The sequence below is a fragment of the Oncorhynchus tshawytscha genome, linkage group LG07 (genome assembly GCF_018296145.1).
Source record: "Oncorhynchus tshawytscha isolate Ot180627B linkage group LG07, Otsh_v2.0, whole genome shotgun sequence".
Taxonomy (NCBI): Eukaryota; Metazoa; Chordata; class Actinopteri; order Salmoniformes; family Salmonidae; genus Oncorhynchus; species Oncorhynchus tshawytscha.
Window position 1 is genome coordinate 29838125 of NC_056435.1, and position 144179 is coordinate 29982303.

At 42.0% G+C, this 144179-nt stretch overlaps 1 protein-coding gene across 8 annotated transcripts; it reads right to left on the reverse strand.

Annotated features, from left to right (window-relative positions):
* Window positions 1-5994: 5994 nt before the first annotated feature.
* Window positions 5995-78675, reverse strand: chl1b (cell adhesion molecule L1-like b). Of its 8 annotated transcripts, none has more exons than XM_042324272.1 (31): window positions 78354-78675; window positions 32767-32981; window positions 32191-32208; window positions 31480-31588; window positions 30998-31188; window positions 29921-30043; window positions 29600-29770; window positions 29243-29281; window positions 28944-29055; window positions 28612-28793; window positions 28124-28255; window positions 27890-28030; window positions 26590-26701; window positions 25989-26155; window positions 25621-25786; window positions 25381-25505; window positions 24519-24620; window positions 24009-24206; window positions 23756-23826; window positions 22753-22975; window positions 21857-21972; window positions 21393-21597; window positions 21123-21245; window positions 19662-19841; window positions 16939-16968; window positions 15752-15823; window positions 13505-13618; window positions 13108-13269; window positions 12546-12677; window positions 9250-9322; window positions 5995-8187 (listed from the first exon to the last, which is right to left on the reverse strand). In XM_042324272.1, exons 2-31 carry the CDS (start codon window positions 32906-32908, stop codon window positions 7980-7982), a joined length of 3939 nt encoding a protein of 1312 aa, XP_042180206.1. In that variant the 5' UTR covers window positions 32909-32981; window positions 78354-78675; the 3' UTR covers window positions 5995-7979. The 8 variants fall into 8 exon arrangements, with proteins under 8 accessions (XP_042180206.1, XP_042180205.1, XP_042180208.1 ...); XM_042324271.1 differs by lacking the exon at window positions 78354-78675 and adding an exon at window positions 39079-39339; XM_042324274.1 differs by lacking the exons at window positions 29243-29281; window positions 78354-78675 and adding an exon at window positions 39079-39339.
* Between the last annotated feature and the right edge of the window lie 65504 nt (window positions 78676-144179).

A 144179-nucleotide genomic window follows, 5' to 3' on the forward strand; every position in this document is an offset into this window, starting at 1 on the left:
TCACTTGTAAATGCAGGACTTCCTTACTTTAATATGAATATGGTCTGTAACTAACTCTTGCTGAGACAATAAGAAGGGCAGAAAGAGTTTATTTTCATGCAGAAAATACAGAAAGTATCCAAGCAAGGGACAAATTGGAAACTTACTTTGGAAATCAACCTGTGAGGCAAAGATGTTTCGGTCTTTAATTAAAAACAACACATTATATTTAAGTCAACAAAATATGCGTAATTTCATTTAACAATTAAATTATTTCCTTTCAAGTCCCAAAGACAAATTAAACCTTGACTGTGCAAACTTGACGAAAAAGATTACACCTTCCCAAAGACATTGACAGTTTCTACTGTCCCAAATTGTTCCAGTGCGCTTGAAGATATATAATTAAAATTAAACAAGGTATAAAAAGTTACATAATGTTCTTGATTATTTCACTAATTGGCCTCATGATGAGAATGCCAATACATCAGCAAAAACATGAATCACGTCCAACATTAAGGACACACGCATACCGATGCCACACACACACACACACACACACACACACACACACACACACACACACACACACACACACACACACACACACACACACACACACACACACACACACACACACACACTGCTGATACTCTTTACTCTTATTATTATCTATCCTGATGCCTAGTCACTTTGCTCTGCCTTGATATACATATGTACTTCAAATATCTCATACCCCTGCACATTGATCTGGTACTGGTACTCCCTGTATATAGCTCCACACTGATCTGGTACTGGTACTCCCTGTATATAACTTCACATTGATCTGGTACTGGTACTCCATGTATATAGCTCCACATTGATCTGGTACTGGTACTCCCTGTATATAACTCCACATTGATCTGGTACTGGTACTCCCTGTATATAGCTCCACATTGATCTGGTACTAGTACTCCCTGTATATAACTTCACATTGATCTGGTACTGGTACTCCATGTATATAGCTCCACATTGATCTGGTACTGGTACTCCCTGTATATAACTCCACACTGATCTGGTACTGGTACTCCATGTATATAGCTCCACATTGATCTGGTACTCCCTGTATATAGCTCTGTAACTGACAGTTAGACTTACAGGATATGTTGTTGTCTTGTGTTTGAATTGTTTACGTGTCCGCTGTGCGGGGGAAATGATAATACAAGCGGAACTACGTAGCTAATACTGTTGTAACGGGGATCCTTATTGTAGCAACACACTTTTGGAGGGAAGGCAATCCTGCACTGCGTTAGCTAAGTTTTCATGTCATCGGGTGTAGTTCATAAAGGTTGAAGAGTGTATGTTAGGATGAAGTGTGAATTCATGCCAGGAATAATAAGTGTGAAGTATGATTTCCTCCCTTCTCTAATAAGCAGCCAATGAGGTATTTTTTCCTTTATTCATGTGTTTAATCTGAACCCGTTATAACACCGGTTAAACTGTTATGTATGTAAGCACTTCAGAGTTATCCAAGCTAATAAGTCACTCGTAAGATAAGGTTGTAAGAGTGTGCTTAACTGTATTTTTCATTTACTTTATAGTTCTCACGGAAGATGATAATTCTGACTAAAACTACAGAATAAAGCCGCCAGCTAAAATCAAGGAACGGTTGTGCTCGTGGTTACTGAAGGGAGCTACAAGCTCCACATTGATCTGGTACTGGTACTCCATGTATATAGCTCCACAGTAATATGGTATTCGTACTCCCTGTATATAGCTTCATTCTTGTGGATTTTATTCCTCGTGTTACTATTTTTATTTTTCTTATTATTATTTTTAACTCGGGAAGGGCTATAATAAGCAAGTATTTCACTGTAAAGTCTACACCTGTTGTATTCCAGCCTTGTCTCATAGACTAGAGACACACTCAAATTAGTATGATATGTTTGGTATGGTTACATAAGACAGATGGATACTTAAGGCAAAAACGAAAGTAGGGAAGTTGGAGTCATTAAAACTATTTTTTCAACCACTCCACACATTTATTGTTAACAAACAATAGTTTTGGCAAGTCGGTTAGGACATCTACTTTGGGCATGACACAAGTAATTTTTTTCAACAATTGTTTACAGACATACTATTTCACAAAAATTCACTGTATCACAATTCCAGTGGGTCAGAAGTTTACATGCACTAAGTTGGCTGTGGCATGAAACAGCTTGGAAAATTCCAGAAAATGATGTCATGGCTTTAGAAGATTCTGATAGGCTAATTGACATAATTTCAGTCAATTGGAGGTGTACCTGTGGATGTATTTCAAGGCCTACCTTCAAACTCAGTGCCTCTTTGCTTGACATCATGGGAAAATCAAAAGAAATCAGCCAAGACCACAGATAAAACATTGTAAACCTCCACAAATCTGGTTCATCCTTGGGAGCAATTTCCAAACGCCTGAAGATACCACGTTCATCTGTACAAACAATTGTATGTAAGTATAAACACCATGGGACCACACAGCCATCATACCGCTCAGGAAGGAGACGTGTTCTGTCTCCTAGAGATGAACGTACTTTGGTGCAAAAAGTGCAAATCAATCCCAGAGCAACAGCAAAGGACCTTGTGAAGATGCTGGAGGAAACCGGTAAAAAAGTATCTATATCCACAGTAAAACGAGTCCTATATCAACATAACCTGAAAGGCCGCTCAGTGTCTCAGGAGCCCCTGCTCCAAAAACGGCATAAAAAAGCCAGACTACGGTTTGCAAATGCACATGGGGACAAAGATGGTACTTTTTGGAGAAATGTCCTCTGGTCTGATGAAACAAAAATAGAACTGTTTGGCCATAATGACCATCGTTATGTTAGGAGGAAAAAGGGGGAGGGGCACGGGGGTGGCAGCACAGGGGTGGCAGCATCATGTTGTGAGGGTGCTTTACTGCAGGAGGGACAGGTGCACTTCACAAAATAGATGGCATCATGAGGTTGGAAAATTATGTGGATATATTGAAGCAACGTCTCAAGTCATCCGTCAGGAAGTTAAAGCTTGGTTGAAAATGGGTCTTCCAAATGGCCAATTACCCCAAGCACACTTCCACAGTTGTGGAAAAATGGCTTAAGGACAACAAAGTGAAGGTATACGAGTGGCCATCACAAAGCCATAACCTCAATCCCATAGACATTTGTGGGCAGAACTGAAAAAGCTGAAAAAAACTGAAAAACCTGACTCAGTTACACCAGCTCTGTCAGGAAGAATGGGCCAAAATTCACCCAACTTATTGTGGGAAGCTTGTGGAAGGCTACCTGATACGTTTGACAATTTGTTAAATGTTAAACAATTCGAAGGCAATGCTATCAAATACTAATTGAGTGTATGTACACTTCTGACCCACTGGGAATGTGATGAAATAAATAAAAGCTGAAATAATAATTCTCTCTACTATTATTCTGACATTTCACATTCTTAAAATAAAGTGGTGATCCTAACTGACCTAAGACAGGGAATTGTTACGAGGATTAAATGTCAGGAATTGTGAAAAACTGAGTTTAAATGTATTTGGCTAAGGTGTATGTAAACTTCCAACTTCAACTGTATCATAGACATTTTAATTCGTAACATATCATCTGAAATGGGTGATGGGTATCCACAAATGGGTAGATACCATACAAAACGTAACATATACTAAATGGAGTGTAATGGATTTACGTACAGAATAATACGAAATGCTCAGAGACCAGGTTGGATATTTGGCTCCTCCAGTGGCTGCGACCTGGATATCTGAAACAAACTAGAACTGGTGACACAGGAAATAATATATAGTGTGGGAGAGCCCATTTTTCCTCTACTTAATCCAGCCATTTGTTCCTGCTCTGGGCCGTCTATGCAAATGCTGACGTTGACCCGAGTTGTACATTATTTATAACTTTCCTAGTGATTTAGATGAAACGCTGTGGGAGTGCTTTGTCTGAAAATTCTCTCTGGCGTCACTGGGGCTCTTATAGGTTCATATTGTGCTCTGAGTCATTGACCTCTCCTCTCCTGCATTCATTCCTCAGCAGCCTCAGTAACACGAGCACAGGGGCTCAGTCCTTGTTCCTACAGTCAATTACACTACACTAGAGGTAAGGTAGAACAATGTAGTGGATTATTCACAGCTAAAAACATTTTAACGTACACAGAACATCCAAGGGACCATATATTTGATCAATATTGCTGTTCCTCATATAAAAACGTATTCTAAAATGGATACAAATATTTTTTTCTCAACAATCTACACATAATAGACTATAATGACAAAGTGAAAACAGGTTTATAGATTTCTTTGCAAAATAAATATCTTATTTACATAAGCATTCAGACCCTTTGCTATGATACTCGAAATTGAGCTCAGGTACATCCCATTTCCATTGATCATCCTTGAGATGTATCTACAACTTGATTGGAGTCCACCTGTGGTAAATTCAATTGATTGGACATGATTTGGAAAAGCACACACCTGTCTATATAAGGTCCCAAAGTTGACAACGCATTTCAGAGCATTGACCAAGCCATGAGGTCAAAGGAATTGTCCGTAGAGCTCCGAGACTGTGGGGATGTTTTTTTAGCGACAGGTCCTGGGAGACTAGTCAGGATCGAGGGAAAGATGAACGGAGCAAAGTACAGAGAGCTCCTTGATAAACACCTGCTCCAGAGTGCTCAGGACCTCAGACTGGGGCGAAGGTTCACGTTCCAACAGGACAATCACCCTAAGTACAGAAGTGGCTTCGGAACAAGTCTCTGAATGTCCTTGAGTGGCCCAGCCAGAGCCCAAACTTGAACCAGACTGAACATCTCCAGAGAGAGCTGAAAATAGCTGTGCAGCGACACTCCCTATTCAATCTGACAGAGCTTGAGAGGATCTGCAGAGAAGAATGGGAGAAACTCCCCAAATTCAGGGGTGCCAAGCTTGTAGCTTCATACTCAAGAAGACTCAAGGCTGTATTCGCTGCCGAAGGTGCTGCAAACAGGTACTGAGTAAAGGGTCTGAAAACCTTTTTCATTTTTAATAAATGTGCAAAAATGTCTAAACCTGTTTTTGCTTTGTCATTATGGGGTATTGTCTGTGGATCGATGTGGGGGGAAAAAAACAATTTAATCTATTTTTGAATAAGGCTGTAACCTATCCCAATGTGGAAAAAGTCAAGGGGTCTGAATACTTTCCGAAGGCACTGTATATAGCAGTTTTCTTTAATATATTTATTTTGTCTGCTGAGTCCTAAAGAACAAATGTGGTCCCTCACACAGGAGGAAGTGTGACTTGTAAAGTTCAGTCAAATGGAACTGGGTAAACCATCATGACCTGAGCAGTGTGATACTCTACTCTCTGCTTATCCATGTGATTATAGCCCTGCTCCTTTATCCACTGACTGAACCCACCCCTTTGATTTCCCATGTTAGTCTCCTGAGGCACAAGTTGTTTTAAACAACCCATTAACAACCTTGGAGACAGGCCTGACATTGAAGTGATTTATTTTCAGATAAACGTTTCCCCCCCCCCCACTGTTCTCAGACTTCTGACTTGAAGTCTGTAATGATTGGCGTGTGATCTGTTTCTGCATATGATATTGCTTCATCAGGAAATTCTCTCGCTAATCAACACCTGATGAAGTCAATACATGTTCTAAACTCAAAGCTGAAGAAACATCTGCATTCCAGAATCTATGAATTAGAGACGCTCCTAGACAATTTGGCACAATTTGAGGTAAACATGTAATTGAGTGATCACTGTAGATATGCAGTCAATTTCAGTAACAGAACTAACCCCACACAAAGTATACACATTCATGTCCCAATAGTGTTATGCATTATTTACAACAGACAGAACACTTACCACAGTTGTAAGATAGTCATGCACTGCATCCCTACCAGTAGATGTTATAACGGCATTGCAAAGCTTTCTGCAGGTGGTTCAGTGTATCACAAACCCCAAAGCACAAATAGTTTATATCGAAGTGGAAGTGTTCTTTACATGTACAGTTTAAAGACGGACAGTCAGTCCATGGCCAACGGTTATGAAAAGTGAAACAATTTAATAACATCAAAAACATCCACAAACGTTCTGAAACACATGCAATAGCTGTACATGTTTTTTTTTTTTGTACAAAGATGCAATAGAAGGCGATTGTCGTGTTAACGTTTAGGTTGACTTTAAAAACAGGCTTACGACTGTGATTCATTTTTTGGAGTTGAATGGCATTGTCTAAAATGGCATGCAAGTTGTAATGAGCAAGGTTGTTCTATGGACATTGGGACAACATTAAGCCATGCTTTAATTGGTATTTTGATGAACTAGAATAGATCAAGCGGTAACACGGTTGATAATTGTCTGCATGTTGTAGCAAGCTGTCTCATAAAACCACTGAATCACAGCCTCGCGGTGGAAATTGTATCAGAAATGTCCACAACAACAGTATAAGTACTTTCCTGTTATCAACTGAGAGGAGTTCTCAGAGCACCTGGGTCGTTCCATGAAATGAGTGCCTTTTGTGTCCCTTTGATATATTAAGTAGAAATTGTGCACAAATATTGAATTGCCTGTTATAGTAAATGAAGTAGCCTTCAATATAGACCACATGGGAAATTCAATAAATCAGATTTTTTATATGAATAGACATAAAATTCATGTCGCTCTGTGCATCCTCTGTGACTTTAATCCACTTAACCCCAACATTCTCCAAGTTTTCACCATCATTGTAAAGCCCTAGTTATTTTGTTGCTTTGACACTCATTTCTGATGATGATTATTTATTTCATGTGATTAGTAATTCATCTTAAGCTTAACAAAAAAAAAACAGTCTGTCATTTTAATATCAACCCTGTTATGTGAACTGAACTCTGTTTAAATATAGTGAAACTATTCCTTTTCCAATATTTTTTTCAAAAGAAACAGTGAACATCTAATAGTCAAATTACAGTGTAAATGCAGGTGAGCCGCTTCTACTCTTTTTGGCCATTTTCTGGTCTTTTGTGGAGGAAACTGAGCGAGTCGAGCATAACACATTAACCCTGTAGCACATAGATCAACAGGCGAGCCATTTTTTTATAATTACATTTTCTTTGCGAAGCTTGCATTCAATTGCCCCTCCCTGTTGCACACAACAAGCTTATTTCCCCCCAGTCACAAGGGGATTCATGGCTGATTTAAGATGAAGTTTTAAGATGAACCCTGTTACGGTCAACCCTGTTACTTTATTTGGCATTTAATAGGCACTTACTATACTTTTATTTTTAAAAAACATTGAGATGGGAAAAATTGTTTTTTTATTAAGTTGAACATTTGGTCTTTATGACAGAATATTAAAATGAGGTAAAAAATATATATGTTTACCAAATTACACTACTCAAAAGGCACCTAATAAGTGGAACGACCCACCTGCCTTGGGTTTTTGTGTATTTCATCATGTGATAAAACTGAGGCATCCATTTTGTATTATTTTGTCATGTATAAAACCAGGAAATAAGTTAATAAACAGCTTTTGTACACATATTAAAATCATATTTAATGAATGCATTTCAAATATAAAATGTCAATAATATTTGCTTCAACTGAACAAGACAGACATCATATGCTCACATACACGTGTTGTTTGCTAAAAGACCTGGCAGTATAACACAAGGAGCAATGTGGACAGGAGTTCTTATTTTCTTCCTTTTATATTTGAGTGGATTACAAACAGTTGTTGCATTTGACAAAAAAATGCAAAAGCCTCAAAGGTTTTCACTGATTTGCGGTAATATAAAACACCTCCACACATACAATAATATATACATTTCGAAATGATGCATTCTGTTACAGTTTGATAAAAGGACAAGCTTTATAAAATGAAGATGGCAGTGTAGCTGACAATGACAAATTACATTTCACATGAGATTCTGCTTGGTATGGATGTCATGTACTTCCTTTATTAAGTCCCCCCCCCCCCCCACCTCTCGACCAGTCTGATGAAAGTGTTGTCCTAAGGATGGATGATGGCCCCTTTTCCTTTCTCTTACGCTTTGCTCTGATTGGTGGTTCCTTTGACTTCCATGGACACCCTTTTTTCCTTGCGTCCAGCGTACTCGCCGATAAAGGAGCCATCCTCGTTGAACTGGGCGTCCTCATCCCCATAGTCCACCAGGCTGTCCCCACTGTCCTCTGCTTTGATCTGTCCGCTCAGAGAGTGCTGGCTGCCCTTCAGTGGCTTCTCATCGTTGTCACTGTGTCGATGGCACAAAAACAGGGGATTTAAAATCCACCTAATTTCACTCATGGCTTAACTCAATAGGCTTTACTGGTGAGGACAGGGACACAGGCAGGTTTGAACCCATAAAGCTTCAATGAAGAGCTTCGGTGATTCTGGCAGCAATGTCTACCTCTGACTGATGGACAGAGGAAAAATTATCAAATATGTCAGGAATACTTCAACTCTACATGTACAGTATATCCATGTACTGTATGTGACAATGAATGGGATGATTTAAAGAAGACAGGGTATTGATGTGGATGTCGGGCTGTTGTAGTGTACAATTATAGTGTGCTTCAGATTTTGGAGCAAACATACAATAAATGTGCTTTCCCGTGATCTGACGTTGGGGGCCACATATTTTAAGGACCACACACACCACTCTAGTTCTCAACTTTACTGTGACCATATGGCGAAAGATGTCTAGGCTACTTTTGATTCAATTTAGGTTCTGAGTGTGAGACTACTGATTGGAGTGGTGTGCGGGTCTCTGAGTTGCATTCTTTGAGTGTGTTCTGAATCGGACCAGTGGAGGATTAATGAATTGAGCACAGATATTATTGCCCCGGAGATGAGCTGCATTCAATTACACAGATTGGTTTTTAGCCTCCTGCTAGGTTGTGTTGCGGCCAGGCAGCCATCCTTCATTGAGCTCCATTCAGAAACAATTAGTAACATCTGAACAATGAGGCTGTTACTGCTAATGAGCTGAGCTCTACCACCACACGTCTACCTAATCACAATGCACCATATAGGGTGATACCACATCGACATCACGAATTCGTCAACAACAACAGTTGCTGTTTACCACATACATGTTAAAGCATACATGCTACTCAGCCCATCGCATGTCTCGAACAGGGATGTCTGTGAGGGTCCGTGTATAGCTCATGCATGTGGGGTTTTCTTTTAAATCAGGAGAAATGCACAGATAGAATTATATGATTATATGATGATTAATTATGTGATGTGATACAATTCAAAACATTGGGTACAATGAATTCTCGATGCAATGGTGGTTGGAGGTGTGATTTACCTGTATTCACAGAAGGTGTCATCATGCATACCCTGGGATTCAAGGTCTGGGTGGAGGTCCTCTTTCTCCTTTACTGCTCAGAGAGAAAGATAATTATTTAGGGTACCATGTATAACATTCCATAACATTTTTTTTTACATTCCCTTACAAAAAAACAGGTGAAATGGCTGCTTTCAAATGTTGAGTTTAAATTTCACAATATATTTTGTCTTGCCCATTTACCCTCTGAATGGCACACACACACACACACACACACACACACACACACACACACACACACACACTCCATGTCTTAATTGCCTCAAGGCTTAAAAATCCTTCTTTAACCTGTCTCCTCCCCTTCATCTACAGTGATTGAAGGGGATTTAACAAGTGACATCAATAAGGGATCATAGCTTTCACCAGTCTATGCCATAGAAAAAGCCTGTTCATAATGTTTTGTACACAGGTTGGAATGCTACTTTGAAATTGTGAAAATGGTGACGATGTCATTTTAATGTAAGTGCTGTTTGAAAAGACAGCCTGAAATATCAGTCTGTTATGGTGGGATGGATTTTTTGGCCTGCCGGGTGACATCACCAGGTGGTAAATTAGTTATTAGACCAATGAGAAAGAGATTTCCAAACCTCTCTGCCAATAACTGCTAGCTTCCAGTTTTCCCCTTTCCACTCAGACCACTTCCAGACAGTCCTAGCAAAATTCTTGCTTGAGAAATTGCTCTTTGCTCATTTTTCTTTTTGCCTATTTGTATTGAAAACAATCACAGTAAAGTATTTAATTGTTAACCATAAATTATTGCTATTGAGATAAAAACGGCTTCATTGGACCTTTAACGTGTGAAATTCACATTTGCAGTTTTACATGTAAGAAAACTCCATGTGTAAATCTCACCTTCACATGTGGAATTGCAAGTTCAAATGTTAAAAACAATCCCATGAAAATCGCATTTGCAATTTCACATCTAAGAAAACTCCACATGCCTATCTGAGTATAATAATTCAAGTTAAAAACAATTATTTCTGTTTTCTGAGCCATCCACTCCATTATTAGTCCTCCATGGTGTTGCATTGATATACATGTATACTTAGCGCTACCACTAGGGAGAGGCATTCAGAGTGTTACTGCCGCAAGAGTGTTGGTCCATGACCATTGGAAGAAGTCCAGTGGAAAGAACAGAGAAGACCACTCTCTGTGTCTCATAATTATTTATCCTGGTTATATATATATATATATATATTTTTTAACCTTTATTTAACTTGGCAAGTCAGTTAAGAACAAATTCATATTTGCAATTACATCCTAGGAACAGTGGTTAACTGCCTTGTTCAGGGGCAGAATAACAGATTTTTATGTTGTCAGCTCAGGGATTCGATCTAGCAACCTTTCGGGTACTGGCCCAATGCACTAACCACTAGGCTACCTGCCACCACACTTGTGTAGTTAGCATGTGATCAATGGATTCAAATTTAATAAATAGTAACCTAAAATACAAATCATTAGCGTGATTAATAAGTACACATGTAAATACACTCAATATGAGCCCTTGTTTAAACGAGTAAGATTTTCCCATTCACATGAGTGTAGCCAAGCTAAGTAACTAGCTAGCTAGTTCACTTTTGTGTGCAAGTCAACGAGAACAACATGACATTTCAGAGGATATTGTTGTTATCTTTATAAACAAGGGCTCATATTGAGTGTATTTACATGTCTACATATTAATCACTCTAATGATTTGTATTTTAGAAGGTTTTATGAAATTTGTATCCAATGGTTGTATGCCAACTAAAAAAACGCTAGTTAGCTTAGTGATAGGTGATAGCTAGCCTTCGATGTTGTCCTATTTAGCTATTTTTCGCTTCTGTTATTGTTAACTGTCCATTGGTTTTTGTTACATTAAATAAACAGGCCTAAAGGGGATTTTAATGTATTTTAAAGTGTGTGTTTGTTTGCTTTTGGAATTAATGTAAACGGATACTTTTGATTTAGAATTAGGGCTGTCAGAGTTAATCAGTTATCTCGAGTTAAACTCAAGTTAAAATCGTGATTAATTGCATTAATCAAAATACACTGAATCATCCAAAATACATCCTCGATACAGCTAAAAACAACCATGCTAAGTCAAAACAAGTTGAAATTGAGGTTAAAGAAAGTGTGCTTTATCAATTTAGCTGATTTTGCTAACTGTTACTTTGGACAAAATCAAGACGTCAATGCTTTTTATAAAAACATCTTAAATTACAGCAACTTGACAAAAATGTTAAATGTTTGACTGCCCTATTCTGAATTGAACAGTCAATATTCAGAGCTTGTGAGAAATGTATAATAAATATACATTGGAAGAGAAAGTGTCGACTCGCTTGGTTTAATGGTCATGACGTTGGCTTCTCCCGTTGGAGACACGGGTTCTAATGAAACGTGTCACATGAAAAATAAACATGAAAAATGTACATGTCAAAAATCCATGCAGTGTCCGAAAACCACGTGTCTGACTCATGTGGTAAAAAAATGGCTGTAATTAGTTTTTTCGCACAAGTGTTTATTTTATTTTTTATTGTAATGCTTGATGAAGACACAATAATGTTCTGTTAAAACGCCTTACAAGTTCTCTCACATTCTGAAGTAATAACATACTCAGTGCTTGATGTCAGTAACATTTACAATATGAGTAACAACTAAATCCTCATTTCAAAGTGGGAAGCTTACTATCAGTGAAAGTGCAGGAGGTAGTGCTTAATGAAGGCAACACAGAACAAAGCCCTGTGATTTAGACTGTCTTTCTGACATGATAGGCGATTAGCTGAGACCAATAAGTGTATAAAGATGAAAGGTACTGTAAAATCCCCCACATCCCCCACAGACAGGACTGGCATTAAGATACCCTGGCTGGTCCTTATGGCATCACCCCACCACTGGCATGTGACCATAACATTTGCATATCTTCTGTGTATTTTGTGCATTGTATGCTTTGTTATTCAAATTCAGCCTATTCCAAATATGATATGCTGTATTTAAATGTTATGAATACAAATGCATATGCTCCCATTAATTCAAGTTCCCATTATACTCTAAATATATCAGCGTTGACATTTTGAGCAGTGGTGTGATGTATATTTCTACAAATAATAACACATCAGCTTAAGTATATCTATAACGGTGTCCAGAGTGATGTATCATTTCTCTTTTGTAACGAGGACTCTAAATGGAAATATAATGATGCCTTGTGTAATGATTAGTTAACATTCATAAGGTGCAGTGTGTGTGTGTGTGTGTGTGTGTGTTTGAGAGTGAGCACCTACCAGCATATTTCCCTCCTTTATTTCTGTTGACGAAGCAGGCGATTAACACAATGAGTGTGAGGACAGCCACGGCACACATCAGCCCGATGAACCAGCCCTGGGTGGAGATTCCTCCATGGATGCTTGCCAGACCTGAGGAGAACAACAACACAACTCTTTGACATTGACTTGACCCTGCCTTTCCCGAGGACACTTAATTGAATGTTTACATCGACAAAGTCTATGTGATGCAGAGGCAGAGAGGCAGCAGGTTACGCTGAAATGGAAATGTACCCGTATTAATATTAAACAGCTAATCCCCTTGTCTAATTAATCAACTGAAGAGGCTGTTCAAACAGAAATTCATTCACCAAGTCACACAGAATATATATTTTTTTTTGTGGGGGGGGGAATCCTATTGACACTGAGAAAACCATGCATGACACCTTGAGACACGTTCAAGGACAATGGTGCACCTGCATAGACCTAGTACTCAATAAGACATCAATTGGTTGTGGTGCTGATGTAGGTGGGGGGTTGGATGAAGGGGGGTTGCTTCTTTTCCTGTGGCATCCCTGCTCACCTTTATCCCTGGTCCTGATTACATCTTCAAAAATACTAGAATTATCAACCCAGTTGTTAGTCATAAGGCGCACAGTGTACGCAGTCCCAGGCTCCAGCCCCTCAATGATGTGGAAAGTCTTAGAGGTGTTTACTGCCTCAGAGATCTTCCAGTTACCTTTACCTATAAGGTGCACAATCAGGGAGGGTTAGTACTCATGAGGGGCGAAGGTTCAAGGGTTAAAGGTTACTTACAGAGAGTTCGATGAAATAACACAGAACAACATTTCTAGCATGTAACGTTAAACGGTAATATGGAATACAGATTTCTCAGATGTTACCAATACATTCAAAATCACCTTAAACATGTATCACTATAAAATAGACTACAAATGGACAGAGAAGTAATATGTGCTTACGGTTGTTCACATATGCAACATAAAACTCTGAATCGGTTTGTTCGCTTCCCGGAATCCAGCTGATATTTGCAAAGTTGTCACTAACTGAGGAACTAATATTCAACAGGGCTGGGACTGACAGACAGATGAGGGGGGGAAAGGGGAGAAACAGCAGAACAGGGTTAGTAAAGGATAGTAACGAGAAGACAGATTACATCCACACCAAAAAAAAAAAACAACAACATTGGATCGGAAGCTGGCCAGAGAGTTGTTGATTAAGTCAATCCATTTGCTTATGTGTTTCATTCCTAATATTACTGTAGGACACAGAGTGAAGGCTTATCAACAGCATGTCATGAATCAATTGTAATGGAATTGCCAAAGGAAAACTACAATGATATGGAAATATTTTGACAAGGAAAGTCCGCAGAGCTGAATGGAAATCTATAGATAGCACGCATCCACTGAAACCTGAAAGACGAAAGAACAAGGCAAAACCCTGCTTATTGACTCCGCGTGTTCATTTTCTTAAGCAATACCACTGACTGCTCTCCCTTTTCAAATCAGATAGATTTACCCTGCTGCAATACATATGTACTGTACACTGAGTGTACTAAACATTAAGAACACCTGCTCCTTCCATGACAGACGGACCAGGTGCATCCAGGTGAAAGATATGAGCCCTTATTGATGTCACTTGTTAAATCCACTTCAAGCAGTGTAGATGAAGGGGAGGAGACAGGTTAAAGAAGCATGTTTAAGCCTCGAGGCAATTGAGACATGGGTTGTGTGTGTGCCATTCAGAGCAATATAATGATTGAAGTGCCTTTGAGAGGGGATGGTAGTAGGTTTGAGTGTGTCAAGAACTGCAATGCTGTGGGGTTTCCCGTGTTTGTCAAGAATGGTCCACCTCCCAAAGGACAAATTGAGGCTGTTCTCAGGGCAAAAAAATACACAATATTATAATGTCTTGTACAATCAGTGTACAGACCCCTATGGAAAACATGCTTAAGATGTGGAGGGGTTCATGTAGAAGGGTCCAAGCACAAAATTGAGCTTTTCTTCTACAACAGTAAACACTTCAATGGGAATGTTAAATAGCAGAGGTTAGTAAGTCCCTTTGCCTCACTGCAGGTACACTGTACTCAGGTACTGTGGTGAATACATTAGACAACAACAGACTAATAAAGACTCTGAAGACTCTGATACTCCAAGAATAAATCAAAGAACCACTGCACCTGGAGTGATGGTGAGAATCATGCATCACTCCATATTGCTAAAGTTGGTAAAAGAAAGCTATGGTTTGACCCGGTCAACAGCAACCAATCCCCTTCATTTCCCTCAGGCATACATGCAAATCTGTGACTGTCTCCTGCTCAGGTGTCATTATTTTCTCAGGTGATAATTCAGTACACAAGGACACCTGTGTCTGTGCTGCTCATCCCTGTGAGCACAAATGACACACCGTGGGTAATGCTGATGTATGACTTCGTAACTATGGTAATTCCCATCATTCGCTTAGTATGATGACTAAGTGACACGGGGCCTGACTAAAAATATCCCAGGGCTTGGCGTGTTTGTCACCGCGCTGCTCAGCCTGGTATTAAAGGCTGCAGAAAGCATCTGCTGTCACAGCAGGGAGCGCAGCCCTGGCCCTGCCACAATGCCTGAAAGATGGCTCTTCAAAGTCAGGGAGTTCTATAAAAGGAGTGCCCCAGTACACAGAAATATTCTGATCTACAGCTTTCAACAGCTTTCAATTTATCCACTTATCTCAGTCCCCTAAATATTACCGTCTCTTTAAGAGCTCACACCTCCTCCTCACTCTGCCTGGCTAAGCCAACACTTTCCTCAGCTCAAATGGTGCTATGGACATTTGCTTGCCCCACAGCACTATTGTTGGTTACCCAGTTGAAGGTTACATGGAAATGTTCAGGTGACTGTTTGGTCAATATTCTGCCGTGTAAGAGGACTGGGCCCCCCAAACAAATCAATCCTTGACAATTAGACATATTTGCCCTGTTTGAACTACAACACACTACACTCACACCTCCGGGTATGGAATAGATTCAATAACGTGACTGTCTGTTGATGAGCTTGTTGAGCCGTTTGCTGGACTTTAACTCAACATCGATGCTGAGGCTAGTTTTTCATTGATTGAAGTTAAGCTCAAAATAGAGGATTTGTGTCATAGCGATCACTAGAGTTGACAGTTTTTCCACCTATGACTATCATGACCATACGGAGCACAATTGGTGACATGAATACCTATGTTGGAATGGGTGGCATTGGACACGTGGGAGACTGCAGTGCTTGGAGGTGAGGGGGAGGCAGACTGGCCTGAAAAGAAAGACAGATCTTGAGATTATTGGCTATTTTTTGGAGTGAAGGAGGGGGAGCTACTGTCTACTGACTACTAGTAGAATTGTTAGTACACTACAACTATGGGTAAAGTGAACTGACATTAGTTTCTAGTCTACAGATATGTCTACTATAATGACTAGTCAGGGTGGTTACTACTACAGAGCAATGCATACCATCAAAGAACTAGGACACAAGGTGTCATTTCTGGCTAGATATGATCATTGGTAATAATTTGTACTGCAGGAAGTGACTATTCCACTGTTCAGTTCCACTGACGCCATCATTTGAACGCTGAATGACACTACAATAGAGATGCCCGTCTGATATCCTTCCTGTATGTTGCACTTAAAGCTTAATTTGATCCCGTTGCTTTTGTAATACAGGTGGCATTGATCCTGCCGTTGTTAGAACACAAGTCAATATTCATTTAGAGATTCACTAATGAGATCGGATTCATATGAATTTATAATCAGGATACTCATTACCATTTGTTATTGCAGAGAAAACCACAAACTTTGTCTGAAAACAGGGGAGTCTGTATTGGTCTACTAATGAAAGGAGGCATCAGAGTGCTCAGCGCTGATGGCAAGGGCAGGCAACAGACAAGGGCAATTATTCACAGATGAGAGGAGTATCTGCATCATTTTAGTTTCGTATTTGTGTGAAATATTAAAAAGGTCTTAATTGTTGCCGACATCAGATTCAGTAACTTTTGCTAAATGCCTGCTTGACCCATTCAACCATGGAGCCAGGCAGGGCCAGGAGCTGTCTGGAGCTGTCACCTCCCACCCGTTTATCAGCCCTGTATCCATATTCATGCTCTCACAGCTAGTCTATGTTAAAGAAACTATAGCTGACAGAAATCATGCTAACAGCTATATGAAAAGAATAGCACAAGTCTTTCTCAGAAATGGAAAGAGAGAGAGAGCTACAGTTCTACTCAACTATCCACCAAGGATGTGATACAACTAATGAACTGCCGACTCATACAGTATTACATCAACATAGTTAATATACCCGAGGGCATGACTTGCGACAGCGTTAGACTACAGTGGTTGTTTTTTACTGCACATGAACAGAAATCTACATACTTAAGTTGACAGTGGATACCGCTGTTGAAGCTGGTGAAGAGAGGAAAAAGAAAAAAGGAAAGCATTGCCAAGCAGGTACATGTATTGAAAGTTGTTGACATTATTTTCAATAGCATAAGTTAAACGCCTTAAATATACTGAACAAAAACACAACTGTAACATGCAACAATTTCTAAGATCTTTCTGAGTAACAGTTCAAATAAAGAAATCAGTCAATTGAAATAAATTCATTAGGCCCTAATCTATGGATTTCACATGATTGGGAATACAGATATGCATCTGTTGGTCACAGATACCTTTTTTTTTAAAAAGGTTGGTGCGTGGATCAGTCAGTAGCTTGTGTGACTACCATTTGTCTCATGCAGTGCGACACATCTCCATCGCAGAGTTGATCAGGCTGTTTACTGTGGCCTGTGGAATGTTGTCCCACTCCTCTTCAATGGCTGTGCGAAGTTGCTGGATATTGGCGGGAAATGGAACACACTGTCGCACACATCGATCCAGAGCATCACAAACATGCTCAATGTGTGACATGCCTGGTGAGTATGCAGGCCATGGAAGAACTGGGACATATTCATCTTCCAGGAATTGTGTACAGATCCTTGCAACATGGGGCCGTGCATTGTCATGCTGAAACATAAGGTGATGGCGGCGGATGAATGGCACAACAATGGGCCTCAGGATCTCGTCACGGTATCTCTGTGCATTCAAATTGCCATCAATAAAATGCATTTGTTTCCCTTTGTTCACAACGTTGACATTAGCAAACCGCTTGCCCACACGACGGCATACACTTGGTCTGCGGTTGTGAGGCCAGTTGGACGTGGAGTCTTATGGTAGAGAAATTAAGATTCAATTATCAGGCAATAGCTCTGGTGGACATTCCTGCAGTCAGCATGCCAATTGCATGCTCCCTCAAAACTGGAGACATCTGTTGCATTGTGTTTTGTGACAAAACTGCACATTTTAGAGTGGTCTTTTATTGTCACCAGCACAAGGTGCACCTGTGTAATGGTCATGCTGTTTAATCAGCTTCTTGATATTCCACACCTGTCAGGTGGATGGTTTATCTTGGCAAACGACAAATGCTCACTAACAGGGATGTAAGCGAATTTGTTCTGAAAATTTGAGCGAAATAAGCTTTTTGTGATTATGGAACATTTTTGCAATCTTTTATTTCAGCTCATGAAACATGGGATCAACACTTTGCGTTTATATTTTTGTTCAGTGTACATTTGCATGGCATAGGGAAAGCATATGCAGACACCAACCGCGCAACATAAGCATGAAAAAGATGCAAAATGTTACCCTACATAAATGTGTGTAAATGAAGTAGGGTTCTCTTATGGGGACAGACGAAGAAACATTTACAGGATATACATCCAAAGCAATATAACATTACTCCCACACAAAAGTATGTTTATTTTGTTTTCACACCATAACAACATTTTGTTAAGTTTTGTTTGGGCTCCTGAGTGGCGTAGCGGTGTAAGGCACTGCATCTCAGTGCTAGAGGTGTCACTACAGACCCTGGTTTGATTTCAGGCTGTATCACAACCGGCCCGTGATTGGGAGTCCCATAGGGCGGTGTACAATTGGCCCGGGTTTGGCTGGGGTAGGCCGTCATTGTAAATAATAATTTGTTCTTAACTGCCTTGCCTAGTTAAATAAAGGTTAAATAAAAAAATAAGTAAACAAATCTAAACATGCATTCTCGCAGCACACCAAATGTGATGTTTTTAATTCATCCCAGAAGCCTGCTTACTGAGATTGAATAGGATGCTATGTTTTGTTATACTGTACATTTATTTCAATGTGAAAGCCCTTACTTGCAGGTAGCCTATCAGTTATGAGCGTTGGGCCAGTAACACAAAGGTCGCTGGTTTGCATCCCTGAGCGGACTTGGTGAAAAATCTGTCGATGTAACCTCAGAGAAAGGCACTTAACCCTAATTGCTCCTGTAAGATGCTCTGGATAAGAGCGTCCGCTAAATTACTAAAATGTGCTATTTAGAGAGGACCCAAATGAATTATTACTATTGTTGGACAGAGGCTGTGTGTGTTGTGGCACCTCAGAGTACAGTACAGACTCTCCATTACAAATTCAAGTGCACTTGCTTATTTTCATTAGATTCTAATTATATTTGACTGGTGCCACCCCCTTATCTACACTCCCACAGACTCAGAAGGGTACATATTACTTGTGTGAAGTAGAAATGACATATACTGGGTTTTATAAAATGAAAATGATGTATCATGTGCATGAACCAAACATACTGCAATGGCGGGCAATTGACTTACCTTACCAATTCCTATATAATAATACAATATTATATAGAAAATATACAGTTTCACTTGCCGAAGGCAAATCTCTTCTCCAGCTGGTTGTTTCATAGCTTGCTTTCCCCTTTAAATCAATAAACACTTGCTCTTTTATGACAATGATGAATGAAACCCCTTCTCACACCCTTATGATATTGTTTAACCACAAAAATTACTTAGATAGAGATATGAAAAGCCTGGCAGATGGAGCCAATATCATATTCCCTGAGCTAATACATTACTGAAACGGCTTGGTCATCTACAGAGTACCTCATCCCAAAGTCTGGCTATCACATCTCGCCATTACCCCCAACCCTAAATCCATGCCCCCTTTCTCTCCCTATAAAACTTCCTCCAGCATCCCCCATCTGCACAGGCAACACCCTGGCCTTTGTGACTTACGCGCTACAGGTGTGGTGGTGCTCTCCTCGCTGACCTGGGGCCCACAGCCCACCCTGGTGCAGGAGCGCAGGTAGAACTTGTACCTGCTGACGGCCTCGAGGTTCCGCAGGACACACGAGGTGGTGTCCGGGCTGCTGATGTCCATCGACTGCAGGACACCCACCTCTTCTGTGTCGTTGACTAAACACACACATAGACTGGATTAAACATTGTATTGCTATATAAATGGACACAGAGGTGTCTCTCTGAAACACCAAGGAGAAAAGAAGCCCATGATAGATCATTTGAAAAGGACACATGATATCTTGGGGGTTTGATGAATACATGACCACGCTATGTAAGAATGTACAACATGTGATCTGCATTGTGAGTTGGTTCTGCCCTCCCTAGCGGTGGAACTGGCCCTCAGTGTAACAGTGTAGGTTTCTGTGAAACCTGTGAAAAATGTAGTTAGCAAGGCCCTCTAAGAAGCTGGGCTCAGCCCTGGAACAGCTGTGCAGCAGCCTTTAAATTCCTCTGGTGCTTCCTCCCGGTGCCATGCTGACAGCTGTGTGCATTATCCTCAACATTTCACACATGAGTTCCTTCAAGGGGACTTCAAAGACCCCTCACTTCAAAAGAGTCCATCAGCTTCATCACACTTGCACAATGTAAACGTCCCTTCTTCTGAAATACAGCATGACACGTTTGGCCCTCTCGTGCAGCGGCAAAATCCCAAACCTTTAGTGAAAGTTGCAGTGCAATGCCGTCTTTAAAACGTTGTAATTAGCCTCATCATCATTATTGTTTCAGGCCAGGGGTTGAAGAGTGGGGCACATACACACGCACGTCATGTCCAGTGACTGTTTCCTTTGGGATTAATCTGGGTCGTTGGTTGTGGCGAAGGCCCCAGTGGACGGTATCGGGTCACTAACAAAGACCTTAAAAGGCTGTGACACGCTGGCCTTGGTCAGCGCTGCTGGGGCCGGATCATGACACACCACACAGGCCAGTGTGTCACACCCCAACCCGACAACTGACCCCTCTTTCCACCAAAGGGGGTCAATCCCGGGTTATACTATCAATAAATCCTACTGGATATCCACTTCCATGCTTTCTGATGCCATCCAATAAAATACTTTTAACATTTAGTTGTATTCAAGCCTCATTCCTTTAATCTGAGTTTCCCCACATTGGATCATATTCTCATGCAACCACTGTGAGACTTAAACCTGTGGATCACAGCTCTGCATGCATTTTCTCACATTTCTATAATAGGGCTAAAGTTGAACACCAGCTGTAGGAGCTAAACTCTAAAACCTCATTAACAACACGCTCAGCAATGAGCTGTAGCACCATTCACAAGCACAACATTATCTCCTAGTGGCAAGATCAAGGAATCGCTAGTCACTTTGAATGAAGGTAGGCTGGTGCATGTAAGAGACTGCAGTTCAACGGGGAAGAGGAAAGAGTTGTACACACTTAGCTGATACTCTAGCCGGTATCCTGTGACGACTCCATTGGCAACCAGAGGAGGTGCCCAGGTGAGAGCGACGGTGTGCTTCTGAACATCTGTGACCCTAAAAACAGGGTTTTCCTCTGGAACTGGGAAACAAAAGAATATACAGGTAGTAAGCAGTTTGACAGTGTAGCACAATAATCATGTCTCTAGACAGTTATTTTCTTCGTCCATTGGACAGTACTGAATCAATATGTTCCACGGCACCCCAGACCTCTCCCCTCATGTCTTACCTCCCTCGGGTGTTTTGAAGTTGACGGCGTGGCTGCCTGGCCCGTTGCCTCGCCCGTTGAAGGTCATGACGATGAGGCTGTACTCAGAGAAGGGCGTGAGCCCTGGTACCATGGCATGGTTCCTGTCCCCCGGGAATGTCAGCGTGTGTTTGTTCCCGTGAGTCTTCTTTGAGTCCAGCAGACTACGCAGCCGCCACCAGTTTATCTGACACCGCCATGACAGAGGGGAGACAGTGTTATAGGTCTAACAGATCATAATTACGTGACAAAAAGACAACAGCTCATACATAGAAAAATGCTGCGGTCTTGGTTATAGTGTTTTTTCCCGCGAGTGTAAGGGAACAGTGAGGCTGCCAGCAGTAGGGAGACAGAGTTGGGTGAGGGGGCCAGAAGACCCAGCGAGGTCAGGGTCTCTCCTTTTAAACAGTGTCTTTTAAAGCTACAGGGCTGTTTTGAGGAATTACCCTGTAGCCTCCCAGATGTCCATGCAGCTTTTCCTTGTGAACGCGCGTCCAGTTGACCTTGACCAGCGAGTTGTTCATCACCTCCACCGCCACATCATCAGGGGCCGCGGAGGGGACTGCAGGGCCAAACACACTCACGTCACAGTCCATTCAGCCCGTATGTCACACTGAGTACTGTAAAGATCAGCCCAACGTGTGAAGGATGAGCTCAGCTTTACAGTGTATGATCCACCAGATCATGTGTGTATTATTGGCAGGGTTGGGTATTTAGGTGCTTCAAAGCTTTACCTCTATCAAATAATAATCTATAGATCAGTGACTGCAATCTAAATAACGTGATATACCAAGGAGGGAACTAATGTTGGACTCACTGCTATTGCCTAAGCGATGCTACCAGGCAGTATGACGACAAAGGAGTACAAAGCTTCTAAAGGAGGACAACACGTTGTTAACAAGGTTGAGATGGTACATTTGACCTGAGGTTACATCCTGAGGGCAAATCCAAAAGAGCGCTAAAGATAAAGATAGAAATAAGAAAGTGTATGGAATGAAATGGTTCTAAAAGAGAGTTTTTATTTTGGCATGAGTGAAAGGGTACATAGGCCCTATAAAAGTGACGCTCAACCAAGCTACGAGCCTATATCACAAAGCAAACATTGGATTTCATCAACTACTCTGGCTGGTGGGTTAGAATTCTGCTCACAAATTTATAGCACTTTTAAAGAAGAAAGAGTCCAGATTTTAAGGACTGGAGCCAACCACACACAAAGCTGAATGGTACATACGGTACTGGCCTTATACATCTGAATTGTATTATTATTGTGAAATTCACATACATTCTTTGTATTTACAAGGCTGTAAGATTGTTTTATTTAAAAACAACAGTAGTCACTCACAGTCCTCTCCAGAGTAGCCAGTCATCACTTTGGGTTCAGGTCCCCATCCCTGGTAGTTCCTCGCCTGGATCCTGACCTCATATGGCACAAACGTGGGAGTGCCCTTCACCACAAACGAGTGTCTTTTCACCACATGCTCGTGCCAGTCCTCCTCCACATCCTGCCGTTTATAGCTCACCTTATATTCAAGGCCTGGCCCATTGTGTTCAATGGGGGACAGTGGCTGCAAGGGCGAGGAATGTAAGAATTGCAGTAACACACAGATTTATTACAATTTAATAGGAACTTGAACAATCGAGCTCTTTATATTTCCTTCTACATCCCTGGCTATTTTGAGGTTATCATGGCCAAGCCCATACACATGGATCCTAATATTTGATCATATAAAATCAGTAAAACAATAAGACAATTGCCTGGGTGCTGGCTCCAGGGAGCCGCGAGGCACCCCTCTGATATAAGGAGCAGTCTAGGACTTCACAGACTGTAGAGATTATAGAGCGATCTAGCGCTTCCCTCACAATGGCCTGACCATGATGGGAAATAGAATAAGACACTATTATCCACAAAAGCAAATCATTAACAATGAGGGAGCTCATACATTCAGAAGTTCAGGTTGCATTACTCTGCTAGGACAGGAAGATCATTTGTGGGGGTGAGATTAATCTTTTTACAATAAAGCAGAATTTATTACTGTATTACTGTACTCCTCCATTCCTTTTCACTTTCTAATAAAAGGTTCACAATGTACTGCTTTGATAGCTATCCCATTCACTATGACCTATCAAAAATAGGTTTTCTAAAGTTATACATCACAATACAACACATCAAAAGCAGGGATATTTGATTTATTTCTGAGGGATAACACTAAAGCTTATTTTCTCTATGAATAAAGAGAGATTCTTTGATTTCCCCAAAATGTAAGTGCTGTGAAATAGTCAATACTCGGAGGGGTGCGTACGTACGCAGGGAAGGAACATTAAAGGAACCCCATTCTGTTTCTTACCTCCCAGTTGATATCCATTTCATGTGCCAAATGACCTTCGATTTTAATATTTTCAGGGTTCTTGTCAGGGGCTGGTGGCAGAGAAGAAATATGGATTTCGCCAAAATTGAAATTGTTAGTTAAATAAACCTCCTGTGAAACGTGCACATGAGAGACCTAAGAGTGAAATCAATTATCTCAGATGTTTGAGTGTTTCAAAGTTCAACGGGCGGTAGAGACCGGTCAGAGGATAAAACATAACTGGACTTCCTACCTGCAGGAGGGGTCTTGTATCTTTCTGTGGGCTCACTGGGACGCCCCCTACCCACCGCGTTGACTCCAGACACTCGAAAGCGATAGTCAACATGTCCATAAAGTTTGAGGACTGCCGAACCGTGATTTCCTGGAACTCTCTGAAGCTCGTTCCAGTTCCCTGGCTCCCACTGGCTCTCCTCATACTCAATAATGAAGTCTGTTCACAGGGTGAGACACACAGACCAGACCCCAATCTGCCCAAGCCCTTTGCCAAAGGGGCTGCTTATCTAACAGCCACCTGCGTAGGAAACTCTTCAGACCCTGCACTAAGCAGGAAACTTGTTCCCCCCAAACAAATACGACACATTTGTGTTGGAATGTTGACAGGAGACTTACACAATAATAAAGTACTAATTCCATTTTCTTAGTAAATATGTGCCATGTTATTATCATTGTATATACTACAGGCCTGCTGTTCCCTAAATCACGCAAAGCAGCTGAACTTTGTTTGCCAGAGCCAGACTATTACCAGTGGTTGAGCTGTTGTGGTCATCCCCAGGGATCCATTTGAGCTTCACACTTCTGCCCTTGTGTTCAGACAGCACCAAGTTCTCAGGTGCATCGGGGACATCTGTAAAACACCACCACCACAAAGACATTACTTTGATAACACACAAAGACATTGTATCCATCAGACTGTTAAACAGCCATCACTAACACAGAGAGGCTGCTGCCTACATACAGAATTGAAATCATTGGACACTAACAAATGGATCACTAGTCACTTTATCAATGCCACTTTAATGGTGACATATACATATCTTGCATTTACTCATCCCATATGTATATACTGTTATACCACCTATTTCATCTTGCCTATGCCGCTCGGCCATTGCTCATCCATATATTTATATGTACATATTCTTATTCCATCCCTTTACTTAGATTTGAGTGTATTAGGTAGTTGTTGTGGAATTGTTAGATTACTTGTTAGATATTGCTGCAGTGTCGGAACAAGAAGCACAAGCATTTCACTATACTCGCAATAACATCGGCTAACCATGTGTATGTGACCAATACAATACAATTTGATTTGATTTATCCTCTGGAAAAGCACCATGAAACAGTCAGAGACTGACCAATGGGAAAGAAAGCCAAATGTAAAACTGCGATGCAAATGAAGTAAAGGCATTGTTCTGTAAATGCAGAGCTGAGGTCTGAAGACACACGGTGTAATCATGTTCTACTCTGTGTACCACGCCATGGAATGCTTGGCTTCGGCATATGGATCCATATTGTGACATGCTATGCATTTCTGTTGTGCTGGGGGTCATTGAACCGTTGGGGGTCAGACCAGGTTTTGATGTACAGTATTTGACATATTTTCTCACCCAGCACGATGAGTAGTGCAGAGGCAGTGTCCTGGTCTACTGGAGTTCTGGCCAGACACTTGTATATGCCATGGTCTCTGTGGCTGACGTTGACGATCTGCAGTATGCCATCCTCTAAGAAATATCTATCGGCAGAAAAAAAAGAGAGACAACCTATTGATCTGTGCAATCTAAAAAAACAAGTGAACTTTCCTGGGCTAGGCTTGGATCTGTGACACCATAAGAAAGGTGTCGTCTTACCCAGAATTCTCAGTGTGGTTTAGTGCTATCTCCATATCGTCTTTCTCCCACACGATCTCAAAGTCGCCACTGAAGGAGTTGTCGTACACCGCCAGGCAGGAGAGGTGGGCTGTGGTTCCTATTAGGACCTGCAAGTCCTCTGGGGCCTGGAATATCTTTGTGGGATCTTGGATAGATGAAACACACAACTGTATAAGTTACATGTAAAGAGTTGTGTTTAGGACCCCTCTTTTTTCTAACCATGTGACTTTAGCAGGAAACACTATATGAGGCAGTTGTTCCTCGTCAGGTCACATACTGTATTTAGAAAAACACATGACCCTAGTTGTGTGTTAAACACATGCCGTCTTGTATTTCGTTTAACATACCTTTAACATCCAGTAAGGCAGTTATAGCAGACTTCCCTTCAGTATTCTTGGTGTAACATGTGTATTGGCCCATGTCCTCTTTCTCCACATTATGGATCTCCAAAGATCCATTCTGGTGAACTGTAAACCTTGGTCCCTCCACAGACCCTGTTGAGTCATCCTTGTTCCTGTAAAACATGTAAAGCAATCAATTAACGTCTCCACTTTCTGCAATTTAATTCAATTACAGAGGAACCTTGCTGAGCACTTAAGAAGATACACAAATACTTTAAGGGGCATTATTGCAGTAGGTGTAAGATGTTTTTTCTTTCTGCACATTTCCACTGCATACAGTGGTGCACCAACAGAGAAACGGATCCTGTACATAGCTATTTTTATAACTACCTAATGACACTTTGACACATTGTTATCTAGTATTGACACATTGATATCTACTGCTCTCTACTGGCCTCTGAGAGGACTGGTTTGAGCTGGAGAATCCTAGTCCAGCATTTGTATGTGCTAGAGGCAATGATTGATGACATGACAAGAAGAGTAGGATGAGTTGGCTGAAACACATTCTGGTCTGGGACCAGGCTATGGTTAGGGAGAGCCTACTCACCAGGTTACAATAGAGGGCGGGGAGCTGAACACCTTGCAGTGCATGACTACACTCTTTCCCTCCACAGCTGAATACTCCAGACCTTCCTCTGTCAGGACCATAGGAGGCAGATCTGTGGGGAGAGACATCCCAGTTAATGAATAAGGGTAAGGGACATATATATGAGAGAGAGAGAGAGAGAGAGAGAGAGAGAGAGAGAGAGAGAGAGAGAGAGAGAGACAGAGAGAGAGAGAGACAGAGAGAGAGAGAGAGAGAGAGAGACAGAGAGAGAGAGAGAGAGAGAGAGAGAGAGAGACAGAGAGAGAGAGAGAGAGAGAGAGAGACAGACAGAGAGAGACAGAGAGAGAGAGAGAGAGAGAGAGAGAGAGAGAGAGAGAGAGAGAGAGAGAGAATTATTTTCTAACTTCAATACAGATATGGAGGGATTGAGGATTGGCCCTCCGACTGTACTGCAGTATTGGTTACAAAGATACACTAAGAAGGTCCATTAAAATGTATGGCTAAGATTCAAACTAAGGAGACTGATCAAGCAGACCAAGTGATGTGAAAATTTTACTGTCTTCCATTTCTTTTGAAAGAAAGGCTGGACTGTCACGATGATTGTCATACAATTTGAAAATAAAATAAAAAATAATAAAAAATGAAAACAAGTGGAACAATGTCATTTCTAACCAAAACATCCTGTCTGTCTCATTCCATTGTTAACCAAAATAAAAAGCTGTGACTTTGAATCCAGAAACAGTCCGCTTAATAACCTCCTAGTTTGTCACCAGCGACAAACTCCAGACATTTCTGAGAAGCCAAAGAGAGCACTTATTTTTAATCTGCTCTTATAAAAGGAGCACATTTTATTGTTGTGGCATTGCTTTCTGAATGGAGTAGAGAAACGTGCTAGCATAGAAATAAATGCCTGGGAGCATGCGGGCTGATCAACAGGGAATGTGGGTGGGTAGTCTGGCTGGAGGACTGTGGCGCTCAGACAACCCTTCCTTCACCATGGCCCGAGGGGCTCTGGCGCCAGAGCCGGATTTCAGACCAGAAACACCACCACACACAGACAGTCTTCCACTGCCTCATGACAATGTCAAGCAACTGCTTAGATTCTTTAGTGCCCTTTCATCATCATACAATTCCATACTTAGTGGGTAACAGAATGGATGAGCACGACCGGTAAAAACAATGATGAAGGCTGAGGTGTAGGAACTATTTATTTGTGACCATTAGGACGTCAAGCCTCAGAGGAAAGTAGAGGCTATTTTCAGAGGTAGAGAGTAAAGCCAACGAAGCACCATAAACTTACTCATGATCATGATATTGGCATTGGCCAGTAGGGTTCCATGTCTGTTGGAAGCCTCACATTGATAGACGGCACTGTCAATCGATTTGGCGTTGTGCAAGACAATGGTGTCATCCAACACTTTTCTGTTAGATGCTGGGACCTCTGCAATCAACAATGAAATCCATTAGCTGTACACCAATTTGCAGTGCTAGAAATAGGACACTCATGCCTTGTTGAGGTAGACTGAGAACATACCCTTAAGAGGTTTTCCATTCACCCTCCATTGGATGGTGGGCTGAGGAGTGCCAGTGGCAGAGCACTTGATATGCACATCTGAGCCAATCGTACTAAGCTGGCTCTCAGGCTCAGATACCCACTTAGGAGGCTCTGGAAAGTGCAACATCAAAGACAGACATAACATCAGGAAGCAGTGAGCGAACCAGAGCACAGTTTACAACTCTCTCCCAGAATTATGTTTGTGTTTTCTATCAACCTGGAGCCAATTCTCAAATGGTGACTTTTTTGAATCCCTCTTGGACAGCAGTTCACTCAATGTACAGTAGGTGGCACTCTTTCTCATGAAAATGTGTTACTATTATGAAGTACTTGTCATATCAGACTTTATCGAGTTTTCCTACAGTAGAACCTGTAAATGTGGTTTAACCTAAACAGCTGTTTTCCCAGACACACATAATCAAACTAAGAACCTATTATTTCAACCTTTGTACATTTTTCCCACTTACCTTCCACTGATACATCAAAGGAGTGGTTGGCCTCTCCGTGGATGTTCTTAGCCCTACACATGTATTTCCCACTGTCGTCCTCATTGACCCGGTCAATGCTCAGGAGTTTCCCATGGTTCTCTATCGTCGCTCTGTCGGGCAGCCTGTGGCCCATCCTTACCCATTCAATCTTGGGTGTTGGACTGAAAGGGGCAGTAAAAATGACTGATGTTTTGATGTAGTTGCTTCAAATAGAATGAAGTGTCTAGAAGATATCATGCAGTCCTTTGTAAAAAAAAAAAAGAAAGAAAAGAAAAAAAAAGAAAAAAAAGAAGAGAGGGCGGTTTACTTACAAGCCCTCAGGAATGCACTCCAGTAGTAGCTCGTCACCTTTCACCAGCTGTGTCTCCGACTTGACACCAGAGGGCATCAGAAGGCTTGGTTTTCTCTCCAGGATTGAATTGGCTTTTGAGAATGGAGTAGAAACATTGTTTTTAAGATTCGTCTTTCAAACAAGGCAATGCATGGGTCTAACTCTTGGACTGCTAACCTACAATGCAATGTTTGGATCCACATATCACACTCTGATATGAAAATAATAAATCGCACATGGTGAGTTCTAGACAATGATATGGTACGGCATGTAACTTACCACGACCAGGACTGCTACTTGAGTCACTGTTTGAATTTTCTGAAATGAAGGTGGGTAAACATATGAAAATGTGCAAAGCATTCATAAAAACTAAAAAACAATCATGACAGACAATGGGGGTGGGGTAGATTCATGAAAACACCAGTGCCATCAAGAGCAGGGAAAATACAACTTTTGGAGATGCTGTTGGACATTGGGAATGTTCTTGATCGCGTACACGATCATAGCGACGAATGCATTGGATCAGAGGTTGAAGTCATTATGGTGATCAAATCAAAGCCATTTGGTCAAGCTCTATGCTGTAATAATAAAAACACACCTAAATTTTCAGACATGCCTTCTTAGATTGACACCTACTGCTCTTGACTATGACAGACATGGCATTCTTCTGTACGATGGTGCGTATCCTGGGGAAGGCAGCGAAGCAACAGTAGTCTCTGCGGCTGTCCTTCTCCAGAGCATTAGAGAAGAACAGGTCACCGTTCAGACCCATGGACACCCTCTCATCCTGCTCTATGTGCTGAAGGTCTGAAGAGGGGAAAAGAGGTGGATATTCCATACAAATGTTGGTTGCTTTCGTTTGATCTATCGTGCTTCAATAAAACGGCAGGTGTCAACACAAAGCATGGGACATGACTCAGACACTGTGTTAGGTCTGGCAGGCCGTTAGTGACTCACCGATGGTCATCCAGTAGATCTGTAAAGGAGGGATTCCTTTAGGAGGGTTACACTCCAAAATGACAGGCTGACCCTCCTCCACCTTGATGGGATCAATCTTCTCCTTGGGAAACTTAGGAACGTCTGATAAAAACAACACATAATATACACTGAGTGTACAAAACATTAGGAACACTTGCTCTTTCCATGACAGGTGAAAGCTATGATCCCTTATTGACGTCACTTGTTGAATCCACTTCAATCAGTGTAGATGAAGGGGAGGAGACGGGTTAAAGAAGGATTTTGAAGCCTTGAGACAACTGAGACAAGAATTGTGTATGTGTATGTGCCAGGTGCCAGGTGCACAGGCTTGTGTCAAAAACGGCAACGCTTTTGCGTTTTCACACTCAACCGTTTCCTGTGTGTATCAACAATGGTCCACAGCCCAAATGACATGCAGCCAACTTGACACTGTGGGAAGCATTGGAGTCAACATGGGCCAGCATCCCTGTGGAACACTTTCGACACCTTATCAAGTCTATGCCCCAACGAATTGAGACTGTTCTGAGGGCAAAAGGGTTGCCTTTCTCTCCAGCAGGTGGCAGTCCTATGATACTAGTGTTTTGTGCGGGTTGTGTATGGAGGTGTTTGTGTTCCAGTGAATTGGATTTTACAGCACATTCTTCAGATTTTGACTTGCGGGAAGAAATACACGTCATTAGTACTGTTGTGCTGCGTTTCAGTCGCACTGAATGGTTGGAGCACGGCCAAATTTTGTCATAGTTCCCCTCGGTCTGGATTTCTTTGAAGATTTATGTACTATGCTTTGGAACAAAATGAAAAATGTACCAAGGGAAATGATGAAGGATAGATCAGTCTCCCTTCTGCCACACAGTCTATATGGGTATAGACGAGAGGCAACTGGGGGTGGAATGCTCTGGAGCTTCAATGACTTTCTGCCACGGCCAATACAACAAACAGCTCACAATAGAGCGACACAGTCGTTGAATTGAATTCCAGGCCCTGAATCACTTTCAAAGAGCTGTAATGGAGCGCCACAGAGATCAGAGATGTATGGATGTACAGTATACTACTCACGGGGCACAACAAACTCAATCTCCTCCGTTATGGCCGTCCCTAATTCGTTCTCGGCGTAACAGCGGTACGTTCCCTGGTACTCTGTGAGATTCCCAGTGTTGGGGATCACAAACGTCCCAGAGTTGTCCTCCTTGATCAGCCTCGGGTCCTGGTAGGGGTCAAACTCTTCCCCATTTTTTGTCCACCGGTATCTACAAAATCAACAGTTCAATCAGTCACTGATATAATTCATCGTAAATCTTGAAAATATCTTGTGTGTTTCAGCCAAATGTACAGTGTGTTTAGTGTCCAAGGTTGGTCCTCACAGTCTGTCCAATACTTGAAAATCAAACCCTCAAACTCGCCAAGTCGACTAGCCAAATGTGACACGCCAAATCGATGGCCGGTGATAGACTGTCTGTCGGCTGCTAACGAGCTCTCCTGGGCTGTCCCTCTCCCATCTGCTGGTTATGGAATGGTAGAGTAGGATACTCAGAACTCACTCTGGCTTGGGGTTCCCTTTGGCTTCACACGTCATGGGGAAGCTCTCATCAAAGGGGAAGGCGATCAGAGAGCTGGGGGAGGCCTCTGTGATGGTGGGCAGCTGCTCAACTGGAAAACAGACAACAAGGACAACACTTTATGAGAGGTCCCATAGACCCCCTGCAGGATTCTGATAATATAATCTCTCACACTCTATAAGGTGTTAAGGTATGGTTCTTTTCAATGATGATGGTATTTCCCACTGGGCACACACTGGTTGAATCAATGTTGCTTTCACGTCATTTCAAATGACGTCAGTGCCCAGTGGGTTCCTTCTCTTACGGTTCTATTTCACAGTGACATACAGCACTGTTTGAACTTGCCCTGCTTTGTCAATGTTTTCTCGTTTAAGTGATTTGACTTAAGAGACTCACTACAAAACTACAGGGGTCAACAACAGTAAAACTAGCGGCATGAGGTCAGGCCAGTATGGCCAACGGTGCAGGTTAAAACTACATGCCACTACATGGATGACAGTCGTCCAAGACAATCCAATACGAAGATGATGATTGTGTAAATAAACGGAGGATGGCACATGAGATGCAGATCGTACACAAGATGACCACATGGTACAGCCGCTGTGGTGCTGAACACTGAGCCAAGAGATTAAGTGAGGACAGACAGGCGGTCACTAATGCTGGATGGGACAGGTCACACCAGAGCAAACTTACTGTTTACATGACCTAAAACTAAAATATCCATGGCGGCAGAAAGACAACAAAAACACAGGCAGAGGTTTAAGCATAATACTGTTTTTTTTTTTGATTGGTTATAGGCCTTTATAAACATTAGTACTCTAGGTACAACAAAACAGAGGATTGTGAATTGCATGGCGTGAAATGAATTACTCTGCATCAACAGCAAGTGTGTGTTGCATTTTCAAAACCTGTTTGAACTGCTCTTTGTAAGCGGGCCCTTAAGAGATGTTTCTGAATAATTTAGAAGAGAAAACTTGATACTCGTTTCCAAGGAAACTGCAAGATACACAGCCCCCAATACAAGAGAATGAAGAAACCTGATTTAAACAAGCTGAAACCAAACCCCAGTTAAGGATGCGTTTGACCCATGAATATAATTGAACTGATTTTGGCATGATATAGATTTACAGAAAGTGCTATATTTCAAAGAATACCTGTGGATTACTTTGACCATTACAGACATTGGAAAACAAAATCAATATACTGTACTTTACAAAAGGTTTATGATATTCTGCACCAAAGCACATTATGGGAAGAGTGAGCACTTACCCTCCAGTGGGATGTCAATGGCAGTGGTGAGGTGAAAGGCACAGACACTGACGACCACACCCGTCAGGAGAGCCAATCCTGGGCTCCACATCGATGACCTCATCCTCATCACGCCACAGCAGACAACCATCTCGGAGTTCATCGCAGAGGAAGTGACAGAAGTTGCACTCTTCCCACTCTCAGTTCACAACTATGTCCTGCCGAAGACGAAGGGCCTTCAAGAACAACACAGACAACAGAGAGAGAAGGAATAAGAGAGGCCTTCCATGAATCCAGATCCACCCACGCATCAGGCACAGCAGACAGTCAGGCAATCCCACACAACGCAGGGAGAGAACCCCCGGTGACAGAGAGAGATGCTTAGCCAGGCACAACACACGTTTCCGGCACAGCAGTCACTCGCATCAGCAGGGACCACATTCTGGGCTTAAACAAAAATCTACATATGAAAGCTCTATATCACCCTGTTCCCTTGAGACATAAATTGTTTTCTTGTTTATTGTCTGTTGGAGTGTGTTGGCTTGGCAGTACAACAGGCAGGACAATTTCATGCGCAATAGAACAAGAGTTTAATATATATATATATATATATGTGTGTGGCTGCCTGTGGTTATATTAATACACGGCAGATGTTTCCACATTTCAAAGTGAAAATGATGAATTCATTCCACAATGGAGCAAAAGATTTCCATCGTTAAGAAATAACCCTGCTGCAGCGTTCCTGTTCAGTGTCTCTGGGCTCCTCCCTGAATATTCAGAAAGATACAACGACACAGCCCTTTCGATCTAGGAACGCTGCACATGTGGTCCTCAGACATAGCAATAGTCCTCTTCCAAAGAACAGCAACAGTATTTTTCTACACACATTTACCACTCTACACACTGAATAACATGTTCTGATAAGCAGTTGGTCACACGGTCAGAGGGCACAGGTCATCCTCCACCTGACAGGCCAGTGGCTTAGATCATAAGGCGCTCTATACGGTATGACTAGAGCAAAGGATTGTGGGGGAAGAGCTCTCTGCAGGAATGTCCACCTCGGCGGCATTGTTGCCCACCAGCCTCTGTTCTGTTGTAGAATCTCTGGGGTGTCCGTTCATTTGCCTCCCTCATGTTGGCAGTGACCCAGCTCATTGGGTCATTCTAGTCAGGACTCCAATTAGTTCAATGCAGGGTAGCATAGACCAGACCACATGAATAAAATAAGCAATAAATCACCCACTACAACGAAAATTGCCAAACGATAATGCTCATGGGTCTTCGGGGAGTCCCCACAATGAAACTAGCTGAACACTTCTCATCACAAGCATACAAATCCAGTAATTACAACTGGTTGGAACTGGTGTCTCTTCTCGTGTTGATGATGGAGCTTCCAGTTAATGCCAAAAAAGGGATTTGTATTGGGAGAGGGAATCTGTGTGTGTTAAGCTCTTTCTTTGAGCAGGACGGAGAGAACCAGACCTAAGAGACAACCACGCTCCAACAGGCCTGGCAGTTTTCTCAAACAGCTGGCTTTTTACTGGTGTCTTTTCAAATCATACTGACTGAAAACACTGCTCTTCATTTTCCTTTAAAAAAATGTATTTTCCCTCAATTACCAAGTTCAATAGGAAACACAGAGGTCAAATGGCAGTTCATGAGAAGAAATGGAATAATTGACCAAAGAGTGAAAGAGTCGATTTCATTAATTTCTTTGTGAGGCTCTGTTTTCAGATGGACACGAACCCTGACCTCTCTCCCCATGCCTCATGCTAATGGTATTAACTCTGTCTGTGGCCTCTGACTCCATCCTGGTTATTCTGACCCAGTGAAGTGACTGAAGTCACTGGCAGAGCCATAGACAACAGTGTGCAATACACCCACCCCTCTTAATCACAATACTAGGCCATTGACTTTTCCTCCAACCTCAGATTGACAAGGCTTTGTTATGATCCATGAGTCGGGACTGGAAAAATGCCTCAGGCTTGATTTGCTGCACCCATTTCACTCTTTTCCCACACACTGATTTATGCTGCAAATTACAGATTATAATCAGAAAGTAGGATGCTGTGCTGTGCTAATTGGCCAGCGCTTTCACCGTAGGTTTGGTGAGTTTAAGCGGGAGCTTTTTTATAATCCCTCCAAGACAATGTGTTCCTCTCAGGGCCTTCATCAACCTAACACAACTTAGATGGATTACGTTCCGTTCAAACTGTGCTTTATCACTTGCCATCTGATTTTGTTCTCCCCCCTCGTTGAGCATTTAGCCTGATCCAACTCGTCCATCTGGTTGAGGGAGGTCCATGAAACATACAGGCGAAACTGGTGGGAGACGGAGATGTCTTGCCCTAACCCAGCATACAGTATAAGCTACAGGCTAGATGAATCCATTGAGTGGGCCCGAGGCGAGCCTGCTCGAAGACCGCCGGCTGTTCTTAATCCTCTCCTCCGGCAGAAATAGATGGGAGTCTGAGACTGACGAAGCTGGCGGGTGGTTAAAAGCTACTCACAGTGGGAAGGCCAAAATGAACTCTGACCTCTCTTAGCCGAGGCTCAGAGGACACAGAAGCTGTGCTGGGATGGAGGGAGAGGGACAATCTACAGCAGTGCCTTAAACTCAACTCGGATTGACTGATACTGTAGAGTGCTGCTCTCACACCACTCTCCATCATTTACAGTGGGCTACCGGCCAAGACGAGCAAAAACCATTTCTCATTCAAAACGAGCACCAGGCACAAGACTGATAACAGAGGAAATGTAAGAGGCAGGCAGAGAGGGATGTCGCGCCTGCTCCATGCTCGCTCTACCTGCTGGTTCATTTGATTGAGAAGCCCCATTCTCATCATTCAGGCTCCAGGCTGAATCAAAGACACCCATGTCTCTCTTCATAAGGAGATGTTACTGGCACAGTGTTCTGGTTGGCATGCTTTCTATCCCTTCAGTCTCCTAGTTCCTCCATCTGGGCTGGCATGGAATCCTAACCTTGACTTACACGCCAAAGTCAAGGGTCTGTTGATATACTGTATAATTCACTATTTCCTCAATGGCTTTATAACAACGGTTTTCTAGATGAGGCAGTATCAAGATACATTATTATAGATTATTATCAAGATATAGACAAAGCATTTGGGCTAAAGGAAAATGGTGAAGCTCTTTTGAAGGACTGTGAGGTGTCCTTAACTGCTGCCATTCAAATATGCCATGTTGTTTAATAACCTCTTGCCGCTCTGTTGTCTGCGGTCTGCCTCCTTCACATGCAAAACTCTGCTGTACGACAGACAGGAGAGTATCTACAGGCTCTGCAGTACGACAGGTAAGACAGGCAGGAGAGTGTCTGTGTCTACAGGCCTACTGTAGTTTGATGTGATGCAAAGCCTATAATGGAATTAAGCAGATCCTCGTCTTGTCAAACTGGATTAAAATACTCTCCTCACTAAAGAGCTTCAGTGCAGAAAGACAGTACCACCACACTCCACACACACACTCCTGGTAATGCCTCAGCACTGAATACCAGTTAATCACCGAAGTGCAATTACAACATTGGGAGAATCAATGAACATTAAAACAGCAATTAGCCTGCATTTCTGTTGCCGGTAATGATTTATTTTTCATTTTCTTTCCTTTCTGTTTTCGCAAAGTCAATTTCTTATTTAGTTTACAAATGACTTGAGACTGGTTCTAGACCAGAAAAACAACAACATAAGGATACAGTTCTTTACTGATGAACTAGGGGTACATTGAACAATTATGTTATGTGTGAAGAATTGCCCTAGACACACACACAACTTGTTAAAACTCTACAAAAAAATGTATAGATATAATTAACTACTACAGTGGAAGTAGACCCACTGGAATTTCGTAAAAAGCACTTTTATTTGGATGCCATAACTTACTTACTGTAATGTAATCATATTTGCAATGGGTTCCATTCTGACTTCTGCTGAACAGAGGCAGAGACAAGATTCAGATTCCTCTCCATGCTTGTGGGTCAGAGGAGTTCATTCATTAATACATCTTCAGCAGCAGGAGGAAAACATAAACAAGGCCCTTAATGAGATTAGGAAGTCAGACCAATATTAAATAATAACCTTGCCTAATTGAGATTTGGCTCAATTTCACTCTGCTTTACCATGCATGCAAGAGAGTGAACAGTTCAATTACTACACCATTAATATTGCAGGAGTCTGTCCACTCATGAAGCATAGAGGGGTGAGGGAACGAGGCTATAGGGATTTCGACCAATGTGGATATGGAGTGCTTTCTGAGATGTACTGCAGGGTCGCTGACCTCTGTCCCAAGTGGAGAAATGACAAATGACCTTACTGACTCCATATAAACTGTCGTGACCAGGGACAGAGTGGGACACATCCCCGGTTGACACCATACGACCTATGACCTCCAGGGCACAGGCATCGCTTTTTAACCAGCAATGAACATTTTGGAGTAAAATACTGGTGTACTGTACACGTTGTGTCTGTAGCAACTTCCATTGGAAAAATATGGGCTATCTGATCATACATATTGAGGAAAAGGATAGCCAAACATCAGCTTTGTTTTATATCACTTCAAGGTTCCTTTTTGTCTCTGCATTTCCTGACCTGTCTACTTAATCTTTGCTGAGCGATTACAGTGTCTTGCATGAGTAAAAGAGAGGTGAAGGTTTTTCTCTTTCTCTAATGAGTTGTTCCATCGTGAAACTCCATTCTGCTCGCTGCTGAAAGCTCTGTTTGTCTCAGCGAAATATGGAGGCCTGCTGAGCACATTAAGGCACAGCAGGAACAAAAACTGTTTCAGTGCAAATATTGCTGCAATCTCTCCCAATCATTTCACCATTATTCTTCATTTAAAGATATGGTGAGATTTTAACTACATGTACGGGCTAGCCGCTTGTGTATAATTTCTTTGTTGAAAAACACATCACTGTAATTGGAAGCAAATGTGACTGGGAAGTGAGCAACGGGCCGTGTCACACAATGGCTTACTATTACTGGTTTATAAATGAAGTGCAAATCTGAGAGTTCAAGGGTTGAGCGAAATCATGGTGAAGCTGTCACAGCGTCGAGGCAGCAGAGTAATGCCAGAAGGAATATCTCAATGTGTCACGTTTCAAGTACAAGTGACACAAAAGGTACTGTAAATTGCTCCTGTGTCTAACTGTCTGCAGAATGGTGAGAAGCCAAGCCCTTCAACTTTTTTCCTCTCAGCTCTAGTCTCTTTGAAGTCCCGAGTCACAGATGGGCGCCCCATGCCCAGGACGATCATCACATTAGTCTGTGATCCTCACTGAGTCGCCAGGAGAGGAGCGTTATGGATTCACAGCCTGGACTGCGGGGACAGGGACATTATTTTGTGTGAACTAACGCAGCGAGGTCCTCGTCCCGTTCATTCACTCCATCTAACTGATGATGGCTATTTCCCAGGATGAAACTGTGGATGAAACTGTGCCACAGCCGGACATGATGGATGGGCCATATATCCCAAATCCACTCTTCCATCAAACCCCAAAGCAATTTACTTCCGTCCAACACCAGGAAAGTCTGATTCCCCCAATGCAGATACAGAATAGCATATTGAATTCCCACAGGCTGGCTGTTACCCTTTTTCCTATCCCCTAAGGTCCCTTTTCTACACATTGAAATTCCTTGCTCCGATCTGTGATTTACCAGTAAAATGCTGTATGCAATCTATTTTGTATTTCCTGCGCTCTACAGCAGGACATCTGGACAGCATTCGCAGGGCGAACTGTTTGACACAGCAGTCGGAAATGAGTCCTGAGCGTTTCGATCAATTTGTGGTGTTATGGTGTGTGTGTGTAGTGTGTGTGGGTGTGTGGTGTGTGAGTGGGGGGGGCAGGGGTTCAGTGTCAGAGATGAAAGATTAAAAGATAATGCTACAGATTCCCCCACTATATGGATATATTTTAAGGGCAGTATGATACTCCAGGCTAGACATGTTCGTTCAAACTTGGTATAATGTTATCACACAGCCTCTTGTACTGACGTACACAGTTCACAATCCTATCAGGCTGTCCTAAAATTGTATATATCCAGAGAATCAAAATTATGCCAAATTTAGTTACTGTATTCTTTTGCCCAGACATTTCTCCTTTTTTCGAAACAGAATAACCTCAATATTACCATATTCATTGTATGACAACAAGAGATACCCACAAGGAACTACTGAGACAGCTCAGTTCAATACATGAACATCAACAAGGTTGCGTCTCTCCTTTCTTTGAGGTAGAGATCGTCCCGGTGCACCTCACCACACATGCAAAAACCAAAACATTTAACAGGCAGCTACAGAAACATCCCAAGACAAGACATCACTTACAAGACTTAACTTCATTCTCTGCACTGGTCCCCCGCGAGATACATAAGAACAACCGTTCCCTCTGCAGGCAATCCAATCCAAAAGGGGAAAAACAGAGCACAGAACATTAAATGATCTGTCAAAATTCCGGGGACTGCTCTAGAGGCGTCCCACCCGCACCAGATCCTGTCACACAAGCTGGGGACGGAGTGAGAGAGGCACTGTGGACGCATATGTTACCAAAGCCTCTAGCTTGGCAAAGAAGCTCATTAAGCCACTGACAATCATTCTCACAAAGCACGATCTAAAGGCCATTCACTGGCTGTGTACAAAAGACGGAGGAGGAAAAGGGGAGGAATGCATCTTCCATCACCCCCCCACCGCTCCCTTAGCGTCCTGACCAGCAATATATTTTCTTTGCTTAAAGTGTGGTTTTCAAGAGTTAAGCACACATGTTTTACAGAATGCATGCAAGAGCACAGGTGGGAGCAGCAGGGTAGAGATCAGCCTTTGAGTGTTAGATCTCAGGGACCAATCCTCTTTGTAGGCAGGGACAATCTACTTATTTCTTATAATGCTGGTGGCAATTGTCTCTCGGTATTACAGAACAGTATGCCTACAGTACATCTGTGCCCAGGTCTGCTCTTAACTTTACCCACCCGGTCAAAGGAAGCATAATAATCTGTTTGAAGATTATGTTTTGTTTGTTTGACCAGAAGAACCAATGAACCTGTGGAATGAAAACTGAGATTTGTTTGAGCGACTGGTTTAGAGACCTTGATTGACAGATTGGTGAGCACAGACATCATTCCAAGACTCCACAGATGGGGGCCTGTGTGACCTGTGGGGAAGAAGCAGAGAGCAGAGCAGAGAGAGAGAGTGCTGAGACTGCCGATAAGAGCCCTCCATAGCCCAACAACAGCACAGCCTGTCTCCCATGACACGGGGGGAAGGTAGCGGCACAGTCTGGATGATGTATGGTGTGGATCCAGGTCTGAGACTTGGGCTTTAACAAGGAGAAAGGGAGAATATTAAAAAGGGGGAGGGGCAGAGGGTCATGCTTGAATTTGCTGAAAACTGCAAAAAAAAAAAAAAACAAGCCTTTTTAGGCGGAGCGCTATTTGTGCAGGCCCATGCAAGGTTATTATCACTTGTGCTTCATATTTGCTGACAGTTGGGAAATGGTGGAAATTAGATTGTATACCTTTGAATGGAGACATTAGATAAATGTATGCTTTGATATGTGATCAATGCACTATAAATACATTAAGCGACCAAATACAGTGTATTAGGAAAGTATTCAGACCCGTTTACTTTTTCCGCATTTTGTTACATTACAGCCTTATTCTAAAATATTTTTTTAAATGTATTTTTAAAAGGTCCTCATCAATCGAAAAACAATACCCCATAACGACAAAGCAAAAACGGGTTTTAAGAAATGTTGGCTAATTTATTAAAAATAAAAAAGTTCAATATTACATTTACATAAGTATTCAGACCCTTTCACTCAGTACTTTGTTGAAGAACCTTTGGCAGCAATTACAGCCTTGAGTCTTCTTGGGTATGAAGCGCTGTCAGGTAGGATGGGGAGCGTCGCTGTACAGTTATTTTCAAGTCTCTCCAGAGATGTTAGATGGGGTTCCAAGTCCGGGCTCTGGCTGGGCCACTCAAGGACATTCAGAGATTTGTCCTGAAGCCACCTCTGCGTTGTCTTGGCTGTGTGTGCTTAGGATCGTTGTCCTGTTGGAAGGTGACCTTTCGCCCCAGTCTGAGGTCCTGAGCATTCTGGAGCAGGTTTTCATCAAGGATCTCTCGGTACTTTGCTCCGTTCATCTTTCCCTTGATTCTTACTAGTCTCTGAGTCCCTGCCACTGGAAAACATCCCTACAGTATGCTGCCACCACCATGCTTCACTGTAGGGATGATGCCAGGTTTCAGCCAGATGTGACGCTTGGCATTCAGGCCAGAGAGTTCGATCTTGTTTTCATCAGACCAGAGAATCTTGTTTCTCATGGTCAGAGTCGTTTAGGTACCTTCTAAAAAAAACTCCAAGCGGACTGTCATGTGCCTTTTACTGAGGCGTGTCTTCCGTCGGGTCACTCTACCATAAAGGCCTGATTGGTGGAGTGCTGCACAGATGGTTGTCCTTCTGGAAGGTTCTACCATCTCCGTAGAGGAACTCTGGAGCTCTGTCAGAGGGACCATCAGGTTCTTGGTCACCTCACTGACCCAAGGCCCTTCTCCCCAGATTGCTCAGTTTGGCCAGCTCTAGGAAGAGTCTTGGAGGTTCCAAACTTCTTCCATTTAAGAATGATGGAGGCCAGGATGCACCTGAGCTCAATTTCGAGTCTCATAGCGAAGTGTCTTCATACTTATGTAAATGTATATTTCAGCTCTTGTTTTTTAATTTTTTTTTTTATTCTAAAAACCTGTTTTCACTTCGTCATTATGGGGTATTGTGTGTAGATTGATGAGAAACAAATGTATTTAATAAATTTTAGAATTGACGTAACAAAATGTGGAAAAAGCCAAGGTGTCTGAATACTTTCTGAAGGTACCGTACATGGAGGCGATATTATTTTCACCAGAAATTCAATTATGATTAATTAATAAGTGCATTCCATTCTGAGGTAATATTAATTTCAACCTTTGAACTAATTACATTAACACTGTAATATGAAATGTTTTATGGAAATGTCATTTTTTTCACTTTGCATTAGAATAATTTTTTTTACTTGAAGGTAGTCTTAATCAGTATTGAAAAAAGTACCCAATTTTCATACTTGAGTAAAAGTAAAGATACCTTAATAGAAATTGACTCAAGTGAGACACCCAGTAAAATACTACTTGAGTAAAAGTCTAAAAGTATTTGGTTTTAAATATACTTAAGTATCAAAAGTAAATGTAATTGCAAATATATACTTAAGTATTAAAAGTATTAATCATTTCAAATTGCTTATATTAAGCAAACCAGACGGCACTATTACAATCCTTTCACCTGACAGGTGTGGCATATCAAGAAGCCAATTAAAAAGCATGATCATTACACAGGTGCACCCTGTGCTGGGGACAATTAAAAGGACACTCTAAAATGTGCAGATTTCTCATACAACACAATGCCACAGATGTCTCAGGTTTTGAGGGAGTGTGCAATTGGAATGCTGACTGCAGGAATGTCCACCAGAGTTGTTGCCAGATAATTGAATGTTAATTTCTCTAACCATAAGCCACCTCCAACGTAGTTTTAGAGAATTTGGCAGTACGTTGAACCGGCCACCCGGTTGTGCATCCGGCCTCCACATGCGGCTGAGACCAGCCACCTGGACAGCTGATGAAACTGTGGGTTTGCACAACCAACGAATTTCTGTACAAACTGTCAGAAACAATCTCAGGGAAGCTCATCTGTGCGCTCATCGTCCTCACCAGGGTCTTGACATGACTGCAGTTTGGCGTTGTGAATGACTTCAGTGGTCAAATACTCACCTTCAGTGGGCACTGGCATGCTGGAGAAGTGTGCTCTTCACGGATGAATCCCGGTTTTAACTGTACTGGGCAGATGGCAGACAGCGTGTAGATGGCAGACAGCATGTATGGCGTTGTGTGGGCGAGCGATGTCAACGTTGTGAACAGAGTGCCCCATGGTAGTGGTGGGGTTATGGTATGGGCAGGCATAAGCTACGGATCATGAACACAACTGCATTTTATCAATGGCAATCAATACCGTGACGAGATCCTGAGACCCATTGTCGTGCCATTCATCCGCCGCCATCACCTCATGTTTCAGCATGATAATGCACGGCCCCATGTCACAAGGATCTATACACAATTCCTTGAAGCTGAAAATGTCCCAGTTCTTCCATGGCCTGCATACTCACCAGACATGTCACCCATTGAGAATATTTGACTTGCTCTGGATCGATGTGTATGACAGTGTGTTCCAATATCCAGCAATTTCGCACAGGCCAAGAGGAGTGGGACAACATTCCGCAGGCCACCATCAACAGCCTGATCAACTCGATGTGAAGGATATGTGTCGTGCTGCATGAGGCAAATGGTGGTCACACCAGATACTGACTGGTTTTCTGATCCATGCCCCTACCTTTTTTGAAAGGTTTCTGTGACCAACAGATGCATATCTGTATTCCCAGTCATGTGCAATCCATACATTAGGGAATAATGAGTGTACTTTAATTGACTAATTTCCTTAAATGAACTGTAACTCAGTAAAATCTTTTAAATTGTTGCACGTTGCATTTATATTTTTGTTCAGTGTCGTAAAGTAAAGTACAGATACCCCCCAAAAATAGTTAAGTAGTACTTTAAGGTATTTTTACTGAAGTACTTTATACCACTGGTTTTAATGTGCAATTGAAACTTTACTCTAACAACATTGTTGAAATCAATAAAGTAATACACTGCTCAAAAAAATAAAGGGAACACTAAAATAACACATCCTAGATCTGAATGAATTAAATATTCTTATTAAATACTTTTTTCTTTACATAGTTGAAAGTGCTGACAACAAAATCACACAAAAATTATCAATGGAAATCAAATTTATCAACCCATGTAGGTCTGGATTTGTCACACTCAAAGTCACACTCAAAGTCACACTCAAAATTAAAGTGGAAAACCACACTACAGGCTGATCAAACTTTGATGTAATGTCCTTAAAACAAGTCAAAATGAGGCTCAGTAGTGTGTGTAGCCTCCTCGTGCCTGTATGACCTCCCAACAATGCCTGGGCATGCTCCTGATGAGGTGGCGGTGGTCTCCTGAGGGATCTCCTCCCAGACCTGGACTAAAGCATCCGCCAACTCCTGGACAGTCTGTAGTGCAACGTGGCGTTGGGGTATGGAGCGAGACATGATGTCCCAGATGTGCTCAAATGGATTCAGGTCTGGGGAATGGGCAGGCCAGTCCATAGCATCAATGCCTTCCTCTTGCAGGAACTGCTGACACACTCCAGCCACATGAGGTCTAGCATTGTCTTGCATTAGGAGGAACCCAGGGCCAACCGCACCAGCATATGGTCTCACAAGGAGTCTGAGGATCACATCTCGGTACCTAATGGCAGTCAGGCTACCTCTGGTGAGCACATGGAGGGTTGTGCGGCCCCCCAAAGAAATGCCACCCCACACTATGACTGATCCACCGCCAAACCGGTCATGCTGGAGGATGTTGCAGGGAGCAGAACGTTCTCCACGGCGTCTCTAGACTGTCATGTCTGTCACATGTGCTCAGTGTGAACCTGCTTTCATCTGTGAAGAGCACAGGGCGCCAGTGGCGAATTTGCCCATCTTGGTGTTCTCTGGCAAATGCCAAACGTCCTGCACGGTGTTAGGCTATAAGCACAACCCCCACCTGTGGACGTCGGGCCCTCATTCTACCCTCATGGAGTCTGTTTCTGACCGTTTGAGCAGACACATGCACATTTGTGGCCTGCTGGAGGTCATTTTGCAGGGCTCTGGCAGTACTCCTCCTGCTCCTCCTTGCACAAAGGCGGAGGTAGCGGTCCTGCTGCTGGGTTGTTGCCCTCCTACGGCCTCCTCCACGTCTCCTGATGTACTGGCCTGTCTTCTGGTAGCGCCTCCACGCTGACAGCAAACCTTCTTGCCAAAGCTCGCATTGATGTCTCATCCTGGATGAGCTGCACTACCTGAGCCACTTGGGTGGGTTGTAGACTCCGTCTCATGCTACCACTAGAGTGAAAGCACCACCAGCATTCAAAAGTGGCCAAAACATCAGCCAGGAATCATTATCACCTGCAGAACCACTCCTTTATTGGGGGTGTCTTGCTAATTGCCTATCATTTCCACCTGTCGTCTATTGCATTTGCACAACAGCATGTGAAATGTATTGTCAATCAGTGTTGCTTCCTAAGTGGACAGGTTGATTTCATAGAAGTGTGATTGACTTGGAGTTACATTGTGTTGTTTAATTAAGTGTTCCCTTTATTTTTTTGAGCAGTGTATATAAAGTAATATACTTTTTAAAAGACCAGTTCACATATCAATGGGGCAGCAGGTAGCCTAATGGTTAGAGTGTTGGACTCGTAACTGAAAGGTTGCTAGATCGAATCCCCGAACTGACAAGGAAAAAATCTGTCGAACAAGGCAGTTAACCCACTGTTCCTAGTCCGTTAATGAAAATAAGAATATGTTCTTAACCCACTGTTCCTAGTCCGTTAATGAAAATAAGACTATGTTCTTATGGACTTGCCTAGTTAAATAAAATGATTGATTGTTATGACTTCCAGAAGACAAAGATGATGGATGCGACCTTAAAAAGTCACCATTTAAGCCTTGTTTATACCTGGCTCTAACATGCGACCTTTGTCCTGATCTTGCCCACATTATGATTGTGCACTAATTTTCAGAAATATGTCTACACACTGTATTAAAATGTGTATCTTATCCGTCTACTGTGCCTGCATTGTGACCACATTTCCTGGTCCCTTCCTGTATGCAAATTATTTGACAGCTATTATTTCAAAATAATATTTACATATTGAATCCATAAGTCAATGGTGCCACTTGTCAATGATTTTAGAAGGCAGCATAATGATGATTTCAATGGTTTCACTGTCCAGATCCATCTACACTTGTAAGATATCCAGACACAATGCGTGCTTGACCACCTTCGAAGGTGGTCAGCAAGATCTGATCACAATCAGAGCACAATGTGTCCTTTAATCTTCTACACCTGTCTAAAAATGTGGGCACAATCAGAACGTGGACATGATCAGGACAAATGATGTATGTTAGCACCAGGTATAAACAGGGATTTAGAGCTGAAGTACTGGACAGTCGGAGGACATTGGCCTCTTGATAATGTGAGCAGCAGATTGCCAGCTCCAGACACTGAGAACACTGACACGCCTCTCCTCTGCAGAGCCAGAGAGACCCAGTGCCAGCCAGGCCCTCCAAGGCACTCAGCACTCTCTTTGAGCAGCAGCAGGATGAAGCCGCCATTATGGCCACACAAACAGAGGGAAGCCTTATGAACTTTGCACAAACGCTTACTGCTTGGAGCTAGACAGCTCTGGAAGCGAGGGCGATGGGAGGGAAGGTCCCGGGGCAAGCTGCCAGTTCCGAAAAGCTTAGTGTTCACTCACTCAGGCCAGACAAACCTGACATTGTCCTGGGTACTGCCCCGGGGACTGCCTACTCCCCTCTTCTTCCTCTGCTCTCGGCCGCTCCAACCCATTCACACCTCTGTCCCCACAGATTACATGAATGGGACATGACTTGTAGGGGCGCAAAACCAAACATTTATTCACACTTAACGCCATTTGTTAAAATGCCATGGAGCAGGCTGTGGGAGACTCTCAGAGTACATGAAGATCGACTAAAGTCGGAGCTGGAGATACATGAAATGGAAGCTGTAATAAACAGATAGCTCTGTGTCATCCAACATTTTTCATAATTTTACTCCATGTGTAACTCTGTGTTGTTGTATCTGTCGAACTGCTTTGCTTTATCTTGGCTAGGTCGCAATTGTAAATGAGAACTTGTTCTCAACTTGCCTACCTGGTTAAATAAAGGTAAAATAAAAAAATGTAAAAAATAAAAAATAAATAATGTGACATTGTTTGGGATATTTGCTTGAGGGTCTCTATGTGATACAGCTAATTCATAGTAGACACGCACACAACAAAGGGGAAATCGGAAAATAACGGGGAAATCAGAAAATAAAATGGAGATATCCTCCAATGATCTTTCTGTGAGAGAAGATGTTTACAATTCTATTTTATTTACAACACATCTCTTATCTCCTTCAGGCAGTGATCAACAACTACTATCCATCTGGCCAGTGTGAGATAGAGGTCTATCTATCCTATCAAGTCAATGTAATGGAATTAGAAACATGGTCCAGACCAGAGTTCCCTCAGGCGACTTGGAATGAAGCAAGAGAGGAGGACACAGAGAGGAGCATAGCCTGCATCAACAACATCAGCCGCACACATCACAGTGCACATGTTGTTCTCACTCTGCCCTGAGAGCAGAGAAGAGACCAAGAGAGAGGAGAGCCGTCTGGTGTGTTCACCAGCTGTGTCTAGCCCTTGTTTAACCCCTATACTCCTAGACATTAGACAGTCGGCTCTTTATATGCTCAGGTGGGTCTTGAGTAGCTCCGTCTGTCCCGTCAAGGAGATCTATGCTCAGGCATTAAGCATCGCTTCAAAGCCTTAGATTAAAAGTCAAGTACGCTGGGGTCAATGAAGGCCATCCCAACTGGGACAAGAGGGATCACTGATGAGGCGGCACAAAAGCTAATTTAGCTCAGAGGCTTGGCAGATATGCAGACTGTACACAGTACGAGGTTGTTTAATTGAACTGTGGGCAGATAGTGCCATTTTGTTGTCTTCACCCTCAAACTCGTCTTCCAGTCAATATGTCAGAAAACCCGATGTTAATACTAGAAGCTGACATCTGCAGAGCCGTGGCATATTTTTCATTACTGGTATGCATTCCTCTGAAAGTGGCTAACATAAAAAAATGGAACTGAGTATTTTTTCCGGTGTATTTTGTTCCGGTGACATTACTACAGTTCACCATGCAGATCGCCTTGATAAATGCACTCCACAACTGATGCGTATGGAAAACTAGCTGTGGCGCACATCTTGAAACCTGTTGTTTTGAGGTTGCTTGTGTTCATGGTTGGAGTATCCCATCACAAACAACACCCACCTCTGTTAGAACCTAGAGAAATCCCTTAATTGCAGGATATCTGATGGGTACCGTACGTGACCTCCAACTGCTAATGAAAACCAGATGACATTCCACCTATTTAATTGCCCATGTTTATATGCAATTCACCATTACCCCAGACACTTTAATGGCCTCTACAATTGTTTCCAGGTCCAGGTTTATAGGTGATTTATCCAGCGCAACACTCCAAAGAGGGAGTCCGATCAGACCAAAGACATAAAGCTAACACCAGATAAATCAGGGAGCAACCAAGGAAGGATACCTTTTCAAAATGGTCCAGATTTTATAACACATGTGCCCATTATAAATCCCACATCTTTCTGAAATTTCCGTACACTTAAAATATATTGTCACAGCTTAAGCTGCTCGGAACATGTTAAGTGGTTCCAGCAGGTTGTAAGGTATACTGTACTGTGTGTGACTGTGAGTTCGGCAGTAGGTGAGTCTCTACAGCCATACGGCAGGGATGAGCCTTGACTGACTGACTGCAGCCTTGGAAAGACAGACAGGAGGACAGGAGGGAGTGGGCCAGGAGGGCCCGAGATGCATCCAGCTCTCTCAGTGAGACACCAGGCCGGTGGAGAGCCCGGCGGAGCCGCACAGATGGTGCGCTCAGTGATCATGGCAGAACTCCTCGTGATTAGCACACCTACTAAAAGCTGTGTGCATGCTAGCGTCTGGTGCACATTCATCACTGGTTGAGAGAGAGCAATTGGGTAACTGGAAATTGTTTGTGAGCGTGTGCTTGGTATTTCTATTTCAACCTCATGTTTCTGGCTGTGGATTACTTCTTACAGTCCTTTTCAAAAATAGAGAACCATGAAAAACAAGTGAAGGAAAGTTTTAAAAAATGAAAAGAGTGGACCACCAGGGCGGAAAGAGAGAATGTCTCCTGCACGTCTTATCTACCCTCACAGTAGTCTTGTGGACAAGTTCAGATGAAGTGTCCACTTAGAACCCATTTTAATCATGTTACCCCAGGAATCAATAAGCTATTTCCCCAAAGGTCACTGTAAACAAATGAAAGGGTCCCCAGCGCTGAGATATTTTAAGGGTGTACACAGCAGATTGAGAATACGGTGCAAAGAGAAGTCTGAAAAGACTAAATTCATTAAAATAACCGCGCTGTCTTCAGTCAAACGTGTAGGCATGGCAACCGTGCTTCCGAGCTTCCCTCAACCTGGAGAGAGAACACACACACAGCCCCCAGAACACACAGCATTCAGCATTCCAAATGGTTGGAGGGCTCGGCAATACACTCGATCACACACTGCAGACCGCATAGAATCAGCCCTCCTACATTGACTCAGCCCTCCTCCAAATGGAGCAGTTCAATTGTAATTGAATGGTTAGATCCTGAAGGCAGGGAGCTGTGCAGATCAGATCCTCATCACTATCTACAGAGCAGCAGCAGCAGCATCATCAGCAGCATCAGCAGCCCACCTGTTGTCTGTAAGATAGGCAAGTTTCTCATAAACCACTCCAGGCAGAACCCTCCACTATGGTTCTCTTCTATCTGATTCAAAATTCAATCAAATCATACATTATTGGTCACAGATTTGCAGATGTTATCGCAGGTGCAGTAAAATGCTTATGTTCGCAGCTTCAACAGCGCAGTAATACCTAGCAATAAAATGACAATGCACACATAAACCAAAAAGTAACAAAATATCAGAACGCGCAATGTCAGAGTCCGGAATATAAATCAAAATGTATGTATATATACTGTACCAGTCAAAAGTTTGGACACACCTAATCATTCAAGGGTTTTTCTTTATTTGTACTATTTTCTACATTGTAGAAAAATTGTGAATACATCAAAACTATAAAATAACACATATGGAATCATGTAGTAACCAAAAAAGTGTTAAACAAATATATTTTATATTTGAGATTCTTCAAAGTAGCCACCCGTTGCACACTCTTGACATTCTCTCAACCAGCATCAGCTGGAACAAATTTCAGTTAACAGCTGTGCCTTGTTAAAAGTTAATTTGTGGAATTTCTTTCCTTAAGACATGGTCAGTCAATGCGGAAAATTTCAAGAACTTTGAAAGTTTCAAGTGCAGTCTCAAAAATCATTAAGCGCTATGATGAAAATGGCTCTCATGAGGTCCGCCACAGGAAAGGAAGATGCAGAGTTACCTCTGCTGCAGATGATAAGTTCATTAGAGTTACCAGACTCAATTAACTGCACATCAGATTGCAGCCCAAATAAATGCTTCACAGAGTTCAAGTAACAGACAACATCAACATTAACTGTTCAGAGGAGACTGCATGAATTTCTACAAAGAAAAGAAACCACTACTAAAGGACACCAATAATAAGAAGAGACTTGCTTGGGCCAAGAAACACGAGCAATGGACATTTGTCCTTTGGTCTGGTGAGTCCAAATTTCAGATGTTTGGTTTCAACAGCGGTGTCTTTGTGAGACACCGTGTACTGTGGGTGAACAGATGATCTCTGCATGTGTGGTTCCCACCTTGAAGCATGGAGGAGGTGTGAGGGTGTGGGGGTGCTTTGCTGGTGACACTGTCAAATTCAAGGCACACTTAACCAGCATGGTTACCACAGCATTCTGCAGCGATACGCCATCCCATCTGGTTTGCGCTTACTGGGACTATCATTTGTTTTTTTCAACAGGACAATGACCCAACACACCTCCATGCTGTGTAAGGGCTTTTTGACCAAGAAAGAGAGTGATGGAGAGTGCTGAGAGTGAGTTTTTCCTAGCCACCGTGCTTCTACACCTGCATTGCTTGCTGTTTGGGGTTTTAGGCTGGGTTTCTGTACAGCACTTTGAGATATCAGCTGATTTACGAAGGGCTATATAAATACATTTGATTTGATTTGATGGAGTGCTGCATCAGATGACCTGGCCTCCACAATCACCCGACCTCAACCTAATTGAGATGGTTTGGGATGAGTTGGACCTCAGAGGTAAGGAAAAGCAGCCAACAAGTGCTCAGCATATGTGGAAACTCCTTCAAGACTGTTGGAAAATCATTCCAGGTGAAGCTGTTTGAGAGAATGCCAAGAGTGTGCAAAGCTGTCATCAAGGCAAAGGGTGGCTACTTTTAAGAATCTAAAATCTAAAATATATTTTGATTTGTTTAACACTTTTTTGGTTACTACATAATTCCATAAGTGTTATTTCATAGTTTTGATGTATTCACTATTATCCTATGATGTAGAAAATAGTTTTTTTTTTAAATTCAAACCCTTGAATGAGTAGCTGTGGCCAAATGTTTGACTGGTACTTTATATATACTGTACATTGAGAGACACGTTCCTGAAGATATCAACGAATGACGGATGCTTCATTCATGATTTCCTGTTTAAAGCAATTATTGTTCCACCTCATTTAATACAAAACTCTACATTTCTGAGGGACCTCAAAATATCACCAAGGGAAACTGACGGTTGAAAGAAGAAGAGTGCATAACTCTCAAAGGAAAACGTACTTTTACTGTCAAACTTTCTCCCCTTGCAATCCCAACTGTAATATGAGCAAAGCAAAGCAATCTCTAAACCTCCCTTTAATAGAGTCTTTCTGGGAGGCGCAGGAACAGGAACAAACGCAACCATTCAGCTGCTTCCAAAATGCTAATGCCTCCGGCTCTTAACACTTTTTATTGGTGTTCCCATGTCACGACATGGCACAGTTTGCCCTAATAGTGGTTGCTGGTGGGGTCTCTGCATCGTGGAAAACACAGACATACTTTCAACAGAAGTGTTTGACAACAACAAAACTGGCTTCCTGTGGAATTGCGGGGGCCTTATTATCTCTCTCTCTATTATCAAGCGTACGTAGTCACACACAAGCTCACAAAAGTGAGCCTCTATAGTGATTTTCTGAACCTTTATGGTATGTGGAAGAATATAAAGATTGCATTGGTCCTAGACATTTAAAATCTCTTTGTGGAAGTTATTGGCATTGTGGGCAACTTGTCGCTATAACAACATCCACATATTTCCTGGTGCTGTGGGACCTTGTGTGGTGGTTAGAGGGATAACAAAATGCATATCAGGGCCAACAGAACAGGTGCTGAGGTAGAGGATGAACTATAATTCCAGCAATTCTGTGTTCTCTTTGTCTTTAATGAGAGCAGTAGCAGTTCAGACTTGAGGAGGAACACTGAGGAAGTTAATGAGTTAAGGAGATGCAGGGGACAGTCATTGCAGGGGAAGAAGGGAAAGTAATTATTTCCTTATCAATGTGGGTGACGCAAGGCAGCAAGATTGGGATGCTGTGCTTTGTTAGGCAGAAGCCAGCAGAGAGACACTCAACCTGTGTCCAAGATGTCCTTCACAACGTGGCCTTCACACAAATGATCTGTCATCTTTCCTCTCTCTGAAGCTACACTCTTAGAGAAAAAGGTGCTATGCAACCTAAAAGGGCTTTTCGGCTGTCTCCATAGGATATCCCTTTGAAGAACCCTTTTTGGTTCCAGGTAGAACCATATTGGGTTCTATGTAGAACCCTGTCCCCAGAGGGTTCTTCCTGGAACCCAAAATAGTTCAGCATGGAACCAAAAAGGGTTATCCTATGGAGACAGCCGAAAAACCCTTTTAGGTTCCATATAGCACCTTTTATTCTAAGAGTTTTCTGTTTTTGTGCAAAGACATATCATCACTTTTACCCTGTATTTTGATACGCTTGCATGGCAGTCCTTGTTCGTATATTTGGTGCTGAACTGGCAGTTGATTGAGCTGATGGTGGAGTCAGAATATTGAAGAAGCTTACAGGTCCAGGGGACTTAGCCCTGACAACAGTACTGACCCCCTGATTGATCCCCTGTAATGCACACTCAACATTTGTGTACATGGAATGTTTTCTCTACAGCAACAGAGTGAAAACCTGACATCAATGCCAGCTGAGGGAGAGGATTTCCCCTCATTTTCCCTGATCTCCCGACAAACTCCCCCAAATCCCGATCCTCAGCGATATAATGTTTCCATCTTAAAAAACAGATGGTTCAATTACATTGTCAATCCACCAGTTTCTCTATATAATAAAGTATATTATATAAAGCATTCTCAGATTGTATCTGGCATTTTGTCATTCAATGAATAGAAAGGGTTCAAAGCCCTCACTATTAGCATATATGAATTCTTTTGAATAGTGTCAGGGGACCTAACCTATTTTTTTTTTTGCCTTAATATATATTTTACCAAGCAAGTTTCAAAAGCTCAACTGTGAGTAAAACTATTTTCAGTTCCCTGAATGATATTTAAATATGTGATTCTGGGTTTCACTCAAAACCTGTGCTATTGGGAGTGTGTGTGCAATGTATTCATTCCCTCACACTGTTTAAAGGCTGCTGTTCAGACACATCAGTAACCTCTAAAAGGAGTGGCCCAGTCAAATATTTGATGGTGCCATGATGATCAAACACTCTGTGGATCACAGCAATGATTGTGGCTGCTGCCCAGACCTCGATCTATTGTAGAGAAAACCTTCCTTTACATTTCAACTTATTACCCTCTTTTGTCATTATTGTTGCTTATTTCTGTTACTTCACTCCCTTACAACACACAATACATCATCTACCTTGTTTGATTTAGACATAAGGTACTCTTAGAATAAAGGCTTCCAAAACGGGTTCTTCAGCTGTCCCCGTGGGAGAACCCTTAGGGTTTCAGGTATAATCATTCTGGGTTCCATGTAGAACCCTCTGTGGAAAAGGGTTCTACATGGAACCCAAAAGGGTTCTCCTACGGGGAGAGGCGAAGAACCCTTTTAGGTTCTAGATGGCACCATTTTTTTGTGTGTGAGTGTGCAGGCTTTGAAGTGCCCTGCCGGAAATCCCTTCTAAATCACCGTTTTCTTTGTTGGTTTGTTTTTTGCTTTTGGATGTCGTATCGTGGAGTTCACAATGATTTCTGTTCAATAACTAGCTAACTTGATGACCCAGCTGCTCCCAGTAAATACATGATTGCTACAGAGAGGTAACTGGATTGGCTGGCTTCAACGCTGGCCAACCTCAACTTTAGCCCACCCTCTCCTCCGCTCTGTAGTATTTGACCTCAGGCAGTTACGAAACTGAATGCTGTATTTCACAACAAATCTTTTTTTTTTCACTGCATTAACAATGTCTGTGTATCCTGCAACAACTATGACTTATTCCACTATCCACTTTTTTCATGGCAGAACTCTCTCTACAGATGGCATATGATGACATCCACACCCACCCCTGGCCCACCATAACATGTTCTGGTTTAGATTTTAGGATTAAGCTAAATGTTTCCAAAACAAGATTATATTCCACTAAACAGCTAAATGCTTTTGCACTGTCTGTCACGGTAACATTTACACTGAGACCAAGGACATCGGTGTCCTTTTTCCCAACAACTCCAAACCTCTATAGACCTCAATTAACTCTCTCTTTGCTCATATGAACGGCAGACCCTTAACATTCCACTTACCTTTCTGTGTCCCCCTTAACCCTTTCACTGGCACTTAGACAGATGGAAAGAGTAGCATATTCAACACAACCTGTATCATACACCGCTTTTATGGAAATTAATATGTTCAACATATCACTTGAATCCTTCAATTCTTCGTATGAATATTGAATGTAAATCTGGAACATAACACCCTGTGTTCTGGCACAAAAATGTTTAACCCGACCACAGCCATGATTGCTGGAGCAAGAATACAACTAGAAGGGCCCAAAAGTGGATATCATTATACAATTGTCCATGGGCAGCACTAATAAATAATGTCCTTTCCACTTTGTCTGCCCAGCACCTGGCAAATACAGACAGACCAGAATATATTATTTTGTGTTAGGAATCGCTTTCTAAATGGCTAGTGCACTGGAACCAATGAAGTATTCACAGTATCTGTTCTTCACGTACTCTTCGGTACTATTTTTGTATGACCGATTTATAGACTCAAACAGATTTTTGTTTGTTAACATCTGAAATCCTGTACACGAGGAGTAAATATTCGTACAAATTGCCTACATATCAACAATACACCACCGTGGGAAAAGTACTTCATTTTACTCTGTGTGACTTTAACTGTAGCAAACAACAAACTTTCCCCTGCACGCGGACAGACAACACAGAGCAATTCTATTCTCTTTCCAGGCGGGGGGGGCGTTTGATGTAAGCTTGACAAAGGCAGCACTCTAAAGGGTCCCCCTTTTTGACTCGATTCCTAAATGCTCCATCTGTCCTTTCAAGTTTCAGAAAGATAACTTTCCGGGTGTTACGTAGTGTTTCAATGAAGCAGGTGTTTCATTTCATCTGCGCGAGAATGCTTTCAAGTGGCACAGGCTGTCAGAGGCTTTGAAAAGCCTTTCAGTGTCTTATCACTTGATATTCAGAGACACCCCACATGTTAAACAGCGTAGCTGGTCAAAAAATCATATGTATGGGTCCCGGATATTGTTTGAAAAGTGGGAATATAAGAGAATTGGAACTTCTGTTTACTTAGCCCATATAGCCCACAGACTAAGATGTGGACCTTCTAGTCAAACAGGATAATAGGTGTAGTTCCATTTCCTTTGCTTCTCCTTACTACTATCCATTTGTGAGGTAAAACAGTTCGCGAAAAGTAGGCCTACACCCTTTCACATGGCTGAGTATCAGTCGGTTATCTGATATCAGACCCTTAAAATAAGTTTTCAGGAAATGTACACTACTATACTGTTCCACAGGGTTCAGAAAGACCAGATGTGGCCTGCAGGTGTGGGTTTATACACCCTAATCAATTTCTTTGGTGGTCTTTTGGTTTTGACTATTCAACATTGCGAGAGCTTGGGACTATAAGGTTCTATCTGCATTTTCGTCAAAATGTTGTTGTTGTTGACATAGCCTTGTTTTGTTCAAGTAACCAAATTCATGTTGTTAACCAATGAGGGTTCAGAGTTTTTTAAAGCCAGTTATCTTAGAATCATCTTGTCGCGGATAGAACTTTATCATCCCAAGCTCTCGGGTTTGTAGAGTAATGTCAAACTTGTGAATTCACAGCACTGTCAGCCTGTTTTCTTGACAAGACCCTTTAGGACACAAATATCAAAAGCCTTATTGTTGTTGGTTTAAAGTTGATAAAGAATAAGGCTATACTTTGAGAGTCTAAGTTAGCCATTTTTGACATAATTTCCTTAAGAACAAGCTTGTATTGAAGTATAATAACAACGAGCCCTCTTAGCCAAACAAGCAATTGATTAGTGCAATCCATCAGGTAAACAGGAAGTCAGAAGGGACGTTATTTGCATGGTAATACAGTTTCCTGGTGAACTTTTATAGAATTGTGCCTGCGGGCTCTACCTGACAGCGGCTAATTGGCTATGGGAAAGGTAGAACGGCCTAAAACTGAGAACAATAAAACCATGTCTTTCCCACCACTGTGGACTGCCAGTTTCACGGTATGCTCTAAAAAATGTACGCTACCCAATGAATTAGAAATGGCCTCCATTAACGTGTCCATACATTAATATAATATGTAGTTCTACAGAGGATTTATGCAGGCAAAGAAGAAAAACATCCAGAGTAACAAAGCATGTTTTTGCCAGTATACAATAAAACACATGAAGGCTTTATAGATTATTTTTGCTCGTCAAATTACAATAAATGGTACAGCTTGAAGGGTTATGGAACAGCGCGGCTTTTAGTGACCTGAATGTCAATGTACGGTAGATACACAGACACACGCCTACTCCCTCTCACACACACACACACCATTAATCCCCCCCCCCCAAATATTGGACTGCCTCATCTCGAGCTGCTCATTCATGTGAGACGGATCCCAGAGACATTTTCCACAGGAGGATTAGCAGTGTACCACGACAGACAGGCTCATCTGTCTCTGTGCTCTGGCCCTCCATACTGTCTGTCTGTGTGGACAGACGGCAGGCAGGCAGGCAGGCAGGCCACTCCTTAAAAGGCCTGAGATGCTCAATGCTTGTCATTAGGGCTTTCGCTTTACTGACTTACCCACCATGCTTTCCCATAATAGGACTGGGAGAAAAAGAGCATGTTAACTGGAAATAATTAATACAGCTTGTTGGCTGAATCCCGCTGCCTCATGTACCGTAGATCGAGACATTGATCATTGGTCACAATAATAATGTTTACATACTGTTTTACCCACTTCATATGTATATACTGTATTCTCCTCAAGGCTCATCCTATATAACTACTGCTGTACATACATATTGCATTAATATACAGTCCATAGTGTCTATTTACACCATATATGCAGTACCAGTCAAAAGTTTGGACACAGCTACTCAGGGTATTTCATTTTTTTCTTCTTTTTTTCTACATTCTAGAATAATAATGAAGACAACAAAACTATGAAATAACACATGGAATCACATAGTAACCAAAAAAAGTGTTAAACAAATAAAAATATATTTTACATTTTAGATTCTTCAAAGTAGCCACCTTTTGCCCTGATGACAGCTTTGTACAGTCTTGGCATTCTGTCAACCAGCTTGACGAGGAATACTTTTCCAACAGTCTTGAAGGAGTTCCCACATACGCTGAGCACTTGTTGGCTGCTTTTCCTTCACTCTGCAGTCCACTGCATTCTAAGCACTCCATCACTCTCCTTCATGGTCAAATAGCCCTTACACAGCCTGGAGGTGTGTTTTGGGACATTGTCCTGTTGAAACACAAATGATAGTCTCACTAAGCTCAACCCAGATGGGATGGCGTATCGCTGCAGAATGCTGTGGTAGCCATGCTGGTTAAGTGTGCCTTGAATTCCAAATAAATCACAGACAATGTCACCAGCAAAGCATCCCCACACCATCAAACCTCCTCCTCCATGCTTCACAGTGGGAACCACACGTGGAGATCATCCGTTCACCTACTCTGCGTCTCACAAAGACAGGGAGGTTGGAACCAAAAATCTCAAATTTGGACTCAGCAGACGAAAGGACAGATTTCCACCGGTCCATTGCTCGTGTTTCTTGGCCCAAGCAAGTCTCTTCATATTATTGGTATCCTTTAGTAGTGGTTTCTTTGCAGCAATTTGACCATGAAGGCCCGATTCATGAAGTCTCCTCTGAACAGTTGCTGTTGAGATTTGTCTCTTACTGTAACTCTATGAAACAGGTATTTGGGATGCAACAGAGGTCACTCTGGGTCTTCCTTCCTGTGGCGGTCCTCAAGCCAGTATCATTATAGCGCTTGATGCCAACCGGGCAAATTCGCCACTAGCGCCCTGTGCTTTTCACAGATGAAAGCAGGTTCACACTGAGCACATGGGACAGACGTGACATTCTGGAGACGCCGTGGAGAACGTTCTGCTGCCTGCAACATCCTCCAGCATGACCGGTTGGCGGTGGGTCAGTCATGGTGTGGGGTGGCATTTCTTTGGGGGGCCGCACAGCCCTCCATGTGCTCGCCAGAGGTAGCCTGACTGCCATTAGGTACCAAGATGAGATCCTCAGACCCCTTGTGAGACCATATGCTGGTACGGTTGGCCCTGGGTTCCTCCTAATGCAAGACAATGCTAGACCTCATGTGGCTGGAGTGTGTCAGCAGTTCCTGCAAGAGGAAGGCATTGATGCTATGGACTGGCCCGCCCGTTCCCCAGACCTGAATCCAATTGAGCACATCTGGGACATCATGTCTCGCTCCATCCACCAACGCCACGTTGCACCACAAACTGTCCAGGAGTTGGCGGATGCTTTAGTCCAGGTCTGGGAGGAGATCCCCCAGGAGACCATCCGCCACCTCATCAGGAGCATGCCCAGGCGTTGTAGGGAGGTCATACAGGCACGTGGAGGCCACACACACTACTGAGCCTCATTTTGACTTGTTTTAAGGACATTACATCAAAGTTGGATCAGCCTGTAGTGTGGTTTTCCACTTTAATTTTGAGTGTCACTCCAAATCCAGACCTCCATGGGTTGATAAACTTGATTTCCATTGATAATATTTGTGTGATTTTGTTGACAGCACATTCAACTATGTAAAGAAAAAAGTATTTAATAAGAATATTTCATTCATTCAGATCTAGGATGTGTTATTTTAGTGTTCCCTTTATTTTTTTGAGCAGTGTACACACACCCACACACACAGCCTTCAGAAAGTATTCAGATCGTGACCTTTTTACACATTTTGTTACGTTACAGCCGTATTAAAAAATGTATTATATAAACAATCCTCAGCAATCTACACATAATACCCCATAAAAACAAAGCAAAAACAGGTTTTTATACATTTTTTGCAAATGTATAAAATAAAAAAACTGAAATACCTTATTTACACAAGTATTCAGACCCTTTGCTATGAGACTCAAAATTGAGCTCAGGTGCATCCTGTTTCCATTGATCATCCTTGAGATGCTTCAACAACACGATTGGAGTCCACCTGTAGTAAATTCAATTGATTGGACACGATTTGGAAAGCCACACACCAGTCTATATAATGTCCCACAGTTGACAGTGCATGTCAGAGCAAAAATTAAGCCATGAGGTCGAAGGATTTGTCCGCAAAGCTCAGAGACAGGATTGTGTCGAGGCACAGATCTGCGGAAGGGTACCAAAAAATGTCTGCAGCATTGAATATCCGCAAGGACACAGTGGCCTCCATCATTCTTAAATGGAAGAAGTTTGGAACCACCTAAATTCTGCCTAGAGCTGGCCGCCCGGGCCAAACTGAGCAATCGGGGGAGAAGGGCCTTGTTCAGGGAGGTGACCCAAGAACCTGATGGTCACTCTGACAGAGCTCTAGAGTTCATCTGTGGAGTTGGGAGAACCTTCTTAAAGGACAACCATCTCTGCAGCACGCCACCAATCAGGCCTTTATGGTAGAGTGACCAAATGGAAGCCACTCCTCAGTAAAAGGCACATGACAGCCCGCTTGGAGTTTGCCAAAGGCACCTAAAGACTCTCAGACCATGAGAAATTAGATTCTCTGGTCTGATACAACCAATATTGAACTCTTTGTCCTGAATGCCAAGTGTCACATCTGGAGGAAACCTGGCACCATCCCTACGGTGAAGCATGGTGGTGGCAGCATCATGCTGTGGGGATGTTTTTCAGCGGCAGGGACTGGGAGACAAGTCAGCATTGAGGGAAAGATGAACGGAGCAAAGTACAGAGAGATCCTTGATGAAAACCTGCTCCAGAGCACTCAGAACCTCAGACTGGGGCGCAGGTTCATCTTCCAACAGAACAACGACCCGATCTAACAGCTCTAGAGAGACCTGAAAAAATACTGTGCAGCGAAGCTCCCCATCCAACCTGACAGAGCTTGAGAGGATCTGCAGAGAAGAATGGGAGAAACTCCCCAAATACAGGTTTGCCAAGCTATACCCAAGAAGACTCGAGGCTGTAATCGCTGCCAAAGGTGCTTCAACAAAGTACTGAGTAAACGGTCTGAATACTTATGTAAATGTTGTATTTCAGTTATTATTATTATTCTTTTTTAACTAGCAACAATTTCTAAAAAGCTGTTTTGGTTTTGTCATTATGGGGTATTGTGTGTAGATTGATGAGTAAAATATTTTATGTCTGTAATAAAGCCCTTTTGTGGGGAAAACAAATTCTGACTGCACCAAAATTAATTCATTTCAATTGACTGATTTCCTTATATGAACTGTAACTTAGGAAAATCTTAGAAATTGTTGCAAGTTGTTATTATATTTTTGTTGCAAGTTGTTTTTATATTTTTGTTCAGTATACTGTATGTGCAACATGACGTTTTTAGATTCAAACAATGCATTTTCTAATATGGTCAAATACGTTACCGCTAATAGTCCATTGATCTTCAACAGACATAAGGTTATGTGGGGACCGAGAGGTCAAATAAATCAATAAAAGTGGAGTAAGCTTCAATTGTGACCTTTTCTGGTGTGCCACAGAGAACAAAATAGACTATCTGCAAAGACATGCCAGACAGTAACTACATTTGCCTTCATGACATATATTTACACCTCAATCCGACACGCATAATCTCACTTTCACACACACACACACCAAAGGATGTGAAATGTCACACAGCTGTATTTAATTGATTTTAATCTTAATGCTTTTAAAGAGGTCGGTAATAGATGGAGCAGAATTCCACACTGTTTTCTGCACTAATGAAAGCTCCATTGATCTCTTGTTAGGGTTCACGCTGTGGACCCAGCGGGACATCTGGTCAGTCCAGGGCCGTACCTTAGCTGGTTATCCTTCAAGCTTTCATCCTGGTAACGCTGAAAGCGTCAACGGTGGAGAACTATGATTTGGGATTATCATGCATAATGCATCCTTTAGATACTGTGTGTCTGATTGTTAATAATGGCAGACAAGGTGTGCCATAGCACTGTGCATATATGTCCAACTCACAGTGGGTGGGTTTCAGCCAGTATCAGCTCTAATGCCCTATAGTATGCAAACCAATCCATCCAGAAGGTAGGTTATTGAAAAACAGAAATGATACAAACAGAAAGTGAACTATATTTCTTTCATGTGAGAGCCTGTACAAGTGGCTTGATCCATTAGGTTTTGGACGTGTTCCATTTTTTATGTTGGCAGGGGTTTCGCTGGCATGGTTATCTCCAGCTTTAAGCAGATTAAACTGTGATACAGGGGAGGACCCCAATCAGTCGATTGCTGAAATTAGGGGAAAGCATCCCCATAACAATGTGCTAACCATTGACACAGTGCAGATTACAATAGCATCCCACCGGTCCTTTAATCCATTCTCATTAATAACATTAAATTGTATCCCTCTCGAACTTCAAACCTCCTGGTGAATGTGTAATTGAATTACTGATGCACACCCACACAAAGATATTGAAATGAGTCCTTCATCTATACCTGAGGTGCTGCACTGTGCCTGATGTTCTGAATAATCAGAGTAGGCAGATAAAGCAGAGGTAGGGGATCCATCATTGGCAAAGAGTAGAGGAGGTTGAGAGAGGCGGGGAGCTACAGTTGGACAGACAGACAAACGTAGGTTGCCTCCTGTCAGCGCACACAAGGGTTTTACCACAGAGGACAGACCAAACACTTTTAATAAGATTAGGAATTCAATTAAAAACAAATACGCCAACGAGAGCCAGAGATCAGAACCCCTTGTTCTGCATGACGACACTGGACATTGATCTGATGGAATATAAGTATTGATCAGCATCAGGTATGCCACAGTACAGCCACAGGCTAATCATTATTAATGATGCCCCATGTGACAGATATGAATCACATCAAGACACATCCAGCGATGATTCATACACTGTCAGAGGGGAGTCACAAGTTGATTGAGAGCCAAATCAGGAAGAAGAACACCCGTGTGTTTCTCTCATGGCTGCCTCCACATGAAATTAATACGATATTCAAAATACATGAGAAAAACGTGGCGCCGATTGAAAATGTGTTGCTTTCTGCGACTATGTCAAACAAGCCTGTTCAATAGCAACAGCAGCAGGCTGGACGACATTAAACCAAATTGACTCAACGAGTACCTCGGAGACGGTGGAGTGAATTAACCTCAACCTCTCTGGGGTTATTGATTTGCAAAGTGTACATTTGGAGAAGGGGATGACTCCAGGCTCTTAGTAAACAGTTCATTTGGCCGGCAAAAAAAAATCTATACCTACTCCACAAAGATGACAAAGGGGGAGCACGTAATTGGAAAAAGACTACAAGCATTTAAAGCCTTTTAATATGATTAACAGTAAACACAGTTGATTAATGTGTCTTGTCATGGCGTTATAGTGATTGTAAAATATGGCACTTCACAGAACCATGATTAATGAAGACGATTCTATGGAAATATGGAAGTCGTTTAATAATCATCCTCTTAAAAAGTGAAATGCTTTCCGTGTTTTAAGATGTACGTCGTACGGGTATCTGGAATCTCTTCAATGTAATTAGGAGTCTAGGGATAGCACTTCCATTAGCTCACCAGCACCAACCAGCTCCCCTTCCCCCAAGCCAAACACTGCCTCAACTGTCTTCCCCTCCTCCTTCCCAGCCCGCTGCCTCACTCAATACTGAAACCAGTAAACAACGCCATCTTCTTTTCAGCCTTTATATGAAGATAAACGAGGACTTAAAGCCCAAATTAGCCGCCTTTGAGGATGTGGCCTTGGTTGAGAGAGGACGTTACCTCTGATCGACTCACCGTGGTTGATTCCTCAAAAGAGCTGCTCAATGCATCCTCTAAAAGGGTTGACAGCACGTAGGATTCATCCCACCACCATTAATTCATGGCTTCACACCGGCCGGTCTCCAATGAGCACTCAGAAAATGCCTAGGTGGCAGAACACAACAGAGCAGGGATGGCCATTACGTTCTGGAGAAGTAGAGCTCTAACGATGATGGCTGGTGGAGTTCTCGAATGTTGTGCTCTGCATGCTAGACATGCTGAGCCCAGAGCCCTAAGGCTCTGTCCTGACAGTGGGATCTCCTGTGATGGGTCTGTATCTCCTCATTCACCGGCCCAATAGGCAGGAACCGGTCAGGCAACAATATTATCACTCTGGCGAATAAAGCACTGGAGCTTAGTTGATAGTATCGACCAACATTTTTTTGTCTGATCCAACCCATTTGATAGAGTGGATTTCTGCTATTGTAATATCCCACTGAGTGTAACAGTTTTGCTTTCATCCCTCTCCTCGACCGTACCTGGGCTCGAACCAGGGACCCTCTGCACACATCAACAACTGACACCCACAAGGCATCATTAGCCATCGCTCCACAAAAGCTGCAGCTCTTGCAGGGCAAGGGAAACAACTACTTCAAGGTCTCAGAGCGAGTGACGTCACCGATTGAAACGCTATTAGCGCACACCCAGCTAACCTTTTCACACCGGCTACATGGGCACAGACGTCAATTCAACGTAATTTCATTCAAATGACATGGAAACCACGTTGATTCAACCAGTGTGTGCCCAGTGGGACGCAACATAGCAGAACACTGTTAACATGTAGGCTGAGGAAAGCCTTTTAAGGGAAAGAAATTGACCACACCAATACATTTGCACTCATTCATGAAAACCTCAAACCAAGGTGAAATATGAAGGGGGAAAATGCAGTCATATGTCATTCATAATCTCTAGCATCTGGATTCCACAAATAGAACAAATCAAAGCATCAAACTGAAGTTGCCAACCTCTCTCATCATCAAATCTATCGTGCATTGAGAGAGACCGAGAAGCATGGCTCCTTAAATCAGACATTTTCTCTCTTTGCAGCAGCAGCAGGAAGCTGGAGAAACACAGGCCGATGTATCAGGAACTGTGGGGGGAGAAACCATTTGATATTATTTGCAGCTCTTGTTGAGGAAAACAAATCCCCCTTGGTTCCTGTCTGAGCTGAACGCAGAGGTAGTGGAATTACCCCTTAGCATGCAGCGCTAGTACTAGCACTCGCTGTGTTGGCTCGCACTGTCCTAGCCCCACTTCACAGCCTCATAGCTCACAGACAGGTAGACGTGACTTCACTTACAATGCTAAGACAGTCACAGAATCGTCTCGGAACACTGTTTTGGCTCATCCTCTAGTAAGATTACGTAGGCACACAGAGGTCAGATGTTACGACAGAGAGACTCTGTTTGTTGACGTTCTTGTTCACTGATTTCATAGGGTGTTAACTGAATGAAAATCTGCCATAACTCATTTGACCCATTGAGTGCCTTGACTTTGATGCTCACTTGCCTGAATATGTAACGCAATATGTTAAGCAGGCACTCAAATGCAGGAAATTGGGTAAGGGTCCGTCTGAACAAACTCTGATGAACGGGACATTTACTTAAGTTGCTTCCTGAGGGTTACGTACAGTGCCTTCAGAAAGTATTCATACCCGTTGACTTTTAAAATGGATTACATTTAGATTTTGTGTCACTGATCTACACACAATACCTCCCCAGAATGTCAAAGTGGACTGACGTTTTTATTAATTAAAAGGGATTCAATCCCTTTATGGCACGCCTAAATACTTCAGGAGTATTTGCTTAATAAGTCATATAATAAGTTGCACGGACTCACTCTGTGTGCAATAATCGTGTTTAACGTGATTTTTGAATGACTACCCCATCTCTCTACCCCATAAATACAATTATCTGTGAGGTCCCTCAGTTGAGCAGTGAATTTCAAGCACAGATTTAATGACAAATACCTTCCAATGCCTTGCAAAGAAGCACACCTATTGGTAGATGGGTAAAGAAAAGCAGACATTGAATATCCCTTTGAGCATGGTGAAGTTATTAATTACACTTTGGATGCTGTTTCTATACACCCAGTCACTACAAATATACAGGCGTCCTTCCTTACTTAGATGATGGAGAGGAGGGAAACCGCTCAGGGAATGCACCATGAGGCTAATGTTTTTTTAAACCAGTTACAGCGTTTAATGGCTGTGATAGGAGAAAACTGAGGATGGATCAACAACATTGTAGTACTCCACAATACTAATGTAAATGATAGAGTAAAAAGAAGGAAGCTTGTACAGAATAAAAATATTCCAAAACATAAATCCAGTTTGCAATAAGGAACTAAAGTAATACTGAAAATAAATGTGGCAAAGAAATGCTATTTTTGTCCTGAATACAAAGCATTATGTTTGGGGCAAATCCAACTCAACACATCACTAAATACCACTCTTCATATTTTCAAGCATGATGGTTGCTGCATCATTTGTGGGTATGCTTTGTTCAGTCTGCTTTCCAACAGACAATGGGAGAAGAATCCACTTTTCAGCAGGACAATAACCTAAAATACAAGGCCAAATATACACTGAAGTTGCTCACCAAGACGACATTGAATGTTCATGAGTGGCCTAGTTACATTTCTGACTGAAATTTTCATGAAAATCGATGGCAAGACTTGAAATTGGCTGTCTTGTAATGATCAACAACCAACTTGACAGAGCTTGAAGAATTAAAAAAAATATCATGAGCAAATATTGTACAATCCAGCTTTGAAAAGCTCTTAGAGACTTACCCAGAAATACTCACAGCTGTAATAGGTATGTAATCACTCCCAAATTTGATTCTAACATGTATTTTAACATGTATTAACTCAGGGGGATGAATACTTATCTAACTTATTTTCCATTCATTATTATATATTTAAAAAATAATTCCCCTCCACTTTGACATTAGAGCATTTTGTGTAGATTGTTGACAGAAAAATGAAAATGAAATCCATTTTAATCCCACTTTGTAACACAACAAATTGTGGAGAAAGTCAAGGGGTGTGAATACTTTCTGACAGCACTGTATATGGGGGAACAGTGGTGCTACTGTTCAGAAGCACAATCGGAATGAAAGCTTTTCAAGGGCCAGCACACCATGTCCATGTTCACTGGAAGGAATGCAGTCCACTCTCTAATGAATGGAGAAGAGCTTGCCTGAGTGCCCTTCATACACTGGCATAAAGAGATAGGATAATGCAGCGGGTTAATGGGTGTGCTGGCACACTTAGAATCAGAAGACCTAGCTCTACTCACTCCACGGGTGGTAGGGGTGAGCAGGGTGGAGTGAGCAAGGATTGTTGTTTTACTCCGACAGAGGGAGGGTGCTGAGGGAGCCTCCGTGTCAGTAATGACATTAGATACGGACTAGCGGGGGGGGGGTCTGCCTGACCCCCAAACTCTCTCTGCCTCTACCACTGCTGGTGGTGACCCCAACAGTAACAGGGGCATCCTGAACACAGGTCCCCTGCTGCTATGAGGGGACAACATGGAGTATTTAGACACGCTCCTAACATCTCAACTGCAGGTGAGTTAACCCAGGGGTGAGTTAACCCAGGGGTGGTGACATGGGGGCCATAAAAGTGTGTGTTCAGCAAGAAGACTCAGGCCCCCTAGGGGCAAACACAGAAAAGCACTTGTGGACAGGTTTGTTGTGTGAGAACATATTGCTGTGTGAGAACATGTGGGCCAGAGCCACAGGCGCCTCACACTCAATAGTTTCATCACGTGTCCCTAATGGCACAGGTTGCCAATGGAAACTGTCTCAGCTGCAGCCAATAGCAGTTAGAAGGAATTACTGAGGTGTAAAATACTTTAAAAACAGGAAGCCTGGAAGATTTATTTAGGCTATAGCAGAGAAGAGACTAGTGCCTGAGGGAATTGGTAAGTCCCCAAGGCTCAGGTTGTCAATCATACCTGCTTTCTGGTGATAAACCAGAGCTCATCCTCTGTAGACCCTGTCATCCTATTGTAAGAGCAACATGGTCTCCCAATTATCATGACCCCCAGTCTGGGATCTTTAACCCCTGCATTGTTTACTACATTGAGGAGATTCTGGAACAGAGGAAATAATTGTCAACTGGTAACGAGAGCTGCAGGCAGATCCCTATAACGCCTCTTGTCTCAGACATATTCTGTTCTTTCACACTAAAGCTTGTGTTCAATTCATTCATGAGAAAAGCCATTGTGCGTGACACTGAATAGATATAAAGCTCCGTATTCAGACAATAATTGGGGAGACAGTATGATTGCCTGTAGAACACAGTTTGATCTGAAAACAATAGACATCTGAAGATGACAGCATTGGATACAATGATAGCTCAATCCTAATCCTTTTGTTGATGACAATTACACATGTAGACGTGCTTGCACAGCAGTCCCTCTCTTTCTCTCTCTCTCTGCTTCTCTCTAGCTTCAAATAGTGTGCTTTTAACACATCTGAATGACATTAACGAATCCGAGCAGTGAAAAATCTGTTCCATGGAGTGTTGTCATTTGCGAGGAGACAAGAAATGCCTACAAAACTGCGGCCGCATCCCAATTAGCTGTAGTCTTTGAGGTTTGTCATGCAACAAGGCCTCCCTGCCGCTCACACCGGAAAAATGACGCACAGTCCCACTCTGAGAGACGCCACAGGAAACTGGCAGGGTCAATAGACCGACATAGAGCGCAGGCTGTCCATCCAATCAGGAGAGAGTCTCTGTCACCAAAGATTGATGGGAACATTTCCTGGCCTGTAGCCCCAGATATCAAAGCGGGATTTTTCTTAGATCACCTCTATTGATCTGTTTTTGTTTCAAAGCCATCGCCTGGAGCCTCACAGCCATTTCAAATCCTCTATGCACTGAGATTACACCAGCTTGTGGGAGGTCTATCTATGTGCTGACTATTGAAAAATGGAAGTAAAAAGTCTGTTATTTAATGGATTTGGAATTCAAACGGTTCTCTCAAGTCCCTATAGAGTAAACGAAACCAAGCACATATTTTCCATCTTTATATCTCTACTGATTCATCTATTTGAATGTTGGCATCATTGTTTCCACGACATTACTATTCTATTGTTCTATTTTGTACCCCTCCCCTTCAGGAGATTTCCTTCTTAGGTTTTGCATGCTGTTGGATCACTCCTCAAAACGACTAAAGCCTTCATCTTTTGAGCTTTTGCAAACTGTCTTTAAGAACATTTGTATGAAAAATATCTGCAACAACTCACTGGTATCTCTGAGGGAGATTAAAAGAGCCCCAACGCTCAATCACTCCCAAATGAAGAAATACTATGGTATAAAAAACTATGATATTCACTGTAGTGTTTTTAATTTTAAAATGTTTTACCCCTTTTTTCTCCCCAATTGGTAGTAGCAGTCTTGTCTCATCACTGCAACTCCGGTACGGACTAAGGAGAGGCAAACGTCGAGAACCATGCATCCTCTAAAACACAACCCAACCAAGCCTGCACTGCTTCTTGACACAATGCACATCCAACCCGGAAGCCAGCCGCACCAATGTGTCAGAGGAAACACCTAGCAACCTGATCAGTGTGCACTGTGCCCAGCCCACCACAGGAGTGCACGATGAGACAAGAATATCCCTGCCGGCCAAACCCTCCCTAACCCAGACGACACTGGGCCAATTGTGCATGGGCCGCCTGGTCGCGGCCGGCTGCGACAGAGCCTGGGCTCGAACCCAGAATCTCTGGTGGCACAGCTAGCACTGAGATGCAGTGCATTAGACCACTGCGCCACCCGAGAGGCCCCAGACTTTAGTTTTTACTTTACTGTAGTATTTACTACACATTTCTTTTGTATTTACTGTAGTATTCTACAGTATACTACATCATTATATGGTAAGAACCAGAGGTGTGGACTCGAGTCAGACTTAAGTCACAAATATGATGACTTGGACTCGACTTTGACTTTAACACCAATGAGTCGTGACTTAACTTGGACTTGAGCCTTTTGACTCAAACTGACTTGATACCCTCCCCAAGACCAAATATTAAAAATGCTGTTAAAAAAAAGTGTGCAGCGCATCAACTCTTCATTTAACGGATTACAGTTTGAATCGGACAGCAGCCAATCAAATTGTACCAGCTGAGAAAAAGTTGTGCGTGGCAGAGGAAAGTAGGTGGGTGAATTCAGATGGAACCCTTGGAAAGATGATACCCACGATTATTATGTTCAGATATAAAGACAACGCTGTATCAACAAAAAACAGATTTGCAACTTGCAAAACATGCGGGAAGAAAATTAGAGACGGAGGCGCAACAATTTCCAACTTTGTTCGACATTTGAAGCTGCACAAAGAACGGTAAGTCGTGGCTAATATAGACGACAGCTATATATTTTATTACTTTCCTAGTGTATGGCTAGCGTAAAGTTAAATCATTGAGCCTCCACACAGTCAGTCAGTGCGGGAACGTGATCATTGCACCCAAGATTGAGCTACACCTGGCTAGGCAGTTGGTATTTCCATGGAAATATAATGTTTATTTGGAAAGTAATAAATATAGAGATTTTTTTTTAAAGCATTCATGATTTGCGTAAATGTAATATACTAACTATTACTCTTGTTAAGAATATGAGATGGTATTACATTTGGTGAAGAGCACGCGTAGCACATTCATATCCTGCACATCTATCATTCCAGTGTTTTATTGGTATATTGTAATTACTTCGCCACCATGGCCTATTTATTGCCTTACCTCCCTTATCTTAGCCCATTTGCACACACTGTATATAGATCTTTTCTACTGTATTATTGACTGTATGTTTGTTTATTCCATGTGTAACTCTGTGTTGTTGTACGTGTCGAACTGCTTTGATTTATCTTGGCCAGGTCGCAGTTGTAAATGAGAACTTGTTCTCAACGAACCTACCTGGTTAAATAAAAGGTGAAAATGACTTGTTTAGGACTTGAAACTCAAGGTTAAAGACTTGAAACTTGACTTGATGGTCTTGTCTTGAGTCTTGACTCAGACTTGCCTGTCTTGACTTGGGACTTGAGTGCTAAGACTTGAGACTTACTTGTGACTTGTAAAACAATGACTTGGTCCCACCTCTGGTAAGTACTACACATGATCGCAGGAACCTATAGTTTGAAGTATAGTATTCTACAGTATACAATAGAATTCTATAGTAAGTACTGTAGTATTATATAGTATTGTTATATTTCTGAGAGAGAAATATGGCACAGATTCTACTTAGAGATGGTTTACTTTGAAAATAAGATTCAAAGTAGGTTTTCCTAAGGGCACGTGTACGGGATTTCCTAAATATAATGGCAACCGACAACATAAATTAAATATTTAGGGTTCGTTTACTCTTTCATCATCCTCCAAAAAAGGTATAACAATTTGTTATAATTTGTTATAACAATTTGTCAGAGTACTTTTAAAGGCCCAATGCAACTGTTTTTTTTTTTACATCAAATATTTTCTGGGTAACAATTAAATAGCTTACTATAATAGATTTCCATTAAAATGGGAAAAGTAGCTTTTTAGCAAAAGACAATTTCTCAAGCAATAACTTAGCTAGGACTGTCTGGAGTGGTCTAATTGGGGAGGGGAAAACGGAATACTAGCTGTTATTGGAACACTTTTTGTTATTGGTCTAATAAGCAATTGACCGCATGGTGATGTCACCATGGAAAGCCAAAACATGCCCATGCAAACCTGCAACTATCAGAAGTAACACCAATCAAATTGTTTCACACTTTCACAGTGTTAGTTTCATCAGCAGTACAATATAATATAAAACACAGGAAAAAAACATGTTTCCCCATATACCCAAGCTCTTTCCTCAAATAACAAGCACACAACACCATTCTAGTGGATGCCAAAGCCTTTGCCTGTTTAAGTATTAATGAGGTATTAATGAGTATTAATGAGAAGTCCATAGCAAGACATGATGAAGACATTTTAAATTGTAAAGTGTTAAACAATAGCAACAGATGGCATTTACTGTTCATACTATCCCAAAGCCTTGTTAGGCAGGTTTCCATTGACCCAGGTTAATTCCACAAAAGTAACGTTGCAACAAAAATAATGTTTCTTTGCAGGACAAGGATTGTCCCGACTTTAATGAATGGCTGAATTTCACACCTTGTTTTTCCTGGTTGGCTGGATGCAAATTTCACGATCCAATTATTTCAGTTCTACAGGAGTACAGGAGTGCAAGTTTCTGTGCAAGACCATGGCGATAAGTTGGCACATGAGAATTATGCTTACTTGGGACATGAAGCAGGGTGGGAGGGCATACAGGCTGTTGCCAATTTATTGATACACCATTTTTTTTTTGGTGTGGGGGGGGGTGACGTCATTACGTCCAGCTGTTTTTAACGACACAAGACAGTTCAATGGAAACACAACGTAGCAAGCAATTGTCACATCTATTTTCTATGTGAACTTTCTAAATGTTGACAAAAAAATAACTGGAGAAGTTTATGGAAACATAGAAACCTCTCTCTGCACACATGATTAACTATCTAAATTAGGGATATATGAGATACTGATTAGGAGGAAAGACACCATGTGGTTTTATCAAGACTGGGCCCCCTAACCCACTGACAGAGATAAAAACTCAGCCTCACTCACTTACTTAGACACACCTGCAGTCAATTCACACAAAACCACTTCCCTGGCACTAGCAAAACCTAGCAGTAAACACTGGAAAGTGATAGGTGGCAGGCTAACTTTACAATCCGATGTAGCGCCAGGAGTTTTGGTATTTACCCAAGAATCTGGAGTTGGAAAAATAATGAGGTCAAAGGGTCTCCACTGCTCTGCAGGTGGTCTCACGGTTAGATCAGTAGAAATGGGCAGAAGTTACCTCCAAGCTGACAAATGGTGCTGGGTCTTGACCAGTTTGGCAAGGCTTGTCCTCAACATTTTCCATGTCTGGGGGAAGAGAACATTAAGAAATAGACTATTGCTGTGTTCTGGCTGTCTACCAGTATGCCAAGGACCGACACAAAGATGTCCAGAAACCCAATAAATATTCTGACAAATCTCCAAAATGGAAGTTCATGGCCAAGCAGTCAAGTTTAATATTGTAGACATGCTAAATGTATTTTATCATTTGAAAAACTGCACCAAAACATTCAGCTGATTGCTGACGAATCTTAGGGTGTCATATATATTGTGAATTGAGCTGGGGAAATCAACTATGTAAAGCAACTCCAATTTTGCTATGACAAATGAGAATCCCTGAAAGCACTCATTCAATTGAAATGATGAAGTCATTTGTTTCCAGCTGCTGTGCTTCAGTAACATTAACCAACTCTAACCAACATTAGTTAATACAGGAGAGAACGACTTCCCCCTCTCATTGAAGCCCCGGAGTTCAAGGCCGACCGTGGTACTGCAGGCACTGTTTTCAGAAAACATGATCCCCCATTATAGTGAATGGGAAAATGACTATCTTCGTGGTCAATCTCTGAGTAAATTTAAAAAAAGAAAGAAATGTGAAGGCAGTCATGGCACCAATAATTGCATCTATTACACCAGATGTATGTCCTTGAACCGATTATTTTAAAAGCTCACACAGAAGGAGTTATAAGGATCATTTAGTTGCAACTCCCCAACAGGCTCGGGAGAGGAAAAGGTCACGTCATGCGTCCTCCGAAATATGACCTGCCAAACCGCGCTGCTTTTTAACACCCGCTCGCTTAAACCGGAAGCTGCACCAATGTGTCGGTGGAAACACCGATCAACTGACGACTGGCCAAACTCCCCTAACCCAGACAAAGCTGTGTCAATTGTGCGCCACCCTATGGGACTCCCGATCACAGCCAGTTGTGACACAGCCGGGGATCGAACCCCAGGCTGTAGTGACACCGCAAAACTACGATGCAGTGCCTTAGACTGCTTCGCCACTCGGGACGCCAGCCTTCAACTTGGAAATACACAATGAGTGGGGGCAGCACTGAGCTAGGCTGCAAACGTCACTTCCTGGACTAGCTCAAACTGCGCATGTTATGTCTTCATGAGACGCCATCTTAGCAAGATTGAGGAGGTTGGTGGCTCATGGTAATGGCTGGGGTGGAATCAGTGGAATGGTATCAAATACATCTAACACATGGTTTCCATGTATTTGATACCATTCCATTTACTCCCTTCCAGATATTATTATGAACCGTCCTCCCCTCAGCAGCCTCCACTGGTCTTCCCATAGGAATGAATGTTTTCATGTAATCGATGGATTTGTCCATTCATATACAGTCATTGGAACAATAGCACACAGCAATCACTGCACCTTCCAACTGAGAGAAGATTAAGATTTTACACATGGCAACCCATCCAACTATTAAGCATGCCCACCTCGATTCATTATTCTAATTATGGTTGATACGTGCTCTGATCCCCCGTTAGGGGAGAGCCCTGACTCTAGGCATGGCTGAGCCAGTAAACAGGCTCTTGCTATGCAGAGCAGTACACGTCGGGATGCTGGTGTATAGCTTATCACACCCAGTGATCCTACATCTAGCATGTATCTCCATCATAAGCTGAGAGTCCCAGGCAGCCAGGCGTCTGCTCTGCTTACAGCCCCCAGTAGAGCTCCACGCTGTGTAATGAGGTCCCAGAGGACCGCTGCCCTCACACCAGGCTCGGTCTTAGGGACAGACATTACAACGTTTCCCCCTACAGACGCTGGCTGGTGCTTTTATTAGGGACATATCTCATTCCAAACAAAACAGGAGTTACATTTTAATATTATGGGAAGCCGCAAAATGGTGAGCACACGCGGCTTAGACAATTATGGTGGAGCACCTGGTGCTTGTGTTTGTGTACACTTGGATGTATGGGGTCACTGTGCATACGGTTGATGTGTGTTTGCGTCTGTCTACCCACCAGATTCATTCAACAACAACGCCATATGGTTGTGTGTACAACATGCACCTATTTTCATTGCCCATAAAATACAGTTGGTACGAGGAAAGTTGTACTCTATTACATAGCAGCGCATGTAGTAGCTGTTAAACATGAGCCTCGTGTATCCTTTGTGTAGTCAATATTCTCCTAAATTACACTCCCCATTGTCCTTAGTGGTTTTACATGACATTCACCCATCAGCTGAGAGGGAAGGAAGGGGGAACTTTCTGCTACCTCGTCGTATCATGCTACTTGAGACAACGGCACTTTTCCTTGTCCAGATCTGCCTGTCCCCGAGCCTGTCTGTCACATCTGTCCCGTCTTCCTCCGTCCTGTCTGCTCTTCTACAGCTCGTCCCTAGGGGGTGCCTTGTAACCTTGCCCATGCAACCACCACAATACCCTCTGCGGGAACACAGCAAAGGAGACTGTGATCCCCCTCTATTCCATTTAGGACATTTGTCACTTTTATGTCTTTGCTCTTTGTTCAGTATTTTTCAATATTCACGGGTTATCTGGAATGAGATTAAACTGGGAATAATGGTGATATTCTGCTGGCTTTCATTCGGGATCATACAGATGTAGGATCTTCATTTGAGCCAGTTTGCTACAGCAGGAAAATAACCCTGCAGCAACAGGGAATGTGAATTATTACGTGGATCATAATTTATGGAGATTTCTTGTAGTTCATGCAAACCAAGTCTGACATTTTAAAGTGGGAGTTCCACACTTTAAAAGCCTTTTGAAACCTTGAATACACTACAAGTTTGCATTTCCTAATTCTCAGCAACAAAAGAGTGATCAAATGAAGATCCTACCGCTGTAACTACTTACTCTTTATGCCAAGGCTGTCGGGTTTTGTTGTACATTTGAGGACCTTGTGGATACGCTGGCCTTTTCATTGTGTGTGTTTTTTTTTAACATATACTGTATTAGATTCACTTGTGAAAATTCAGACCACCACAAAACAAAAAGCACTATAAATCTGAATGATAATAGGCGTGCGGGGCTAGAGTGGCTCAGGGCTACATTGTAAATCCTGTTCTTTCAGAAAGGCAATGTACAGTTGGCTCAAACGGCATCCAATAAAACCTAATCCTATTGGTTGTGGTTCTCATTCCTATGAAAACATTGCAGGATGAAAAATGCAAACATGATTTTGTGGATTTGTTTTTCATAAAACTGTACAAAATTGTATTTGAAGCTGCCATTTTCACCATGTACTGAGGCAGAACAAGTAAGATGCTGCCTGTTTCATTGAGAAAAGGGAAAGATTATTTATTTCTCATGGAAAAGCCTTTCACAAATAGCCTAAGGCACCATAAAGGGGAGACATGTCTAATATGGAGCTGTGAATGCCTCTGCCAGGACATAACAATAACCACAAACTGCCTCTTTCTGAAAGAACACATGACAACATCTGAGATATGACAAGCTTGTAAGCCTATAGCCACGAGCAAATGATAATCCGGACTGCAATAAACCAAGTGCACTGAATGGGACAGGGCTTCACTCTCTGCAATGGCATATCCTTTAGTCATGTCACATGGAGAATGATAGCCCCAGCCAATGCCTTAAGCACGGAAGTGTACAGGGGACCTTGCCAGCGAGAGAGACAAGCCTCCTATCTCCCTCCCACTGGGTTGTTCCGGGAAAGGAACCCCTGAACATGTGCGATAACATTGACCTCATTGCAGGTTTGTCCTTCAGTGTTAGGTTTGAAGATGAATTGTCCGTGCAGAGCAGACTACCATTGATCATGTTCACCCAGTGTCCCCAACAATACAGCAGCCTGTTAAAGGTGATCGCCAACTCTTATCATTGCATCTTCATCATCCCCCACCCAACCCCTCCAAGGCTGAATGGACAGAATCGCTCCTTTGCCGCTATCTCTCCCCGAGAATTTTAAAAAAAAAGGTAGCATAACAAGAACGGATACCATATGCACATTTCCAGAAAAGCAGGCAGGGATTATGGAGAACGATAAATGAATATTTCATGCAACCAAACATATTTCCAGAACATACAGGGCAGATTGCTTCTTCCTCCTGTCACCAGCAGTAAACATGAAAGAGGAGGGCTCAGGGCAGAGCTGCAGCACTGTGAACACTGCCTGCACTAAAGGGAGCAGGAGTTGTCACTGTAATAGCTTGTACCGACGGAAGTTCAATTAGGCCTGGGTACTTGCTAGGCTCCACCACACCTTCCAACACGCTGCTGATGCGATACAGAGTCTGCTGTCTGGAGTACAGCTAGGCGTGTCACAATGTTTCATATAATCAGTGTTTATGATATCGGTATCTGTTCCTGGGTCAGTATAATTGCTCTCTCTGTCACAGTCCAAGGAGGGTCAAGAAAGGCTAATCTGTGTTATCTATCGCCAGTGTTTTAGAGATGAAGGGATAAAGGGGCATCATCAATGGGCAATTACATCTGTACAGCAATTCATCTCTGCTTCCTGTTGTCAAGCTCATCTCTAATCTCTAATAGTAGCCTGTGTGTCTAATACGGATTCCATCAGTCAGGGGGGTGCCGGTAGAATAATGGTGTGTCTCTCTCTCTCCCTCCTGCTTCTTCCCTCTCCCTCTCTCCCTCTTCTTCCATATCCCTGTCTCTCCCCGTCTCTCTCTCTTCCTCCCACTTCTTCTCTCTCTCTCTCTCTCTCTCACACACACACAGTGTGTCTCTCACAGCTTCAAAAGTCATGCTGTCTCAGGAGGCATTGCTTATTTGTATTAGGGATTGCATGTAAATGAAAAGGCAATGCAGCAAATGTAGTTACAGGCACAGGTGTGTGTTTGTATGACTGACTGTATTCTGGTCTGTGTATGGAAGAGAGCGTAAGGGAGAGAGTAAGGGAGAGAGTAAGGGAATGAAATAGATATTGTCTGAGTCTACTGTTCAGTCTTCAAACTATGTTGAATGTCCATGCCAGTAGCTTTACTACCCGGACACAATCTGGTATTTTTCATGCACTTTCTTGACCTGAAAACAAAATAGGCATGAAATCTGTCCGGTCGGATCCGCATGTTAAGTGGTGAGAGATGTTGCCATGGCTGACCTGGACCTGTAGGGAGTTGGTGGTGGAGCCCTTCCTTGTCCAATTACACTGGACTTCATTCAAGTTGTTTGGTGAGAAGTATTCGACCTACTTTTAGGCACAAAGCACCAGTGGCCTGAATACTGAGAGGCTTGGGACGACGAGTGATCCCCGGGTACCATGAGAGGCTCCATCTTTAGCGTGGAGTAATAATGAGCTACCTGGTGGTATATAAACTCTTTGTACAAACATACTGCAGGATCTAGGTATAGGCCCATCAATCCACATTGGATGTGCCTGGCCACCTTTACCTGGGTAAAGGGGTAAAAAATAACTTAGGGACAGGCTGATTTGTCCAGAAATGGAAGTGTGACCTTCACAAGGTCCCTCTAATTGATGTGGCTTGGCAAGTGTTGCTGCACACAAGCACAAGGTGAAGAAGAATGGAAGCATATCAAAAACAGGACCAAATTGAGCAGAAGCTATGATGTGTTTTCCTCTTAGGTTCTCCAAGCACGTAATCCCCAAGAGGCACTGTACTGTGTGTTGGGAAACAACCGACCAAAATGTTTACTACTTAGTCGCTTTAATGACTAAAAGCACATTCTGAGAGGAATCACTGAGGCAAAACAAAGCGTGCTTCATTATGCTGTACACACTGGTATCTTTAGACTCGCACAAAAACAAATCATCATCACCGGGCTCAATCTTGCTCAAAATCAATTATGGAACGTAGAGGCTCCAATAATAGCAATCTGCTGCTTCAAATGTGACTTACATTTTACTCATTAAAGACAAAATCACTCATCATATTGTGAGGCCATGTGCTCTCCACAAACAACACTTGCCTCATAATCCACAGCAATACATATGATGGAGATGAATTTCCTTGATGGAGAAAAGTAGATCACAGTGGCAGATAACAATAGGGGCGGGGGTCAGTTTCTCCCCATGCCCCCAATAACAAATTAGGTATAAGGTGGCCATAGGGTTTGTTGTCTGGGCTACCATTCCATGTTGTGAAAAAAAAAACTTGAAATTCTGCACTATTGACTCAGCATCCCTGCTAACAATAGTATTGCTACGCAACATAAAACACTATGCATGCTGTGTGATCAATGGATATTGTTTTAAGAAATCCATTTAGATGTAAGTGAAATCAATGAGATGAACGCATGTAAACCAACATTGTTTACAATGGCATTACAATGGCATTACAATGGCAATAGAGACATCCATTCTAGGCTACAGCTAGTTGCATTAGCGTATGAGTGAATTTTATGTTCACTCTGACAATTTTTATTTTATTTTACAAGTCATTCTTCTATGATTAGCCTATAGCGAATTGCCTATCTTAGTAGCCTACTTGATACACCGGCTATGATTATTTATGCTTGCCAACTTTGGAGCAAAGTATCACAAAATGACGAACTAATGAACAAGAACAGATTAGGGAGAAAAACATTTATGCATTTACCGTAAATATATACAAAGATAGATTTGCGAAAGTAAATACACTTACTTTTTTTAAAGAGCAGGTCCTATCGTTCAAGCAGTTTGCGGAGGTTAAATTTTGTTTACAGCCGCCTGAGATACTTATCGCTACTGAATCTCAAAACGTGCGCTCAGACGGAACTAGAATGACACGAGAACGCTTTCCTCACCGTGGACGCTATCGCTCCCCCTGAAAAAAATGAAAAAAGCTCAAGTATAGGTTGTCTCTTACAAAGACATTCAGAGAAAGGGACCCTATCGCTGTCAATAGCTTTTAGAAATCCATGGCAACCGAGAAAACCCTCCACAACTTCTCAACGGTGTGACCGGGTTAAAACAACCTCAATGACAGCAACGTTATTGCGCTAGCAAAATGGGCAGGCAGGTTTCGGGGAGGAGGGGGTTGACAGCCAACTCGAATGAAGACATACAGTATATTGAATGGGAGGAAAATTGAATTGAAATTGTGAGTGTAAATCAGAGGAAAGGGGAATTAGAATTGTGAATGTAATCAAACAACTTCACAGGATATGGCAGATAGATTATCCAAGGGTATGGGTGGTATAGGTTTGTATAGGAACCACATAATGCAGGTAGGCTATTAATGAGCCACACAATACAAATATATATATATATATTTTTTAATACATTCACCTAATTTGTGTCGATACGTCAACAGCTAATTCCCAATGTAGGAGACCCTAACGGTCATATTAGGAAGGGAGACACCATACTACTCCATGTAGGGAGGGATTGTTTCACAACCTCAGACAGCAGCAACATCATTAAAGCACTTGCTCAATCTCTGTGCCACTGATCAGCTGTGCGGGTGGGGGAGGTCAGGTAGCAATCAAATTAGCTTTTCAACCTCCACCATATTACTGGGTGCTAATTTGAAATTTTCAGGAGACACCTGCCATCTAAGCTCTGCTCAATGATGAGTAACACGCTGTAACAAATTAGAAATGCATGCTGTCAGCTAGGTTATAAGGGAAATAGTTGGATACAGTTATTCTGGGTAGCTGTTGCTGTGGTCTGGACAGGGTCAGTTATTCCAGGAAAAAATATATATGTTTATGGCTGAGAGTGATGTAATTGGATGACAACACTGCCCCATGACCTAGGACCTGGTTTTTTTTTTGTAAAATGTTACAGGCTACTTTCAAAACTATTCTATACATCCCTTTCCACATTTAATAGATTTCGCCATGTTCTCTCAAGTGCTTAACCTGATACGTCCGAGAGAGGGAATGAACAGACTGAATAGAATCCAACATAATCTAATTCAGGCCATTTTAATCACATTGACGGGATTACACGATGCATTCAAGGAGCACTGTGTGTAATAGGATCTTTATATGAGGCACACTCCACATTACAAAGAACGCTCCATCAAATATTGTACAATTTGATTTCTTGTCAGACTGAGAACACCTGTTTCAGTATTCAATGAGCAGAGAGTACTCTACAATGTCATGGGGTAGAGAATATCTAACCACTACAGTAGAATTACTGTACCATCCCACCTAAGCATGCAGAGTGTTATCAACTTTGCCCACTGTGAGGATAACACAGTGCCACCAACGCGGCCCGTTACCAAGTACTGTGGGCTCTCCTTCTCGTGGCTGACGTGATTAAGACATTTAATGTGTTAACCCTCGCAAGGCTGCCGCCCCTGACGGCATCCCTAGCCGCGTCCTCAGAGCATGCACAGACCAGCTGGCTGGTGTGTTTACGGACATATTCAATCTCTCCCTATTCCAGTCTGCTGTCCCCACATGCTTCAAGATGGCCACCATTGTTCCTGTATCCAAGAAGGCAAAGGTAACTGAACTGAATGACTATCACCCTATAGCACTCACTTCTGCCATCATGAAGTGCCTTGAGAGACTAGTTAAGGATTATAGCACCTCCACCTTACCTATCACCCTAGACACACTGCAATTTGCATACCGCCCCAATAGGTTCAAGGACGATGCAATCGCCATCACACTGCACACTGCCCTATCCCATCTGGACAAGAGGAATACCTATGTAAGAATTCTGTTCATTGACTACAGTTCAGCATTCAACACCATAGTACCCTCCAAGCTCATCATTAAGCTTGAGGCCCTGGGTCTCAACCCTGCCCTGTGCAATTGGTTCCTGGACTTCCTGGCAGGCTGCCCCCAGATGGTGAAGGTAGGAAACAACATCTCCACTTCACTGATCCCCACAAGGGTGCATGCTCAGCTCCTCTTGTACTCCCTGTTCACCCATGACTGTGTGGTAATGCACGCCTCCTACTCGATCATCAAGTTTGCAAACGACACAACAGTAGTATGCTTGATCACCAACAACGACGAGACAGCCTATAGGGAGGAGGTGAGGAGACTCGGAGTGTGGTGGAAGGAAAACAACCTCTCACTCAATGTCAACAAAACAAAGGAGATGATCATGGACTCCGGGAAACAGCAGAGGGAGCACCCCCCTATCCACATCGACGGGACAGTAGCGGAGAAGGTGGAAAGTTTTAAGTTCCTCGGTGTACACATCACGGACAAACTGAAATGGTCCACCCACACAGACAACGTGGTGCATAAGGATTAACAGCACCTCTTCAACCTCAGGAGGTTGAAGAAATTTGGCTTGTCACCTGAAACCCTCACAAACTTTTACAGATGCACAATTGAGAGCATCCTGTCGGGCTGCATCACCGCAACTGCACCACAGGGCTCTCCAAAGGGTGGTGCGGTCTGCACAACGCATGACCAGGGGCAAACTACCTGCCCTCCAGCACACCTACACCACCCAATGTCACAGGAAGGCCAAAAAGATCATCAAGGACAACAACCACCCAAGCCACAGCCTGTTCACCCCGCTACCATCCAAAAGGCGAAGTCAGCACAGGTGCATCAAAGCTGGGACTGAGAGGGTGAAAAATAGCTTCTATCTCAAGGCCATCAGTCCTTTAAACAGCCATCACTAACACAGAGAGGCTGCTGCCTACATACAGACTTGAAATCATTGGCCACTCACAAATTATCACTAGTCACTTTAATAATGATGTTTACATATCTTGCATTACTCATCCAATATGTACAGTTGAAGTCAGAAGTTTACAGACACCTTAGCCAAATACATTTAAACTCAGTTTTTTACCATTTCTGAATTTAATCCCAGCAAGAATTCCCTGTCTTTTGTCAGTTAGGATCACCACTTTATTTTAAGATTGTGAAATGCCAGAATAATAGTCGGGAGAAGGATTTATTTCAGCTTTTATTTCTTTCAACACATTACCAGTGGGTCAGAAGTTTACACACACTCAATTCGTATTTGGTAGCATTTCCTTGAAATTGTTTAACTTGGGTCAAACGTTTCAGGTAGCTTTCCACAAGCTTCCCACAATAAGTTGGGTGAATTTTGACCCATTCCTCCTGACAGAGCTGGTGCAACTGAGTCAGATTTGTAGGCCTCCTTGCTCGTACATGCTTTTTCAGTTCTGCCCACAATTTGTTTATATGGTGGTTTTGGAGCAGTGGCTTCTTCCTTGCTGAGCGGCCTTTCAGGTTGTGTCGATATAGGACTCGTTTTACTGTGGATATAGATACTTTTGTAACTGTTTCCTCTAGAATCTTCACAAGGTCCTTTGCTGTTGTTCTGGGATTGATTAGCACTTTTCGCACCAAAGTACTTTAATCTCTCAGAGACAGAACGCGTCTCCTTCCTGAGTGGTATGATGGCTGTGTGGTCCCATGGTGTTTATAGTTGCGTACTATTGTTTGTACAGATGAATGTGGTACCTTCAGGCGTTTCGAAATTGGATGACCCAGACTTGTGGAGGCCTACAATTTTTTTTTCTGACGTCTTGGCTGATTGTTTTTGTTTTTTCCCATGATGTCAAGCAAAGAGGCACTGCGTTTGAAGGTAGGTGTCACGACTTCTGCCGAAGTCGATGCCTCTCCTTGTTCGGGCGGTGCTCGGCGGTCGACGTTACAGGTCTTCTAGCCATCATTGATCCATGTTTCATTTTCCATTGGTTTTGTCTTGTCTTCCTACACACCTGGTTCCAATCCCATTCATTAAATGTTGTGTATTTATTTAACCCTCTGTTTCCCCTCATGTCCTTGTCAGAGATTGTTTGTTGTTATGCTCGTGGTTTATGGATTGGTGTTGGACGGGTTCTTGTACCCATGTATTATTTTATTATATACTTTGGTTTTGAAGTTTTTGTTTTACGTTATTAAACTACTCAATTATACCAAGTTTGATTTTCCTGCGGCTAACTTCCCTGCCACCTAAACACACAACATGACAGTAGGCCTTGAAATACATCCACAGGTACACCTCCAACTGACTCAAATGTTGTCAATTAGCCTATCAGAAGCTTCTAAAACAATGACATCATTTTCTGGAATTTTCCAAGCTGTTTAAAGGCACAGTCAACTTAGCATATGTAGACTTCTGACCCACTGGAATTGTGATACAGTGAAATATAAGTGAAATAATTTGTCTGTAAACAATTGATGGAAAAATTACTTGCGTCATGCACAAAGTAGATGTCCTAACCGACTTGCCAAAACTATAGTATGTTAACAAGAAATTTGTGGAATGGTTGAAAAACTCGTTTTAATGACTCCAACCTAAGTGTATGTAAACTTCCGACTTCAACTGTATTTTATACCATCTATTGCATCTTGCCTATGCCGGCTGGTCATTGTTCATCCATATACAGTGGGGCAAAAAAGTATTTAGTCAGCCACCAATTGTGCAAGTTCTTCCACTTAAAAAGATGAGAGAGGCCTGTAATTTTCATCATAGGTACACTTCAACTATGACAGACAAAATGAGAAAAAAAATCCAGAAAATCACATTGTAGGATTTTTAATGAATTTATTTGCAAATTATGGTGGAAAATAAGTAAAGGAAAATAATAAATACACTGCTCAAAAAAATAAAGGGAACACTTAAACAACACAATATAACTCCAAGTCAATCGCACTTCTGTGAAATCAAAATGTCCACTTAGGAAGCAACACCGATTGACAATAAATTTCACATGCTGTTGTGCAAATGGAATAGACAACAGGTGGAAATTATAGGCAATTAGCAAGACACCCCCAATAAAGGAGTGGTTCTGCAGGTGATAACCACAGACCGACCACTTCTCAGTTCCTATGCTTCCTGGCTGATGTTTTGGTCACTTTTGAATGCTGGCGGTGCTTTCACTCTAGTGGTAGCATGAGACGGAGTCTACAACCCACACAAGTGGCTCAGGTAGTGCAGCTCATCCAGGATGGCACATCAATGCGAGCTGTGGCAAGAAGGGTTGCTGTGTCTGTCAGCGTAGTGTCCAGAGCATGGAGGCGCTACCAGGAGACAGGCCAGTACATCAAGAGACGTGGAGGAGGCCGTAGGAGGAACACAACCCAGCAGCAGGACCGCTACCTCCGCCTTTGTGCAATTAGGAGCAGGAGGAGTACTGCCAGAGCCCTGCAAAATGACCTCCAGCAGGCCACAAATGTGCATGTGTCTGCTCAAACGGTCAGAAACAGACTCCATGAGGGTGGTATGAGGGCCCGACGTCCACTGGTGGGGGTTGTGCTTACAGCCCAACACCATGCAGGATGTTTGGCATTTGCCAGAGAACACCAAGATTGGCAAATTCGCAACTGGCGCCCTGTGCTCTTCACAGATGAAAGCAGATTCACACTGAGCACATGTGACAGACTTGACAGTCTGGAGACGCTGCCTGCAACATCCTCCAGCATGACCGGTTGGCGGTGGGTCAGTCATGGTGTGGGGTGGTAATTCTTTGGGGGGCCGCACAGCCCTCCATGTGCTCCCCAAAGGTAGCCTGACTGACATTAGGTACCGAGATGAGATCCTCAGACCCCTTGTGAGACCATATGCTGGTACGGTTGGCCCTGGGTTCCTCCTAATGCAAGACAATGCTAGACCTTATGTGGCTGGAGTGTGTCAGCAGTTCCTGCAAGAGGAAGGCATTGATGCTATGGACTGGCCTGCCCATTCCCCAGACCTGAATCCAATTGAGCACATCTGGGACATCATGTCTCGCTCCATCCACCAATGCCACGTTGCACCACAGACTGTCCAGGAGTTGGTGGATGCTTTAGTCCAGGTCTGGGAGGAGATCCCTCAGGAGACCATCCGCCACCTCATCAGGAGCATGCCCAGGCATTGTAGGGAGGTCATACAGGCACATGGAGGCCACACACACTACTGAGCCTCATTTTGATTTGTTTTAAGGACATTACATCAAAGTTGGATCAGCCTGTAGTGTGGTTTTCCACTTTCCACTAATTTTGAGTGTGACTCCAAATCCAGACCTCCATGGGTTGATACATTTGATTTCCATTGATATTTTTTGTGTGATTTTGTTGTCAACACAGTCAACTATGTAAAGAAAATAGTATTTAATAAGAATATTTCATTCATTCAGATCTAGGATGTGTTATTTTAGTGTTCCCTTTATTTTTTTGAGCAGTGTATTTGGTCAATAACCAAAGTTTATCTCAATACTTTGTTATATACCCTTTGTTGGCAATGACAGAGGTCAAACGTTTTCTCTAAGTCTTCACAAGGATTTCACACACTGTTGCTGGTATTTTGGCCCATTCCTCAATGCAGATCTCCTCTAGAGCAGTAATGTTTTGGGGCTGTTGCTTGGCAACACGGACTTTCAAATCCCTCCAAAGATTTTCTATGGGGTTGAGATCTGGAGACTGGCTAGGCCACTCGAGGGCCTTGAAATGCTTTTTACGAAGCCACTCCTTCGTTGCCTTCGATCATTGTCATGCTGAAAGACCCAGCCATGTTTCATCTTCAATGCCCTTGCTCATGGAAGGAGGTTTTCACTCAAAATCTCACGATACATGGCCCCATTCATTCTTTCCTTTACACGGATCAGTCGTCCTGGTCCCTTTGCAGGAAAACAGCCCCAATGCATGATGTTTCTACCCCCATGCTTCACAGTAGGTATGGTGTTCTTTGGATGCAACTCAGGATTCTTTGTCCTCCAAACACGACGAGTTGAGTTTTTACCAAAAAGTTATATTTTGGTTTCATCTGACCATATGACATTCTCCCAATCTTCTTCCGGATCATCCAAATGCTCTCTAGCAAACTTCAGACAGCCCTGGACATGTACTGGCTTAAGCAGGGGGACACGTCTGGCACTGCAGGATTTGAGTCCCTGGCGGCATAGTGTGTTACTGATGGTAGGCTTTGTTACTTTGGTCCCAGCTCTCTGCAGGTCATTCACTAGGTCCCCCCGTGTGGTTCTGGGATTTTTGCTCACCGTTCTTGTGATCATTTTGACCCCACGGGGTGAGATCTTGCATGGATCCCCAGATCGAGGGAGATTATTAGTGGTCTTGTATGTCTTCCATTTCCTAATAATTTCTCCAACAGTTGATTTCTTCAAACCAAGCTGCTTACCTATTGCAGATTCAGTCTTCCCAGCCTGGTGCAGGTCTACAATTTTGTTTCTGCTGTCCTTTGACAGCTCTTTGGTCTTGGCCATAGTGGAGTTTGGAGTGTGACTGTTTGAGGTTGTGGACAGGTGCCTTTTATACTGATAACAAGTTCAAACAGGTGCCATTAATACAGGTAACAAGTGGAGGACAGAGGAGCCTCTTAAAGAAGAAGTTACAGGTCTGTGAGAGCCAGAAATCTTGCTTGTTTGTAGGTGACCAAATACTTATTTTCCACCATAATTTGCAAATAAATTCATTAAAAATCCTACAATGTGATTTTCTGGATTTTTTTTGTCATTTTGTCTGTCATAGTTGAAGTGTACCTATGATGAAAATTACAGGCCTCTCTCATCTTTTTAAGGGGAGAACTTGCACAATTGGTGGCTGACTAAATACTTTTTTGCCCCACTGTATTAATATGTACATATTCTTGTTCCATCCCTTTACTTAGATTTGTGTGTATTAGGTAGTTGTTATGGAATTGATAGATTACTTGTTAGATATTGCTGCACTGTCAGATCTAGAAGCACAAGCATTTCGCTACACTCTCAATAACATCTGCTAACTATGTGTATGTGACCAATACAATTTGACTTGATTTGAATATGCGCAACTGGGTGCGAGGTCCGTACAGGGCAGACCAACAGGCGCAACCAACCAACAGATGGGGTGGGGCGGCGGGTGGCTAGCTTGAAATCTCAACGACTTGTGGGGCAGTGGGTTCGGAAACAACGACAAAAAGTGCAGAGTGGGAGGGCAAAGGGGCAGGTGCTCGAGCACAGGTAGACAGGCACGTGCCTGTTTGTGAAGATTTAATGAAAATGTAGATTATGTCCTCAACTGATCCAATATTTCAAGATAGTAATTCCAGCATCACATCCGCCACCACCAGACACAGCATATAGCCTTGTTATGAGAGAATGATAAATGTTCCATGGATACTGAGCAAAATGAAATGAATGAGCTCATGTCATCAGAGTTGGGTTTGCTAACAAAGGGCACCTCTGTCAGAGGTGTCAAAGTTCACGGGCCTAGCATGAATGAATGAATGAGCCCCCCCATTCGCCCCGTTTCCTCTCTGTGTCCTTGTGTCACTCTGACCCCTTGTTCTTTAGATACATCTATACACACCATCTCTCACACTCTCTTTCACTCACTCTCTCTCCTCCCCTTTCTGTTTTTTTTTACCATGGGTATCTCTGTGGGGCAGAAATCCCCTCATTGACTTCTGGAGGGCTGCATAATGAGAATAAATGAGCTGGAAGTAAATATGCAGCCTGTTTTCTGCCTGCTGCTCCTTTACCAGTCAGCCCATAGGCTTTCATAAAAAAATTAAGACGGAGTGTGTTGCCAAAAGGCGAGCACAATGTTGCATGGTGTATTATTTACCCCGGAACTGAAGTGCCCTTTTTGAGGGATATAGTACATTTGATATGTTTTGAAGTACCTGTAGATTTTTTGTCGTAGTTGAACAGGAATTGTACTCGGGTTGCAGTGTAATCTACTCATTTATTTTATTCTCAATACACATCAAATACAGCCATTTAATTGGATTTAATGGTGCAAAAGAAGCATATTAATCTGATTATTGGCATATACCTTTTAATTCAATAGGAATTATATTACCATCTGTCATTTTGCCATTGACCAACTTTGATGGAAAGGGAAGGCAGTCTTGTGGAACAGTTGGCTACTGGTCTGGAAGACTAGCCCTTCTCAGGAGGACCTAGTAATCTCTCACTTAGCAGACCACTCATCAGGCTAAGAACATATTCCCCTGGGGAGCACAAGCAACAAAAAAAACCTGATAGGAAAGAAATACCAATTTAAAAAAACATGTTAATGCAACATATTGTCTAGTAATACATGCATTATTGTTGTGACATTTAGAAGGCTAGATCAAAGGTAAGCTGAGTGCTTATTCATTTCACTTGAAGATGAAACCATTCAGAGCTGATAGTAAACGTAAACAGGGAGACTAAAAACTCACAAATGACAGAATTCTGCAAACAATTGTTTTCTTCTTTTAACAAATAGTCAGTATGTATTAGGTCCCCGTCTGTCAGATTGAATCCTCGGGAGAAATCCTCGTTCGCTGGAATAATTATCGGACCAAACTGCAGCGTGATATGGTTTCCACATAATATTTATTTTAAAATGCACAAAACAACAAAGATTGAGCGAAACAAACAACGAACCGTGACTACAGAGGTGCAACTCAAAACTCAAGACAATATCCTATAAAACACAGGTGGAAAAAATGCTACTTAAATATCATCCCCAATTAGAGACAACGATAGCCAGCTGCCTCTAATTGAGAATCATACCAAACACCAACATAGAAAAACTAAACTAGAACCCCACATAGAAAAGAATAACTAGAAAACCCCCCCAGTCACACCCTGACCTACTATACCATAGAAAAACAAAGGCTCTCTATGGTCAGTGCGTGACAATGAGAACGTTATGCCACATGTGCGCCAAAAAAAGCAGAATTGGTTCCTCAAGGGTGTTTACAGACCACAAAATATCAGCATAATATGACATTTGATTGTAGAATACAATGTGTAGGATTGCTATCTCCTAAAGGTACCCTACAATTTGAGCTTTGTAAAAAAAAAAGATGTTTAAACATGTAATCTCGCAATGATTTAACGAACACAACTTCTTTGTGCCAAACACACCATGGAGTACAGTGAATATATTTGCCACCATCTTGCATCAGAATGTTCCTAAGCCATCTGTAGCTTCACTGTGTTCTAATGAACACCCCCACATCCCCAGCCCCAGAGACAGGGATGTGCTGCCTTGAGGCACTGCCATACCTTGTCCTGAGTTTGTATTAATATTAGCAGCAGGTAGGGAGAGGCAGAGAGAGGCATGCATCTTCCTGAAGCAGATTACAGCAGGCGTAGGCGAGGTCCCAGGGGAAGAAACCAGTGCTGGCGTGGAGCTCCATCATACCGCCTTCATGGAATCATTTACTCTTAATGAGGGAACTAAGGAGCATCCTCTCACAAAATAAAAGCTGGGAGATACTGGCAGCGGTTAGTTGGGGGGCAGGAAATGTGGGAGCTAATACTTTTTTCCATACGGTAGCAATTGAAATGCTAAGGAAATTACATTTGAGGTGAGATAGCAAACAGATGGCAACAGACTGTCACCTACTCAACAATAAGCGCAATATGATATTTCCCTTTCATATTTGTAATATTACTGCTGTTACACTTGATATGTAAAAAATAATATTGTCTAGACTGTACTTCTGTACTGGGGCGGCAGGTAGCCTAGTGGTTAGAGCATTGGACTAGTAACCGAAAGGTTGCAAGATTGAATCCCCGAGTTGACAAGGTAAAAATCGGTCGTTCTGTCCCTGAACAAGGCAGTTAACCCACTGTTCCTAGGCCGTCATTGAAAATAAGAATTTGTTCTTAACTGACTTGCCTAGTTAAATAAAGGTACAATTAAAATAAATAAACTTCTAATCAAAAAAAAAGTACTGCGTATTGGGTCAAATACTGTATGTAAGTGGGGGAACAAGAGAGCCATTGATTGATGGGTTTTATTGTTGCCATACAAAGATGTACATTTTACACAACATTATTGAAAGAGGTTTGAAGTTCAATACTAAACATAAGGTAAAGTTGGATTGAATGGTTTGTGCATCACTGTGTACACAGTGAGAAACCTACAGTCTTCATCAATGTAGATGGCAGGCAGTCTTCACTTCTGTCCTTCTCCTCTGAAAGAATTTACCATACTATAATTACATTTCTCAGTGGATGGATGCAACACAATGACTGTGTGATCATGCAAATAATTGCCTTTCCACTCAGCCAAATTGGTGGGCAGGTATGGCCATATCTGATCTGTGTGTGAATACAGCAAAGAATTCATGTTAAGAGAGAGCTATCACCCCAGGTGATGTTGTACATTGTAGCTCCATTATTGTGTGAAAGGTTGCGCAATTTAAAAAATAAATACAAAATTGATATGAAAGGCTGATTCTTGTAGGAGGATGTCATTCACCAGCTTTATCACTGGAGGATTCACACACATGATAAACACCCATCTAGGCGTGAGGGGCTGAGCTGCTCTGTACTATAAATGTCCTGAATAATTCCCAAGATCAGGTTTAAAGATCAGAGTAATGCTGGAGTGTCTGTTCTACACACTTACCCAGAATGCACAGCGCTTCTTTACTCCCAAGGGAAGTTCATAACATGGTAATAGAATTGGGCCCGTGGGACAGAAGGGGTGTTATTTTGTCACTTTCGATCAAATGGTTTCTGGCCCCATTAGAAACAGACTACGTGTTTGGTAACACTACGAACACAGCCCATGAGGGAGGTAGCAGGGATCTGTAATAAGGAAGAGAGTGGATTTAGAGGAGTCTACCAAAAATCAATAGTGTTAAAGCCAGAACCCAATCTAATCAAGACTTAAGCCCTTGCGCTAATTAAAAATAAAAGAGGAAAATCAATACAAATAATCCCTCATATTTGCCGTCTTCTTGCATGCCCCCTGACATTTCAAGTGGGTTCAGAGGAAGGGGGGAACAGCACCACCTGTTTCCCTATAGGGCTGTGGGGAAACATATAAGAGCCGTGAGGAGTGCTCACTGGGGTCCTTTCATAGGCCAAATAAGAGGGAAATGTTTGTTTCTAAGGGTGCTATTCTGTCAGAGTTGTGTTCGCTACGTTCACTCTGGGACTGTGTTTGAACTATTTCCATTCTTCCCTACAACAGTTTGTTCATATCTTTCTCACCTTCACTTCTCACCCCTTGTGTTTAAAACCTCACACACAGCTATGCGATGTCATTTACTGCAGTGAAGAGACAGCCATCACACAGTGCTCCACACTGTAGAGAATAACAGTGGTATGATGATGATGACATTTAGGTGACAAGTGACATTTTCCCCGGGTGTTGAAATGATCTCAGTAATTAGAAGACATTGCATGTGTGATCATATTTGCCATGATAATCCAGCATAAGTAACCGTGACATCATATTGGCTGAGGACACAATTAAACCGATGATTTTGTTCAAAGAAGAGCAGATTAAGCATGTTATGTAACAAAGAGATTAGCGAAACCCGGAAACAAATCAAGAGTTTGTTTTCAAATGGTGGTTGTGTTCTTGCGCAACGACACCAGCTTGTTTCTTGTGCTTGTTCCAGCAGACAAGCTATCCTGTTACTCCACAGACGTAGACACATGATCTGTTGGGGTCAGTGTGTTAGTGAGTGAGAGGGATTCAGAGTGGCTCCCAAAGGAGGAGCAGGACGCCAGGCAGTGAGTCAGGTCTGGACTGGATGAGCTCACTGTGACAGAGGACAGAGAGGGCCATGTTAGTGTCAGTTCTGACATCCAGCCCCCACCATCTCTCCCTGGCTCTCGTACGCCTGCCCTCTCTGAAGCGCCCTATGTCTGCGCATCAGGGGGCATCATGACACATTCTTTACAAGTTCCCAGAAGCCATAGACTGCTTTACATGATATCCACGACAACATAAAAGTCTATGGTAGATAATATAGTGGAGGTGAATTGTAATAGAGTTAAAAAAAAACGAAAAAAGTGTTTGGAATATTTGGGTGTTTCTTCATCTAAAAAAAAAGTGTTCATGTTTAATTCAGAGACTGGCAGGATGTGAGAGTGAATAAGAGTGTTTTGAACTATTTTTCTTTCGCAACAACCATGAAAAGAGCCAAGGGGTTGCCATGGAGATATAGGCTAGGTGGAATGCAGGAAGTCAAATGACAATCGCGGTGGTAAGCAGCTGATTATGGGGTTTATTTTCAGACATTTACATTGAAGCACTTTATGCTTCACTTCAAGTCATGGATTTCTTATCCTATAATATGCATCAATGGACAAAGACAATAAACAGTTAAAAATCAGCATCTGCGACCTGTCACCATTGTGAATACAGGGGATTCAGAGGTCCTTTCAAATGCTCTAATGCGACCATTGTACATCTCAAATGAGGTATAATCTCGATAGACCACATGTGTTTGTCTGCAGTCATCTGAGAAGCCAAAGGTGCTGGAGTCAAGGGACACTCACAAAAGCCTGCTGATGAATCTGTCTCCTCAACAAAGTGCTGTCTTGGACTCAGACATTCAAGACACACACACACACACACACACACACACACACACACACACACACACACACACACACACACACACACACACACACACACACACACACACACACACACACACACACACACACTGGCAATATTATAAGTAACTTGCAACACACATTTCTGTCTGGTAGTGGCTTTTGTGTCTCTAAGAAATAAGGGTGGGGCATGGCCAAGGGAAAAGAACAAAATGTAGTAGGCCTAGAACTAGGACTAGTCCCACTGGGCACAGATGTCAATTCAACGTCTATTCCATGTTGATTCAATGTAATTTCATTGACATGATGTGGAAACAACGTCTATTTCAACCAGTGTGTGCCCAGTGGGGTAGTAGAAGTAGTGGTAGCAGCAGTAGAAGTACACATTTTAGTAGAAGTCTTCGCTAACTCTGGTTGGAGTGGTGGTATCATAGTGATACAACCATTACAACCACGTAACAGTAGGAGAAGCAGTGAAGATGCTAATGGCTGTTATTACTGGGCTTGACCAGTCACACTGTGAGACCTCATGCATTGAGCAGCAGACTTAATTCATCTATGCCTGACGCCTGGCAGCAGTGAGACTTCCAGTCATGGTGGGTGACAGGCAGATGACATCAGCATGCCCCCAGGGGATCTGGGGAAGCGGAATCGCTTCCTCATCAAGACAAATAAAGGAGGACTTTGATGGTATCATCAAGAGTCCCAGCCTGCCTCCCACACTGTCACTGTCACTCTGACAGGAGAGTTACATTTCCCAGTAATCGAGTTTCTGTCTGCCCTCTGTGTTTAGATGAAACCCCCTTACACAGTCTCTCTCTCTCTCTCTGTCTCTCTCTCTCTTTCTTCTCTTTCTCTCTTACTCTCTCTGTCTCTGCTCATGTCTACGTTCAGTCTGAATAATAAGTAAATTCGCTGCAATAACACCAGTGAGAGAGAGCCCTGAGCTATAAGATTGCTGATAGTATCTTTTTTTTAAATGATGTATTTAAACCCAGAGTTGAAGTTATACATTCAATATCTGAAGTTTGAGTACTGGCAAAATATATGTCTGGTCCCTTAGCTGGTGCCATAATGGTGGGAGGATCCAGGACGGTGCATGTTTGTGGTCGATACGAGCTGAGCTATTGTCCATTGTGTGTTAAATGGTGAATGGGTTGCCATCCTTCACAGGTGGTCTGTTTTGATGAGCAGACAGGCTGTACACTGGCTCCACAAACACTCGTACGGCTCTTTGTGTCTCAGTCAGACAGACCCTAATTCTAACGTGAGGCCATCTACAGTGGGGTCCGAAATTAAATGAAATCAAATTTTATTTGTCACATACACATGGTTAGCAGATGTGAATGTGAGTGTAGCGAAATGCTTGTGCTTCTAGTTCCGACAATGCAGTAATAACCAACGAGTAATCTAACCTAACAATTCCAAAACTACTACCTTATACACACAAGTGTAAAGGGATAAAGAATATGTACATAAAGATATATGAATGAGTGATGGTACAGAGCGGCATAGGCAAGATGCAGTAGATGGTATCGAGTACAGTATATACATATGAGATGAGTATGTAAACAAAGTGGCATAGTTTAAAGTGGTTAGTGATACATGTATTACATAAAGATGCAGTAGATGATATAGAGTACAGTATATACGTATACATATGAGATGAATAATGTAGGGTATATAAACATTATATTAAGTAGCATTGTTTAAAGTGGCTAGTGATATATTTTACATCAATTCCCATCAATTCCCATTATTAAAGTGGCTGGAGTTGAGTCAGTGTGTTGGCAGCAGCCACTCAATGTTAGTGGTGGCTGTTTAACAGTCTGATGGCCTTGAGATAGAAGCTGTTTTTCAGTCTCTCTGTCCCAGCTTTGATGCACCTGTACTGACCTCGCCTTCAGGATGATAGTGGGGTTTAACAGGCAGTGGCTCGGTTGGTTGTTGTCCTTGATGATCTTTATGGCCTTCCTGTAACATCGGGTGGTGTAGGTGTCCTGGAGGGCAGGTAGTTTGCCCCCGGTAATGCGTTGTGCAGACCTCACTACCCTCTGGAGAGCCTTACGGTTGTGGGTGGAGCAGTTGCCGTACCAGGCGGTGATACAGCCCGACAGGATGCTCTCGATTGTGCATCTGTAGAAGTTTGTGAGTGCTTTTGGTGACAAGCCGAATTTCTTCAGCCTCCTGAGGTTGAAGAGGCGCTGCTGCGCCTTCCTCACGATGCTGTCTGTGTGGGTGGACCAATTCAGTTTGTCTGTGATGTGTACGCCGAGGAACTTAAAACTTACTACCCTCTCCACTACTGTTCCATCGATGTGGATAGGGGGGTGTTCCCTCTGCTGTTTCCTGAAGTCCACAATCATCTCCTTAGTTTTGTTGACATTGAGTGTGAGGTTATTTTCCTGACACCACACTCCGAGGGCCCTCACCTCCTCCCTGTAGGCCGTCTCGTCGTTGTTGGTAATCAAACCTACCACTGTTGTGTCGTCCGCAAACTTGATGATTGAGTTGGAGGTGTGTGTGGCCACGCAGTCGTGGGTGAACAGGGAGTACAGGAGAGGGCTCAGAACACACCCTTGTGGGGCCCCAGTGTTGAGGATCAGCGGGGTAGAGATGTTGTTACCTACCCTACCCTACCCTTACCTACCCTCACCACCTGGGGGTGGCCCGACAAATGAACAATAACGACTGTATAAAATGAATTATTCAAATGTTGCGCCACAGTACCGGTCAAAAGTTTGGACACACCTATTCATTCAAGGTTTTTTTTTTTTTAAATGTTTTTTTTAAACCTATTTTCTACATTGTTGAAAAATAGTGAAGATGTCAACACTATGAAATAACACATATGGAATCATGTAGTAACCAAAAAAGTGTTAAGCAAATCAAACTATATGTTATATTTGTGATTCTTCAAAGTAGCCACCCTTTCTTTACCTTGATGACAGTTTTGTACACTCTTGGCATTCTCTCAACCATGCTTCATGAGGTAGTCACCTAGAATGCACTTCAATTAACAGGTGTGCCTTTAAAAAGTTAATTTGTGGAATTTCTCTCCTTCTTAATGTGTTTGACCCAATCAGTTGTGTTGTGACAAGGTAGGGGTGGTATACAGAAGATAGGCCTATTTGGTATATCATATCTCAACATCAACTGCTCAACTGCCTTCGAATGGTCTTCATGCTGCAAATAAACCACTACTAAAGGACACCAATAAGACAAAGAAACTTGCTTGGGCCAAGAAACACAAGCAATGGACATTAGAAATCTGTTCTTTGGTCTGATGAGTACAAATGTAAAGATGTTTGGTTCCAACCACTGTGTCTTTGTGAGATGCAGAGTAGGTGAACGGATAATATCCGCATGTGTGGTTCCCACCGTGAAGCATGGAGAAGGAGGTATGATGGTGTAGGGTTGCTTTGCTGGTGACACTGTCAGTGATGTATTTAGAATTCAAGGCACACTTAACGAACATGGCTACCACAGCATTCTGCAGCGATACGCCATCCCATCTGGTTTGCGCTTAGTGGTACTATCATTTGTTTTTCAACAGGACAATGACCCAACACACCTAGGCTGTGTAAGGGCTATCTGACCAGGAAGGAGAGTTATGGAGTGATATTGATATGGTTAGGGATGAGTTGGACCACGGAGTGAAGGAAAAGCAGCCAACAAGTGCTCAGCGTATGTGGGAACTCCTTCAAGAATGTTGGAAAATTATTCCAGGTGAAGTTGGTTGAGAGAATGCCAAGAGTGTGCAAAGGTGTCATTTGGGAAAACGGTGGCTACTTTGAAAAATCTCAAATCTCAAATATATTTTGATTTGTTTATTAACACTAGGTTGGATATTTTCAATATTATTCTACAATGTAGAAAATAGTAAAAAATAAACCAAATCTAATACCCGAGCAATAGTAGTTGTATGAAATATATATATATTTTTTCAATGTAGCATACAATATACAGTACACTAGCAGTCAAAAGTTTGGACACCTGCACGTTCAAGAGTTTTTCTTCAACAAGTAATACTTTTTTCAAAATTATTGACACCTAGGGGCGGGCTGTCCATCGGGTATTTTGGGTAAATGTGGGCTTAAAGAAATATGGGCTTCAAGAAAAAAATGGCTGGTGTAGGGGCCTTGAAGAAAGAAATGGGCCGGTGTGTTAGAAATGCTAGGGAGGATTTTTGTTCCCAGTCCGCCCCTGTTGACACCCCTAAACGTTCTTACAAAGAAAGTAGTCAAAAGTTTAGTATTTTGTCCTATATTCCTAGCACTCAAGGACTACATCAAGCTTGTGACTTTACAAATTTGTTAGATACATTTGCAGTTAATTTTGGTTGTGTTTCAGATTATTTTGTGTCCAATAGAATTGAATGGTAAATAATGTATTGTGACACTTTTATTGTAAGTAAGAATAGAGTATGTTTCTAAACACTTCTTCATTAATGTGGATGCTACCATGATCATAAATAATCCTGAATAAATCGTGAATAATAATAATAAGTGAGAAAGCTACGGAGGGTCAAAGTTCATACTCCCAAAACATGCTAACCTCTCACCATTACCAACAACAGAGGAGGTTAGCATGTCTTGGGGGTATGATCTTTGACACAATGTATTATTGTCAATCATTTCTGACCCCAGTGTAGGTGTGTCTGAGTAATTTCAGTGGAATCCAATTTGAGTCATTTCAATATCTGCATCTTGCAACCCATGTAAGGTCATGGAGTTATGGAATTTGATGAGGAAGTATTGGCTGATTTTTTAAAGTTTCTTTGTAAAAAATATTTAAATTGTGTAATAAGGCAGCTGATGGAAAGGGATCAAATAGTTATTGGAAAGTCCTACAGCCCTGTGTAACCTCCCTGTGCCTACAATTTGTGTAGTCTTCTCCTAAACTTGGCTTGTACTACCCTCCCCTGGTAGAGATAGAAATTACAACTGACAAGAGCAGCACTCACGCTGCAGAGTAGCACAGTTTTCCTTAGTGATTTGGTCATAAATCATGACATTCAATAATAATAATCTCTATCAGTAACACTTTCTCCTCAAATACTTTATTAAAACTATTTAAAACATGTTTTTTTTAAATATATTCCACTATTCCACTATATTCCAATAATGTATCGCTCGTGATCTCTATGTTGAATGGAATCCATCCCTCCCTATTCAGTTTTATGTTGTCTTCAGTGCCCCCATCTGGACAAAGTGTTGCTTGCACAATATAATGAGAAAAATCTTATATAGCAACCTATCACGTTATATTAATTACTTAATGTTTAGTACATACTGCTAATTGGAAATGGCATGTGTAATTTAAAATATACATAAATAATAATTAAACACTCCACCACTAATTTGACCAAACATCCCCATTGAAAGATGCCTTTTGTTCTGCCCTGCAACGTAGCACTCTAACCAAGGCAGTCTATATGGCTAGCTCTACTTGACCTTGAGCTCCCTTTGACCTTGCGGTCTTACCATTATTATGCCTACCAATTTCACTTGAATGTATAATCAAAGCATTGTTTCCCTGTGTCAGCATGGGGTACCACAGATGGCCAATGGCCTGGTGATTTAACTCCAGTGAGATAGATTCCCAGGAGGTTCAGGTTTTTCTGCCCTCTAGCAAGGTTCTTGTCCTTAATTGCCCCTGTAAAGATACAGTTGTTCAAATGGATTACAGTCTGTCTTAAATGTACCATGCATCGTAAAGAGTTGTTGGACTGGGACTGTAATTAATGAGGTTCCCTAGTCTCATCCTGGTTTTATAGTAGCAATATCATTAGGACAGCCATTTTCTACTACAGTCCTATGCAAAGTAGGCTTGCTCAGTGATTCCTCTGTAATTCATATTTTGTATAATAAATATCCAGCACGCAACATAGTCCAGGGGGAGAAATGGAGCATATAAACCATACAGTATGCCGACTGTTTGGATTCTCGTTAGAGACAAAATGCTGCATTTAACATTCTTCCCTGAGGCTGGGGAACAGTGCAACTGGCCCTGTCTGGTAGCATACAGTGAACTGGCTCTGCAGACACATATAGGAGAGTACAGCCAGTATTAACACTAACGCTAATCCGCATACGGAGGAGTAACTGTATCCCACGCTCACCCACAGCGACTCACAACAGTGCAATCTCATGCCATGCACCAATGACAGTGTAATCTCCCCCCACACCATCTGCCATCGGCCAACAGCCCTCCTATTTGGCAACCTGCGCTCTGTGGGGAGGGACCCAGCATGCACTGCACTCCTTCATCCATATTGAGAACTTTTAGTGAAGTCACTGGTGCATGCAGGTTATCATCATCAGAAAGACCTGCAACTTTGCTGTTTTTCACTTTTTTGAACAATACATACAATTTACGGCCTAAATCAATAGCCTTGATAGCATTCACTACACGGTAGCATTGCTCACATTATGACTCTCTGAAAACAGCTAGCACATAAAAAGACTGCTCTGCATGTGTACAATTGGAATGAATTTAGAGACATATAAAATCCTAAGCAAGCAAATATATTTATTTCAAGGTCAAGAAAAGCATAATATATTTTTTATTTTATTTATTTAACTTTTATTTTGACAGGGAACACATATAGAGACCTAGGTTTATTTTCCAAATGTGCCCTGTATAATACAATATAAAATACACATAAAACACAATATATATATATATACAGTACCAGTCAAACGTTTGGACACACCGACTCATTCAAGGGTCCTTCTTTATTTTTACTATTTTGTATTATAATAGTGAAGACATCAAAACTATGAAATAACTCATATTAAATCATGTAGTAACCAAAAAAAGTGTTAAACAAATCAAAATATATTTGAGATTTTAGATTTTTCAAGGTAGCCACCCTTTCCCTTGATGACAGCTTTGTACACTCATGGCATTCTCTCAACCAGCTTCATGAGGTAGTCACCTGGAATGCATTTAATTTAACAGGTGTGCCTTGTTAAAAGTTAATTTGTGGAATTTCTTTCCTTCTTAATGCGTTTGAGCCAAGCAGTTGTGTTGTACAAGGTATGGCTGGTATACAGAAGATAGCCCCATATTATGGCAAGAACAGCTAGAACAGAGAAACGACAGTCCATCATTACTTTATGACATGTAGGTCAATGACATCAAGGTTATTACATCAAGGTCAATGATGAAACCGGCTCTCATGAGGACCGCCACAGGAAAGGAAGACCCAGAGTTACCTCTGCTGCAGAGGATAATTTCATTAGTTACCAGCCTCAGAAATTGCAGCTCAAGTAAATGCTTCACAGAGTTCAAGTATCAGACACATCTCAACATCAACTGTTCAGAGGATACTGCGTGAATCAGGCCTTCATGGTCAAATTGCTGCAAAGAAAACACTACACGAGCAATGGACATTAGACAGGTGGAAATCTGTTCCCTTGGTCTGATGAGTTCAAATTTGAGATTTTTTTTGGTTCCAATCACAGTGTCTTTGTGAGATGCAGAGTAGGTGAATGGATGATCTCTGCATCTGTGGCTCCCACCGTGAAGCATGGAGGAGACGGTTTGATGGTGTGGGGTTGCTTTGCTGGTGACACTGTCAGTGATTTATTTAGAATTCAAGGCATACTTAACCAGCATAGCTACCACAGCATTCTGCAGAGATACACCATTCCATCTGGTTTGCGCTCAGTGGGACTATCATTTGTTTTTCATCAGGACAATGACCCAAAACACACCTCCAGGCTGTGTAAGGGCTATTTGACCAAGAAGGAGAGTGATGGTGCTGCATCAGATGACTTGGCCCCCACAATCACCTGACCTCAACCCAATTGAGATGATTTGGGATGAAGCATTCCAGGTGAAGCTGGTTGAGAGAATGCCAAGAATGTGCAAAGCTGTTATCATTCCTGAGGGTGGCTTCTTCGAAGAATCTATAATCCAAAATATATTTTGATTTGTTTAACACTTTTTTGGTTACTACATGATTCTATATGTGTTATTTCATAGTTTTGATGTCTTCACTATTATTCTACAATGTAGAAAATAGTAAAAATAAAGAATGACCCTTGAATGAGTCGGTGTGTCCAAACGTTTGACTGGTTCTGTATATGCGGAAACACGTTTGATTGGAGAACCATCTAATGAGTGAACATGTAGTTCATCTGATACATTCTTACAAGAGTTTAAAACCAACATGTATTTTTTTACACAGCCAGATCAACAGTCGGGGCAATAGCACACATAATAGTATCATCCGTATATAGATGAAGTTGACCATTTTTAACAGATTGACCAATGGTGATTATATAAATAGTGAAGAGAACAGAACAGGTCCAAAAATCGACCCTTGTGGTACACATTTATGTACTGGCTTAACCCCATCCATCACGATGGCCTGAGTTCTGCAATAGTTTATGCGTCGGGGGCTAGGCTCAGTCTGTTATATCTGGAGTATTTCTCCTGTCTTATCCGGTGTCCTGTGTGAATTTAAGTATGCTCTCTCTAATTCTCTCTCACTTTTCTCTGTTACTTTCTCTCTTTCTTTCTTTCTTTCTCTCTCTCAGAGGACCTGAGCCCTAGGACCATGCCTCAGGACTACCTTGCTGTCCCCAGTCCACCTGGTCGTGCTGCTGCTCCAGTTTCAACTCTTCTGCCTGCGACTATGGAACCCTGACCTGTTCACCAGACTTGCTACCTGTCCCAGACCTGTTATTTTCAACTCTCTAGAGACAGCAGGAGCGGTAGAGATATTCTGAATGATCGGCTATGAAAAGCCAACTGACATTTACTGCTGAGGTGCTGACCTGTTGCACCCTCTACAATCACTGTGATTATTATTATTTGACCATGCTGGTCATCTATGAACATTTGAACATCTTGTCCATGTTCTGTTATAATCTCCACCCGGCACAGCCAGAAGAGGACTGGCCACCCCTCATAGCCCGGTTCCTCTCTAGGTTTCTTCCTAGGTTCTGGCCTTTCTAGGGAGTTTTTCCTTGCCACCGTGCTCACTCTGTGACATCAGCTGATGTAAGAAGGGCTTTATAAGTACATTCGATTGATTGATTGATTGAGTTCTGTCATTAAGATAGTCATGAAACCAAGAACAGGTGTCAAAGCTCAGGCCTATCGAGGACAACATATTCAATCAAATATTATGATCAACAGTATCAAAAGCTTTTGACAGGTCCACAAACAACGCAGCACATGTCATTTTAGTGTCTAAAGCAATGACAAGATCATTAACAACTGAAGTGGTTGCTGTAATACTGCTATGCCCAGGCCAAAACTCTGATTGGTGGACATTCAAAAAACATTTTCTCAGATAAAAAAAGAGAAAACGTGTACATTTTAGCAAGGATACAAGAATCTTAGCTAGACAAAAAAAAAATGAAAAGAACGTTGACGCTTGAAAAGTTACTCTTTGTATTGACACGAGGATTTGATTTTTGTGTTCTCACATCTCTAAAACAAACAACTGGGCAATGTTCACTAATGCATTGGGCGAAGACAAACATATTTCTCTGGTGTATTCGTTAAAATAAGATCAATCAGAGATGACTTTGAAGGATCTCTAGGGTTGGGCCGTGCAGCCTTAGTCACCGGCTGGGTTAGGCTTAGATCATTACACATGTTTTTTTATATTGTCAGAAGCTTACATTTCCCAATCATAATTTAGGTCACCCAGGATAACAACTTCTGATTTAGTAAAAGAAGACAAGAAACTAGTTAACTCCTTGAGTACCCTAAAGATTATCAAAGGGAGGACGGTCGACCACAATAACAGTTATGAATACCTTTTTTCCCTAGACAAAAGCTTAAAGATAGTCGCTAAAAAAAAAATCGCAAGGGAAATGGATTTCAGTAGGGACAGAGAATTTTTTTTCAAAGAAAAATGGCCAGTCCACCACCTCTGTCTGTCAGCTCTGAACATTAGATAACCCTCAATATTAATATCAGAGAATGTTTGGATTCGTCTGCATAGCCTAGGATCTTTATGTAATCCAGATAAGGAAGTAAGCTCCTAATGTTCCGATACATCAACCCAAGTCACATGGAAGCTCCAACTCAAACAAGCTATGCTCAGTAGGTGGTTACAGGCCCTGTCTGATGGTTGATATTTATGTCATTTGTATGGCTATCAGATTGCGTAGAACTGCAACATTTTGTCTATCCCTATTAGAAATAGAGGAAGGAGAAGAAATTGGAATTTTTCATCCAAGGTTAAAACTATAGGGCCTGAGGCCGCAGCCGAAGTCAATATGAGGAACTCTCAGAGTAACCAATAATGGAATATTAAACCGACTTACATGGGCTTTGGTTGCTATCGTGCAACAGCCTAAGTCCTCTACGTGATTTGAAAACCGAGGGGGTATTCAAGTTTATGGAATTTAAATTTGAACTTAAAAGCACTGGGTGAGCAGTCCACAGTGGGCTCCTCACTTGAGCTAACAATAGCAGAACTAAGAGTGGAGTTAAAACAAATGGGTAGAAGATTACAACTGACAACACCCCTGGAGGTATAGACAACACTACGCTGATAACGCTTAGAGAGGATGTGAGGCATTACCTGAGCGGGGCTTGGTCTGTCTGAGTCAATATCTTAACGTGGTCCTAAAAGGAGAGGGTCCAGGCTCCTTGATGGTTTGGGTGGAGTCCATCATCCATGTAGAGAACATTTTGTTGTTTTTTCAAAAAGAACATACATTACATACAGTACATAGAGCGTGATGGGAATGAGGGCAGTAATTATACCATGTTGCACGTCAGTGCCACTGTTGCAGCCTTTTCAAAGACATAAATGCACAACATACAACAGTCACCAGGACCTTGATGTGCTGACAAAACATGACCAGTGTCTCAGACGCCCACAAACACATCTTTCAAGGCAACATCTGAGCGCTTGCCGTGGCGTCCCACTTTAGCCCAGTTAACAGGGCCAAACAGGATTATAGAGACCGTCAGGACGACTTGCCAGGGTTCCGGTCTTTAAAAAGGCACAGGCGATCCGCAAAAGAGCTTGTTTTTATTCATCTGCCCAGTCAGTCAGTGAGAGGCGGGAGGGAGGCTGACAGGCCCAGAGGGAGCAGGGGCTGTGAGTAGGGAGCGAGGGGGAGCTAGGGAGAGCCTGGCTGGGGACTGCAGGCTGCGGACAGTCCTCCACCTCATTAGAGGGGCAGTCAAAGGCTTTGCAGTGCATTCTGGTGGAATGTGTCTCCACTGAAGCACTTGAAGGCCTGTAAAGCCTGCTGGTGCATTGTGGCCATATCAGCCTAGGAGGAGACCCAGAGCCTTTTTGTACCAGTGCACTGTTTTGACATTAATTATCTCTCCACAGCCTCAGTCCAACATCCTATAGTAAATGTCTACACTAACTATTTATTGTTTTTTGTACTTTTCCGTCCTCCACTTTAGTTTTTGGTGTGTGATCTGAGATGGAGCACTTGTTTGTTGAAACCTTTGACTATTATATACAGATGTCAATCCTCCTCCTGTGCTTTTACAGTATGTGTCCTTTTCACCTGTCAAAAAGTGACACATCGTTATTCAAGGGAGATGAGCTGAGAGCTTACAGTATGTGTCCTGTATTGAGCTTAATGGTGTTAGTGTTGGTTGGGAAAGGCAGTGTAGACAATGCATGGAGCCGGGTCCCAATGATTATGAATACAGTCTGAACATAACAGATAACAACAGCTAACACTGTCAGGCTTCTCTGCCACTCCAGAGCTGGGCAGGAGAGGGGGTGCACTGGTGACACCCCTGAGCAAAGCAAAAATGAGAGCAAATTGTAACAGAGCAATAACATTTCTGGCTCATGAGTCGTGGCCAGGAGGACATTGGGAAAGTGGGAGCTTGCTGTGTACTTGTTGTTTATTGGAGGCTTCAATAAAATAGGCCAACCGTGAGCCAACCTCTCTACAAATATGCACTGTCCAACAGTACCCCACGACCTTAGTGTTTGGTGCTTCAAAACAAATGAATACACCTCCACATGAAAAAACACACATCACCACTGAATAACCTGTCGCCAGATTAAACGTACTGTTAAACGAAGAGAGTACTGGACAGGAGTACATTTTTTCTAGTAAGCAATGGTGTTGTGATGCCCCCAGATTGCGAGTGTAAATACAACAATGCTTCACTGGTTCCCTGTGGAGAAACATTCTGCTATTTACAGCTCTCCTCTGTCCCGAGAAGCACCCTGATAAAAGTGCCACGTCTCTCGCCAACAGGATCCAGGTGCAATGTGAGTGTAACGCAAAAGGCAATTATCAGCCGCTAGCATGGAGAGGGGTTGTAGTAGCTACTGTACACAGCTCTTCTCTGCCCTTCTCTATCCTCCGCCTGCACATCACAACAAATTCACATCTGTCAAGTCCCCATCTTATCATCTCTGGAGGACTCTTGATCTCACAATACAGATGCCCCATTCTGAATCACAGCTATACATTTAAATTGAATTTATCCCCAGAAATGTGTGTGTTGTTTTATTCAATAATGTGTGCATTCACTCTAGTGTGCATTCCCTACTACTGTGTTATGCCAATACCTGGCATCCGCTGTCCAACAGAAATAAATACCTGATACACCAGATATAATGAATATACCTCCATGTTCTTTGAAAACAATCAAATTCAAGACTCGAAGGGTGCTCTCATACATGTGGCTATTGCTTGCATTAGTAGGACATGCTAATCTTGATGACGATGGCTCTTTTTTTCACAGTGACTTGAAAATGGGATATATTATTTTAGGTATGACATGCTAGTGCATGTTTTTCTTGGAAGAGGCACAAGAGGCTGTATCACACGTGTTTGTGGCGCAACAGGCAGGGTTTGTCTGCTCATCCTAGATGGATGATTGTTCTAGATTTCACAGCCCTTCCTAGTACAGGAGTTCCCAGCTCCCTGCTCCCGATTCGTCAGCTCTAGAAACACAAACAGAATATACAAGTGGGGGATCCTGGAGATGCAGCGCTGCCCATTGATGTTTGGAGTATTTGAAGCCCTTTTCAGGTCCAGTTGTCCATGTCAAGGTGTTGAGGGTAGAACTGCACCTACAGGACTCCACTGTACTGTAGTGCAGTAGAACGGGAAAAAAATGGAGGTCTGTTATCTGAAAAAGCAGTGAAAAAGTGAATTCCACTCAATCAGATGCCTCACATAGGCCTACAACCACACTCATTCTGCATTTATTTTGTTCTGCAAAAAGTTCCATTGTTGCTATTATTAAAGACTCACAAGAATGCTCTTGTTTGCCTATGGATAGAGTACACCAAACAAATATTGCACTCAGTCAGAATATTGCTCATATTCAAAATAGCACAAACATTTGCATACCCATTATTCCACATGAAAAAATACTACGGTTTACTATAGAATACTACAGTATTTACTATAGAATTATATAGTAAACTAGTATACTGTAGAATATTATACTACACAATGTAGTGTCCCTCGATCATGTGTAGTACTTAATATAGAATGTTGTAGTATACTGTAGAATACTATAGTAAATACTACAGTAATGTCCACAAAAACACTACAGACCGCAAAAACATAAAACTTTTTTGACTGTAGTAAATACTACACTATGTCATTTGCATACACCCTATCCATTCCCCTCCCTCATATCGTAATTTCTGCCACCCATAAGTGTGAAACATAGATGCCAAGTATAGACCATACATTGTGTTTCCTAGAGGTTACAGAAAAGAGTGGAAGCTCTAAACTATTTGTTCAGACCACAATCCATCCATCCTTCCTACCTACCTACCTACCTACCTACCTACCTACCTACAGGTTATGGAAAATGTACTCTTTAAGTATTTCTTCGGTAGGTTTCCTCAAGGAGAAAGCCTCCACTTCCATTTCAAAGATAATTAAAAAGAAAATACTATAGTAAATACTACAGTAATGTCCACAAAAACACTACAGTAAATACTACAGTATACTACAGTCTTCAAGAACACTACAGTGAATACTACAGTACTGTCCACAAAAACACTACAGTAAATACTAAGGAATACTACAATCCACAAAAACACTCAATTCAATACTTTAGTCTATACCACAGTTCTTTTACTTCAGTATTTATACTATAGTTAACTGTAAATACTGGAGTATACTACAGTACATGCTACAGTTGAGTGCAAAAACACTACAGTGAATACAATAGAATTTATCCCATAGTATAGGCTACTATAGTATTTTTTAAATGTGGGTTAGTTCACAATTGACTACCTTCCCACGGTGTGTTTATGACTTATCATAGTAAAAGGTGAACAACTGTGGTCTTTCAGAACAGATTTCAGCAGACTGCTTGCATGTCTGTTCAGTAAGTGATCTCCGTTTTGTAAACATATCAAAGTGTCAAGCCCTTTGTCCTTGAGCTGTGCTCCCTGGAACTAATTTGCAGCAGACTAGCAGCGAGCCATGTGGGCAGAAAGCACACTAATTAAGCTGACATTCTGCGTGTTCCGTTCACTTGTCTTTCAAAAGCAGTCTATTATATGGAATGACAACAGCTGAAAAAGCCCGATGAGGATAAATTGCAGATTGAAAATCCCAGTGATCCCAGTGAGAGTAAAAGGTCATAATTATGGGCCAGGAGATGGTGATTAATTGTGGCAGTCGATTCCCCTTGCATGTTATAAAATACTAGGCAGACCAGGCAAGATGGAGCATAAAGAAAACCTCTTGCTTTCTAATATTCTTTGCACCATGTTCTTTATTGCATGTACTATTACATCTGACTACATGAGCTTATGTTTAAATACAGTTTATTGTATCGTATTTCCACAAAGGTGGGTTAGAGTGATGGAGTCATTTGACATCACATCTTGTATATGTGACTTGACAATCACATTTCATGATTATACCAATCACTGTATCAGGTGTACACAATACTCAATACCCACATAGTGAGGCAGATTACTACCATGCTACCATATTTTGTCAAATACAGTAGAGGACAGAGAGGGAAGAGACAATCTGATTCCAATCTTCAATCTCGCTGATTAAGATCTTTCTTGGCTAAAGGGTTTGGGCTGGCCCACTCACAAGCTTTAAATATCAGGAAATCAATGAGATGTTGAAATGATGAAGTAAAGGGGCATGGAATATGCAACACTAAGGACTGGGAAGTACTATAGCAATGTCATTTTGAAAATTTGATATGGATTGAGTGTTGAAGCCTGACATATTTGAGATCAAACCAGAAATCCTTTTAAAGTAAATCAATCCAGGTCCTTAAGGTAAGCTCAATCTTCGCATATGATTTTATACTTAAACATAACTCAGTTTGGTGTATAATCACACTTCTTGGTTGTTCATATTTAGACTTGAAATGGCATACAGTACCTTTGGTTTGCTGCCTCAGTAATAAGCTCAAAGTAGCTGTCACTCATTGACTCAAATACCTCTCTCTGTATATGAGCTACTGTAGTTCGAGTGACTTGTTCTTTTCAAGGTCAGGAAAGGTCAATGATGATCTGGTGCAGTGTTTGGCACAGAGTGCTATGTCTTTTAATCCCTATGAGCCCAATGGTTGGTTGGTGAGGGCCACAGCACAGGGGAAGAAACTGTTCAGGTGTTGGGTGGTTTTGGTCATGATTGACCTGAACCGTTTGCCAGAGGGGAGTTTTTGGAAGGTGGGGTGTCCAGGGTGGACAGGGTTGGAGATGATCTTTCCTAAACTCTTACTTGTCCTGGAGTCGTGCCAGTCCTCGATGGAGGGCAAGAGCCGATGATCCTCTCTGCAGACCGGACAATGCATTGCAGTTTTCCCTTGGAGCGGGCAGTTGCAGAGAGTTTGATTCTCTTCAGCTCTGGTAATGCTTCTTGGTGACTGCTGTTATGTTGTCGTCTCACTTGAGGTTGTTGGAGCCGATGGTCCCGAGGAATTTGAATGATTCAGCTCTGCTAGCAGCTAAGCCACTTATTTCGAGAGGGACGTTTCCTATTTGTCTATTACCATCTTCATGGTTTTGACTGTGTTGAGTTCCAGGTTGTTGCGACTGCATCAAGCCACCAGTCGGTCAACCTCTCCTCGGCACATGGAGTCATCGCTGTGGGAGACCAGGGTTGTGTCATCAGCAGTTTGAGTAGTTTGACGAATGTGTCGTTGGTGGTGCAGTCATTTGTGTAGAGTGAGTTAAAGTCATTTTTGATTGTATTTGATTGTATTGTGCTGCCTGTGTTGTAGATAGACCTCATGCGAGTTCTGAGATACAGTAAATAAAATATATCTTGCTTTTCAAAAGGGTGAGGAAGTGGCTATTTTCCTATTCATCTATTTCCCCCGTTTCCTGTTAGAGATTAAACATTATATTTCTCAAAGCTGTTTAGTATCCTACCATCTTACTATAACTCAGCTTGCCTGCACCCCATAAGAACAACAAGTTTAGATAATCTTGGTGAAACCCTCATAGATTTATGAAGATGAGAGATGGACAGGCTAATATGAAAAATTGCCAGCCCAGTACCTTTGGTTTGCTGCCTCAGTAATAAGCTCAAAGTAGCTGTCACTCATTGACTCAAATAACTCTCTCTGTATATGAGCTACTGTACTTGGAGTGACTTGTTCTTTTCAAGGTCAGGAAAGGTCAATGATGATCTGGTGCAGTGTTTGACACAGAGTGCTATGTCTTTTAATCCCTATGAGCCCAATGGTTGGTTGGTGAGGGCCACAGCACAGGGGAAGAAACTGTTCAGGTGTTGGGTGGTTTTGGTCATGATTGACCTGAACCGTTTGCCAGAGGGGAGTTTTTGGAAGGTGGGGTGTCCAGGGTGGACGGGGTTGGAGATGATCTTTCCTAAACTCTTACTTGTCCTGGAGTCGTGCAAGTCCTCGATGGAGGGCAAGAGCCGATGATCCTCTCTGCAGACCGGACAATGCATTGCAGTTTTCCCTTGGAGCGGGCAGTTGCAGAGAGTTTGATTCTCTTCAGCTGACGTATGTACTACACCTCTGGTAAGCCTTCTTGGTGACTGCTGTTATGTTGTCGTCTCACTTGAGGTTGTTGGAGCCGATGGTCCCAAGGAATTTGAATGATTCAGCTGTGCTAGCAGCTAAGCCATTTACTTCGAGGGGGTCGTTTCCTATTCGTCTATTACCATCTTCATGGTTTTGACTGTGTTGAGTTCCAGGTTGTTGCGACTGCATCAAGCCACCAGTCGGTCAACCTCTCCTCGGCACATGGAGTCATCGCTGTCGGAGACCAGGGTTGTGTCATAAGCAGTTGTTGAGTAGTTTGACGGATGGGTCATTGGTGGTGTAGTCATTTGTGTAGAGTGAGTTGAAGTTAAAGTCATTTTTGATTGTGTTTGATTGTATTTGATTGTATTGTGCTGCCTGTGTTGTAGATAGACCTCATGCGAGTTCTGAGATACAGTAAATAAAATATATCTTGCTTTTCAAAAGGGTGAGGAAGTGGCTATTTTCCTATTCATCTATTTCCCCCGTTTCCTGTTAGAGATTAAACATTATATTTCTGAAAGCTGTTTAGTATTCTACCATCTTACTATAACTCAGCTTGCCTGCACCCCGTAAGAACAACAAGTTTAGATAATCTTGGTGAAACCCTCATAGATTTATGAAGATGAGAGATGGACAGGCTAATATGAAAAATTGCTAGCCATTGCTAACCATGGACATTTCTCAGGAGCATTGCGGTCAATCAAAAGCAAAGTCAAAGTGGGGAAGACCATTACCTTTCTTTGCATAACAGCCAGTGATATTCTGTAAGCCAATCACTGTGATGCCTTGGTCGCAGTGTAAAGCAGTAACTGATTAAATGCATGCCAAAAGCATCATATGATGGAACTTTAGGTGAGATGTTTGATCATTTCCACAGACCACGCCGACAAAGCAGAGGCTTTTGAATAATGAACGCATTGAAGTTGTGAATGGTCCCCTCGGTCAGTCTGAAATAGTTACAGAAGTTGAGAGAAGCGCCTAGGCAGCACAGGCGGCAGCACCCGGCTGGTATTCTCCATGATGAATTGGTGGGTTATTTTCAGCCCGGCTCCCAGCAGAGCCCACTGGCACAGCTTCAGAGAGGGGTCAGGTTAGAACTTCGGACGGGCCCAGGGAGGAAGAATCAGCCGGACTGGGACTAGGTACAGTAGGCACCCGCCAGTCCTGTGAAGTGGATCCTGCAGGACAGCAGATGGAGGACCACAGTTATAGAGACACCCTCCCGGGGCTCACTCAATCGCTCCAGTGGAGTCAGCCGGCTGGGCTTTGAATCACTCTCATCTGGCTCCCCATCTCTGCGGGTCTCGGAAGTGAAATCAAAACTTGGTCTTCCAGATGGAGGGACATACAATCTACAATATGTCCTGCTGCACTCCATGCAACAGATTTATGACAGCCATAAAATGAAACAGCAAAAATTGAAAGGGCTTGTAAATAGTCAGACTTGATAGTTCGTTGGAGGCTTGAAGTTGAACATTTTTGCCTTATATATTTCTCATGCTCACATATCCTAAATTGTATTCACTGCAAAGTAATAAATAGCGATGGTGGCATTCCACTCATCTGTATCCTAAAACCATTATGACCACTTACTTTAGGATTGAATTGATAACATGTGCCACATATAATTAGCAAGGTTGGTAAAGGGTTTTTATAAACAATTAGAATACATGTTGGACAATGGATGAGGATACTCTAAATTTCCATCTAAAATCCATCAGCTAATCACTGAATTATAGCACATTAAATATTATACTGGCACGGACAAATAATTTATGTTCAGGTATTTTGGTGGGAATTCGGGTATTTCGTTTGTCAAATTTCAAATATTTTCTTGGAATGCACTCATATATACATTTCCTAATGGTATCAGGTATTTTTTGTTCAAATAAAGAAAATAATATGCAAGTAATGTGCATAAATACACTGGGTGTATTTGCATATATTAATACATTAACATAAAGGGATGGCATAGGCCTGCACCCACCAAAAACTGTCTAGGCCAATGATTGTGGTCTAGGCCTACCTGCACTCACATGCGCTGTCTAGACTGCCTCATTAATTACGGTTGTGGTCATGTTCTGTTGCATTACTCAACAAGTGTGTCAATAGCTTGATAGCTTGATATCGGATATCCTCGGAAAAATCAACAGGCTTGGCTCTAGATTACACCTATCTATACACACTTTACATTGTTTGTGAGATCAGACATAATATCACTATAATCCGAGTGTTCATTTTCAGAAGTTGCTTTGATTTCAGAGCATCCAATTTGTAAACATTTCAACTGTACTAAATTATTTAAAAAATGATTTCACAAAAAAATGAACAACCATCAAAATAAATGTATATTTCAACTCTTTCTTGTGATGTTAGTGTCGAGACGATGCGTTAAATTAGCGTTCTTATAGAGGCAAACGAAAAACTGTGCATTACACTGAGCCCATTTCAGCCATTACTGGGGGGGTGTTTGACAGGTCATTACAAACATTTCAACGGTCGTAACATTAACGGGGGAAAACGACAGGCACAGGCAAGAGTAGGAAAGAGTCGCAGGAGTCAAATGAAAGCAATCAACCCAGCAAGATTTAAGTGACTTGTGTTTTCTGCACCCCTCAAACACAGGAAAAAGATGGCTGAAAAAGACAGATCCTCAGGTGGGTGGGGCATGCGTGTTGCTAACATAATATAGGTCAACATACAATACATTTAATGGTGATATCTTCTGAGCAAAAAAAAAAAAATTGCAACATAAAGTGTAACAGCAATAAATAATTGTTGTTGCCTGAAAATGCTGCTTCACTCTCAAGGAATATGAGAACAGTGACACTTTACATTATGAATTCCAGTGAGCCCTCGCCAGTTTCTGTCACTAGCAGTTCAAGGGCATCACACACGTATTCCAAACCTAGCCCGATTGGCTGGAGGTCTGTCAGATATAGTGTGTGTATGTGTGTGTGTTGGCGTGTGTGTGTGGGAGTTTCTCCTGACAACGGGCCCACTTTCAATGAAGCACACCTGGCCCTCATTCATAATGGAAGGCGGATTTCATGTAAATTTGGTGGCAATCTCTCTGTCCAGAGTGATGTTTAACAGCTGTAGAAACCCAGTAATGGCTGCACAATGTGTAGATACGTCACATTTGTTTGAACCAGAAAATAAGGTCTCCATTGTTGAACCCCTCTCTCTCTCCGCATCCAGAATTGGCACTGCAAAAGATCCAGAGGTAAACAACAACGGAGCAGCCACCCTGACACAATTAGATCATATCTGACACAAAGTTTTATTTGACAGTAGTTGCAGAAGCTGCAGCCAAGACAGCATGTACTGTACGTACTGCAGGCTGCTACTTCCTTCAGCAAGGTTTGTAGTGCAAAGGTCGAATTCCAAGGCTTCCGTCAATAACAGGAGCAAAACTTGAATGTCATATTTGAAATAGTTGTGCAATGCAGAAGGTTGTTAATCAGTGAATAAGTCTATTCTTCGCAGGGCTGCTTTTCCAGTTATTGTTAGAACACTGTGGCACTTTTGTTTCAAGGAGAGATGCATTATATGGGAACAGGCTTGATTATTCAGGTGGGATGACTCATGCACATTGCGTAAATGAATGTACTGTTTAGGCAGTGAACAAAATGTACATCCTTGATGTGGATGTACAGTTTGTTCCGTGCACATCCCTGGACATTACATTACCTCTGCTATTCCATTTTTGTATGGTATGTATATTTTTGGATGTCCATCACCCATTTCGTATGATATATTACGAATTACAATTTGTATGATATTTTACGAATTTGCAAAATGTGCAATATGTTACAAATTTGCAAAACGTATGATATGTTATGAATTCTAGCAAGGTGACTAGGGGTCTAACGTTAGCTAGGATGGGGGTTAGGGTTAAGATTAGGGTTAAGTTTAGGAGTTAGGTTAAAGGGTTAAGGTTAGGGTTATCTAAAGGGGTTAAGGTTAGGGTTAGGGGAAGGGTTACCTGACATGCCAAGTAGTTGCAAAGTAGCTAAAATGTAGTTAGTAGTTGAAAAGCTGCTAATTAGCTAAAATGATAGAGTTGTCAGTGATGAGATTCAAACTCACAACCTTTGGATTTATAGACGTTAGTGTTATACGCCTATCCATCCACCCGGCCATTGTTTTAAGTAACAATCTGTCTTATGTAACCATACCAAACATTACAGTTCATATAAGGAAATCAGTCAATTGAAATACATTCACTAGGTCCTATTCTATGTATTTTACATGACTGCGCAGGGGCTTGCCCCCACACACTGGGGAGCCAGGCCCAGCCAATTAGAATGAGTTTATCCCCCACAAAAGGGCGTTATTATAGACAGAAATACTCCTCAGTTTTTATCAGCTGTCCGGGTGGCTGGTCTCAGATGATCCCACAGGTGAAGAAGCTGGATGTGGAGGTCCTGGGCTGGTGTGGTTACACGTCGTCAGTGGTTGTGAGCCCGGTTGGATGTACTGCCTACTTCTCTAAAACGATGGAGGAGGCGACTTATGGTAGAGATATTAACATTCAATTATCTGGCAACAGATCTGGTGGACAGTCCTGCTGTCATCATGCCAATTACCTACTCCCTCAAAACTGGAGACATCTGTGGCATTGTGTTGTGTGACAAAACTGCACATTTTAGAGTGGCCTTGTATTGTCCCCAGCAAAAGGTGCACCTGTGTAATGATCATGCTGTTTAATCAGCTTCTTGATAAGTCACACATGTCAGGTGGATGGATTATCTTGGCAAAGATAAATAAATGCTCACTATCATGGATGTAAACACATTTTTGCACCAACTTTGAGAGAAAATGTTTCTGTCAGCTCATGAAATATGGGACCAACACTTTACATGTTGTGTTTATATTTTTGTTCAGTATAAATGGAGTGTCTCAGCTGTACGTACATCATAAGACGAAATGCTCTGCGAACAGGTTGTATAGTTAGGCCTGATTCAGCCTGATTGATGATCGCCCTCTCTCAACAGATCAAGAAAAATGAAACCCTTTGGACAGGAGCCATCACAGAGGGTAAGTGAAAAATGGACTGGGACGGCTTGACAGCATGAGATAAGATAAAAGGAACGAAGAGATAATTTATCAAAATGATCTGTGTCATCTGGAAAATACATTAGACTATTTTTAATAACAATCCCTGAAAAGCATTCAAATACGAACATGCTATTGATACAGTCCACAAATCCTGCTATCCCGCTATACTGCAGATTCCCTTCAATAGTTCACAGGAGATGAAAAATAAACTAACGCCCTGCAATCGACTCCTCTACATGCTGTGGTCAATACGGCATTTTGGAAATGATCAATGCTGTACAAGAGGTGAAACCCAGCTGCTGAAGTGCTCTGAATGAAAGCTGCCCTGGCTCATGTGAGGTCATAGCTATCTTACACAAGAACAAGGTCTGTTTAAGTGTGTAATGTTTGAGCTGTGGTGCAGACCTACTTCATTATAATCAAAAGAGAAGTAATCAGCTTTCCTAAGTGGACTGAAGCTTTCATGAAATGAATAAATGTTTTTTGATGCTCTGTACAAAGACTTTTTACTGTCTACCAATTATCTGCTATTAATATCCACTATCCAGAGGTAGATTTATTGCAGTGCGTGTTTGATTGATTTGACATATGGATAGAAACTCTTCCACCTCTTCAGAGAAACTAATACTGGATCATTCTTAAAGGTCCAATGCAGCCATTTTGTATCCAAACATCAAATCATTTCTGAGTAAGAATTAAGTACCTTACTGTGATTGTTTTCAATTAAAATGGTCAAAAAGAAGAAAGAAAAAACAGCTTCTTAGCAAAGAGCAATTTCTCAAGCATGAATGTTGCTATCACTGTCTGGGAGTGGTTCAAGTGGAGAGGGGACAACTGAAAATGTGATGTTATTGGTAGAGAGATTTGGAAATCTCTTTCTTGTTGGTCTATTAATGAACGAATATACTGCATGGTGAATTCTGAGACATTCCGCATGGTCCTAAAGCACACCGTTGCCTCATTTTGTATCACATTCCAAATGATAAAACGCAATTTCAGAATGTGGGTGAGGCAAGTCTCCCGTCCCGTCCCGTCCCCCCGTCCCCAGTGAAAGTTGTGCCCCTGCCACCTGTAATAGTCTGTTGTATAGCAATACTCAGCATGCTAAGATGAAAGGTGTGCTCTGTAATTTCTTGAGTTGTCCCAACAATTTAACACAAATTTTCTCTAAAAAGGAACTTTGGTGATTATAAACTCTTCTGTCCCTGAACAACTTAAAATTGTGCTCTGTAACCTTATGTTATTAATGTGCTACTTAATAATTCTGTAGCGATTAGTTCAGTGGCTAGTTCACAAATATAATAGAAATTATGCAATTGGTGATTGGAAAAATGACAGTCTTTTAGCAATCCTCAGCAGCCACAAACCAATACATATTTTATTAGGCCCTATAATACAATATACTATATACTATTGTTCCATAAATAGTGTAACTAGACACGATCTAGAACGGCTGTAAACCTAAGGCTTTAATACTTCACCAGCTATGTAAGTTGATGCCCTTATCATCAGGCGGTTTCTTAGAGTGTTATGTTGGAATGCAGTGAATGTGACAGGATTCAAGACAAAGATTTTATATAAAAAAATATGGCATAATATTGTACATCATTGTAATCACTACAAACCAGTGAAAGATCCCTTTAGGAATATTACGGCTACCTTTTTAATTGATTGAAAATCAAATCAAATTTGCGATACAAATACTGACCAAAACCAGTTATATGGATAGTGTTTTTTGTATATTTTTGGAACAATTTAGGAAATGTTTTACAAATATGATATATTTAGCTCACCTTGCTACATTGGGTGTGTTATCTGCATAACTATAACATATTTCTAATTACCATTTGGCATATTCCACCTATTATTGAAAGAGTTTTGGCAATGTCAGACCAATCCATTTAAAACCAATGAAGCCTGTTGGTGGGCATATTGGAAAATGTGTATCCTATGATTAAATCAGCAATAGCTGGGCATTATTGTTTAGACTTTTCCTAGCTCCATGTACAGTTTAGTACACTCATTATGAAGGCATTTTGAGAAAATGGTTATCTGTACCTCTCTGCTGCATATAATGCATTCCTTTGTGATTTCATATAGGGTGCAACGTACAGGGCAGGTTTCACATCACATTCCTTGATGTTAACACAATTTATAGAGTCAAATTGTATATCATTTTTATTAATAGACATCAGTATATTCTTCTAGCAGTTTTTTGTTACTCTTTAAATGGAATATATTTGAAAAGGATACAAAAATCAACAATACAGACAGCATTTATTATGTATTTTTAGCCACTATTCTGGTAACATTTTGCTAAATACATATAACTGACATACTTGGGCCATAAATGTTGTGTTGTAAACACACATTGTAAACACACATTTTAAGCCATTATTTGTCTTATTCAATCAATAATTTATTCAGTTATGTCCATGCAAAATCAATGCAGTTCCTCCCAATGAAATGAATGGCAGCCATCTCAAAAATAGGCTGCTGGGACTGATTATAGACAAAATCTATGATGACTCTAATGTAGCTAAATCTATGGTACCATGTGACAATAGAGTGCATCCCAATACTGCCCATTCTGTCTCGATGTACTCCAAAATGGATACATGTAGGACCTTTGACCCCCTAAGGTGGGCCCATAGAGATATCATTGGGGCGGCAGGGTAGCCTAGTGGTTAGAGCGTTGGACTAGTAACCGAAAGGTTGCAAGTTCGAGTCCCCGAGCCGACAAGGTACAAATCTGTCGTTCTGCCCCTGAAGAGGCAGTTAACCCACTGTTCCTAGGCCGTCATTGAAAATAAGAATTTGTTCTTAACTGACTTGCCTAGTAAAATAAAGGTTAAAAAAAAAACTACCAATCCAATTGTTTCATACCTTGATTTGTGTTGTTTTATGAAGCTAATAATATATAAATTGCCTTACTATGACAAGATTGTTGACGATACAACATTACATTTCAAACCCTCAATCCTGTTGGTCTACCTATCCGCATAGGGGTCATAACATAATCTATAATGTTGTTAGTTACTTCCGATAAGAGGTTATCATACCAAAACATAACCCACAGACATGGATCTTAATGAAAATCGTCATTAGACTTTGCCACCCCAAAGTGGACAAATATGTGAAAACTGGTGCTCTTAGCCATGGATGAATTGTGCTGTGAGGTTAAAAGACATCAAAGCCAGCATATATTTTGTTATGTCTTACCATGTTGAATGGAGCTAACTAAGCAGCTTGAAGCAGTAAATCAATGATCCTTTAACTGGTAATCAATGAAATCTCATACCTCCACTCTCAAAACACCACTAGCCTCATTGACATCAAACAATTAACACACAGCCTACAGAATGAGAGTTTATTCATGTCATGTGATGGTTAATGTTGACATAAAGAACATGGCAGAGCAGAGGAAAGTCCAACTTCAAATACTTTACCATTGTCCAATACAGTATATCATGGCAAAACTGTAAATGTTGAGTTTGATTCAGTGTTATAGTCAACTCTTCTCCAAGCTCAATTATTATTTATGTACTTTATGCATGAACTATGCATGGTGTAAAAGTGTTGTTTTGAAGTCATTGTACATCGCAGGGGTATAAACACCAGGACAGTGCTGGGTCAGTCTATTTGAGCTTGCAGAGCTTGTTACTGTCGTCACAAATCACTGAAGCCTAGTAATTACTATTGTATTCTCAAACCTGCTGTTAAATATATTGTTTTTGAGCAACATGGGAAGCCTCAGACTTTTGCCATTGATTGGCAGTAATCAATTGGTTATACTCCCACATCTAACACCACAAACTAGGTCCCATTGTGAGTCCATTAAGGAAACGTGACTAGAGATAGAAACAGGTTTCCATCTTTGTTACTCTCTATTCCCTTGAGGCGCTCAATATGAGTAATCCTTGTATAACACTGTCTCTTTTTCTCGCCGAGTCCCTAATATTATTTCCTGGTCTCCTTGTCACAGAATATATGTCTGTCTGTCCTACTATTTATTTATTTGATTATTCATTGTCTGTTCTATTCTCCTCCTCAAAAACGGTTCTGTCTCAAAACCCCTTTTCTTCTGTTCAGATGTCTTTGTTTGCCTGTCTCAAAACACACAGCTCTATTATTTAGGAGATTATTTAATTCAATATTTCCCATCGGCAGCCAGCCGGCACCATCAGCAGGCTAGGAATGTTGTACTTGGTAGGCCTATGCAAGCTTCCTTTAGTGTTCTTTTCTTTCGTTTTTTTGTCCCTCACATTTGAAACCGAAAACAATTCAGCAACGTAATACGATATTTTATCATTTCATTGTGATAGAACATTTTGGTTCAAAGTCAATATTTTGATCATAGCAGTATTGTTTCAAATTCATTATCCTAATTGAAGTCTTATGATAAACAGAAGAGCTCCTTGTCCCTGATTGCGCATGCTGGAACTCTCTTTCTCATTGGTCTATTAATAACTAATATACTGCACAGGGATTTCACCACAGAAGGCCAAAACTCCCTCTCACCAAAACAGGCTGAAATTTCAGGCAGTGTTCTCAAACAACTCTTAAACGAAAAGGGCATCATCATCATTTTCACTATTTCACATTATTATTCCAACCTCACAGTGTGGAAATATATACATATAACACACAGGAAACCACATTTTTGACCCTGGTCCTTTAACCTGTTATGTTGCACCATATACTTCAATTGATCCCTTGTTGATCCTGGGTACAAATACTCGAATGGCAGTATGATAATATACAACCCAAGGCAAAATGAATTAACCATCTGGGATTAATAGGATCTGGGTAATTTAGTCATTACCAAAGACTATAATACAATTGACAGTGATGTGCTATTCAGGCAATCCCTTTTAAACAAGTTGTTTAGGCAAAAAGCCCTGCAGCCTTTCAAATCTCATCCCAAGCCATTTGTCAACATGCCCGCCAGACTTGTCCAGCTGTTCACAGCCAGAGGAGAAGGGAAGTTTCTTTCTATGTAATTTAGTCCATGGGGCCAGCAGAAAAATGTGCCCACTTTGGGATGGCAAAGGTTTGATGGTATTACATTGTCCCCCGCAAGCCCCTGATCAAATCGATGTATTCTTTTAAAAAAGTAGCTTTCTATGTTTTTCATACCTTTATGCATCTGGCTGCATGGGAGTCAATGCAATAGAATGTTCCCGGGCTGATGAACGAATGTTTTGAGACAAGTTGGAATGTTCAGATTCTGATTGAAAATGACTGTATCTCATCTTAAAAACCATGGGATTTGGTGCATTTTTGCTATCAGATCCAATGATTTACCTAGACTGATTCATCATTGAAACAACAATGTTACAAATAGCAGAACTACAAGTTTGTTTTGGGCCAAGTCCAAGAGATCCAAATCTGGTAGCGTATTGGTTTTATACAGTGCCGTGTATTCATGGATGCCAAGGAAAGCCTGGCTTCACAAAAATTTTACCAATGAAAACAAAAATGTAAATTTCGCCTCTCTGTGTTTTCTTAATTTTCTGTCAATTCGCAAGTGGCTGAATCTCACAGGAGAAATCATCAGAACGAGGGAAACAGCGCCCCTCGGTCTCAGTATGTGTAGCCCATGTATCTGATGCTGTCTTGACCAAAAGACTATGACATGTGGCGGCCGTGGCATTTGATTGACTGATGCCAGCAAGCTCTTGGCCTCCCTTGATAAAAAAAAGATTAAATAACTAGCCAATCAGCGATGAGGTGAGCTCAACTGTGGGTTGTCCTGGTGCAGCAGGACAACCCACACCAATTAAATCAATTAAATCAATTAAAATCACATTCTAAGCAAAACTGCATTTCAGATTCTGGTCTGTTTGTGTTCATGTCCTGCAGGGGCTAGCTTTCTAAATCATCCCTTTCCTATACCATGGATGGATTTGGGGTTTTGGACTTGTGGTTTTGACTTCATTCTCTGTACATGTCAATGATTATGACGGTGATTCTGATCTAACCATAAATGTATATGTTGTGCCACTGGCCTCAGACAATTTAGGTTCAATATGTAGCCTAGACGTAGCCTAGCCCTTTTAGGCTCACGTTAACTAGCTAGCTAGCTTACCTGGTTTATTGTTGCCCATGCAAGGATGTTAGGCTAGCAAACATTTTAGATAGGTAGCCTATGACAACAAAAACATAAAGTGTACTGTTTGACAGAGCCATAGACCGTTCTGCGAACATGAAAGAGAGGAGGATGGCATTGGCATTCACTGAGTCTACAAGTACGGTGAGTCAATATTTTCTGTCTTACTTGCACGTGTACACACGCACACACACGCACACACACACACACACACACACACACGCACACACACACACACACGCACACACACACACACACACACACACACACACACACACACACACACACACACACACACACACACACACACACACACACACACACACACACACACACAAAGAAATCAGTACCATGGACTGCCACATGATATTTAGCAACATTGATTGGACACATTGCTTTGTTGTTGGTATCTTTAAGTTTGTTTTCAGTGTATTAAACGAAGCATAATGTTGATTTGATAATGTTTAAATGTTTAAGTTGATGGTGCTGGAATAGCCGAGGCAGTGCTCCTGTTGTCTTTGTGTTGACTTGCGGTAACTCTGTGCTACTAAATCAGTAGTATAGAAAACAGTTGAAAACAGTCACTTACTTGACCATGCTGCAGGTCATATAACTGTTTTTTACAAGCAATATTTGCTTTGTGGACTTGTTGTTGCTCTTGTGATGAAAGAAACGTATGTGTAGTTGAATTTATTCCGCCACTGTGTGACTGTTGTCTTTTTGTTTTCATGGCCTTATTGTATATCACGGTGGCGTATGAACCAATGGGTTATAGAGCAAACAACGCAATTATCACACCATAGGTTGTGATATGGCTTGTTTACAGGCTTGGTATGGCTTCCTCAGGGATTTTACCAACGCACCACTACAGGTTTTATAGTTGCCACCTGTAATAGTCTGTTGTATAGCAATACTCAGCATGCCAAGATGAAAGGTGTGCTCTGTAGTTTCTTGAGTTGTCCCAACAATTTAACACAAATACTTAGGTAAACACAAATGATCTCTAAAAAAGTAACTTTGGTGATCATAGACTCTTCTGACCCTGACCATCTTAAAATAATGCTCTCTAACCTTTTGTTATTTAATGAAATCTGCTACTTAATCATTCTGTAGCCATTAGTTCAGTGACTGGTTGACAAATTTATTAGAAATTATGTAATTGGTGATTGGAGAAAATCCAGTCTTTTAGCAATCCTCAGCAGCCACAAACCAATACATATTTTAGTAGTCCCTATAATACAATATACTATACACTATTTTTCCATAAATAGTGTAACTAGACACGATCTAGAACGGCTGTAAACCTAAGGCTTTAATACTTCACCAGCTATGTAAGTTGATGCCCTTATCATCAGGCGGTTTCTTAGAGTGTTATGTTGGAATGCAGTGAATGTGACAGGATTCAAGACAAAGATTTTAAAGAAAAAAATATGGCATAATATTGTACATCATTGTAATCACTACAAACCAGTGAAAGATCCCTTTAGGAATATTGCAGATACATTTTTTTTATTTTTTTATTTTTTATTTCACCTTTATTTAACCAGGTAGGCTAGTTGAGAACAAGTTCTCATTTGCAACTGCGACCTGGCCAAGATAAAGCATAGCAGTGTGAGCAGACAACACAGAGTTACACATGGAATAAACAATTAACAAGTCAATAACACAGTAGAAAACAAAGGGGGAGTCTATATACAATGTGTGCAAAAGGCATGAGGAGGTAGGCGAATAATTACAATTTTGCAGATTAACACTGGAGTGATAAATGATCAGATGGTCATGTACAGGTAGAGATATTGGTGTGCAAAAGAGCAGAAAAGTAAATAAATAAAAATAGTATGGGGATGAGGTAGGTGAAAATGGGTGGGCTATTTACCAATAGACTATGTACAGCAGCAGCGATCGGTTAGCTGCTCAGATAGCTGATGTTTGAAGTTGGTGAGGGAGATAAAAGTCTCCAACTTCAGCGATTTTTGCAATTCGTTCCAGTCACAGGCAGCAGAGTACTGGAACGAAAGGCGGCCAAATGAGGTGTTGGCTTAAGGATGATCAGTGAGATACACCTGCTGGAGCGCGTGCTACGGATGGGTGTTACCATCGTGACCAGTGAACTGAGATAAGGCGGAGCTTTACCTTGCATGGACTTGTAGATGACCTGGAGCCAGTGGGTCTGGCGACGAATATGTAACGAGGGCCAGCCGACTAGAGCATACAGGTCGCAGTGGTGGGTGGTATAAGGTGCTTTAGTGACAAAACGGATGGCACTGTGATAGACTGCATCCAGTTTGCTGAGTAGAGTGTTGGAAGCCATTTTGTAGATGACATCGCCGAAGTCGAGGATCGGTAGGATAGTCAGTTTTACTAGGGTAAGCTTGGCGGCGTGAGTGAAGGAGGCTTTGTTGCGGAATAGAAAGCCGACTCTTGATTTGATTTTCGGTTGGAGATGTTTGATATGAGTCTGGAAGGAGAGTTTGCAGTCTAGCCAGACACCTAGGTACTTATAGATGTCCACATATTCAAGGTCGGAACCATCCAGGGTGGTGATGCTAGTCGGGCATGCGGGTGCAGGCAGCGATCGGTTGAAAAGCATGCATTTGGTTTTAATAGCGTTTAAGAGCAGTTGGAGGCCACGGAAGGAGTGTTGTATGGCATTGAAGCTTGTTTGGAGGTTAGATAGCACAGTGTCCAATGACGGGCCGAAAGTATATAGAATGGTGTCGTCTGCGTAGAGGTGGATCAGGGAATCGCCCGCAGCAAGAGCAACATCATTGATATATACAGAGAAAAGAGTCGGCCCGAGAATTGAACCCTGTAGGACCACCATAGAGACTGCCAGAGGACCGGACAGCATGCCCTCCGATTTGACACACTGAACTCTGTCTGCAAAGTAATTGGTGAACCAGGCAAGGCAGTCATCCGAAAAACCGAGGCTACTGAGTCTGCCGATAAGAATATGGTGATTGACAGAGTCGAAAGCCTTGGCAAGGTCAATGAAGACGGCTGCACAGTACTGTCTTTTATCGATGGCGGTTATGATATCGTTTAGTACCTTGAGTGTGGCTGAGGTGCACCCGTGACCGGCTCAGAAACCAGATTGCACAGCGGAGAAGGTACGGTGGGATTCGAGATGGTCAGTGACCTGTTTGTTGACTTGGCTTTCGAAGACCTTAGATAGGCAGGGCAGGATGGATATAGGTCTGTAACAGTTTGGGTCCAGGGTGTCTCCCCCTTTGAAGAGGGGGATGACTGCGGCAGCTTTCCAATCCTTGGGGTCTCAGACGATATGAAAGAGAGGTTGAACAGGCTGGTAATAGGGGTTGCGACAATGGCGGCGGAAAGTTTCAGAAATAGGGGGTCCAGATTGTCAAGCCCAGCTGATTTGTACGGGTCCAGGTTTTGCAGCTCTTTCAGAACATCTGCTATCTGGATTTGGGTAAAGGAGAACCTGGAGAGGCTTGGGCAAGGAGCTGCCGGGGGCGGAGCTGTTGGCCGAGGTTGGAGTAGCCAGGCGGAAGGCATGGCCAGCCGTTGAGAAATGCTTATTGAAGTTTTCGATAATCATGGATTTATCGGTGGTGACCGTGTTACCTAGCCTCAGTGCAGTGGGCAGCTGGGAGGAGGTGCTCTTGTTCTCCATGGACTTCACAGTGTCCCAGAACTTTTGGAGTTGGAGCTACAGGATGCAAACTTCTGCCTGAAGAAGCTGGCCTTAGCTTTCCTGACTGACTGCGTGTATTGGTTCCGGACTTCCCTGAACAGTTGCATATCCCGGGGACTATTCGATGCTATTGCAGTCCGCCACAGGATGTTTTTGTGCTGGTCGAGGGCAGTCAGGTCTGGGGTGAACCAAGGACTGTATCTGTTCTTAGTTCTGCATTTTTGAACGGAGCATGCTTATCTAAAATGGTGAGGAAGTTACTTTTAAAGAATGACCAGGCATCCTCAACTGACGGGATGAGGTCAATGTCCTTCCAGGATACCCGGGCCAGGTCGATTAGAAAGGCCTGCTCACAGAAGTGTTTTAGGAGCGTTTGACAGTGATGAGGGTGGTCGTTTGACTGCGGCTCCGTAGCGGATACAGGCAATGAGGCAGTGATCGCTGAGATCCTGGTTGAAGACAGCGGAGGTGTATTTGGAGGGCCAGTTGGTCAGGATGACGTCTATGAGGGTGCCCTTGTTTACAGAGTTAGGGTTGTACCTGGTGGGTTCCTTGATGATTTGTGTGAGATTGAGGGCATCTAGCTTAGATTGTAGGACTGGCGGGGTGTTAAGCATATCCCAGTTTAGGTCACCTAACAGAACAAACTCTGAGGCTAGATGGGGGACTTATTTCGATTTTCAATTCTGTTTGGGTATGGATCTGGAAAATGGTGTCCAGGGTAGACTGCAACTCGGTAGCAGGCGGCAACAGTGAGAGACTTATTTCTGGAGAGAGTAATTTTCAAAATTAGTAGTTCGAACTGTTTTGGTATGGATCTGGAAAGTATGACATTACTTTGCAGGCTATCTCTGCAGTAGACTGCAACTCCTCCCCCTTTGGCAGTTCTATCTTGACGGAAGATGTTATAGTTGGGTATGGAAATCTCTGAATTTTTGGTGGCCTTCCTGAGCCAGGATTCAGACACAGCAAGGACATCAGGGTTAGCAGAGTGTGCTAGAGCAGTGAGTAAAACAAACTTAGGGAGGAGGCTTCTGATGTAGACATGCATGAAACCAAGGCTTTTTCGATCACAGAAGTCAACAAATGAGGGTGCCTGGGGACATGCAGGGCCTGGGTTTACCTCCACATCACCCGCGGAACTGAGAAGGAGTAGTATGAGGGTGCGGCTAAAGGCTATCAAAACTGGTCGCCTAGAGCGTTGGGGACAGAGAATAAGAGGAGCAGGTTTCTGGGCATGGTAGAATATATTCAGGGCATAATGCGCAGACAGGGGTATGGTGGGATGCGGGTACAGCGGAGGTAAGCCCAGGCACTGGGTGATGATGAGAGAGGTTGTATCTCTGGACATGCTGGTTGTAATGGGTGAGGTCACCGCATGTGTGGGAGGTGGGACAAAGGAGTTATCAGGTGTATGAAGAGTAGAACTAGGGGCTCCATTGTGAACTAGAACAATGATAACTAACCTGAGCAACAGTATACAAGGCATATTGACATTTGAGAGAGACATACAACGAGGCATACAGTAATCACAGGTGTTGAATTGGGAAAGCTAGCTTAAACAGTAGGTGAGACAACAGCTAATCAGCTAGCACAACAACAGCAGGTAAAATGGCGTTGACTAGGCAACGGGGCCGACAGATAAAACATAAACAAGCAGAATGGAGTACCGTGATTAATGGACAGTCCAGAGTGCATCAGCTATGTAGCCAAGAGATCAGTGTCCAGGGGGCAGCGGTGGATGGGGCAGGGAAGCTGGACTGGCGAGTGTTATCCAGGTTGAAAAAAGTTAACAATGACTAAATAGCTTGTAGCTAGTTAGCTGGTTAGCTTCTGGAGGTTCTTGAGTGTGTTCTAAAAATTAAAAATAATAGCGATTCCGTATCACATTGGGTGAGGCAGGTTTCCGGAAAGGTATAAACAGATTAAAAATCAAGAAGAGATAGAAAGTAAATATGGGTCCGGTGAGTGTTTGGGACGCGGCGATTCAGACGGTTAGCAGGCCTGTGCTAACAAGCTAACAGTTCGTAGGCCCGGGCTAGACAAGCTAGCAGTTAGCAGGCCTGTGCTAACAAGCAGTTCGTAGGCCCGGGCTAGACAAAGCAGTTAGCAGGCCTGTGCTAACAAGCTAACAGTTCGTAGGCCCGGGCTAGACAAGCTAGCAGTTAGCAGGCCGAGTTTAGCAAGCAGGGAGATAGCGAGGGCTAGAGAGTTGGCCTTTGGGGGACGTCGCGATGGGGTGAGTCTTTTTAACATGAATAGTGTTGTTTGTATATTTGTTTAACAATTTAGAAAACATTTGACAAATATGATATATTTAGCTCACCTTGCTACATTGGGTGTGTTATCTGCATAACTATAACATATTTCTAATTACCATTAGGCATATTCCACCTATTATTGAAAGAGTTTTGGCAATGTCAGACCAATCCATTTAAAAACAATGAAGCCTGTTGGTGGGCATATTGGAAAATGTGTATCCTATGATTAAATCAGCAATAGCTGGGCATTATTGTTTAGACTTTTCCTAGCTTCATGTACAGTTTAGTACTCTCATTATGAAGGCATTTTGAGAAAATGGTTTTCCTGTACCCCTTTGCTGGATGTAATGCATTCCTATGTTATTTCATATAGGGTGCAACATACAGGGCAGGTTTCACATCACATTTCCTGATGTGAACACAATTTATGGAATCATATTGTTTATAATTAGTAAATACTTCTAAAATTATTTTGTTGCATTTTAATGCAATATACGTGAAAATGATACAAAACCCAGCAATTCAGGCAGCATTTTTGCCATATTTGTACCACTATTTTGGTAACATTTTGCTAAATACATATAACTGACATACATGGGCCATAATATTGGGTTGCCTTCATTGTAAACACACATTTTCAAAATCAATGCAGTTCCTCCCAATGAAATTAATGGCAGCCATCTTAAAAATAGGCTGCTGGGACTGATTATAGACTAAATCTATGATGACTCTATGTAGCTAAATCTATGGTACCATGTGACAATAGAGTGCATCCCAATACCGCCCATTCTGTCTCGATGTACTCCAAAATGCATACATGTAGGACCTTTGACCCCCTAAGGTGGGTCCATAGAGATATCATTACCAATCCAATTGTTTCATACCTTAATTTGTATTGTTTTATGAAGTTAATAATATATAAATTGCCTTAGTATGAGAAGATTAATAATAATACATCATTGACTAATTGTGCTGTGAGGTTAAAAGACATCAAAGCCAGCACATATGTTGTTATGTCTTACCATGTTGAATGGAGCTAACTAAGCAGCTTGAAGCAGTAAATCAATGATCCTTTAACTGGTAATCAATGAAATCTCATACCTCCACTCTCAAAACACCACTAGCCTCATTGACATCAAACAATTAACACACAGCCTACAGAATGAGAGTTTATTCATGTCATGTGATGGTTAATGTTGACATAAAGAACATGGCAGAGCAGAGGAAAGTCCAACTTCAAATACTTTACCATTTACCAAATGTTGAGTTTGATTCAGTGTTATAGTCAACTCTTCTCCAAGCTCAATTATTATTTATGTACTTTATGCATGAACTATGCATGGTGTAAAAGTGTTGTTTTGAAGTCATTGTACATCGCAGGGGTATAAACACCAGGACAGTGCTGGGTCAGTCTATTTGAGCTTGCAGAGCTTGTTACTGTCGTCACAAATCACTGAGCCTAGTAATTACTATTGTATTCTCAAACCTGCTGTTAAATATATTGTTTTTGAGCAACATGGGAAGCCTCAGACTTTTGCCATTGATTGGCAGTAATCAATTGGTTATACTCCCACATCTAACACCACAAACTAGGTCCCATTGTGAGTCCATTAAGGAAACGTGACTAGAGATAGAAACAGGTTTCCATCTTTGTTACTCTCTATTCCCTTGAGGCGCTCACTATGAGTAATCCTTGTATCACACTGTCTCTTTTTCTCGCCGAGTCCCTAATATTATTTCCTGGTCTCCTTGTCACAGAATATCTGTCTGTCTGTCCTACTATTTATTTATTTGATTATTCATTTTCTGTTCTATTCTCCTCCTCAAAAATGGTTCTTTCTCAATATTTCCCATCAGCATCCAGCCGGCACCATCAGTCGCATTGAAATGTTCTACTTGGGAGGCTTATGCAAGCTTACTTTAGTGTTTTTTGTTTATTTTTTATAATAATTCAGTAACTAAACAAGATCTTATATCATTTCATTGTGACATAACATTTTTGGTTCAAAGTAAATATTTTGGTCATGGTAGGATTGTTCCAAATTGAAACCTTACAATTAACAGAAGTCCCTTATAGCTCATGCTGGCCATTCTTATTTTTCTAAGGCAGGTGTTCAGCCATTTGCAGAGGTAAGCATTACCTTGAGACTATAGCCGATATCAAGTGGAACAAACAAGCCAAGGAGGCAATTTAAGTTCTCATCAGAGCCTTTAACTCTGATAGCACAAAGTGTGCGGTGTCAGCACTGTTAGCCATAGTGTACACTCTATTATAGTCAAAACATGCTGCATGGGTGATCGGGAGTGACCATGGTCAGAGAAGGTTTGGGTTAAATGCGGAAGACACATTTCGGTTGAATGCATTCAGATGTGCAACTGACTAGGTATCCTCTTTCCTTCCATACAGTAACTTGACTCTGAGTATATAAAACATGATAGATATGTGTTTTGAATGACATGTTATAAAACTGTGATTTCCCGCTATGCAATTTGATTGATTACATATGTGTGTTCCAGCCTATTTATGCAAAATGTAAAGCTGGTCACTGGTCTGATCACACATCTGGCATCATGCATACATTAATTCCAAACAGTCACACATAACATTTAACATACAAGCTACTGACATCTGAGTCAATATTTTTCAGAGTTTATTCAAGGGCATACTGTGGTTCTCTTAAATTGTTTCCTATCTATGGTGTAATTTAGCTATTCGAAATCCAAACCTCAGCCTTAACACAGAACTCCATTCAACATTTTGAAAGGTATTATTATCACGTTTCAGGTATGACCCAGATGCAGACAGTGTCGAAGAAACAAATGTTTATTTCTAATACAGGGGCAGGCAAACGACAGGTCAAAGGCAGGCAGGGGCCAGCAATCCAGAGGAGGTGCAAAGGGTCAAGAATGGCGGGCAGTCGCAGGGTCAGGGCAGGCAGGGGTGAGTAAATCCAGAGAAGGTGCAAAGGGTCCAGAACGGCAGGCAGTCTCAGGGTCAGGGCAGGCAGGGGTCAATAATCCAGTGAGATGGGACAAGATATAGAACCGCAGGCAGGCTCAGGGTCAGGGCAGGTAGAAGGGTCAAAACCGGGAAGGACTAGTAAACAGGAGCAAGAAACAGACAGGAGCAGGGGAACAAACACTGGTAGGTTCACAAACAAAAACTAACTGGCAGCAGACAAACAGAGAACACAGGTATAAATACACAGGGGATAATGGGGAAGATGGGCAACACCTGGAGGAGGGGTGGAGACAATCACAAAGACAGGTGAAACAAATCAGGTTGTGACAAGTATTCCCTTTCAAGGGTTGGTAGTAGCTGTTGGAATTGGCCTGCTTGAATCTTCTACATTGTTGAGCATACAGTAATACATATGGCCTGTGGTCCCAATCACAATTGTGTTTCTCGACATTCGTTCCAGCTAGCCAAGGAATGTAATCCCTTCCCAAATTGTATTCTGATGTAACCATAACAGTGGAAAAAAGCCCAAATTCTGAAGGGTCTGTTGAGTAGCATTTTTGAAATTGTTCTAGCAAGAAATGTATTATGAGAGAAGCAACACACCTTGCCTCCACAGAGGACAACAAACTCTTAAGTTTGTGTATTTGCCCTGCGTTGAGGGTTTATTTATATATCTGTTACAGAGAGGCAACATCCCACATTCCCTTCTGATTATAAATCATACTCTTCTTAGACAGCCGGAAAACTTCAACACCAAACTTCACCCATCTTGTTCAATTTGATCACTGCTATCAAGACCTAAAGTAGAAGAAATAAAAACCTTGATCCACTCAGAATCTCTAATCTAGTGTGGCTTGTATTTGATTTCCTTTGCAGCTGGTCCACATTTGTCATCCTGTAATATTTATCATTCCTGAGCATTTACCATTTCAGAAACATTTGTCATCCTGGAACACTGCTTGTCATCTCCCTGCCTGGTCCCTTTGGCAATTTCTCTTTGTCTATTTGACTCACAAGACAGCACTACTGTATGCAGGCTCCTCTCAAAGTCTGGATGGAACATTACTGCTCCTGCAGATATATTCACAAACACCCCTGCAGTACGGACCTTTATGGCGGCGTTACTTCATCATGTGAATATCAGATAGAAATAGCTGTCCTTGGAGACATCTCTGTGGGGGTGTGTCCTTTGAAAGAGAATCCAAATTATTGTTAGGGGGGAGAAACAGATTTGACCTTTAGAGACATGTCTAGAGGATCCCAGATACGCCATTTGAAATAAGCCAAATTCGATCTGGAAATGAAATGACTAATTGCAACAGAGGGCTTCAATTCCCATTTCTCATTATTTATGTTGACTGCGTGGCCCTGGGTATGGAAGTGAGTGAATTCTACAACGTTTTCCTCTAATGAAATGAAATGGAGTTGATGGAGTTTCCAACACACCCTGAACAGTATAGGAGCGATCTTAAGTTGTATGATAAGGCATACTAAGGTAGAGGCTTTGTATGCACTGAGATTTAGTTTCATGTATTTTCTGTTGTTCATTTAATATATTGTATGTCCATTTATAAATATCCAGAAAATGTGCTTTTCAGCTTTTTTCGCAGTTTAAAGTGCTGTTGATTCCCATGGGTCATCCATTTTTGATGTGCGCTTTGGGTTACAGTCCCAGTCTATGCTTTTAAACCATCTAAAAGGAACAAAGAGGTTTGTGTGCAAATTGCCTTTGTTTTTCTCATTTAGATGCGAGTTTTGCTGAATACTTGCAGAATACACATTGGTAATGGTGAAAGGAAATCTAAGTTCAACAAATATTTCTTACTACATAGTAACTTAGGACTCTTAACTATTCTCTTGCACCTTCAACTCACACATTCCTCTCATCAAAAGACACTGGATTGTCTGTTGTTGTGAATGTGCCATCTGAAGATTTGAGAGTGTCCTAAGCCTAATTATCTGGCGAACTTGTCACATTTACACCCGCTTCCCCTCACCGGCGCTTGACGTCGGCAGTTTATTCATTATTACGCAGACCTGCCACCATCGTTAAGCGCACCTGCGCCTCATGAGACTCACCTGGACTCCATCACCTTCCTGATTACCACCTCTATATCTGTCACTCCCTTTGGTTCTTTCCTCAGGTGTTATTGACTCTGTTTCTGTGTTTCATGTCTGTACGCTACTCGTGTTTCTTGTTTTGGTCTATGTTCCGTTATTTATTAAATTCACTCCCTGTACTTGCTTCCCGATTCTTAGCGTACACGTTACAGAATAACGCCTCACCAAAGGAAAGCAAATGGGATTTTTAACAGTTATTTTAATTTTTTTTACTGGTGACGTCGGTTCCAAGTGCCGCTGCCGAAGCGACCGGGGATGCCTCAGCTGGCTCTTCAGGCTCCCAAACCTCAGCTGGTTCGACAGGTTTCCAAGCCTCAGTTGGCTCGTCAGGCTCCCGTGCCTCAGCAGAAGTGACTGGCCCGCTCCTGGTCCTCGGGACCGTCCCTCTGGTCGCCGTCCTGCAGCCGGAGCCGCGCATCAGAGAGGGGGTACTTTCACGTCTCTCCCGCTCCCCCTGTACTTGCTTCCCGACTCTTACAGAACTAGGCAGAAATCACAGTTCACAGTGATGATTCAGTCAAGGTGCCTTGCGACAAGAAAGGCCAAAGCCTGACAGTTTGCTATGTGGGAGCAGACCAACAGACCAAAGAGGAAAGATGGTCAGCTGTTTAAAATAGCTTTGTGTATCCGATGAAGGATATTAACCTATGCTTTGGACGAGAACCCGGCATGTTTCTGAACCTGTTGTGGTAACAAACCACATCCCCATTGATATAATGAAGTGAGCTGGTTATTCTCTTGTTTTTGATTGTCTGGTGCATGGCTGACCTTTACCCAGGGTGATTGTGACAGCCAGAGTACGTTGAGTCAGGATCTGAAAGGAGCTGCCCATAGAATCATAAAAGTAAGCACTAACTCTGGTGTGGAGATGGGGCTATTACTATGGTACAATTTAGGGGTGACAGTCTGTCTATGAAATTTCCTCCTAGGGCTACAGATCTCCAACTGCACTTCAGAAACTGGAGTAAGGCTCTTACAGTAGTCAAACCAGTTGCCATAGAAACCAATCAAGGGGTTTGCATTTCAATATCAAAAGCAACATAATTATTTGGCATGTGGAGAAATGATCTTTCCAGTAGCAACTCTAACTCAGGGGTGTTGTCATTGTCTTATATCAGATAAGACAGTGACAACATTGGAGCAATCTGACATAAGACAATGGGGTATAGTGCAAGCCATTGCCAAGACTTGTTTTCTGTTTACTTGCTAGCTTATCTGAAGTTATTGAAATATGTGATCTGTGTTCCACAAACGTTATTCCCGAAGGCACCTTGGTGAGCATCATCGAGTGAATTCATAATTATATTAGACAGTGGGCACTGTCCTGGTCCCTGAAGGCATACTGCATAATCATGGTACAGTATAAGCAATAACTCAGGTACCCACAACATGTTTCAGGTTACTTCTCCTGAAAGCTTTTACCAACAAGCAACCTTTAGGGAGTCAGCTCTGGGTGGGGGGAATCACTTGAATATTGTGTGTGTGGGAAATGTTTGGTTAAGATGAGTGTGAAGCATGCTATTAAACTATACCACTAAGGCACTCCCAAAGTCCCGTTTTTTAAACATAACAATTCATCTTCCATGATAACATGATGTGGTGTCATGTTCACTGTCAATAATGAAGATGTGCCTCTAGGAAGAGGGATCACAGGTGTTTAATTTTTCAGACATTGTATTTACCCAGGAGCATATACAAGCAGATTACATAAATGATGATTAAACGTAAACCCTGCTGAGAGTATCATCTAATCTCAACAAATTACTCCTTTTGTACTTGCACACATATATCCTATTTATTTTTCCCTGTTAGAGGTGGGATGGAATATTCTGCTCTTAAAAAATGTTATCTCTATACCAAGCACCTATGTGATGGAGGGTTCAAGTAAAGTGCAACCACAAATGCACCCCTAAGACTACCATCTCTGCACTATCGCATGGCCTCAGTTGTGGCCAAGTATTCTTCTTACAGATGAACTAGAAAGCCTGATTAACACTTCCAGACTCTGCCCTGCTTCCCAGTCAGGTTTCATACAACTTCTGCACTTGTACATTTCACCCTGCACTTCTCCAGAGAATAGCAAGGATGTACCCTTGTATACACTTAGCCTTTGCTGCAATCCCTTTAGCATGGCAAGTCTGTCTCTATTTCCACTTCCACTGTAAATTAATGTGCATAGATCAGAGGACTATTTGTCCCCAGCTCTGCAGGCTGAGATTGTTGTCCGGCCCTGAGGATGCAGCCCGACCCCACTCCAGCCATCGCGTTTGCAATGTGTGGAGAATAATGGGCAGACTCGCTGGTGCTGTGAGCATGCCAATGCCAAATCTGCTATCCATGTGGTTCTCCAAGCATAAAAACTATGGACGGGTAGGCTCCAAAAAACCTCCACACTTGTTCGGAGGGGCTATGTGAGTAAGCAAACTTGATGGAACACAGACTGACATCCTCTGGTTTTGTTTGGAGGAAGAACAGTACTTCCCCATGATTTAGAGCCTGATGACAGTCCTCTGTCACAATCATTCAGGGCTTAGACAGACAAATTAACAGGGGAAAGAAATTGTACTCCAATAGGCAGACATTTTTTCTGCACTTCAAATCTCAGCTAGTAACTAAAAGTAGTGCAATGTAAAAAAAATATATATATTAAAAAATGTTGTTTTTCCAACACTGTACAGATTCGTTCACGATTGCCATTTCTAAAGCCTTTAACAGATAACACGATTGATATCTGCAAGGCATTCCAAATATATCCAAGGCTTTCATAGAAGTTGGGGACATCATAGTGGAATTAAAGGAACAAGACATGAAAGGGTACTGTCAGCAAACTCCCAAACAAAATGTCAACATATTTGGTATCTTAATTGCCCTCGTTGCTGCACACTCCAAAGAACATCCACCATTCTGCTGTGATGTCCTTATTGTTAGCGGAATGCCAGCATCATACTACTCCATTCTCAGATCTCTCTCCAAGGCTTGTTATGTGAAAAGTAGTGTGGTCATAGGATTTCTAAAAAGCCTGAAGTGTATCGCAGCCTTAACAGAACAGGATTTTACACAGAGAGGTTCTGAGATTGAGCCGGCAGTATACCATCCATCCCCCCATGATGGAACAACCTACTAACACTGTGATATACGGTGGTGGCTGGTGGCACTTCAAATGGGGAGGACGGGCTCATAGTAGTAGCTGGAAGGGAATGAATGGAATGGTCTCAAACACATCAAACACCTGGTTTCCATGTGTTTGATACCGTTCCATTGACTCCATTCCATCCATTATTATGAGCCGTCCACCTCTCTCCAGTCTCCTCGGATGAGATTTAATGATGGAGCAGAGAACATGTGAATGTGAGAATGCACTTGGAATGCATTGCTAGGGAACTTAGGGTTGTGTGTGACGTGTGTGAGATGTGATTGATTGTGTTGTTATTGCTAAGGACTCTCTTCCGGCGGCCTCCGGGACTCTTTTCGATCCATCCACTGTCTGTTTGTACTGCTGCTCATAAATTTTACAGCTGCACTGGGACCTGCTGGGAGCTTAAACAATTGCTTTATTGATGAATTCCCTCATACAAGGAAGAGCACCACAGCGCAGAATGAGACTTGACGCCACAAGCATCTATTTTTTAACTGTCATTGTTTGAGCAGAAGTAAATGTTTGCATTTATTTAGTTCTGAGCATTGTGCTTTAAAGTTAAGAATAGCAGTTATAAACGGTATGTACTACATCAGGTATTGTGCTGTCCTTGATTAGTGACAGAATAGGAGTCAGTCTGTAATAACACATACGGAGCCTTCAGAACGTCTTCCCACCCTTGGACTTTTGGTGTGTTACAGCCTGAATTTAAAATTGATTAAATTGAGGTTTTTTTTGTCACTGACCTACACACAATACTTCATAATGTCAAAGTGGAATTATGTTGTTCAAATATTTACAAATGAATTCTAAATGAAAAGCTGAAATGTCTGGAGCCAATAAGTATTCCTTCGACCCCTTTGTCATGGCCAGCCCAAATAAAATCAGGATTAAAAATGTGCTTAATTAACAAATCACAATAAATTGTCTGGACTCACTTTGTTTGAATAATTGTGTTTAACATGATTTTTTAAGGACTAACTCATCTCTGTACCCCACACATGTAAGGTCCCTCAGTTGAGCAGTGGATTTTAAACACAGATTCAACCACTAAGTCCAGAGATGTTTTCCAATGCCTCACAAAGAAGGGTACCTATTGGTAGACGGGTTTAAAAAAAATTAAAGCAGCCATTAAATATCCCTTTGAGCATGGTGAATGATTAATTACACTTTCGATGGTGTATCAATAAGCCCAGTCACTAAAAAGAAACAGGTGTCTCTAGTTTTCAGAGAGGAAAGGAACTGCTCAGGGATTTCACCAAGAGGCCAACGGTAACATTAAAACAGTTACAAAGTTTAATGGCTCTGATAGGTGAAAACTGAGGATGGATCAACAACATTGTAGTTACTCAACAATACTAACGTAATTGACCGAGTGAAAAGAAGGAAGCCTGTACAGAATAAAAATATTCCAAAACACGCATCTGCAACAAGGCACTAAAGTAATACTTCAAAAAATGTGGCAAAGCAATTCACTTTTTGTCCTGAAAGAAAGTGTTATGTTTTGGGCATATCGAATACCAAACATTACTGAGTATCACTCTCCATATTTTCAAGCATAGTGGTAGCTGCATCATGTTATGGGTATCCTTGTAATTGTGAGTTACTTTCCAAGAAGACAGTGAATGTTCCTGAGTGGCCGAGTTGCAGTTTTGACTTAAATATAAATCTACTTGAAAATGGCAGTCTAGCAATGATCAACAACCAACTTGACAGAGCTTGAAGAAATATTGTACAATCCAGGTGTGCAAAGCTCTCAGGGACTTATGCAAAAAGACTCACAGCTGTAATCACTGCCAAAGATGATTCTATCATGTACTGACTCAGGGGTGTGAATACTTATGTAAATTAGATACTTCTGTATTTCATTTTCAATACGTTTGCTAAAATGTCTAAAAACATGTTTTCACTGTCATTATGGGGTAGTGTGTAGATACATGAGAAAAAAATGTGATTTAATCCAATTTGAATTCAGACTGTGACATATCAATGTGGAATAAGTCAAGGGGTATGAGTGCTATCTGAAGGCACTGAATTCAGGCTGTGACACATCAATGTGGAATAAGTCAAGGGGTATGAGTTGTATCTGAAGGCACTGAATTCAGGCTGTGACACATCAATGTGGAATAAGTCAAGGGGTATGAGTTGTATCTGAAGGCACTGAATTCAGGCTGTGACACATCAATGTGGAATAAGTCAAGGGGTATGTATGAGTGCTATCTGAAGGCACTGTACACTGAAATATACATATGAAGTAGAGTTCAGATAGACTGCTAGGCTAGATATCAGAGATTGTACATGTTCAAACAATATCTATCACATTTCTGATACTATAGCTCATATTTAATATGAGAGCCTGTTGCACATGATTGGTTTACAGATATGAAATGACTGCTTCATTAGCCAGTGAAGTCAATTAAAAGTCATAATAGACAGAGCCACACAGCTAGTGGGAAAGTAGGCTTCATTCCCCCTATAATTATTGCTATAATGGAGAGGCGTGGAATGCTCATCCTATTTTCAACCTGTCACTGAATAACTATTTTCTGCACATTTAGTGTTAAATGTGTTTTTACCTCACCGCTCCCTGAAAATGTATGCAAAGCTCTTATTCTGAAAGGACTGCCTTTTAGAGAAACTAAGTTGCAGTGTTTATTAGGGATTAGCATAAACCCTCTGTGAAATTGTTCAGATGACACTCTGCCTACCTTTTGTTGATCATTCACATTGAGAGTGTTTATTGTAGAACATGGTTCTACTTGCAACCAAAAAGTGTTATCCTATGGAGACAGCCGAAGAATAATTTTGGAACCCTTTTTTTTTTCTAAGAGTGTATAGTATTGTTCGATTTAAAAAAAAAAATGTTTATGAGAGTTCCTGGTGAGAAACTGTGACATGCATATAGTTACACTGAGGTGTGTGTGGAGATACCCTGTGTCATTGCATCCATCGCGGCAGCTGGTCATTCTGACTTGGAGGAGCAATTAGGCTTCAGTGCCTTGCTCAAGGGCACATCGACAGATGCTTTGCCTGTTTGGCTCGGGGATTCAAACCAGCGGCCTTTCGTTTACTGGCCCAACGCTCTTAACTGCAAATGCACACAGATCAAGCCAGTCACAGCCACCTCTTGCAACCAACAATTCTGCAAGGCATTTACTGTTTAAGAATAAATATTGCAAGCAAAACATGTTTAATTCTTGCAAGGATCAGCTAGAGGCGCATGGCGAGTCAACAGGGGGCTGGGGAAATGGAATGCTGAAATATTTATCTGAGCATTGCATATTCAGCTGAGGGTCCTTTGTGAGTGCCTGTGTGATCTTCCGCAACACGTTCACAAATTAAATATTTATCGCATTTAAATAAATAGGCGAGTGGCAGGCCCCGGTGAGAGGGGGGATGCCTGGGTGAAAAAGGAGAGCAGCGAGTGGTGTGCTATCAGGGATGATTGGTGTCCCAGGAGGAGTGGGTGTGTTGAACCTGTCAATGTGTAGATATGAGACTAACCACAGTATATTCCTCATTCTCACAGAGTGGAATCAGCCTCAGTGTAAACAGCACATTGTAGCTTCAGAGAACTGGAGAGGTACACAGAGACGTGTCATCACATCTCTCTCTGTAGCTGAAAAACTACAGTGGGGAGAATATGCCACACAGCAGAGATATAGGCCTATGTGAGAATATAGATTTTCCACTACATTAATATTTCACCAGCATATTAACCAAATAACCAGCCCCTGAGGGCCTGTGACCTCTGCAAATGGCAACACACATTTGGGTCAAATGTCATTCCTAGTTCTGTGTTGAATTTTGATTTAGTCGCAAAAAGGCAAAGTAAGTGACTGTCATGGGTGGAATGAAGTTGCATTGACAGCCTCAAGGATGAAAATCATCTGCCAAATGTAGTACATTTCTCCCTAACTTTACTTAAAACTGGAAAGGGATGTCGATTTGTGTGGTTTGGTCTTCCAGGTTGAAAGTCAACATCGTATTCCCTTAATTTCTTCGGAAGAGTTTGTGAACATCAAATCTGCAAAGAAATTCCCACATGCCATGTCAGAATGGCTGGTGATATAATTTTCCCTTGCCATGCAGGAAGACCATGTTCACTTATCGCCAATCAAACTCTATTAATCCACCAACTAATTTAAGGCTGTCAAATTATGCATGAACATTTACAAATGTAAAACAGCGAAACCATTGTTTTCCATTTCCAAAGCTTGTGAAGGGAATGATTTGTACTGTAGGCATACGAGAACCAGCCCTTTTTATGAAGCCCTCGCTATGAGCCTGTGTATGAAACCAACAGCCTGAAAAAGCTTTGTTCTGCTGAGATGATGAAGTGATACTTTGAAAAGGGCCAACCTGCTGAGCGGAGGACATCTAAAATGAGCCAAACATGATCAGCAATTATAATTGTCAGTATGTGGGAGTGTTTTACGTGAGGGAAGATAATTCTCCATCCACGAAATTGCTAGCATGTGTCAGAATGACTATTGATTAGAACATTTCGCTTGCACCCTGCATAACTGAGATCTATCCACTGAGGTAGGACTCACTCAGTTTGACAGTTCAGAGTATTTCAAAGAATACGTGTCAAAATATGATTTGAAACATCTATAGCCCAGTTCAGATAGAACAGCCAAGACGAGACGGTTTTATGCTGTTTTAAAACGAAGTTTGCTTGATCTCAACAGTCTTGTTTTAGAACGTCTCATGTTAGCTGCTGGAGTTTAAGATTCAACGTGTTAAATCTTAGCAAAAGACTTGAGACAGGTCCGTTGAGACAGAGAACAGTGCACTAAAGTTGTGTGTTTAGCCAGGCAGCTAGCTAGTTAACCAAGCAGACAGCTAGCTAGCTATTTTGCTGCAGTTATCTAGTCTAGCTTGCTGATATTTATCTGACAAGTCAAAGTGCGCTCTGTTTTTGGTGCATGCATTTCATGATACTAATTGGCTACAACACCTTGCTTCAATAAGTGGCAACTTTGTTTCAAAGTTTCACCACGTCATTTTAAAGAGGTACCGTTACCGTGGAAACCTTTTGACCTGAATGCCCCATCTGCAGCTGTTCTACAACACCACATGTTTCTCCTTATGTCAGCTGTTGTGTCTGAACCGGGCTTATGTAAGTATGTTTCTAGATAATATGGTGCCATGGTGTCAAATATTGCATGTTTCAATCCATACAAAAACATGCATGGGTAAAATGTCCTGTAGCCTACATTCAACGCATACAAGCATAGGCCACAGGGGTCAGAGCAGACCCTTATGATTCCTTATAGAAATAGGAGAGGAGGGATCAGATCTGTTGCTTTCATGGGCATCTAATTTTCCTTTGGAAAGGGCCCATTTAAATGGACCCATAAAGAGCATTTACAACAACATAACTTCACTCTCCCCTCGTTATACTTGGTATGGACTTCCTGATGGTGAGATGGTATATCTTACACACCCAGATGCGTTACTTTCCAGACTATCAATGCTTCTGTAATCACCAACACGAAAACATATTATTGTATAATATGGTATAAATACTGTAGTATTCACTGTAGTGTTTATGCAGACATTACTGTAGTATTTACAGTTTACTATAGTATAAATACTGTAGTAAAATAACTGTAGTATATACACTATAGTAATTAATGTAGTGTTTTTGCAGCTTGTAGTACAGTAGTATTTACTGTAGTGTTTTTGTGGATTGTAGTATACTGTTGCTACGCTCATCGTCTGATGATAAATGACTGGACCAAGGTGCAGGGTGGTAGGCGTACATTCTCTCTTTATTTGAAAACATAACACCGGGAAAAACCAATGAACACAAACCGAACTTAAAGCTAGTCGTGCATAATGCAACAAACAAAGACAAGATCCCACTACCTAAATGTGGGAAAAAGGGCTGCCTAAGTATGATCCCCAATCAGAGACAACTATAGACAGCTTCCTCTGATTGGGTACCACACTCAGCCAAAAACAAAGAAAGAGAAAACCTAGAATGCCCACCCAAATCACACCCTGACCTAACCAAATAGAGAAATAAAAAGGCTCTCTAAGGTCAGGGCGTGACAATTGTGTGTTTTGTGTGTTTTGCGGACATTACTATACCGTTTTTGTTTCATTATATCTGACATACAAGTGGAGGCATTCTCCTTCAGGAAACTACTGGAAAAAAATTTAAGGACACATTTTCCATAACCTGTAGGTAGGTAGGGAGGTAGGTAGAGCTTCTGCTCTTTTGTATAACATGTATGTAACACAAATCAAATTTACAGTGAAATGCTTACTTACAAGCCCTAACCATCAATGCAGTTCAAGAAATAGAGTTAAGAAAATATTTACTAAATAAACAAAATAAAAAGTAACACAATAAAATACATAACAATAACGAGTCTATATACAGGGGGTACAATGTGTGGGGGTACAGGATAGTCGAGGTAATTTGTACATGTAGGTAGGGGTAAAGTGAATATACAGAGAGTAGTAGCATTGTAAAACGGGGGTCAATGTAAATAGTCCGGGTGGGCATTTGAGTAATTGTTCAGCAGTCTTATAGCTTGGGGGTAGAAGCTGTTAAGGATCCTTTTGGACCTAGACTTGGCGCTCCGGTACCGCTTGCAGTGCAGTAGCAGAGAGAACAGTCTATGACTTGGGTGACTGGAGTCTGACAATTTTTTGGGCCTTCTTCTGACACAGCCTATTATATAGGTCCTGGATGGCAGGAAGCTTGGCCCCTTATGGTTGGATGCCGAGCAGTTGCCATACCAGGCGGTAATGCAACCGGTCATAATGCTCTCGATGGTGCAGAAGTCAAATTTGAGGATCTGGGGACCCATGCCAAATCTTTTCAGTCTCCTGAGGGGGAAAAGGTGTTATCGTGCCCTCTTCACGATTGTCTTGGTGTGTTTGGACCATGATAGTTTGTTGCTGATGTGGACACCAAGGAACTTCCACTACAGCCCCGATGTTAATGGGGTCCTATTCGGCCCTCCTTTTCCTGTAGTCCATGATCAGCTTGTCCTGGCACCACACACACCACACCACACACTATAGGCTGTATTATCATTGTCGGTGATCAGGCCTACCACTGTTGTGTTGTCAGCAAACTTAATGATGGTGTTTGAGTCATGCTTGGCCACACAGTCATGGCTGAACAGGGAGTACAGGGGGGAACTAAGCACGCACCCCTGAGGGGCCTCAGTGTTGAGGATCAGTGTGGCTGTGTTGTTGCCTACCCTTACCACCTGGAGGAGGCCCGCCAGGAAGTCCAGACACCAGTTGAAGAGGGAGGTGTTTAGTCCGAGGGTCCTTAGCTTAGTGATGAGCTTTGTGGGCAATATGGTCTTTACTTGACATGTAGGTTTTCACTCATGGGTGGCACAAATTGGGATATGGGGTAGTGGAAGGGGCAGTATATATGCAAATGAAATACTATAGTATTTACTATAGTTAAAAAATGTGTAGTGTTTTTGCAGACGTTATTGTAGTTTTTATTATAAGTGTTATTATAAGTATAATTTTTACCACAGTGTTTTCTTGCAGATAATACTGTAGAATTCTATGATCTCCTACAACATTCTATAGTACTACACATGATCAAGAGATAGTAGTGTGCAGTATACTACAAGGTAACTAGTACTTTTGCATGTATGGAATAGGAGGTATAAACGGTAACATGTTATGGCTGACTAACAGGCTCTGAAAAAAATAGCTAAAGAAATTCAGGTTTTAAGATGCCTGGGAAAAACAAAACACTTTGCAAAGACATACAGTTGAAGTTGGAAGTTTACATACATCTTAGCCAAATACATTTCAACTCAGTTTTTCACAATTCCTGACATTTAATACTAGTACAAATTCCCTGTCTTAGGTCAGTTAGGATCACCATTTTATTTTAAGGATATGAAATGTCAGAATAACAGAAGAGAAAATGATTTATTTCAGCTTTTAATTCTTTCATCACATTCCCAGTGGGTCAGAAGTTGACATACACTCAATTAGTATTTGGTAGCATTGCCTTTAAAATGCCTTTAAACTTGGGTCCAACGTTTCGGGTAGCCTTCCACAAGCTTCCCACAATAAGTTGGGTGAATTTTGGCCCATTCCTCCTGACAGAGCTGGTGTAACTGAGTCAGGTTTGTAGGCCTCCTTGCTCGCACACGCTTTTTCAGTTCTGCCCACAAATTTTCTATGGGATTGAGGTCAGGGCTTTGTGATGGCCACTCCAATACCTTGACTTTGATGTCCTTAAGCCATTTTGCCACAACTTTGGAAGTATGTTTGGGGTCATTGTCCATTTGGAAGACACATTTGCAACCAAGCTTTAACTTCCTGACTGATGTCTTGAGATGTTGCTTCAATATATCCACAGAATTTTGCTTCCTCATGATGTCATCTATTTTGTGAAGTGCACCAGTCCCTCCTGCAGCAAAGCACCCCCAAAACATGATGTTGCCATCCCCGTGCTTCATGGTTGGGATGGTGTTCTTCAGCTTGCAAGCCTCCCCCTTTTTCCACCAAACTTAATTAATGATGATCATTATGGCCAAACAGTTCTATTTTGTTTCATCAGACCAGAGGATATTTCTCCAAAAAGTACGATCTTTGTCCCCATGTGCAGTTGCAAACCGTAGTCTGGCTTTTTTATGGCGGTTTTGGAGCAGTGACTTCTTCCTTGCTGAGCGGCCTTTCAGGTTATGTCGATATAGGACTCGTTTTACTGTGGATATAGATACCTTTGTACCCGCTTCCTCCAGCATCTTCACAGGGTCCTTTGCTGTTGTTCTGGGATTCATTTGCACTTTTTGCACCAAAGTACGTTCATCTCTAGGAGACAGAATGCGTCTCCTTCTTGAGCGGTATGACGGCTGCATGGTCCATGGTGTTAATACTTGCGTACTATTGTTTGTACAGATGAACGTGGTACCTTCAGGCAATTGGAAATTGCTCCCAAGGATGAACCAGACGTGTGGAGGTCTACAATTATTTTTTGAGGTCTTGGCTGATTTGTTTTGATTTCCCATGAAAACAAAGAGGCACTGAGTTTGAAGGTTGGCCTTGAAATGCATACACGAGTACACCTCCAATTGACTCAAATGATGTCAATTAGCCTATCAGAAGCTTCTAAAGCCATGACATAATTTTCTGGAATTTTCCAAGCTGTTTAAAGGCACAGTCAACTGACCCACTGGAATTGTGGAACAGTGAATTATAAGTGAAATAATCTGCCTGTAGACAATTTTTGTTAACAAGACATTTGTGGAGTGATTGAAAAACAAGTTTTAATGACTCCAACCTAAGTGTATGTAAACTTCCGACTTCAACTGTAAAAGCCATGAAGTCCTCACAGAGCTGCACAGTCACTGCCACAATTGTATGTTTTCATTTGGTGATAGCCTTTGTCGGTAATATTCATGTTAAGGATCAGGTGAAATGGGAGAGAAGTGAGTGATCATAATTGTACACAATTTTAACATCAATCTTTTGTCACACCCCATTGTCATCTCATCACCTGGTCGTCTGGGGTCCACAGGGATGAAAAGTGAGTTTTCCATTGCAGATGCAACCACTTCCTACTCTTGTCTGGTGTCGCTCTTGAGCTGGTCTACATATGTTATATCTGGCCTGCCCCTTCCACAGGTGCCACGCTTTGGTGTCCAAAGGATCCGTTCACCAGCAGGGATGTCCTGTCTGTAGACCGCAAATAATCAAAATTGAAATTCAAAACATTATCAGTCTAATTTCACTTCAAACTAAAGTATCCTGCTATTGTAGTAGAGCACACAGGTTTGAAATCAGTTGAAATGAAAGAAAGTTGATCTTTATCGCCTCGCAAGAGTTCTAATACATTCACTTGTTCACTGTTACCCATCACTGACTCACTTTATTCATCTAAAATTCTACTGCCTCAAATCTCTGAAACAGCCTCTTTTAGTGCAGCTAATTGCAGGGGAAGTCTGTGGAAGGTCAGGG

Bases quoted from the DNA above. Each gene is read 5' to 3' on its own strand.
- chl1b (XM_042324272.1), bottom strand. From the start codon at position 32,908: ATGAACTCCGAGATGGTTGTCTGCTGTGGCGTGATGAGGATGAGGTCA. The intron at 21,973-22,752 runs GTGAGTGACTAC...TTGGCCCTGCAG, and splicing joins TGGCTACTCTGGAGAGGACT to TCCCCTCCGCGGCCCCTGAT. The intron at 15,824-16,938 runs GTATGTAGATTT...CTTTCTTTTCAG, and splicing joins GGTATCCACTGTCAACTTAA to GCCAGTCTGCCTCCCCCTCA.